At 37.1% G+C, this 144,179-nt stretch overlaps 2 protein-coding genes across 3 annotated transcripts; one reads left to right on the top strand and one right to left on the bottom strand.

Moving 5' to 3' along the window:
• The first annotated feature begins 36,459 nt into the window (after window positions 1–36,459).
• On the top strand, window positions 36,460–127,207 carry LOC149845389 (pyruvate kinase isozyme G, chloroplastic-like). The gene is made up of 12 exons (XM_089995729.1): window positions 36,460–36,814; window positions 39,904–40,179; window positions 66,577–66,742; window positions 103,998–104,132; window positions 104,247–104,357; window positions 104,475–104,563; window positions 119,266–119,328; window positions 120,210–120,385; window positions 125,538–125,640; window positions 125,748–125,896; window positions 126,037–126,145; window positions 126,931–127,207. The coding sequence occupies exons 1-12, from the start codon at window positions 36,584–36,586 to the stop codon at window positions 127,042–127,044; spliced, it is 1,722 nt and encodes a 573-aa protein (XP_089851855.1). The 5' UTR covers window positions 36,460–36,583; the 3' UTR covers window positions 127,045–127,207.
• A 2,466-nt stretch (window positions 127,208–129,673) lies between these two features.
• On the bottom strand, window positions 129,674–134,083 carry LOC149845388 (protein NRT1/ PTR FAMILY 7.3-like). 2 transcript variants are annotated; one of them, XM_089997602.1, is made up of 5 exons: window positions 133,940–134,083; window positions 133,569–133,689; window positions 132,701–132,918; window positions 131,072–131,625; window positions 129,674–130,945 (listed from the first exon to the last, which is right to left on the bottom strand). In XM_089997602.1, exons 1-5 carry the CDS (start codon window positions 133,985–133,987, stop codon window positions 130,087–130,089), a joined length of 1,800 nt encoding a protein of 599 aa, XP_089853728.1. In that variant the 5' UTR covers window positions 133,988–134,083; the 3' UTR covers window positions 129,674–130,086. The 2 variants fall into 2 exon arrangements, with proteins under 2 accessions (XP_089853728.1, XP_089853729.1); XM_089997603.1 differs by lacking the exons at window positions 132,701–132,918; window positions 133,569–133,689; window positions 133,940–134,083 and adding an exon at window positions 131,714–131,766.
• Between the last annotated feature and the right edge of the window lie 10,096 nt (window positions 134,084–144,179).

The raw sequence follows: 144,179 nt of genomic DNA, 5'->3' as shown, positions 1-144,179 counted from the left end.
GCTAAAATAAATATTCAGGAATGCATACAGTAAAGGATGCATGAATCAATGCACATGCATGAATAATTTCTTAAGTTATTTATCATAGTTGTTTTTTGCGTGCATGTCCTTATTAAATGCACACAAATTAAATTTTTACTTTTCTTTACAAACTTGTGGATTCTTAAAACAGATAAAGTTCCTCAGGTTTAAGGTAGTTCTCAGTTAAAGCGTAACACATAATTTATATTTTAATTAAATGGTTATATACTTGTTCTTCGATCGATATCAGGATTCCTTATCATTCATCAGAACATTATGAATCTTAACCTAATGTTGGGATATCAATGAAAATCCACAACCATTGATGCCACTTTCTTGGTATACCGATAAATACAGCTAAGTCAACAACAATACCCCCCAAAAAAGTGGCTAAAAGCTTCATAAAATCGTGGCTAGGAACATGAACCTCACATAGAGTTCTTGAGGACAATAATTGCACACAGAGTTTTAGTATCATCACAGTCCCCCACTACGGTAATACCTGTGAAATTAATTTATTTTAACTTTTAAATTTAAGCAGAATTCAAGATAAATTTAGGTTAAATTCAAGCAAAATTTGAGAGTTTAAGTTGAACTAGGACTCTAGTAAGGTCTGATACAAGCCTTAGATCTTATGGGAGAACAAACTTGATGATTTCGGTTAATGGTTGGTTAAAAAAATGCAATTTTAAAATTTGATCGACCTCTATTTTGAGTTTTTCCACTTGAATTAGATTCTGAATCAATTTGTATTAAATTGACTAAGTTTCGTTTTAAACTCTATCCAGGTTATAGGAGAGGCACCGGGGGTCACGCCTAGCCTAGTGGGGTGCCAGGTGTTGCTAGGGTGGCCCACACGGGTGACTCAGGGGGATGAGTTATGTTCAAATCCAAACCTAAGTTTTGTATCCAGTGTGGATTTAGATCTCATGTTAGGATATGGATCTTTAAATTCAAATTTTGGATTTGGATTCAATTTTGGTTCCTAGATCCAACCCAAATGTGTTTGGATTCAAATCAGGAGTCTCGATCCGGATCACTTGGATTTAGACCCAAGTGAGATGCCACCTAGATGAGACTCACTTTGCATTTTCTAGAGATCACTTAATTAGTAAATTAATTATTTGGGTAGTTCTTGAAAGGGTGGGACGTCCCCCTCTTGTGGACCCCACATTAGGTAGTTAATGAATAAGTGTTTCCAAAGAGGACTCAAAAGAGTCCATTGTTTGTGTAAACTCTTCTAAAAGAATAGTTTGTTTTTAGATAGAGGTCTATTAGGAAACCTATGTAGAGGTTAGTTAGGATTTCCGGTAAGCTTAGGAAGCCTAAAATGGAGGGAACACCCTCCCTATTTTGCTTAATTATAAAAAGAAAAGAAAAGAAAGTAAAACCTATCCTAATCTCATCCACTTCTTTCTCTATTCTTCCTTTTTCTATCTTCTTCTTCCTTCTTTCTTCTTGTTGTGGTTTTTCCAACAGCCATTGAAGCTGCTCCAAGCTGCTAAGAAGGGAGATAGAGGTGTTGGTAATTTCAAAAACATGTTTCAGGTAGGATTCATCCTACTCGTAGCATAGATCAGATGCAAACACATAAATCATGCATCTTTTGGATTCTATGGGTTGATTCATGGTGGATCAGATTTGAAATAGGTTTTAAAAATATTTTTAATTATATATCATGCTTAAAATAGATTTACAAAATTGTTTTTGGTAAATCTATAAACCGAGAAATCGAGTAACATGAAACACATAGTTTCATGTTCCTACATAATTTTAGATGGTTATATCTTTGTTTACAACATGATTGGATGTATATTTGCTTTCTTGCATGTGTTTACAGTATGAATCACGTTTATGCAAATTTATTTCATGCATTTTATGGTGTTTTCGCATGCTAGCATTTTAAACTAGTTATTTTATGCAAAAATAATGATTTATTTTGATAGTTTAGATTTCAAAGCATGTGTTATGCATACATGATGTCTCTTTATGACTATAGATGATGTTTAAATATTGGTCATGTGTGGATGCATGATTAAAAATAAATAATCCACTTTTAAGATGATTTTTTTTATCATGATTCATATTGTATTTTTTATGTAGTCTTGATTTTCTTGATCGACTCATTGTGGTAAAATAAATATAACTCTCAAATCGGATCTCCAATGGCCAAACCCTTTTTTGAAAACCTTCCAAACATCTGGGAGGTGTCTTATAAAAAAATTAGGCCTTATTCGTTGTACGAAAGTGAGGGTTATGACTGCTTAAACCTAAGATAGAAATTTTGTCTTATGTGAAGAGTGATTCTTAATAGTCGGTTTTGCATAAAATCTAATAAATCAATGGTTTCAAGTTTGTAATTATTTTTTTATTATGTTATGCACATCATATGAATAGATATGAGAAAAATAAAAGAAAAATATATTTCATTTTTTGTAAATCATGAGGACTCATAGAAATCGTGTAAAACTCAAGATTCTATAAAAAATCTAGATCTAGAATTGTTACAGATAGGGTCCGGTTCAGAAAATCTAAAAAAGGTATATGATAAAGTTTTTTGGTAAACTCAAATGATTCTAAAAGATAACAAGCATACCTTTCACCAAAAAAATTGGGAGGACGAAAGCTTTCTTGAATTTGGTCTGGTGACAACTTCTTTGGGAAGCAAGTTTCTAGAAAGTTTTGTCAAAACAAAAAAATAGTCTCAGGAACATGAATTTGTACGGGCAAACAAAATAATTTTTCTAAGATCTATCACTTGAATTTCAAAGTTAATAGCTTCTGGTATTATTGTGAATTGTTATGGCGATATATTATTTCATTTCGATGGTCTATCAGACCCATGAACAACATACAAATTCTGATGTTATATAATTCTTGATTTTTTATAATATCATGATTTGTGCATCTATTTTGCCAAAACCGTATGCTTGATTATGATATGAGATGTTAATCTTGTATATGTTGATGTGGGATTTGTCATGAATATGTTGTATGTAAGCATGTGAATTATTTATACATTGTGGTATATGGGACTGCATGTTAAACATGAGAATAAAGTATAATAATTAAGACAAAGGATATGCATAAGCATATATTATTATTTTATAAAATTCATGATTCATGCTAAATTGAAATGAGTCTCATGAAAGTGCAGTAGGATCGAGGCAACGAGCACTACAGGGGGGTGAATAGTGCTTTTAAAAAATGTCTGCAGAATATTGACGGCTTTTGTAATTTGAAAAGCAAACACATAAAGAACACATTACTTTATCCTGGTTCGGTCTTTCCCGACTTACATCCAGTCCCCAAGCAAAACCCGCTTGAGATTTCCACTATCAACCTTGTGTAACTACAAGATCATACATACCAAATATGGTCCCATTTTCAGTAACACACCTACTGAAAGCAAATCACTCTTTAAACCAAGGAGTCCTTCCTTTTACAGAAAATTGAAACAAGTAACAACTTACAATGCAACCTATGAACCCTTCTTTTGAATGCAAATGAGATGCAATTGGCTTTTGAGGTTGTTGAAATACTCTATTCACGAATTCACTATCTCTCAAAGGAATTTGAGTGAAAAACTGAAGTGAAAAAAATATCACGTGAGTGAGAAAATGAATATGAGTAAAAAGCAAAGAGTAATTGATTCAAATTGATTGAATTGCAGTGCTTTTGAGTTTAAAATGCACTCGTATTTATAGTTGAAAGTTTCCATATGTTGAGGGTATGAAAAGGTGTCAAAACAATCGATTTTGAATAATCAAAACGCTTGAAAAATGAAAAGACAAGCCTTTTTAAAGTTTCAGGAAAAACGGCAAAATTAGTCGACTGGAACAGTAGTTAGTCGACTAATAATTAGTTATTAGTAGACTGACAGTTATCGCCGGTCGACTGATCTGTTTATCGAGCCGTTTGAAAATCTGAAGTTTTGAAACTTAGTCGACTAGAGAAAAGTTAGTCGACTGATAATATCATCAGTAGACTGAAAAACCTTTCAGTCAACTCCTGCTAGAATTTTCTGAAAAACACAAGTTTTGTCCGGTCGACTGATAAAAGCATTAGTCGACTGCTGCTAAATTTCCAGAAAACACATGTTCTGTCCAGTCGACTGATAAAGTCATTAGTCGACTGCTGCTAAATTTTCCAGAAAACAGACATTCTGTCCGGTCGACTAATAAAACCTTCGGTCGACTAATTTGATAAAAATGATTTTTCAGAAAATATGGCGTGAAAGGGTTAGTCGACTGGTGAGTCTATTGGTCGACTAATAAACACGAAAATTTAATAAAAGAGTCTTCTAAAAAGATTTTCATGAAGGGTTCTTTTAGAAAAGTTTTTCTAAAGACTTTTTAGGTAAAATGCAATCGAAATATGCACTCTAAGTAAGGCTCTTACAAGAATCTAATACTTTAAATGAATTTTACATTTGTATACAAGTCTTCAAAGATTCTTCATCGAATTCTTTAATGCTTGTCATCTTTCTTCATTGTCTTAGCTGAAATGCAGTTGATTCACTTGTTCATCATCAAAACCTAGTACTTGAAGTATCATGTACGACTTCAGTGGCGTAACAATCTCCCCCTTTTTGATGATGACAAACTTAATCAAAGATGAAGCATTTAGATGCATAGATGGAGATTTTACTCCCCCTATCAATATGCTACAAAACATTAAAAGTTAGTACATTCAAAGCACATATATCACATATTGATTGGTTTGTATTTCCATCATTACTTCATGCATTTTTTAAACTTTTTCAAGAATGCAATTTTCATCAGAAAAGGATAATGAAGGGTGTCTACACAGGCATCAAAAAGATGTGAAATTCCTGGAAATAATTCTCTGATTTTGTAACGAGAAAACATGTGAAAGAGGACATTTCGTCCAAAAGTATCATACAAAAGAGGATTTCGGAGTAATCTGAGAGAAAATCTGTATTTTGCTAAAGGTGTAGGAGGAGGAGAACCTTTTGCGGATGCAGTCTTTTGACGAGGCATGGTTGAAACAAATTCACCCAAAAAAAAAATTCAGTTATAGAGAACACACGCGTTGAGAAGAGCAGTTGATGTCAGCTTCCAAATGGCGTTCGACGGGAGGAAGATGTTGTTGTGCATCGTGCAACACAAATAGAGGAGGATACGGTGGCTGACGGCGAGTGAAAAGGCTGCCACAAGGGGATTCCAAGAACTGAAGATGCACTGAGCACGGCAAGAGGATTCCGGTGAGAACTGAAGATGTGTCGGTCATTGCAAGAGGATTCCAGCAACTCTTTGTCATGGCCAGAAGATTCTGGCGAGGAGAGGTTCGAACGGCACTCTAAGGGTTTTTCGGAAGAGAGAGAGGAGAGAGAGAGAGAGGGGTTCATTTTTCAGAAAAATGAAAAGGTGCGAAAAAAATGAAACGATGCCCTTTTTAAAAAAAATCGGGTGTAAAAATCCAAGGGGTATCGGGTCCCTTCAATTGAATTTTTTTTTAAAAAAAATTATTCGACTAAAATTTTATCGGTCGACTATTAAGGTGCGACTCATTCTAAAAAAATTTAAAGCATCAGTCGACTAGAAATTTAGCGGTTGACTAATATGGTGCGATTTGGAGATTTTGTTCAAAAAATCAGCATTTTATAAATCCAAAAATGAGCAAATGCCTAGTTCTCTCCTAATTCTCATAAAATCTTCATTTTTAAGTGGTTTAGTGAAGATATCAGCATGTTGTTCATTAGTGAAAATAAATGTTAACGAAATGTCTCCTTTTAACACATGATCTCTTAAGAAATGATGTCTAACTTCAATATGCTTTGTTCTTGAGTATTGAACAGGATTTTTCGAAAGATTTATAGCACTAGTATTATCAGAATAAATGGTTGTTGTGGAGTAATTCAAACCAAAATCTTTTAAGGTTTGTTTCATCCATAGTACTTGTGAACACGCTAAACTAGCCGTTATATATTTTGCTTCAGTTGTTGAGAGTGACACTGAATTTTGCTTTTTACTAAAGCAAGAGACTAAGGAATTTCCTAAGAAATGACAAGTTCCTCTAGTACTCTTGCAATCAGATTTACTTCCTGCAAAATCTGCATCACTATATGAAACTAAATCAAAGGAAGATGATTTTGGGTAAAACAAATCGAAATCTGAAGTATCTTTCAAATAACGAAGAATTTATTTTACTGCAGTTAAATGAGATTGCACCTAGTGTTGTAGTTGAAGCTAGTGTTAATAACACTTAATAGTTCATTTGTTCCAGTGGCCTACTTTGGAGAGGATAGGTGGTACACACGCTAACTCACATGTTTTTTAGGGCATAAACACATCTTGGGCCTCCAGTCGTCGGTGTAGGGGGTTGGGGCTGTCAATTTATCCTTGGTAGGCAGTCAGGCTCTGTAGAGTAGGAATTGATTCCATAGACCACTGTTAAGTCTCTATCTTAGCTAAAGACCGCTTGAGTGGTTGTTTGGCCTGTCCCTTTGAATTGATTGGTTAATTAAAATACTTGGCATAATAAACCCATATTTAATTGTTGAGCCATGATTAGGTCCTGAGTGTGTGTCAATTAGAAAAGGAAAGAGAAACAATGCATTAGATTATGTTCATAAGTGGTTAAATGATTCATTGAATGTTGACATAAAATTGTATGCATGTCATGTATAATTTCTAGTTCATGCATATGTTGGCATATATGGATCTTTTTTATCATGATCTTGATCCCTAATGATATAATACAAGTACGTTACTTGAAGATAAGAATTAATTATTGTGTAATCCTGCATGACTAAATTACTATTATTGTGATCATTAACTGTGTTGAGTTTATATGCAAAAACATGTTATAATTTGTTTGCTTTGGGAAAAATCTATGCATTATGTATTTGTGTTATTTTTATGTTTGTGTAGGGTGTTTTCCTACTGGGGTTGCAGTTAATGTCCATACATTTTAATATTTTAGGTAACAAATAAATTAGAGGATGATGACAAGAGGCTCGAGGTGACATCAAGAGGCTCACACTCCATTACTCTGTTGGATGGACTAAATCATTTTACTTACTTTATTATTTTTCTTTAGTCATGGAAACTCTGATATTTGGAAGACTAGTATTTGATTTATTACAATTCAATTAATTATTTGATTCAATTATTATAGTCTTACATGTTTGAGTTGTAAACTGTAACCCACCCAAGGCTTGAACCGTATTTAAAAAGAGTTTTCACTATTTTCTTAAAAATCATGAAAAAGAAATTGGGAAAAAAATTTCTCTATAAATTTTTTGGTTAAAAAAATTAGGGCAATACAACGACCATCTTATAAGATTCTCACACTATAAAAGGGACATCAAGAAATATTATTATTATATTTTTAGTTTTTTTTTATCATTTTAATCAATTAAAAGTTCACATAAAAACAATTACGCAAATCTGCATGCAATAACAAATTCGGGCCCTTGCCCTAACAATTCAATGGTGCAATTAATTTTGGAAAACCAATAATTTTCAAAAAGCATTTTGCAATGCATAAACAGTTTCAGTTATACGAGCAATACATGCTCCTAGCCTACATCAACCCATTAGTGGTTCACACACACAACCACTAATCAATCTCATAAATAGTTCATGCCATTGCAAAATTCCAGTGAACATAAAACACACACAAATACATAAATTTATGTTCATAATGTACAATCTTCTATGCATATTTATGGCAAATGAATGAATGCAATTTTTTCACATTCATCACATTGACCAAAACTCAACTTTTAGAACTGACCAATTTCATCATTAATTCATCTCAAACTTAAATGAATAAAAAAAAACAAATCAGACTTTATAATTTCAATAGAAATCTGATTTCGCAACATGGTAATTCTCATGACTCGACTAAAACGAAAAGTCAAGCATAACATTCATAACCACTTCATTGAATAAAGATGCATACATCAAACAATTTTTTTCTTATATTAATGGAAGCATATATATATATATATATATATATATATATATATATATATATATATATAAAATTGTAGGTCTGCACTTGTAGGGCCAGCAACATGTGCAATCAGCCATGTGTGTGTGCTGTTATAGCACTATGCATTGGCAATTTCATGCATAAACAACACCTGCACATGGCCAACAACAAGTGTAAACAACCATCCGAGTGTGTTGTTACATACATAACAGTACTTGTATATGAACGGCAACATGCTGGCAGAATGTTGTTGTCATGACACATGTGCGAACAACCCCCATACAAGTGTTATTACAACATAAATAGCACTTGTACATGACCTGCAGCATGTTGCTGTCATGCCACACGTGCGAACAACTCCCATGTGCATGCTATTACAACATAAACAACACTTGTACATGACCTACAGCATGCTGGCAACATATTGTTGTCATGCCACATGTTCGAACAACCCCTATGTGCTTTCTATTTCAACATAGACAACACTTACATGGGTTGTTACATGTAGAAACAACACTAGCATGGTTAGCCTGAAATGCAAACATGGCTAAAGATGCAAAAAATATGGTTTTATACATCAAAACATCATAAACAACATACATGCTAAAAATCAGCACATATAATTAGAGATACGAAAACATGGATTTAAACATCAAAAACATAAAAAAAATACAGAATATATATGCAAAAATTTGCAGACATGTTCATGGATGTGAAAACTTGGATTTAAGAGTCAAGAACAAAAAAATACTTAGAATATGCATGCAAAGATTTTCAGACATGTTTATGGATGTGAAATCATGGATTTAAGCATAAAAACAAAAAAAATACATATAATATGCATGCTGAAGTTTGTAGACATGTTTATGCATGAGAAAACAAGGATTTAAGCATCAAGTACATAAAAAATACATATAATATATATGCAAAATTTTTCAAGCATGTTCATGGATGCGAAAACATGGATTTAAGCATCAATAACACAAAAAATGCATACAATATGCATGCAAAACATTTCAAACATGTTCATGGATGCAAAAACATGGATTTAAGCATCAAGAACATACAAGATACATACAATATGCATTCAAAAAACTTCACACATGTTCATGAATGCAAAAAACATAGATTTATGCATTAGGAACATTATAAATACATACAAAATGGATGTAGAAAATTTTTAACATGTTCATGAATGTGAAAACATAGATTTAAACATCAAGAATATTAAAAATACAAGAAACATGCATGCAAAAATATTCAACCATGATTAACCCTTAAACCCATATGATTTAAGACATGACTGTAAAACCCATGATTTTTTTATACTTTATGAGAAATAACCATGAATTAAGACAAAAATATTATTCAAAATTAAAATAAAGATTTAATCTAAAATTCGAACATTATTTAAGATTTAGAATAAATTTTGAGTTGAGAATTTATTCTGAATCAGGGTTTTGATTTTTTATCAGATCTAATCTGAGTTTTTAATATTAGTGAGGATTCAAACTAAGTATATATTTTAATTTGAAGTCTTATTGAATTTCGATTTCAATTTCTGAAGTTTTATCATTTCAATTTTTTATTCAAAAATTCAAATTTGGATCAAATCTTAATTTCAATTAGGAGTCTTAATAGATTTTGATTTTAGTTTCTAGAGTTTATTGAAAGTGGATTTCGATCTATGAATTTAGGGTGGATCTAGATTTGAATTTGGATATAATATCTTGGTTTTTTCCAGACCTTTTCTTGGATTTTTGAATTTTTATATTATACAATAAATTTTAAATTTTTAGCTAAAAATGCACTAAAGGGGTTTGTGAAGTTAGTTGAGAAATTAAAAATGTATTTAACCCTACATGCCTAGAGCTTTTAGAAATTCGAGGCATATTTCGGTAAAATCCAGACTTAACATTATAGGAACTAATTAAAATAAAAATTTTAGAGGCTTAAAATTTCAAAATTATATTGATAAAATGTAGTTGGTCATGAATTAGATTTAATTAAATTTAATGCATTAGTATTTTAAGTTAATTTATAATGAATTTAGCTTAAATTTCATGAAATTGGTTTCAAAAATTAACTAGAATTTATAAAATATTAGGAGTCCATAGGTGGGCTTTCCCTTCCTATGTGGCATCTTAATTTATAGTGTAAATTTATTTAAAACAAAAAAAACTAAAAATTGAAGTTAAAATCAAAAGTTTCCAAAAAACAAAGTGAGGGTTTGAAAAGTCAAAACTTTCCAAAATTCTTAAAATGAACCCCATTGGGGGGGGGGGCCACTTTTAGAATACTTTAGAAGGGTCCAGCAAGGGCTGGGACCCCCCCCCCCCCTCCTTGAGGGATTAGGAGAGTAAGGAATAAAAAAAAAGAGTTGAATTAGTCAACTTGCTTGCCAAGTAATCAAGTTGCTAATTCTTAAAATATGCTAAGTTTGGCTCTCATAGAGGGGTCAACCAGCCTTATAGCCATAAGTGGAAATGTATAAAGTATATTATATGTTATACATAATACACACCACGTGGCTTAAGCCAACAAACAAACAAAAAAGAAGAAGAAGAAGAAAGAGAAAGTAAATGAGCATGATTTTTAAAAACTAGATTGGATCTTAATCAAGGACTAGAAATTAATTCAGCCCTTGACCAAGCCAAAAAAAAAAACTATAAAGTTATGGAGGGGCTCACGCCCCCCCCCCCTCCCCATTTTGACACCCTTTTATTTTTTTGAGTTTTTCTCTCTCTCCCAATTTCTTTTCTTTTCTTCCCTTTGTTTTTTTACTTTTCTCACCCAAACCCTTAGCCTTTTCTCTCTTGGGTCTACAAGAGAGGCCTCCAAGTGACTAAGCAATGCTTAAAGAAGGAGTCTATGGGGTTGTAAAGTGCGTTGAGTGATTGGATTGTGCGAAAGGATCCATCAACTTGCGTAGGAGCGATTTTTTTTATAAAAGGTAGGTGATTTATACCCCTCTTGCAAAACAAAATTCATGGTACAAATTCCATGGGGTTTTCAAGTATATAGATCCTAAGCAAACCCTCACACACGTGGGTTTAGCTTAGGGCTATCGAACTATGAAAAAAATGGTTTTTCGAGAGAAAACCATCTTGAAAATATGTTCTTTCCCAAAGACCGATTTCTCAGAAAAGAAATCTACGCATTTTGAAATTTTCTAAATTACGCCATGATTTTCCTATAAATATTGATTTGGGTTAGTAGAGTAGGTTGTTGTAGACATCTTATAAAAATTTGGTGAATTTCTATGGTTGTAATTTTGAGATATCGCTATTTTAGTCATATCGAGTTTTTAAGAAAAAAATTTGGTAAATTTAAGAAAACTGAGATATTCGTAGTTAGATCAATGAAATTTTTAATTGTAGTTGATAGATTATATATAAGTGGATACTCTGTGATTTTTGTAGTTTTTTTTTTATTATTTGCATGTAAATTCTATGATTTATTTCATTAAATATGTATTTTTATCGAATTAATTTATGAGAAAATAATGCATGTGAGTGACTGGTTTTTTTTTTTTTGGCCAAACAGCTAAAGAAAAATATGATTTGTCTCAATTATAGTTGATCAGACTTAGTTGTGTAGTTTTATTATAGTTTTTAATGAAAATTATACAAAAAATATGGGTGTACGGATTCGAGTGACCCGGTTTGGGCCCATCCGAATGCATAGACTCGAAATTATAGTTTTTTGACCGAACATTCGACCAGTAAAACACTCATAACTCTTTCGTCCGGAGGAGTTTTGATGAACAATTTATTGCATTAGAAAGCTAACAAAATTTCTTATCTTCTATGAAATTTTGAGCTATGTTTATAGTTTGAGAACAATTTTGCAATAGTTGGAACATAATATAGCATGTTAGTAGTAAAATATTCGTAACTCCCTCATATGGAAGAATTTTATGAACGGTTTGTAGCTACGAAAAGTTGACAAAATTTCCTATAATATGTGAAAATTTTAGCTATGTTCACCAATTGTGATTTTTTTTTGTGAACTGTGTAACAATCGAACAAAGTTGAGATCTTCACAATTTGGAGTTGGTCTGAGGGTCCAACCCTGATATATGCATAGTTATCTATGTTTCGTATAATTTTCTGTATGATTAGCGTGTATAATGTGTTTGCATATACATGTCTAATTTTATGCAATGAGTGAAGTGTTTATCATATTGCAATAAATGAGTATTGTATTGGTTAAACATGTTATCTAAAGGGGGGCTAAGCATTAAGTAAGGAACTGATGGGTCCAACATATAAAGTGCAAGGTTTAATCTTAAATGTTGGGTGTGAATGTATGCTTGAACATGTTATCATGATGATGATGATGATGATGATGTCGTTGATAAGGATCTTGATATTACAATTATGTGGATGCATGAAAGACATGTTTCTTTACCGCAAAACCCATATACATGCATATGTGATTGTCAAAGCATTGGAAATGTATGAAATGCTCATTTATGTATATGCACATGTTTAAGTTTAAAAGCATGAATGAATGAATGTTTTACTGTTGCATAAGTGCATTTATTGCCCTATAAGAGGTTGGATCTTTTTTATGGATTCAATTATGATTCCATTAAAGATATTAAGTAACCAACTAAAATAATGCATTTCAAGTAAAAAATACTTGTTGGGAGTGTGGCGAGTGGTACAAAACTTTGTGGGTCAAGTAAGTTTCAAGCAAGGAAGCTTGCACCTCCCCCCCCCCCACGAATTTATGGAGAAACCCTTGCATTAGACTGCAACGTAGAGGGCAAAGATACTCAAGCAAAAATCTAATGCATCGGGTTTAACAGTGTTGAGAATCTCTCTCGAATTATTGTCCCTCACCCTGTCACAGGTGAAAGGTGCATGGCCAAGTCAAAGTCATCCTTATATATAAAAATACCCCTGCGCCATGACCTTGATTTACTTTTATGCTTGTATTGTACCCACGGAGTTAAGAAGTAATAACTTAAGATATATGCACATATATTAGGCATTGGATGCATCATTTAAGAAATAACACTTAATTAAAGATAACAAAAAAATTTGGTGTATGCATTCAATGACTTCTGTATATGGTAAGCCCGTGCATATTAGCTGCTAATGCATTTTATTTGCTTCAGATGAATGAATTGGTGCACACTTGTTTAATTAAACGAATTGAATACATATGTCAGTTATATAAGTATTTCAGTTAATCTTAATTTCTATATATGAAAAAACTCATAAAATTCCTTGTTTGTATTCTGTTTTATAAGTGTAGTATATTTTACTTTACTGAGACATGTTATGTCTGACTTTATATAGCTTAATATTTTTCAGAAAGTGAGTAGACACTTGCATGCGAAGGAGGAAGGTTACAACGGAGACCGCGCCTACCTTTCCTTTGCTTTATGGACTTTTGGACTCTTATATTTATTATTTAAATTTAATTCAAGGATAATTATAATTAATTCTAGACATATGTGGATAATTGATTTGTTTTATGCATGATTAATTATTTGTTAAATTTTAAATTTTATAATTGTATGATTGTGAGTGAGTGAGGTAGCAGGCCAAGTTTTAGACCCGATAAGTTTTTTTGTTGTTAATTGATAAAAAAATTAAAAGTATTTCAAAAAAAAATCCACCATTTTTTAGGTTATTAAAAATGAAGTGTTACAATGACAATCCCTTGTTTTATCAGAAAAAGAGAAAACCCCTTACCTTAATTCAAAGATTAGTAAAAATAAACAAATCTAGAGGAAGAAGGAGACATTTTTCCTTCTTCTTCTCTCTCTCTCGATAAACATTTTTTTCTTCTTTTTTTTTCCCTCTCTCTTTCTCTTTCTCTCTTTAGGCGACGGTTCCTAGAGAGAGAGGCTCTTTCTCACTTTATATAATTAAGGTGATCTCTAGAGGGGTGACACTCCCTTCTAGATAAATAGGGTAGAGTAGAACTCTACCTCTATCTTTGATTATTTTTAAAATTTTATTATATATATTTTTTAATGTCATATCCTATGAAATATTTCGCACTAGGGGGGTACACCCCCTTATAGATGATCAAGTGGGGTAGAGTTCTAAGAACACTACCTCATCCTTACTCTTTAATTCCAATATATATATATTAACTTTTAAATTCATTTTAGTTTTAAAAAGAGTATAGATGAATTATGAATTTAGGTTGGACCCATGATCTAAATCTATATCCAATTCTAATTGAATCTCAATCCAGAACAAATCTTAGTTAATATGGATCTTGGATTGGGTTCAGGTCTATATTAATATTGGTCCAATGGAGCGGGTCGAGTCCAATTAAAATAAAAAAAGACCAAAAAATAGAAGCCGATCAATTTAGAAAAATAAAATTTTTGAACAAACCAATATCCAAATTCAATAAAAGAGATCTTTTACAAGATCTACGTTCTGAAACAAGTTTAACTATGGTCTTAGATCTATTTCGCTCCTGAATTTTGCTTGAATTTAATTTGATTTTAACTCAAATTTTACTCAAATTTAAAAGCTTAAAAATAAATAAATTCATCGATTTTTCTTAACACATATAGATCTTTTTTGTGGGCTTTGGACCATGTCACCCAGGTTGAAGGTAGCTCATATTTAAGTATTTTCTATAATTTTATCATATTAAATATAAATATTTAATTTAAAAAATATATTTTGAGCTTTAAAAATTTTAAAAAAATTACACGATATTACACTTCTAATGAAAGTAAAAAACTAATGAATATAAATAAATATTTTCTTTTTTTAGATCAAATGCTACATATGTGATGTACTTGTTTCGAATCATGTGATTAAAGCAAATAACTAGGTCTTAAAGGATTAAAAAATCAATGCTCCTTAATGTGCCAAAACTTCACACCTCAAAAAATCACATATTTACATCAAAAAGCACAATCAAAGGCTTGTTATATAATAACCAAACCAGGTCGAACATGTCTATGTAATTACATCACGTCCATTTAACTTGCATTTATGATTTCTCTCACATTAGTTTCTTTCGTTCATTAGTAACAAATATTATTTGAAATGTAACAACTCTTGGGTAAGTGTATACTCTGGTTTGAGAACTAAATGGCTCTAGAATTGGGTAAAAAAGCACATGGTTAATACTAAACATTTAATTGCAACAAGTGTTAATTACATTTTGTTTACACGAGGAACGGGAAACCAACTATGGGATCATAGACGTAGCATAATGCCCTTGCCTTTTTTATATGCAAGGGGTTGGCGACCACCCATGTGAATGAAGGCATGACCACCCGCTTAGCAACCACGGCCTCTCTCACAAAGCACAAACGGGTTTAGGTCTTAAATTTTGAATTGGTTCAATACTCAAAGGTTCTATTTGATTCAAAGTCATGTATGATCCAAACGATTTCGTTTCTCGATCGCTTACTGGTGTGAGTATTATCAAAATGCTTTTTAAAACAATATTCTTATTCAAAATCAAGTGAAAGCCAGACACCAAAAATATAAAAACTGGCTCACACGAGTGATGGAGTCCAGGTCGATCTCAGAGAATGGGAAATACTTGTATTCAAACACACAAGCTAAACTACTCTTTGTTGCCAAAATAAAAAGAATTAATTCAATAATTAACTAACTAAAGGAGTATGACTCTGTTATTCGTGCAAAAATTTTCCTTTGAGTGTGATCATTTCGCATTACAAACCTTTCTCTTTTTGAAAATGAAAATTAACTCGCCTCCATTTTTTAAAAAGAAGGGAAATAGAGACTCTCTCATCGGTACGAGGTTCAACCGCTACCGGCGCCTTTACCAGAGGTAATCGAACCAATGATCGAATTAATGCCTTTTGCTTTGCCTAAATTTGACTAAAAATTTATTTTAAAATCCTAAATGCATATTGAATCATGATTGCGTTATGAACTTTGAAATTGATGGTTTGAAATATGATGCATTCTTTTGAATTTTATTTTATTTTGAAAATATTTGGAAAATATGTCAAAATTAGAATTCCAAATGAATTTTGAAATTGAAATTGGAATTTAAAAATGAGTTTAAAAAATGAGATTTTGGAATTTAAAAATAAACTTTGAAATTGAAATTAGAATTTGAAATCAGACTTAGAATTTGAATTTGAAATTGGAATTTGAAATTATAATTGAAAATACTTTGAAATGGGAATTGATTTTTGAAAACAAACTAAAATTTATTTTTAAAAAGTAATTTTGAAAATAAATTTCAAAAATTATTTAGAATATTTTGCCATTTGAAATAATTTGAAAATGAAAATGATGTAATTGTATGATGAATGCATTTAATAAAGCAATTCCAAAAAAAAAAAAAAAATTTAAAAGGTGACTTTTTTATTTTTACAGAATTTAAAATAAAATTAATTTTTAATACATTCATAACTATGGCCACAAATGTATCTCAAATTAATTTATTTTAAATTCTGATAAAAGAAAGAAATATGATGTTTTTAAAAAAGGACCCAAAGTGTAGGTCAAATTTTATTCCATAAAAGATAAAAACCTTAAATATTGTTTGTATTCTGACTATGGCCATAAATGTGAATCATCTACTTAGGGTTATCTACCTCTTATTAGAATGGTGCATCTGTCATTCGTGTTACACCATAGTGCCTTTTGAAAAATAAGATAAAAATAAAATGCCATAATCAATTACGATAATTTAAAATACAACTACATACTCATACATTCTAATCTAGAGAGAAAATAGAAATTCTCATTAAATAAAATTATTATAATTTTTAAATTTAAAATGAATAATGAAATCTTCTAATCTAGAAGAAAGACTACGGTCTTCCTCGCTTCCATGCAAAACAAGAAATAATACAAAACAACAAGAATACGAAATACAAGAAATGAAAGATTGCAATGGAATAAGGAATGTAAGAATGCAATGAATGAAGATGATGCAAAAGTATAAGTGCAATGGATTGCAAATTAAAAATTAGAAATGCAAATGTAATGTAAGAATTCTTGTTCGATGGATTATTTAATGTGAATATGGAAGAGATGAAGATGCAATGAACAATCGAATGCAATGCAAAATGATGTAATGCAGATGATATAGTGAATAGGATGCTCTAGGAATGAAATGCTAATGAAACTTAGATGCCATGAGATTCAATCAACTGATCGGATGCAAGTGGATCTCATGACACTAACCTAATTTCTCAGCAAAGTTAAACACCTTCATGGTAAACTACATCAAGTTTTCTTTTTACAGTAAATGTGACTAAGATTTTTATAGTAGTCCAAAAGATTTCACAATGAATTAACTGCAAATCTTATTTCCAATCAAACAATATAATCTGGTTTAAAATGTTTACAGGTAATCAAGAGAAGTATCCATGATACAACAACTTCATCGGATTAGAGTAGGCCCAGTTTCAGTTAAGTAATGCACTTCATGGTTGATGTAGAAATTTGTGAGATGCTAAAGCTCAACAGTTTCCGGATTGAATATGATTTCATTGTAAACTTTACATTATGTCAGATCAATACCAATGAAATCAGTTGATGCTAATGAAATGAAAGGAAATACAGAGGGAAATGAATCTAATTATCAAAATGTATATATAATATATATAAAGGATGTTGGAATGATACAGTAAACAAAAGATGTTGATGCAAATGTAAATCAGAATTAGTTCAGATTGCAGAGTATGCAGAAAAATAGAATTGATGAAACATATTATAGAAATTGATGTGAAAACATGAGATGTGAATGCAAATCCGATGAAGAATGAGAATGAAGTTGATGCTGGATCGAAGAATGTAGATGTAATGATGACGTGAATAGAGAGATGCAATGAAAATCGGATCCAACAGTGTAATGTAAATCAATTATGAAATAAGTTTTCGGGAGAAAGAGCTTATGTAAACAAAGATTAAGCTATGACGAACTGATGCTAATGCTCTACACATCAAATGAACAAGGATTTAACGATGATTCCTATTTTTTTATGAAAGTAAATACAACAAAGAACTGATGCTAATGCAGGAGATGACTTAATCTATATGCATCGAAGCAAGATGAAATTGTTGAATACTGTAATGAAAATCAAATGCAATGAAATAAATGTAAAAACAAATGTCGATGAGTCTAATGCATATGCATATGCAGAGGATTTTAGATGAGAATGCAATGGACAAAAATCTAAAACGATGATGCTGATGAACATAAAATGCATAGGTGATGTAGAGAAAAGGGAGAAATGCAATGAATCTACAATGCAAGGTAAAGAATCAGCTGTAGATGTTGGATTGAGTTGCTGATCTACGATAAATGAACATATGATGAAGATGAGATACAATAACCAGAGGAACGAAAGAAAAAACGAAGATGATGCAATAACAATGGAATGATATGCGAATGATGCAACAGAATCAACAATGAATTACAGAAAAATTTTAGAAATGAAAGAATGAAAAATAAATCATGAATTGAGAAGGGAGAATAAAGAGGAAAGAAGATGAGAAAAGTCTTACTGCAGGGTCGATTGGGAGAAAAGCCTTTGTTATGCTCCTGCTGAAACGATCACACTCCTTCACTGGTTAGTTAGAGATGGTTGTTTCGGTGGAATCAATCTCCTTTGTTGCTCCTGCCGAACCTTCACCTGTGAAGGAAGAAAAAGAATCAAAGGGAGAGAGAGGGAAAAGGAAAAAGGAAAAAGGAGAAGAAGAAAGGAAACAAAAGAGGGGAAAGGGAGAAGAAGAGAGAAGGGAAAGAGGAGTATCAAAGGGAAACCGAAAGGGAGAAAGAGGGGGAAATCTAAAAATGGAAGAGGGAAAGAGGTGAACCAAAGGAATTCTATTTTTTTTCCTTTTGAAAATTTGATCGAGCTTCTCCCCTTCTATCTGATGTCTTCCCTCTCCTTATAAAGGAGAGGGTGGTTTTACAAAATTACACAAATGCCTTAAAAGTTTTCAAAAATTAAAAAAGGGGATTAGTTGCAAAGATTTTCCAAAGACCTTTTCTTATTTAACCTAAAACCATTTTCTAAAATTTTGCTTTTTCTTTTCTCTTTTTTTCTTTTTATTTTTATAGAAAGAAAATCTAAAATGCAAATGCTTTAGGAAAAGAGATCCAGATGGAATTTTGAAAGATTTTATAAAAATATTGAATTTGGAATTTGAGGATTTTGCAAATGAGAGCTTTTGAAATCAAATTTAAAAAATTGAATTTTCAAATGGATCCAGATCTGAGGTTTTTAGTAAAGATCGAATTTGGATCTCGAACTTAAAAAAATGAGAGGAATGAAGCCAAATAGAGATTGGATCTGAATGAAATACTTGAGCCATACACAAAATTGATTTTAGATTTGGATTGAAAATAGAAGACTCAAGCTCAAAATTGGATATGGATGTCTGATTTGGATCCAAGATTCGATCCAATATAGAAAATAAAATTGGATTTTGGATCGTCAACAAGTGAATCCGAGAAATGATTAGAAATTGACCTAATTGCCTTTTTGAATGACTGAAAAGGTAGGTGTTAAGGTCAGAAAGGATAATTTTTGAAACTTTAAAAATTTGGGGTGTTTACATACCCTACGTAGAGGGCCTAAATAAAATAAATAAATGACTTGTTACAGACCCAATTAAATGAAAAAATATCAAAAATAAAACCCAAATATAAAAAAAAAAAGAAAAAAAAGGCTTCAGTCCATCTAGTCTTCTCGTCCCTTCTTGATTGATTTGCTTCCTTTTATCCTTCCCTCTGTGTACCATTTAGGTACTTAAGTTGAACACTTTTGTATGGTTTGCAAAAAAGGCTCCTTGAGGGGTACTTCTGAGGGCTTGAGGGGACTTTGAGGGTGATGAAAAGGGCTCTATTGCACGTTTGATCGCTCCCTGCAAAAGAAAGTCAAAAGCAAACCACAACAAAAATGAAGCAAACTACTACAATCTAATGCTGAAAAATCAACAAAAAAAGATCTAACTAATTCTATCAAACCACTACAAGATAAAATAGTTAAACTAACTAACATATTATAAACCACTTCAAAAACTAACTACTAATTGAATGTGGACTAATACTAATTTAACTAAACATGGCTAAAGCTAAATCAAGTTCTAAATGATTTATAGTTAAAACATGTAGATGCCAATCTAATAAAATATGTTAATCTAATTGACTAGGGTTAATTGTGAAGCACGTACTAAACAAACTTGTAATGGGCTTATTAACTAATGAATATATGCTAAAAGAAACTAATTGCATTAATGTCAATGTATGGAAATAAATTATGTATCTAACCTAAACACTAACAAGTAAAACTACTTGAAATGATCTAAATAGGAAAACATGTTGAATATGGTAGCTAAACAACGTACACTACCTAATTTAAACTAACTATAGCAAATCGATGAAATAACTAAATAAAACAATGACTAAAACAATGAATTGTAGCTAACAAAATAGCATAACCAACACGTATAGCTAATGACTCAAATCATTGCTAATACATAGAACTACTAAACAAATACTAACTATTGCAAACAAGTCACGACTAATGAAAATACTAACTGATTCTTAGTTACAAAAACAATATTATATTAGCTAAACCAGTATAAAAAAAAACAAAACGTCAACTGACGTTAACCTATGAAAAACGTTAACTAGCATTAGATTAGTCTTTATGAAATAACCAACCTATAAAAGGATCAATTAATAACTAACTATAGCCAATGTTAGCAACACACACAAAAAAACACTGTGATGAATTTAGCAATGAGGGCAGTTTCACGTTGAACCTGTTTTACAATGTCAAACTCTAACGTGTTTGACGTTGTAAAAAAATTGATTTCTTCACAGCATGAAGTGTTGTGTTGTTTACCTATTAAAAAAAAATAGGGCTGACTATATCTATGCCTACCTGTCGTTCACGTATCAAAACCACCAGTAAAGAGATTCTAATTTGTATCCACTGGTCTGGTTGGGTTTGAACGTGATCGATCTAACTACAATTGTGAATATATATATTAATAATATACAACAACTAAAGAGAATAAAAATATATGATCTAATAGATATAGCAAGCAAAAACAAAACACGAACAAACTAAACGTAAAAGAAAAAAAACTAAATACGAGAACTCAAGGCTATGGAGATGGGGGAGAAGAGACTCACCTTGTGGATCACCACTGACAGACTGGTTGAGAGGAGAAAGTGGTTGGTCCCAGCTGCATACACGCCTCCTCGATGAAAAAGGTAAGAAAAGTCGATGAAGATGGGGTTTCAAGGATCAATGAAAAAAATAATTAGAAGAGGAAGAATAAGGAGAAATAGAAGGAGAAAAGAAATCAGCCAAGAATGAAGAATAAGGTAGAAGGGAAGATGGAGGCAAGGGATGCAAGAGGGCTGCTGGAAAAAAATGTGTTTGAGCCCTTGAGCAAAACTATTTATATTAAAATATTAGGTTAAAGACATTTTTCAAAAAGAGTGATAGTTTTTCAATAATTTTGAAAAAGGATCTTTTGAAAAATGTGTTTCCTAAAATACACATTCCTAAACTAATTAAAACTTTTACTTAAACCTTTCTAAACTAATTCAAACATTAATTAAAAAATCCAAAACTAAATAAAACATTGAAAAATACAAGGCAAACTTTAAAAAACATGTTTTTCTAATAAATTCAATTTCAATGCATTTTCTCAAAACTAACGATAAAAATAGATTTCTAAAGCGATTTTAACATGGATCATGCATAAAATAAGACGAATAAAATGCGAATATGTATGCATGATCAAATACCCCCATGCTTATTGTTTGCTAGTTCTCGAGCAAACTAAAGCAAAAAGCAAAAATACTCAACTAATAAAAAAAGAAAACTAACTCACTTTCGTAGGAATCACAGTTGCATTTAGCATATGCAACAAGCCCTTTCAACCCCTGTGTTACTCTAGTGGACGAGTAAGGTCTCATGAGGGTTTGCAGTGATGCTACCCACAAACATCTGTCATGTATGCATAAAATTTAACTTTAAAAGTCATTAGGCAGTTAATGAGTTTGTTTTTGCAAATATTCTATGCCATGGCATTATCAAAACATTATTAGTCTTTTTTATGCCACCACAGAATAAAACATTTCCTTTCACTTTTCTAAATATCACAGTCATTTATGCTTTATTATTAATATTATTAGTGTTTATGCACCTCAAGTAGGTTTAGATGATTCCATTAAGCATCAAGTTTGGGAAGATTTAGATGGAGTAGTACAAGGGATATCTTATGGAGAAAAGCTTTTCATCGGCGGTGACCTTAATGGACATGTAGGCATTAGTAGGGATGGATTTGAGAGTATCCATGGAGGCTATGGTATAGGAGAAAGAAATGAAAGTGGAGAAAGGATTTTAGATTTTTGTTTGTCATATGATATGATCTTAGCAAACACTTGGTTTAGGAAGAAGGAGTCTCACCTAGTAACATTTAAAAGTGGGGTTAATACGAGTCAGATAGATTTTTTCCTACTTAAAAAGAGAGATAGGGGTTGTTGCATCGATTGTAAGGTTATACCGGGAGAAAGTGTAGCTACACGACATAGAGTCTTAATTTTATATCTTAGAATTAGACAATGCCGCAAAAGGGATAGACATAGGATAGATCCTAGAATTAAGTGGTGGGCACTGAAAGGAGCTAAACAAGGAATGTTTGTAGAGTAGGTAGTTAAGGAAGCTGATTGGTGTCTCGAGGAGGATTCAGAATCAATGTGGAATAAGATAGCGGGTGGCATGAAAAAAGTGGCTAAGGAGGTATTGGGTGAGTCTAAAGGCGGTGCACCACTAGGTAAGGATACATCATGGTGGAACGAGGATGTCAAATTAGCTATTAAGGTTAAAAGAGAGTGTTATAGAAATCTAAGTAAGAGTCGTGATAATGAGAATTTGGCGAAGTATATGATAGCAAAGAAGGAAGCTAAAAAAGTTGTTCAAAACGCGAGGGCTAAGGTATATAAGGAGGTTTATGATAAGTTGGATACCAAAGAATGCGAGAAGGATATTTTTAGGCTTGCAAAGATGAGAGATAGAAAATTGAAGGATTTGGGTATGGTTAGCTGTATCAAAGATGATACGCAGAGGGTTTTAGTCAAAGATGAGGAGATTAAGGAGAGATGGAAAGATTATTTTGACAAGCTATTTAATGATAGTCATGCTCAAGATCTTGGAGACTTCTCCATTCCTTTTCATGAGATAAATCGTGACTTCATGCGCAAGATTTCAAAGAAAGAAATTGCAGAGGCTTTGAAGAAAATGAAATCAAAAAGGGCAGTTGGCCGAGATGGTATACCTATCGAGGCTTGGAAATGCTTGGGAGAGAAAGGTTTAGAATGGTTGACAAATCTTTTTAACTTGATTTGGCGAACAAATAAGATGCCTAATGAGTGGAGGAAGAGTACTTTGGTGCCTTTATATAAGAATAAGGGTGATATACAAGATTACACAAACTATCGTGGTATAAAACTCATGAGTCATACTATGAAACTTTGGGAGAGGGTGATTGAGTCTAGGTTGAGGAAGGTTGTCATGATATTGGAGAATCAATTTGGTTTTATGCCTGGAAGATCAACTATGGAAGCTATACATCTTCTTAGACAACTTATTGAAAGATATAGGGAGAGGAACAAAGATTTGCATATGGTTTTTATTGATTTAGAGAAGGCATACGATAGAGTACCTAGGGACGTTCTCTGGTGGACAATGATGAAAAAAGGTGTTTCTCTCAAGTACATTAGTATAATTAAAGATATGTATGAAGGAGTAGTAACCAATGTCCGCACTTGTGGAGGGGTGACAACCAATTTTCCGATAACGGTTGGGTTACATCAAGGATCTGCTTTAAGCCCTTTCCTATTTGTGATAGTGATGGATGAGCTTACGAGATCAATTCAAGAAAATGTACCGTGGTGTATGTTGTTTGCTGATGATATTGTTTTGATTGATGAGTCAAGAGCTGGGGTTAATGCTAAGTTAGAATTATGGAGACAGACATTGGAAGCTAGAGGTTTTAAGTTGAGTAAGAGTAAGACTGAATATATGGAATGTCGGTTTAGTAAGCAACGAAGTAGTGATGGGAGTGTAGTGAAGCTTGGTGAGCAAGAAATACCGGTGAATGATTATTTCAAATATTTGGGATCCATCATTCAAAAGTATGGAGAAATTGATGGAGATGTAAATCATAGGATAAAGGTTGGGTGGATGAAATGGAAAAGTGCAACTGGAGTGTTGTGCGATCGTAGAATGCCATTGCGGTTGAAGGGAAAGTTTTATAGGACGACTATTAGACCCGCTTTACTATATGGTACGAAATGTTGGGCTGCCAAAAGACATCATATTCAAAAAATGAGTGTAGCTGAGATGCGGATGCTTAGATGGATGTGTGGAAATACAATAAAAGATAAGATTTGGAACAAGGAGATACGTAAGAAGGTAGGTGTTGCACCCATTGAAAATAAGATGCGAGAGAATCGTTTACGGTGGTTTGGACATATTCGGCGAAGGCCTAATGATGCTCCAGTTAGAAGGTTGGAGAAATGGGAAAATATATTAGTTAAAAGAGGTCGAGGTAGGCCTAGGAAGACTTGGATGGAGATGATAGGAAAGGATATGAATGCTTTGAACCTCACCGAGGACATGACATTGGATAGAAATGATTGGAGGAAAAGGATTCATGTGGAAGACCCGAAATGAATTTCTTTTTTGGTTCATATCGCTCATCCCAATTGTGTTGGGATGAAGGCGTAGTTGTTGTTGTTGTTGTTGTATCATAAAATCAAATATATACATGTCATTATTTATTAATCCTCACTCATATATTTTCTACATAGGTTTTCTCAATATTTGCTTCTAAATAGTGAACTTTTTCTTCTTTTACCCTCTTTTCTTTTTCTTGATTTTTAGTTTTTCACACTTTTTCTTTTCTTTCTTTTGTCGAGCACTATTTCAAATTTTCTGTTTTGTGACCCCTGTAATGAGCTTTGGGTCAGTGACTCCCAAGCTAGATGACCTTAGTGCACTAGATACAAAGTATCACTCAGACTTAATTGTTCGAGTCACTAGACCTTCAATTTTCATAGCTTACGTATAATTCGCTTCTCTGTCATGTGCAATGTCAATATCTATTAGGCTCTCTATAAAGTCCATTAGTGGGCTTTCGGGCCGGTGGCTCCTGAGCTAGATGACTTTAGGGCACCAGGTGTAAACACTCCTCAGGCTCTACTTGCTCGAACAAAATAGACCACAGGTATTAACTTAGACTTAGAAGTGACTTCCTTAGTTATCTTTTTCAACATGGGAATCAAACACTTCAATTTGTGTCTGAGCTCAGCTACTGGGGAGTACAAAGATATCAAACAACTAAACGTATGCTCTTTTTCACATTTTGAGCTCATAAATGCATTGTTATTTATTTGCTTAGTTTTCAAAAATAAAATTGTGTATTCATACTTGTGATTCAAAATAAACTTGAACATGCATCTATAATTATTTCTTTAAAATCTACATAAATAACCACGATTTTCTAGATCAGTGTACGTTTTTTTTTGGGGGGGGGGCTTAAAAATTCTCTAAAAATATTAGATTTTGCAAAGCAATCATATAAGTTCAAACTTGTTCCTTAAAAGCTTATTTTTTATGAGTTGACATCAGAAGTGCAAATACAAAGATATAAAAAGTTTGTGTGTGCAAACAAAACCCTCCCCCATGCTTGAATGACACTATTCTCAGTGGTACTCCCCCATGCTTGTATGAAACATTGAAACTAAGTGAATGTACATGAGAACAAAATAAATGAGAGGAAGAGTAGAAGTCATCTAGAAGTCTCTTGACATGACATATGAATGGCTCTATAGACGGTCCATCTGTCTAAAGTTTGCAACTCATAAAATATACACATATGTAATGCATAACATCCAACTCATGAAATAAGAAAACTATCTAAAACCAGAAAAACTACTAAGACAACTAATGGTATATTATACATATGGGTTGTCTCCCATAAAGTGTTAAGTTTTATGTCCTTGACCAGACGGATCTTTCGAGACCCTTCATCGTCCATGATATCAATGGACGTGAAGTCATTCTCAATCAGGGGTTCTGAGGAAAATGGTGTCATTTGTAACACTACGCACTATGTTTCCTCCAACTCTACGCCTATGGACCCTACGATGGCTCTCTAGACTAGAAGGAAGGGGTTTAGTCTCCACTTAGAAACTATTCTCAAATGGTAGAGAGCCAAGAGCTGAACATCTATCAATATAAGCAGTGACAGGCAAGGGGGGTTGATGTGATCCTGCTTAAATATATTAGGTATTTCATGCATGTATGTCCCCTGCTTGCCAAAATCATGTAGTTTGGCCAAGGCTTGAGAAAAAGGGGCTACGAGAATATACGAAGAAGGCACAGACTGTGGACCCAACCCGTTCTCCATGGGCCTAGTGGAGGAGATCGACTGAGCAATGGGTGTGGCGGTGGGTTCGCCAGTCGACTCCTCAGTAGGGTGGAATGTATTCCTACTCTGAAGGGTCATAATAGAGTTGTTCTACTCATGGTGAGACTCTGTCAAGTGCATGTGATGATACATGGGTTCATTACCCTTCGGGTTGATGACAGACTGACTCGGGAGGCTTTCCGCGCTTTGCCTGCTCAAGGATTCAACCAATTATCCCATATGAGTCTCTAGGTTCGCTATCGACTGTGCATGAAAGTTGAGAGTGGCCTTGATGTCAGAGAAGGCCTCAAGAAGTTTCTCCTGAAAAGATGAGCTCGGTGTGGGCTCATGAGGAGAAGGCAAGCTAAGCTAGGAGTGTGTCTGAGGAAATATGGGATGCGAGTAACCTTGTGGAAGGTTACCCTGTCTGTGTTGTGTCTAAGGAGGCAGATGGGGTGGGTCTTGTGGATTTTGTCATGCAAAGTTTGGATGATTTCATCATCTCGGGTTATAGGTGGGTGCATATGGATTGTGCACCAGGCTGGTGAAACCTTCGTCAACATTCACTTGCTCTTGAACGAATTCAGGATAGAGTGGTGCTACCGGACACTTAAAAACAAAGTGTGCTAAGTTAGCATATAGCTCACGCACTTTTCTTACTTGATTTAACGAAGCTGAGTTGGCCCGTAATTTATCAACTTTCTTGGTCAACTGGTCCACTTTGATTTGCAAATCATGTCCGGACCTAACTTCGAAAATCCCCCCTTCTTAGGACCACTAGGAACATGTGTGGTTCTATCAAGACGCAAGGATAGGGCATGATGCATGGCATTTTTGCTCAATGTATCGAATAAGGCTCATGCCTCATCCTCGCTCTTGAGCATGAATGTGCCCCCACATAAAGAATCAACCATTTGCCTGTCATTCTTGGTCAGACCATCGTAAAAGTACTGTACCAGTTGCCAATAGGGCACCTGGTGGTTGGGGCACTTCTAGATAAGATCTTTCATCCTCCTCCAGGTCTCATGGAATTGTTCTCCCTCAATATGAGAAAAACTGATAATGGCTTTACGAAACTGGTTCATCTTACCAATTGGAAAAAACTTCTTGAGGAACTTACGTTGCATGTGTTCCCAAGTGGTAATTTGAACAGTATCGAGAGCATTTAGTCGATGCTTGACTTTATCCTTGAGAGAGAATGAAAACAATGTCAACCTCAATGCGTCATCCTCAAAATTGTTGATCCGCACTATAGAGCATATCTCGAGAAACTCATCAAGATGACAGTAGGGGTCTTTGTTGATCAGGCCATAGAAAGATAAAAGCATCTAGATTATGCTGACTTTAATCTCAAACTGCGTCGCTCCTATATCAGATCTAGTGATGCAGGACGCCAAAGTGTAAGCAATGGGAGTGAAGTATTCCCTAAGAAAATGAGTCAACTGCTGATCTTGGGCCATGGGGCCAGATCGACAGGGTCTCCTAATAAGGGACTTTGGGTCCTCGACTATCTCTGCTATCTCGAGGTCAAGCAAGTGTCGCTCGTGTATACACCTCAGGGTAGACCGGTGCAACAACCGTCCTAAGTACATGCTTTCTACCTAACTAACGTGCAGTGCGGCCAAGCCACAACAAACCACAAAGCAGATAAAAAAATTAACTAGAAAGCATTAAATAAACAAACACCACACACTTGCACCCAACAAATATTTTGTAAAAATTCAAACTATGAGCACGATACCAATCGTGTGCAGTCATCTTTAAGGGTATCCTAATCAGTGGGCCGTGCAAGAAAGGTAAGTTGGTATCTAGGGTTTGCAAGCAACGTGGTTCTAACCTAAATACAGAAAAGAAACTAAACAATCCTATTTAATGAATAAGAAATAAACTAAGCAACCTAAACAATAAACAGAGAGTAAACTAGCAACCTACAAAGTGTGAACAAACAATGGCAATAAAGTAAATACTCATATTACTTGCCGTTTCTCAGTAACGATGCCAAAAAAAATAGTATAAGTTTTATGAAAACGTTTTTTAAAATAATATTTTTATTCAAAATCAAGTGAAAGCCAGACACCAAAAATATAAAAACTGGCTTGCATGAGTGGTGGTGTCCAGATCGATATCAGGGAATGAGAAATACTTGTATTTTAACACACAAGCTAAACTACTCTTTATTGCCAAAATAAAAACAATTAATTCAATAATTAACTAACTAAAGGAGTATGACCCTACGCAAAGAGCTTAAACAAAACAAATAAATGGCTTATTACAGATTCAATTAAATAAATAAATATCATAAATAAAACCCTGATCTAAAAAGAAAATAAAAGGCTTTAGTGCTTCGAGTATTCTTGTCCCGTCTTGATTGATTTGCTTCACTTTAACCTTCTCTCTGTGTACCCTTTAGCTACTTAGGTTAAACACTTTTGTATGGTTTACTAAATGGCTCCCTGATGGCACTTATGAGGGCTTGAGGGGACCTCAGAGGGTACTTTGAGGGCACAAAAAGGGCTCTACCGCACGTCCAACGCTTCTCTGTCACAGATCGCGTCCGAAGGAAGGGTTGAGAATGGAAGATGGTTGATCCAACTGCATCCATGTTGCCCCGATAAAGAGGAAGAAGTTATCGATGACGAATGGGTTCGAAACTTGAAAAAAAAGGGGAAGAAGAAGAAGGGGATAACAAGGAGAGAAATAAATCGTTAAAAGAGCGAGAGAGAGCAAAGGAGAGAGAGAAGAGAGGGGAAAGAAAGAAGGGGCTTGAACTCCAATATGGAAAAACATCTCCTCTTGCTGGAAAATATGTATTTATAATGCTCTAATTAGGTTAAAACATATTTTTTAAAAAGAGTCTGAAGGTTTTTGATAATTTATAAAACAGAGTCTCTTATGAAAAAACGTGTTTCAAAAGACTTCAAAACTAGCTAAATTATAATTATTAATTTTACACTAAACTAAACTAAACTACCTCTAATAAAATCCAAAACTAAAAACTAAAATTGCAGGGAAAGCTTTAAAAAATATGGTTTTCTGATAAAATTCAATTCAATGCGGTTTCTCAAAACTAACGATAAAACTAAGTTTTTAATTCGATTTTCCACTGGATCATGCATAGATTAAGATAAATAAACATATAAAATGTATGCATGATCAAATAAAAAGCTAAACTTGTAAAACCCGTGAAATTTATGAAATTCTAAATGAATAAAAGGGATCAGTTATGTGAAATAGTAAGATTTTAGGTTAGGCAGTACAATTTTTAGGACTTGTGGTTTCTAGAACGAAACCGATAACAAACTCTCACAAGTGGTTTTGGATCTGGATCTTGGCGAGATCCGATGATCCGACCCGACTTACGGGGCCCAAGGGGGAACCCGATGGTTTCGGGATGATAGCGTGAGATCCGAAGCACATTTAAAGTAAGCGAGTGCAAGTTTAAAACCAACGGGTGAAAAATCCATGTGAAAACGAAAGAAATCCATCAACAAGAAAAAAATGTCCCATTGTGACATAAAGAGAATTTTCTGCAAAAGTAAACACCAAGTGATAGTGTGGTGTTGTGGTAGGACACACAGTGTGTGATACCACCGCCCAAGTTCAAAACCCCTTGTGCACAAATTATTTTTTTTCTTCAAGAAAGTGATGATTTCCACCTTGGTGAAAAGGGTAAAAACGTGGGATTAAGTTAAGCCTAAATTTTTGGCTTTTTCATCTAGCTCTACCAAGGATTGAGGAGAATCCCAGGTGACATGGAAGAGGGATACCCATAAAGCAAATAGTGAGGGAAGTTAGAGGAAATCATGCCAAAGAGAGGAGGGGGCATTGTTGAAAATAGACATCACCCACCAAAAACGTGAGATTTGGGTGAAGATTTAATGCTTTGAAAATTTAGTAACTTCCCCTAGATAGAGGAGTTAAATGATAAATTTTTGGTAAGGAGTTACATTAGACGTCTCTCTCTCTCTCTCTCTCTCTCTCTCTCTCTCTCTCTCTCTCTCTCTCTCGCGCGCGCGCGCGCATGGTGGTGGTCGACCTCCATTGGTGGACGGTGTGGACCTCCCTTGCTGAACGCGTGAACATCCATTATCGACGTGGGGTGCCGCTCTAACGAAGAGAAGGGGTTGCAGCCTTGCCGTCGTGAGACTCCAAAGAGGTAAGGAGCATTGCTATTTGTATGTAAGTGGTTGATGCCTTGTTGCACATCTATGTTGCAATATCATGGAGTTTACGTGACAAGCACCATCTATATGTAGGTATGTTTAGGGCCTCGAGACCCAAGTGGAATGAGCTGAAACACCTACTCGCCAATAGTTCAATATGTAGGGGTTCAGCCAATCGTTCTCACCCTTTGCCAACGTTGGGGCACTGTGGTGTTCTTTGTAAGGGCATTATGTTCCTATGTGTATGCCTGGTGACATGTAGTACTCATATCAAAACCTACAGTTCGAATCTATGTAGGGAAATGCATATATTTTTGATGTGGGCGTTAGCCATGAGGGATTCAAGATCTAAACAAAATAAAGTAGGCAAATGACATGGAACCTTAAGTATCTCGGATTATTATTCCTGAAATTATTGTTTGGTTGTATTTTCTTGTTCAATACACCTTTCATACTTTGTAGATTAAACAGTTTTAATCACGTCTGAAGTTATGGATACGTGATTGTTATTTCACATCATGGTAAAATAAAGATATACCATTCCTATTGGGTAATTCGATTGGATTTGATGTTTTTTGAGTGTGGAATACACTCATATTTATAGTTGAAAGATCTCATACATTGAGGATGAAAGGGGTGGCAAAACAGTCCATTTAGAATAATCAAAATGTTTGAAAAATAAAAGAATATACCCTTTTAAAAGTTACAGAAAAATGGCAAAATTAGTCGTCTGGAACAATAGTTAGTCTACTGATAATATATTCAGTCGACTGATAAAACCTTCAGTCGACTACTGCAAAAAGTTTCAGGAAACAGACATTCTGTTCAGTCGACTGATAAAACCTTCAGTCGACTGATGCTAAAATTTTTCCAGAAAACAAATATTCTGATCAGTCGACTGATAAAACCTTCAGTCGAATGATGCTAAATTTTTTTCAGAAAACAGATATTCTGATCAGTCGACCGATAAAACCTTTAGTCAACTGATGCTAAATTTTTTCTAGAAAAACAGATATTCTGATCAGTCGACTGATAAAACCTTCAGTCGACTGATGCTAAAATTTCTAGAAAATTGATATTCTGTTCAGTCGACTGATAAAACCTTCAGTCGACTGCTGCTAAATTTTTCCAGAAAACGGATATTCTGTCCGGTCGACTGATAAAGCTTTCGGTCGACTAATTTTATGATCAGTCGACTGATAAACCCTTCAGTCGACTGCTGCTAAATTTTTTCAGAAAACGGACATTCTGTCTGGTCGACTGATAAAGCTTTCGGTCGACTAATTTTATGATCAGTCGACTAATAAACCCTTCAGTCGACTGCTGCTAAAATTTTCCAAAAAAAACAGACATTCTATCCGATCGACTGATAAATTCTTCGGTCGACTAATTTTACAAAAAAAATAACATTTTGCTTAGAAGATTTAAAGCCAAAAAGGTTGGTCGACCGATGAGCCTGTTGGTCGACTAATAAACATGAAAAATTGAGTAAAGAGTTTTCTAAAATGATTTTCATGAAGAGTTCTTTTAGAAAAGTTTTCTAAAGATTTTTTAGGTGAAATGCAACTGAAATATCTATAAAGGAAATAGTTTCGATGGTAAACTAGATATGTGATTCACATATGGACTTTAGGATTATGTCCAATACATGGAACACACATGATAAAGTTGGATAATGCCATGTTGTGGCATAACCAATGGGGGTACGGAACGTACACTCGAGCTCATAAACAAAACTGAAAATGCCGAATGTTTAAGTACTCGACACAAAGTTGAACCAGAATTATGAGAAATTGTGGTTGGTGCCTTTGAGGCATTCGATGGGTAATGTGCATATACTAAGATCAACTTGAGTATGAGTTGGGGTTTTGAAAGTCCCATGTGGTGCAATGACTTCCATATAAGAACAAATAAAATTAAAAAATATGCACACATAACCTAAATATGGGATTCTGGGTATATCTGAAAGATGGTATATGTTACTGGTTTCCCAGGGTTCTGGGTACATCTGAAAGAAGATGTATGTTACTGGATCCAAACAAACAAGAATGAAAATTTATACACATAAATTAAATATGTGGGATTCTGGGTATACCTGAAAGATGGTATATGTTACTGGTTTCCCAGGGCTCTGGGTACACCTGAAAGATGATGTATGTTACTGGACCCATGGTCTACCTTAGAGAGGGTAGGTGGTACAAGCTTCGTGGACATTCTTGTTCTTGTGAGAGCTAGGCGTCTCACCCGGTCCTTAGTCCACGAAGTTAGGGGACCAGGACTACCAGTATGTCCTAGGTGGTAGATCTAAGTCTTCTGCAGAAGTACAGGGTGCATCATAAATTTTGTTCTAGCCACTGGGGAGTTTCTCTCTCGGTCATTGACCGTCCCCTTTGGATATCCGTACGGCTAGTCATACGGGTTATTAAATAATAGACCCCCGTATGGACTCGGTCAGCTACGCGGTCTATGCCTGTGCGTACCCACAGGGTAAGAATAAGATAAGCATTAAATAATTTAAGTTGACTAGAAACTTATCTCTGAAGAATTATATTCTGTTGAGTTGACTTTAGTACAACTTGTGGAATGTACAACTTGTACTAATGTGAATAAATATACCTCTAGTTCAGTCATCTTTTGCACTGTAGCATAATCATCTTTTTAGAATGTTATAAACTTCCATGCTAGTTATATCTACAGTACTTGCACATATTTGTACACAGGTCACTGAGCACCACATATAAATATAATGCTTCTTACGCATACAGGGGAGTCTGACCCTTCTGCTTTAAATGTTTTCAGGTAGCAACTAATTGGAGCATCGGGGTGTCATTTTGGATAAAGCCAAGAGATTTCATTTATTCAGTATTTCATGTTTGAACTCTGATTAGTAGATTTACATTTCTGTTATGGGATGTAATTAATGACATTAATGTTTCAATTAATGAATGGTATGTTTAGTACTTCTCTGTTTTACCCTGTAATGCGCCCGACTTGTGTTTTTCGCACTTCCGCTATTTCAAAAAAAAAAAAAATTTACACCAAATTTTTTACTACAAAAAGTTGGGGCGTTACAAAACTGCTCTTTATTGCCAAAATAAAAAGAATTAAATCAATAATTAACTAACTAAAGAAGTATGGCCCTACGTAAAGGGCTTAAACAAATAAATAAATGGCTTATTACAGACCCAATTAAATGAATAAATATCAGAAATAAAAGCCTAATCTAAAAAGAAAAAAAAGGCTTAAGTGCTTCGAGTCTTCTTGTCCCTTCTTGATTGATTTGCTTCACTTTATCCTTCCCTATGTGTACCATTTAGGTACTTTGATTGAACACTTTTGTATGGTTTGCTAAAGGGCTCTCTGAGGGGTACTTCTGAGGGGACCTCATAGGTAATTTGTGGGGATGAAAAGGGCTCTATATTGCACGTTCAATCGCTCCCTGCAAAAAAAAAGTCAAAAGCAAACCACAACAAAAACGAAGCAAACTACTACAATCTAATGCTGAAAAATCAACAAAAGAAGATCTAACTAATTCTATCAAACCACTACAAGATGAAATAGTTAAACTAACAAACAAATTATAAGCCACTTCAAAAACTAGCTACTAATTGAATGTGGACTAATACTAATTTAACTAAACATGGCTGAAGCTAAATCAAGTTCAAAATGATTGATAGTTAAAACATGTAGATGCCAATCTAATAAAATGTGTTAATCTAATTGACTAGGGTTAATTGTGAAGCATGTACTATGGCTGAATCAATAAGATAACAAACTTGTAATGGGCTTATTAACTAATGCATATATGCTAAAAGAAACTAACTTCATTAATGCCAATGTATGAAAATAAATCATGTATCTAACCTAAACACTAACAAGTAAAACTACTTAAAATGAAAATGATCTAAATAGGAAAACATGCTGAACATGGTAGCTAAACAACGTACACTACCTAATTTAAACTACCTACAACAAACTGATGAAATAACTAAATAAAACAATGACTAAATCAATGAATTGTAGCTAACAAAATAGCATAACCAACACGTATAGCTAATGACTCAAATCACGGCTAATACATAGAACCACTAAACAAATACTAACTCATGCAAACAAGTCACGACTAATGAAAATACTAACTCATTCTTAGTTACAAAAACAATATTATATTAGCTAAACTAGTATAAAAAAAACAAAACATCAACTGACGTTAATCTATGAAAAACGTTAACTAGCATTAGATTAATCTTTATGAAATAACCAATCTATACGAGGATCAATTAATAACTAACTATAGCCAACGTTACCAACAAAAAACAAACAAAACACTATGATGAATTTAACAACTTAGCAACGAGGGCAGTTTCACGTTGAACCTGTTTTATAGCGTCAAACTCTAACGTGTTTGACATTGTAAAAAAATTGATTTCTTCACAGCGAGAAGTGTTGTGTTGTTTACCTATTAAAAAAAAAGCATGGTTGACTATATCTATGCCTACCTGTCGTTCACGTATCAAAACCACCAGTACAAAGATTCTAATATGTATCTACTAGTCTCGTTGGGTTTGATCATGACGGATCTAATTGCAACAGTGAATAAAAAATATATATATTAATAATATACAACAACTAAAGAGAATAATAATATCTGATCTAATAGCTAGAACAAGCAAAAACAAAACACGAGCAAACTAAACATGAAAGAAAAAAACGTAATACGAGGACTCTAGGCTACGAAGATGGGGGAAGAGACTCACCTTGTGGATCATCTTCGATGGACTGGTTGAGAGGAGAAAGTGGTTGATCCCAGCTGCATACACCTGATGAAGAAGGTAAGAAAAGCCAATGAAGACGGGTTTAGAGGATTGATAAAATAAAGAATAAGAAGAAGAAGAATAAGGAGAAATAGAAGGAGAAAAAAACCCAGCAAAAAATGAATAAGAAGAAGAAAGAAGGGAAGATGGAGGAAAGAGGCAAGGGAGGCAAGAGGGCTGCTAGAAAAACATTTTTCAACCCTTGAACATAACTATTTATATTAAAATATTAGGTTAAACACATTTTTTAAAAAGAGTCTGGTAGTTTTTCAATAATTTTGAAAAAGAATCTTTTGAAAAGCGTATTTATAAAAATACACATTCCTAAACTAATTAAAACTTTTACTTAAACCTTTTTAGACTAATTCAAACATTAATTACAAATTCCTAAACTAAATAAAATGTTGAAAAAATACAAGGTAAGCTTTAAAAACATGATTTTCTAATAAATTCAATTTCAATATATTTTCTCAAAACTAATGATAAAAATAGATTTTTAAAGCGATTTTAACACGGATCATGTATAAAATAAGATGAATCAAATGCGAATATGTATGTAAGATCACTTACCCGACCCGATTGCACCCGTACCCAGCAATGCGTAAGGATGCCAGGGGACCGGGGTGAGGGACAAGGTCTCCACCCCTGTCCCGTTTCAAAATCCGAACCTCCATCCCCGTGCGCACTGGGATGGATTTTAACCTTCACCCCCACCTCCATCTCGGGTCCAAACAAGGGCAAGTCGAGGTACCTCTTTTACCTTAATCTATAGCCATTCTTTATAGATTGGGAACCGGGCGGGGCTAGGCGGGAGCGAAAAAAAGCTTAATTCCATATCCCCTCGCGAGAATAGATTTTAATCTTCATCCTCGCCTCTATCCCCGTTTCGGTCCAAACTGGGTGAGGCGGGGCGGGGCCCGTTATCCACTGCCATCCCTAGACTCGTGGACCCTTCGTCCGGGCCCAGCGGGAAACCCGAGGAAGCCGCGCGGGGAAGAAGTCGACAAACGACACGCATAAGACGCATCGCACATTCTCTCTCTCTCTAAACCGACGTTCAAAAAAATCTGAAGACAGGCGTGCTCTGTCTCCCTCTCTCTCTCTAAACCGACGTTCAAAAAAATCTGAAGAAGACAAGGAGTGCTCTGTCTCCCTCTCTCTCACTCACGCCGTCGTCGTCTCTACTCCGATGGCTGCATCGCAGATCGTGGGCCCTCGGATGACGTCGATCGGCCGCGAGCGCGGGAGCGGCGTCTTTCGACCGTCCGATCGGTGCGGTTTCCTGCGGCTGGGCCGCGATCCGGCCGGAGATGGAGGGAGGAGGAGATCGCCCAGGAGCGGTTTTAGGGTTAGGTCGGTGAAGGAGACGAAGGTCGATCGGCCGATCGGGCCCGTCTCTCGTTCCGGAGGCTCGGATGCTGTGAGTTTCTCCCATTTCATGTTCTTCTTTTCTATCGACCCTCTCTACGTTTCGTCTTTCGGCCTTTCTTTACGTGTCTGTGAGAGATCCGTTGCGACACGGCGTGGTTGCCTTGTTTTAGAGTGGCGGTGATTGTTTCAGAAAAGGTAATTATGTCTTTTAGTGGTGTTTTGGGTTTAGTGATGCTCTCAGAACGCTGAACAGACTTCCGGCTAAGCTGGAAGGAGGTGAGGATGACGTGAAATCATCATGTCCCTGGTCTTTGTTGCCCCTGCCGACGGATTTACGGCAATGCCGGGCAGAGCGTTGCGATCATGCAACCGCTCTGAAAAACCCATCCACAGTACGGGTTGCGAGATGCAATTCCCCTCCATGAAGCTGGATTCATTGATAGTCTGTTTGATTTCCCTATCCGCGTTGAGAATCTTGAATTTGTACGATACGAGAGCGGTGGGGGATTATTTTTAAGGATGAGGGCTGATTTGTAATGATCCCCACCCTTACAATTGGTAGAAGGGATGTGGGCATTGTGGGTTTGCTAAGTAATCGTATTGATGTTAGTTGAGTTGCTCTGCAGGGATTTTGTTTTTTGGTTAGTGAATGTGTGTGCTATAAAACATTTCGTTTGAACGTTTGTCACAACACTGTAGTATATCTAGACCAAGATGGTTATACTTTCTTGAGGGTGTGTAGATGCGAGTCACGGAAGCACTAAATACGTGGTCGGATGACCCGACAAACGCAGTTGAAAATGTGTGTGTGTGGGAAAACATTTTCTTTTTAGCCCTACTGAAAAAGCAAACTGGGGCATCGTTGGGGTGCACCCCAATTTGGCTTTTCTGAAAGCATGACATCCTAAAATCTAGATTTGAATTCTTACTTTCCTCCTCAAGACCCTGCATGTTCTCGCCAATATCTGCAGACGAGGTGGGTAGAAAATGCCTGTAAGGGTGCCTTCTTAGAAAGATGGCTGCGTCACTATCATTTTCAGATGACCTCATTGATGGAAAATCACTGGAGAAGGCAGGAGAAACCTTGTCTTCTTTGCCTTTTGTTTTTGGTGACATCTCGGCACTGGAATCGCCTAAAAATGGTGGTGTCTATCCACCACTAGCAACCATTGTCTAGCGACTCCATTACTGGATGATGGCTAGAAATAAAAGGGAAGAAAAAGAGAGTGAAAGTGGGTTGGGGACGGAGTATCATGATGGTGGTGGATGGTGATGGCGGTGGTCAGTAGGGTTGTGGTGGTGGTGGTGGACAGTGATGGCAATGGGGGGAGAAAGGAAAGGATGGTGGTTGGTGTTGATGTGGATAAAGAAGATGAGGGCAGTTGTGGTGGTAGTTTTTGATAAAATGATGGCAGTAATGATGACAATAAATTTAATACATTGAAGATTGTTATGAGGATGCTGATAGGAATGATGATGTATGAGAGAGAGATTTAAGATGACAGTGATAATGATGGACACACAGTGATTATGATAACTGTCTTGGTGGCGCTCTTGGTGATACCATTTGAAAAAGAAAAAAACAAAAAGATGATAATTATAATGATGACTATATAAAATGGTGTTATGTGCCATCACAACATCCTTAATTATCTTTCAAAAACTCTACAAAAAATGCTATCCAATCAAAACTCTTATTGCCAACCCAACCAAAAAACTAATTTCTCTAGCAAGTTATCTGACTTATCTCTAAGAAAATAAGTCATATGGCATGGCTCTTTGCTTTTGTTCTTGGTTTTGTTGCCATTGGTCACTTTCGGATTTTCTAAGAGGTGGGAAAGGAGCTAATACACGAGAACATATCCCAATTGTTCAAGGACCCAAGATAGACATTCTGAACTTTGTGCATGAATCAATTGAGGTGAACCGACTACCGAGGTTTCGTGGAATGAGATCCAACCTCCTTGCAAACAGAGGACCTCAAACCGAAGTTATGAGATCCCCGTTTTAGGCCAAAACCTCGGATTTCAAGTCCGATGGAGGGGGGGGGGTCGAACTAGAGATTCTCGGATCTCTAGTTAGAAAACATTGGATCTTAGATTCGAGGTAATCCCTAAATGTTCATATTGCTACCTTTGGCTAATGTAATGTTCTTCAAGCTTGCTAATGTCTGAGAATCTTTTCTGCTGGCTTTCGAACAAGCATTTCTTTATTCGTGGCAATTTTTTGGTTTAGCTTCTTACTTTATGCAATAATTTGCAATTCAAGTGCTTGCAACACTTCATAATCTGTCACATGGTTATGACCACATTTATGTAGATATGGATATTTTTATAAAGTGTCCAATGTGGCTACTATATCAGGGGATACAAACTGGGAGTCAAAATGGATTGTCCATGTGGCTTAATTTGTAATTGATGCACTCATGAGTGGGAAATATTTGATATAGTTGATATCATATGTTTCACAATTTCTAATTAGTTGACTTTGTTTTGTTTTTGATTTGTAGTTAAAACCAATAGAACTTAAAAATGGCTTAACCGATTTCTTTTCATTTATTACTATGGTTGATGATGTGCCAAAATAATGGATGACTTGTTACTAATCAATTTGGGGATTTTCAGGCATAATTTTTGTGAAATTAGTTTATTAAACAACTATAATTTCTTTAGTTGGCTTTTTTAGTTAATTTTAAACCTAGTTCTTCTTTTATATTATACATGAGGTCTCCATTCATATTGTATGTTTTTTGGTTGTTTGAGTTGCATTTGACTTTATATTGACATACTGATCTTTTGTGAATTTTGGTTGTTTGAGACATTTTGACTTTTATTGGTGCCTGTTGATTACAGACCATTGTTTTAATGGCATTCTGCTTGCTGTTGGAGTTTTTTCTTAATTATCTTGTGCTGTGAAAAATTTGACTGTATGATGTTACGTGACAAGCGACAATGATTGGTTTATTTCATTTTTCTATGAGGCGCATCTTGTTGCATATTGAGGCATGGCTTGAACTCTTTTTTAGAAAGTTCTCCTTTCTGTTTCCACATATTTATCTACCTCTATTTCTTATTTCTGAACTCACTTGCGTGGTTTTCAAAATTCTGCAACAAGCTTATGCTGATTCTACTTGTCCAGATGTTAAATACAAATCTTGATGATCAAGCAATTGATGCACGTTTTGAGTCGTGGACAACCACAGGTGCTCGAAGGAAAACTAAAATAGTATGTACTATTGGTCCTATGACAAATACACGTGAAATGATCTGGAAACTAGCAGAGGAGGGAATGAATGTTGCACGATTAAACATGTCCCATGGAGATCATGCATCACATAAGAAAACCATTGATCTTGTTAGGGAGTACAATGCCCAAACAAAAGATAATGTGATCGCTATAATGCTCGATACAAAGGTATGTATTATGCCTATTCTCCTTTGTTATTTGCAGCCTTATTTGTATATTGTTCAAAATAGATTGCATGATCAGCATAGATTTTTTAACGAACATCTTTTTCATGTATATGCTTCTTTTGACATAACGATCTGTAACTAATGTTTTAAATTGGAAATTCAAAACTCTTATATGATTTATTTTTCTTATTCCTACTGAAGTTGAATAGGCACACACTTTTGGTTCTATTGCCTTCAGCATATTTACCTGTGTAGGTTCTAATGAAGTATGCGAAAGAATCAAGAATGCAAATGCATTCACAATGTCCAACAATGGACTTAGCGCAAAGGCACAAAGAAGCGATCCACTAAGGGATAATACGAAAGGCCTTGTAACAAGGCTACACACATAAAATAAATATTCTTTTTATTAAAGAGGAGCTCTCAAAAAGCAATACAAACACAAGGGGGGAAAGCCCCTATTTATACACTTCAAGGGAACACAAGGGGGCTCCCAATAGAGTCGTTGGGAGCCCCCAACGACTCTATTGGTGGGCCCCCCTATGTGGCTTCAAAAAGAAAATAAAAAATAAAAAATAAAAAAAAAAAATAAAAAATAAAAAATAAGAAGAAAAAAATACAAAAAAGAAAAGAAGAAAAACAAATACCCCTATTGGGTATTGTGTGAAATGACCATAATACCCCTATTGGGTATTATGGTGTATTGGAAGAAATACATATATACATATATATATATATGTATTGATATATATTTTAATAGGTATTGTGTGAAATAACCATAATACCCTCTATTAGGTATTGTGGTGTATTGGAAGAAATACATATATATATATATGTATGTATTGATACATATATTTTAACACCCCCCCTCAAACTTTACGGGGAGATGACCGAAAGTTTGCCAAGGAGAAACAAGAAGCGGGGAGCAGGAAGCGCTTTAGTAAAAAAGTCTGCGAGCTGATATTCGGATGTGACGTATGGCAGTTTAACAGTCCCACGAAGATACTCATCACGAACATAGTGACAGTCCATTTCTATATGTTTGGTCCGCTCATGGAAGGTGTGATTGCTGGCAATATAGATGACACTTTTGTTGTCACAACAAAGCTTCGAGGCATCAAAAATTTCAACTCTCATATCTTGAAGAAGACTTCGAAGCCACACAAGTTCCATTGTAGTGGTTGCCATAGCCTGATACTCAGCTTCAGTAGATGATAAGGAGACTTTTTGCTGTTTCTTGCATCTCCAAGCAATTAGCGAATCTCCTAAAAAGACACAAAAACCATTAGTTGAGATTCGATCATTTGGGTTTCCTCCCCAGTCAACATCAATATAGGCAAGCAAATTTAATGACGAGAGTGAGGATAGAAATAACCCTTTAGTTAGAGTGTTTTTGATGTAGCGAATAATCTGAAGCACATCACTCATATGCACAGTTGTAGGAGCATGCTGAAATTGGCTGGCAGAGTGAACAACGTGAGCGATGTCTGGCCTGGTGATGGTCAGATAAGTGAGAGATCCAATGAGTTGTCTGTAGGGTGTAGGATCATCCAGTAGAACCCCATCTTCCAACCGTAGTTTAGCATTGATAACCTCTAGAGTCTCCACCTTTTTGTCATATGAAATTCTAGATTTGGAACATATATCTGCAACAAGCTTCATCTATGATAATATATACCCTCGGGGAGAGTATACAACTTCAATGCCAAGAAAATATTCGAGGAAGCCTAAATCAGACATATCAAAGTTATCTTTTAACATATTTTTAACATCAATAATACCACTTTCATCATTGCCTGTGATGATCATATCATCAACATAAAGCAAAAGAATAATAATACTATTACCTGCACTTTTAACAAAGATAGCAGTGTCAGTATAACAAGAACGAAATCTCAACTGATCATAATAGCACCAAATCTATCATATCAAGCCTTAGGGGCTTGTTTAAGACCATATAAAGCTTTTAATAATTTAAGAGTTTGACCTTGTTCAAGAGTAATTCTCGGCAGAGGGTCCATATATATTTCTTCATTTAATTGACATTAAGAAAGACATTTTTAACATCTAATTGAAATATATGTCATTTCTTAGATGATGCTACAACAATTAGGGTTCAGACACTAGTCATTCGAGCAATGGGGGCAAAAGTCTCCTCATAGTCAATGCCGTATTCTTGTGAGTATCCCTTAGCCACTAATCTTGCTTTATATTGTTCTAAGGAACCATCACTTTTTGTCTTAACTTTGTAAACCCAACGACATCCAATAACTTTTTTATTTGGAGGAAGTTGAACTAATTCTCAAGTTTTAGCCTTCTTTAAAGCATCTAGTTCTATCCTCATTGCTTCAATCCAATGCGATATATTTTTTGCTTAATTATAATGAGAATGCTCATAGTATGAATGTAAGGCTATTAGACAAACTCGATAATTTAGTGAGAGAGATTCATATGAAACAAAACTATTAGGTGAAATTGATTCTCTAGAGGAGCGCCTTAGGGAAGTTTCTTCTAGAGATTCATTAAGCCGCAAGAATTTTTCTAAAGCACTAATAGGTTTCTCTTGCTCACGTCGGGTGTAAACTTGTAGATTGTCACCATTAGTTGGTGATGTTTCAATATTATGTGTGTTTTCTAATATTTCTGAATGACTTAAAGATTCATCATTTTTATCTTCTAAAAGATAATTTAAAAACATATATTCAATTTTATTTTGTTTGTCTAATATTTCGAATCCATTCTCATCTTCTAAAAATGTCACATCTTTTGAGACATATAACTTATTGTTTTTATAATCAAAACATCTATAGCCTTTTTGATTTTCACCATATCTTAAGTATACACATTCAATTGCCTTTGGTGATAATTTATCTCTTTTATGTAAAAGAACAAAACATTTACATCAAAAAATACGAAGACGATTGAAATCGGGTGTAACTTTAAAAAGTTTTTCATAAGGAGAGATATTATTTAATTTTGAGGACGGCATTCGATTGATTAAGTAAGTGGAGGTTAACCCGACTTCGGCCCAAAAATGTTTTAGGAATGTTTTTAGAAATAAGTAATGATCTAGTGGTTTCTAAGATATGCTTATGTTTTCTTTCCTCTAGACCTTTTTGTTGTGGAGTTTTTGGACATGATCTTTGATGACAAATGCCATGTTGTTTTAAATATGTTTGAAATTCATTTGATAGGTATTCTCCTCCGGAGTCAGATCTAAGAATGAATATGTGACTTTGGAATTGATTTTGAATTTTTGCACAAAATTCTTTAAAAAAGGTAAATACTTCCGATTTAAGATTAAGAAAATAAATTCATACATATCTAGTATAATCATCAATAAAGGTCACATAGTATCAATAACCACCTTTAGATAGAACCGAAGATGGTCCCCACATATCGGAAAAGGTCTAGTTGAAATAAAGGTTCTTGTAGGAAATGAAATAGGCTTCCTTTTTCCAAAAATACAATCTTTGCAATTGATATCTTTTTCTTTACAAAACTTGTTTCCAAAAAGAAAAAAATACATTTTAGAATAACTTGGATGTCCAAGTCTTTTATGCCAAGTTTCAATACTTTTATCTTTGACATAAGTACAAAAAGAGTTTGTAGGGAGTGTCAAGTGATCCATGTAGTAAAGATCTCCCTTTCTATGGCCTTGCCCAATCCGCTTCCCGGACTGGAGATCCTGCACAAAGCACCCTTGAGATGAGAAAGATATTTCACATCCATGGTCGACAATTTGGGAGACGGAAAAAAGGTTGAGATTTAGTTTAGGAACTATTCTTACTTTTGGAACAAAAAAGTTTTGACAATTTTTAGGATCTAGAGATCCAATTCCATTTATTTTGAGAAAAGTTTCATCGGCCGTAGAGACACAAGATATTTTTGAATTAGTGCATACATTGGTTAAAGCATTTTCATGGGGAGTCATGTGAAAAGAAGCTCCGGAATCTAAAATCCAAGAATACGTACCGGGAGGTGATGAAGAGGCAATGGCAGCACCGGAGGTGGAGAAAGTAGCTTTTAAGAGTTGTTGGAGAGCCATGGATATTTGACCAAGAGTGTCCTTGAGATCCCCGTTTTTGCCTTCATCTTCTTTAGTGGAGGATTCCTCAACGGAAGTCACCTTAGGCTTGAAAGTCTCATTTAATTTTGGGCATGCAGGTTTGATATGTCCCGGCTCATAACAATGATGACATATAATCCATCTTCCTTCCACCATTCCCTTGTTTTCCAAAATGAGGTGGCTTGTATGCTTTAACATGGTTGCCGGGTTTAGATACAACAAGAACTTCATCCATGCTTTTACTCATGCCATGTCGAGTCTCTTCTTGAGTAATTTTGGCAATGACATCCTCTAAAGGAGGAATAATGAATTTATGAAGTAGTGAGGATCTCATTTGTTCAAATTCGGGACAAAGTCCAAATAAAAATTGAAACAATCTATTTTGTTCCATTTGTTTTTGTCTAAGCTCAACATCCTCTATAGCCAATTCATCCCACAAAGGGTTTAGAGCACTATAGTAATCTTGGATGCTTATATCCCCTTGTTTTGTAGTTCTAACTTTCTCTTGCAAGAAATAGGCTCTTGCAAGATCTTTTTGGGTATACGTACCCTTCATAAAAAACCAAGCTTCATTGGCTCGGCGAAATTTGACAATATTGGCACATGCCTTAAGTTCAACATTATTCATAAACCATGCTAAGATTTTTGCATGGTTATTTTCCCAATCTTCCACTTGACGTTGATGGTCTTCTATTGCTTTGAGGCAAGCATCTCCCTCAAGAGCTTTTTCTTGACCTCCTTCCATCTTTGTGAGCTTAAGTTGGGGTTCCGGAACGATCCCCATAATATAACCTCAAAGCTTTTTTCCTTTGAGATTATTTTCCATTGCGGATGCCCACATCATGTAATTTTTTTCATTGAGCTTGAATTATAGGTCGATCTTGGTCTCCATTGCTTCAACAAGAGAATATATAGAAGTGAACAGAGAGACAAGATTTCACCCTGGAAGAATTGGATGGCTTTGATACCATGTAATGAAGTATGCAGAAGAATCAAGAATGCAAATGCATTCACAATGTCCAACAATGGACTTAGCACAAAGAAGAGATCCACTAAGGAATAATACGAAAGGCCTTGTAACAAGGCTACACACATAAAATAAATACTCTTTTTATTAAAGAGGAGCTCTCAAAAAGCAATACAAACACAAGGGGGAAAGCCCCTATTTATACACTTCAAGGGACCATAAGGGGGCTCCCAAGCTAACTGAGAAAGTTGGAAGAAAGGCCAGATTGCGAAGAAGAGAATGAATCCATAGTCAATGGAAAGCGAAAACGAAGAGGATGAAGAGACCGGAAAGAGAAGTCACTTTAGAGCAAACAAAATAAGAATTAAGAATTAAGAACAAATAACTGAAGTTCAGAGAACTCCCTCCCTTTTTTTTTAGCCTGCAAACCCGAGGCAGGAAAAACAGAATATGCAGTAAAGAAGAACTGCTCTAAAGGAAAATAAGTATTCAGTCGTCAAGGAAACACGTTAATATGAAAACAATGTGTTTTCTTCAGTGTGGTTTCTTTCTAAATGGGAGAAAATTCAAGGTAGAGAGGAAGATAAAGTGCTGTTAACCAATCAAGGCAGAATACAGATCGTGCGGGTCAGATTCAGTTCTGACGTCAATATGAAAGAAAGAAAAGAACGAGTTTGACGTGATTTCAATGAAATCACGCAAACATGAGTTTTGATATTACGTGGGTAAATAAACAGGAGAAGAAGAAAACTGATGCAGCAGTATGAAAGAAAGAAAGATCAGCGAGAAGAGAAATAAAACGGAGAAGAAGAAATCAAATATTATGGGTTGTGAAGGAAGGAAATAAACGATCTTCAAGGAAGAGAAAAATACCTTAGAAGAAGATGAAGGGGCTGGAACGATCTTCAAGGAAGGATCTGAAGCTCTGATACCATGTTAGAAATTGGTATTGCACCGTAAACCACAAGAGGAAGAGGAATAGAGAGGGAGAGAGGCGTTGGTGGCTGCAGAAAACCCAAAAATTAGGGTCTGCAGTTTCTTTTCATTCACTATATACACGTACAGTGTAATTAGGGTGTTACATAAAGTGTAAAATTACAACATGCCATTAATGAGCATGTGTTTAAATAAAACTAAAACAGATTGGGTCTGGATCCTGAGATCCAGGCCCAGTCGTGACATCTTTTCACTAATGTCATCATAATTTCTATCAGCTTTGAAAGTAACCACTTCAGATATGTTGTGTAGTTCATAAAAGTGCAACCATGTGAATCGTGAATTTAGTGTTAAAATTGCCTCTCAATTAATATATAGGCTCAATGTTATTTGTATCTTAAGGTTCCTATAGGCTGATTACATTTAGAATGGTAGAGAGGAACATGAAGCAGGTTCAAGTGTATTAAACTATTCATGTATTGCAGGGATGCTATGAGTTACTAAATGTACTGCACTAGTGCATGGATTGAATTAGTTATGCTGATGTTCCAAGTCATGTTCATATAAAGCAGGAAGTTTATATTAGGTGCAACCTCATCTGTCTCCATATTAGTTGAGAACCTGAAATGTTGGCCGTAGCCTTGAGAAATTTATGTGCATCTGCCAGCTTTGGTAATTTCATCGAGTTATAAGTTCAAGACTAGCTCAGCTGGCACCTTGGTTGCAGACTTGCAGTTAAATTGATGGTCTCGTGTATTCAAGGTGACTGTTGATAGGAATTATCGTCATATGATTCTTGTAGGCCATCCGGCCTACAAGCTACAAGCCAACTAGATTTAACTAGTACTTTCATGTTACAGTTGTATTGAAGTTTAGTTTCTTTGATTTTCTTTTTTCTTTGTCTTCAATTTGTTTGAAAGTTGTCACACAAATGTTTACGAAATCTTCCATTGAAAGTATACATGGGTGTCCTTCTATGTACCACTATCATTTACAGGATCAATGGACAAAATGGAATTTATTTTAGTTCATTGAGCAACTGGTTGTGTCGCCAGCTTGTGGAGATATCTGTATTGCCTTTTCTGGAACAACCTATTTATGTTTTGACAATAATACAAGTGCTGTTTTGAGAAAGTGAAAAAAATACCATCTTGCTCAGAATATAGATGAAGATTGCATGGAAGCAACCATCATAGGAGGGGATTCATTCCTTAAGGTGCCCATTTATGGAAAGACTATTCTTGTTGAGACATGATTCTTTGTAGCATTGTTCAGTCATTTGGGTTTCATAGGAGCAAACTGATTAACCAGTGCTTACTTTCTATATGATTAATGACCATATTGAAATGGCTCCGTGTGACTGACATCATATTTATGGAGGTGATGATTTTCAGATTTCATAAGTCAAATAAGTGTATATTACAAATTTTGGTCAAGGGCTTCCTGGATATTTTTTTGGTGTGGCAATTGGTCGACACCTACTTTATGTCAGGAATATGGGTTGTGGATACGGATCAGATTTAAAGATCCAAAGCTGAATGTAATGTGTGTAATATGTTTCATTGTACGGAGGACAATTTTGTCCTTTCTTCTTGTCATTAATATATGTACTTGAGGCACCAGCCCTAACAGATTATTGCTGGACGTCCCTTAGCCTCCAAGCTATGTCACATGGGTGCGGGTGAGGGCGCGGGTGCGGGGATTCAGCACTTCCAAAAAACCCGGGTGCGGGGGTGCGGCAGGGGAAAAATGTAAAAAAAAAAAAAATATATATATATATATATATATATATATATATATATATATATATATATATATATATATATAAAGGGGGTCAGCAGCTGACAGACAGCTGTCTGCAGCAGCAGCTGACAGACAGCTGCTGTCAGCATTACTTTTTTTTTTAAAAAATTTCGCAGCCCATTTGGGCAAATTTTTTTTTTAAAAAAAATCCAAAACAAGAATGGACTTAAATGATCCTGGGTGCGGTCAACTCACCCAGGATAGGGTTGACCGCACCCGCACACGCACCCACAACTCTTTATTTTAGATTCGTTTTTCCCTTTGTTCTCTTTCAGATCTGAATTTTGTTCAAATCTGTACATCGTTCCTGATCTGACCAGCATCTAGATCATGTCCTTCCTTTCTCTCTCTCTCTCTCTCTCTATATATATATATATATATTGGGTGACATCCCTAAAAAAATATTTTGTATACTCTGATTAAACATGGGTATAGGGAGCCTTGGCGGCTACATCCATGATCCAAAATCCGACATTTGTCTCTTGGCGCAAAGATGATCATTCATCGGTAGCTTTCATCACAACCACTTTGTCCTGTGCAGTACTTCTACATATTCCCTCTGGTGTTCTAGTGAAAGAGTTGTGGGGCACCCTGCATAAGTGGTATGAAGAGATCACTTCAAATGTGTACCAATTAAAAGTAGAGTTTGTCAATTTGAAAAGAGGTGACTCAAATGTCATAGAATACCTCAACAAGATTAAGGTTAATGTGGATCAGCTTGCGGCGATAAGATCCCCGCTATCGGATGAAGATGTGTGCATAAAGACTATCTGAGGTCTAGGTCCGAAGTACATGTTTGCTAGTGTATGCGAACACCACACCACGTCCTCGATCGATTGAGAACTATGTTGATGCTCACAAGGATGAAACCGTTCATAAAGTTATGGTTGCATAATCTTTCAATTTCTCTCGTGTTAGAGGACATGTCGTGGACGAACTTTGGTGATCGTGGAGCAGGTATTTTACCCACACATTCTACTCCTAATCAAGCGAATATGACATGCCAAATATGTGGGAAGAAGGGGCACACATTTTCCAATTGTTATTGGCGCTATGTTCCAACGTATCAACTATACCTCCCCGCACCCGTGCACCCCCACACACAAGTTTTTTTAAAGTGCTGCATCGCCACATTCGCACCCGTATCCGCACCCACACCTATGTGACATAGACTGCCAACAATCCCTATACCGGATCAATTTCGTTCTGTGGCAGCGGGTGCTCCTCCTGCTTCCTCTCCAAGTGTGCCTCGAAACTTTGTAGAAGCCTTTTCCAATACATATGCACCATCAATTACTGGTTCTCATGATTCAGTTGCTCTTAGTGCTAGTTTGGGACAACTGAACGCTCGTCATAATCCCACTAGAAATCTATGAGTTGTGAACATGCATTCTCAATCTTTTTCAGTAACATATTCTATGTCAGGGCAACATTCAGTGTCACCTTCTCAGGTCTAGTACATGGATTCAGGAGCTGCACATCACGTTACGGGGGAGATGCAGGTAAATCATGCTGAACCTTATCATGATTTTGGAAGTGTGATTACAGGTAATGGTAAACACCACCATGTTACTTATGTAGGAACAACTGTTGTTCCAACAAGCAATGGTCCTCTTTTCTTGTCTAACACTTTTCTTGTTCCAAATATCCAAAAGAATCTTATTTCAGTTTCCCAACTTTGTGGTGATACTAATTCTTGCATCTATTTTTCTTCATCATCTGTCTCTGTGAAGGGAATTCACACGACATAAACATTTGTTGGAGAAAAGGATGCGAGAACCTTTATGTTTTGAATGAAGCTCTAGAGTCTCTTTTAACTTTTCGTCTTTGTTATCTTCGTTGTTGACATGTCATTCGTTGTTCGCGTCTGCTGGTCAACAAGTTGATAAAGGGGTTGATGTCTGGTATCCTAGATTAGGTCATTGAAATTCTAGTTTCCTTTGTGTCCTATGTAATAAAGGTCTTCATTGACCTTAAGAGTAGATTTTTTTCTTCTTTGTGCGTCAATTGTCACTTATGTAAAAACCATGAACTTTCATTTTCAAGATGTAATAAGGGAGCTTCATTTTCCTTTGAACTCGTTCATTCAGATATTTCGGGGGTCCTTCACCTGTTTTGTCTTTGTCAAATCTAAATATTATGTTATTTCTGTGGATGATTACACTTGCTTTACTTGGATATACTTCTTGAAGTCAAAAGATTAAGTTTACTTGCCTTTCGTAGATTTAAATCGCACGTTGAAACTGATTTTTTCCAAAAAGTTCTATCCTTACATAGTGATGGTGGTGGTGAATACTTATCAAACCAATTTACACACATTTTACACGATAATGGAAATCAACGTGAATTGAGTTGTCCCAAGACATCTCAACAAAATGGTGCTGCTCGATGAAAACACCGCCAAATCGTGGAAATTGTAAAGAAGCGGCTTTGAATATATTGGGTTCAATAATGAACCAATATACATGCACATGAAGTGCGAATATACCCACTAAAGGGAAAACACAAACACATAATGTGCTAACACATAAACCCACAAAGGGGCAAAAATGCCTATAAGGCATAAGTTAATATCATTGAAGAAAATAAGGGTGTAACACCCATTACATGAAGCAAAAGCTCCTTATTGGAGTGAAGAATACAAAGGGGAAAGCCCCTATTTATAAGCACAAAAAGGGACCACCTTGGGGGCTCCCAAAGGAGACGTTGGAGAGCCCCCAACGGTCACATTTGTGACCGTTGGGGGCTCCCAACGTCTCTATTGGGAGGCTCCCAATATGGTACGAATACGAAAAACAAAAATAAAAAAACAGAAAATAAAAGAAATATTACAATGCATATTCCAATTGGAATATGCGTAAAATGACAAATTACACGAATACCCTTGAGGGTATTTTAGGAAGAGAAAAAATATATATATATATAAATAGAGATACGTATACATATATATATATGTATACGTGTCTTTATATATATATATAAATATATATATGTACATTTAAGGATTATATTTCAACATACATATATGTGTACGAGTACACATATTTTAACACCCCCCTCAATCTTTGCGGGGAAACAAAAAGATTGAAAAAAGGGCAAGACTCCAAGAGGCTTTGGTAAGGATGCTATTGAAACTTGAGAATGCCTTCCTCCAATTGCCTTCTAATAGTGAACACATTTCCCGATCCATCCAGGGTATTTCTTTTTATCCTATCTCCAAGATCCTGTGGAATAACAACAAAGAACAAGTAAAAAATATCTTTGCACTTTACTCAAATGGAACATTCCTAACAAGGTGCAAAATTATAACTTATGCATAGAAATTTGAAGCACAGGATATGATAATTACTTTAGCATGAAAAAAATTTAGAAAACAAAGGTTTCAAAATCATATATCATGTTAAATAGTGGGCGAAAACAAATTGCAAAAATGCATAACGCATTCATAAGGTCCAACATTGGACAAACACAACCCCATAATGGGGAATAACACAATGGTCCACTAAGGGATACCACAAGAAGCCTACGAAGAGGCATAAGTTATATAAACTTCATTGAATGAGGGCCTAAAAGGCCAAAATGAGCATATGCATATACTATCATGAAATGAATCAACACTTAAAAGAAACATTAATGAACATGCTCCAAACATATAGAAATACAAGGGTTATTGATTTTAGCAATTCCTTTGAAAGCGATTTCAAGAGGGAAATGCTTCAAGAGCATAAAAAGAGTGTATGAAGCACAAGATTTCAAAAAGATTTTAAATCCATTTAAGAGGTAAAATAATGAGTGTTATTTGAGTAGACACTTTTAGGAAAATCTCACTCAAATGACAAAAAAACTCATTTTGCATATCAAAAAGTGGCCAAAAAACCATAAGCACTTAATATATAGATTAAATGCCAAAATATTGATTTGATTTTAAAATATGCATATCAAAGATATGATTCACTTGTAAAAAGAAAGCAAAAAATGAATGTAATTTCATAACTTTCAATAATAGTTCATCCACTACAAGCAACTACCTCATTAGTCCTCCAAACCCCATAAATCAAGTGTATAAGCTACTAGATCAAAAATATAAATATAATGCCATTAAAGGCCAAATAACACATACAAAGGTGTGCAAAAGAACCTCTTGTATACATATAATAATACTTGAAATGAGTGCATCAACGATAAGAACAAGAGAATACACGCCAACATGGACCAAAAGCATCTCTTGTCTACGTAAAAATACACTCAAGATCAAGTAAGTTCAGCTACTAGAACAAGAGTATCAAGCCAACCATGGGCTAAAAACACAATACATCTCTTGTCTACATAAAATGACACTTGAATTGAGTGAAAGAAGCCAACCATGGGCATACATATCAACGACTAGAACAAGGACACAAATGCCAACATGGACTATAATCACACACCATGGTGTGAATCAACGTGCCTTGTCTACATATAATAACACTCAAGACAAGTGTGTTCAACTACTAGACCAAGAGAACAAAAACCAACAGGCTACCAACACACAAAGGTGTAATAAAATTCTTGTCTACATATGATGACACTTAGATATGAGTTGTAAAAGGAGAAGACTTTTGAGGCAATAAAACTTGTAATGACAAACATATAAATAAAACCTTGAATCAATAGAACAATATTTTTCAAAAAAGAATACCCATATTTTGGAATAAACTATGTAAAAGTATCTTCAACAAGATACTACAACCAATAGAACAATATTCTTGAGAATAAATGTGTGAACATACGCACACCAAGAACACTTGTGCACAAAAGCACAAAAGCACAAAATCACAAATGTGCAAATGCACTCATAAGTTTCATAAACAATAAAAGGTTGGGCAATAATCCTTAAAACCTTGATTTTAGTATACCTTAAAACATTTAAGGTTTCAAAACACCATATTTCCATCACATATATAAATAAGAGCATCCATAAGATCAATGGCCAAAATCAAACGAGTGACATACTCATAATAAAGATCATATACCAAATCATTCTAGAGTCCCAAGGTGCCCATAACTCACCTCAACCACCATCTATAATATGACAAATGAACAATCTAAAATGACATAACACTAGGTGCCCATAACTCACCTTAACAATTATCTCTAATATAACAATAGGGCCATAAAAAAGGATTGATGCATCATATACCTTGTGATGGATAGAAGATAAATGCCATAAAAGGACAATGAACTCTTAGGGAGAACATTTTCCAAATATGTGATTTTACAAAGAGGGCCGACTCAAAGGTCCAACATAATTAATCACAACAATATGCCATATAACAATAATGTTGCATATATACGAAATTATGTTCAATCATGATCATTATAAAAAGAATTAATAAACACAATATGAAATATTTAAGCTATGTCATGTGTGAGAAAGGAATTAGAATAATCCAAGAAACAAATCAAGCCTTTATAATTTGCAATTATATGTATACCAAGATGTAAAATGACAATAATCTTAAATGTGCAAATTTAGGACAACATGTACCAAGATATTGCGGAAGCATTTATAATGATAAAAGAAACAATCTTACAAGTCCATTAAAGGATAAAAACAAACACAAGCCCTAAAGAAGGCAATAAAAATATTTCTTTATTGAAAATAGAGTACCATGTGAAAATGTCTATGAATAGACAATACACATATAATTTTAAATATTTTATAAAAGAAGTGTACGAAGACACTCTCACAATCACTTGAACAAAATACACAAAAAGCGTAATAAAGGCAAACATGCAATAATGCATGTATTTCATAAAAAAAAACAAATGCTTGAGTCTCTCAAGCTTTAATTATGCAATTATATGCTTGATAAATGCAATTTAAGACAAAGAAGACCATATTATGGCCAATGTAGGCATCCTTAGAGATACAATCAAGAGGTTTTGAAACCTTATGTGAAAAATACAAACAAACATTTTATAAAGTTGTATCATTATAAGAAAAATAAAAAATTAATGAAATCTTTTATACCAAAGGATGCAATAGATACACTATGCATTCTATATAGTGTGAGAAGATTTTTAAAAGATTTTTCCTAATGAACACAATGGTTCCTACAACATATTTATCACAAATAATTTTTCAAAATTCTTTAAATAAACCAAAACCATTGAGAGACTTTTAAGAGTTCATAAATATTTATCATTAACAAGAACTACTTAGGGTTCATAAAAAAGTAAACTACAAAGATTTAGATGTGAGAAATTCTCATACAAGAATTATATCAAAAATTTAGCAAAGATCATTAACTTATACAAGAATTATATAAAAAGTTAACTTATAGGTTAATCACGAAATTCTTATGAAAAAATCATAAATCTCACATAATTGAAAAACAATTTTGCAAAACATAAATTACTATTATATGTGATGAAGAATCGATAAATATATAACCAAGAATTATAATAAACAAATTTACCAAATTTAAAAGGAGATATTTTAAAATATACGAACACGCGAAATGTGAAAGAAAATGATTCAACTATCAAAAACACTAAATGTGCAAGAAAAATAGTTTCATAATGCATAATATGTTAAGAAAAGAGATACATACCGAAAACTTCTAAAAAGGAGAGGAACAATGAATACTTCACCATTTCTTGAGCACTACGCTTTTCGTTGCACCAAGAGACAACCCCATCGTAACCTTGCTCTGATACCATGTAAAGAAGCGGCTTTGAATATATTGGGTTCAATAATGAACCAATACACATGCACATGAAGTGCGAATATACCCACTAAAGGGAAAATACAAGCACATAATGTGCTAACACATAAACCCACAAAGGGGCAAAAATGCCTATAAGGCATAAGTTAATATCATTGAAGAAAATAAGGGTGTAACACCCATTACATGGAGCAAAAGCTCCTTATTGGAGCGAAGAATACAAAGGGGAAAGCCCCTATTTATAAGCACAAAAAGGGACCACCTTGGGGGCTCCCAAAAGAGACGTTGGAGAGCCCCCAACGGTCACATTTATGACCGTTGGGGGCTCTCAACGTCTCTATTGGGAGCCCCCCAATATGGTACGAATACGAAAAACAAAAATAAAAAAAACAGAAAATAAAAGAAATATTACAATGCATATTCCAATTGGAATATGCGTAAAATGACAAATTACAAGAATACCCTTGAGGGTATTTTAGGAAGAGAAAATATATATTTATATATATATATATAAAGATACGTATACATATATATATGTATACGTATCTTTATATATATATATAAATATATATATATATATATATATATATATATATATATATATATATGTACATTTAAGGATTATATTTCAACATACATATATGTGTACGAGTACACATATTTTAACAGAAACAACCCTGGTGATGATGTATAATGATAATCTGAAGGCTGGACTATGGTTGGAGGCATTCCATACAACAATGTATTTGATAATAAGGATGCCCTTGTTTAGACTCTTCATATTTGCTGTCACACCCGGATTACTCTTTGTTGCATGCCTATGGGTGTTGACGTTTTCTTCACAGACAAGCAGTCTTCAAGAGCCACCATGTGTCAATTCATTGGGTATGACTATGAATACATGGGTTACAGATGCTATGATCATGCTGCCAATATGATTCTTATCTCCTGTAGTGTTTTTTCACGAGGATATATGTGGGAATTTGTTTATGCCTCCTGATAACAGTTTACTTCAAGCCTTTTGGCCTTCAACAGAGACAGCACAACATGCTGAAAACAGGCCTGCTGAACATCAAGAGCAAAGAATAGAAGCTCCACGATTAAATGCTTGCATTTAGCCACATGTGCAGCCACCTTTCCAATTCTTCAAACAAGTGCGCAGCAGAAGAAAGGGTTCAGCTGATGCATCAAATCACGAGGATTCTGTCATAAAAAGTGAATCTGAAAATCACCAAGTAGACACGCATGTCACCAGCCAGGATGCTTTTGTATATCAGCATGTTGATCATTTCTGGAAATAGTGCAGTTCAACAATTAGATCAATCCGGTAATGATGTCACTGTTCAGCCACAGAGGTCCCAGATCCTTGTGTCTACCATAATTAAGCACCCACCTGAAAGATGGTTAGCTATGAATCCTTTTCTTTGGATTTTCAGTTTCATGGAGCTGCCCTTGATGATGTTCAAGAGCTGAGTTCCTTTGTTGAAACTAGTAAAAATCAATGTTGGATAGATGCGATGAATGATGAGATTACAACCTTGCATGAATGTGACACTTGGGAAGCGGTGTCGAGGCCTGCAAATAAAGATGTAGTAGGATGTTGGTGGGCATACAAGATTAAATGCAAGTCTGATGGGAGTGTAGGGCGTTACAAAGCAAGGGTTATTAACAAAGGGTTACACAGGAACACGTTGGATTTCAATGAGAGTTTCAGTCTCGTCGTTCGAATGGGAACAATTCAGATTGTATTGTCTCTTGCTGTCTCTCATGGATGAAATTTGTACCAATTGGATGTAAAGAATACCTTTCTTCATAGAGACCTATGTGAAGAGGTATATATGAAACACCGGTCAGGTTACCAGAAGGAGACACACAATCTACTGTTCTCAAATTAAAGAAGGCGATCTATGGTTTGAAGCAGGTATCGAGGGCTTGGTTTGATACTTTCAACATTGTGCTTAGATCACTTGGGTTTGAGAGAAGTCACTGTGATTATTATCTCTTCGTGCAGCGTGAAGGATCTGATAGTACTCTTGTTCTAGTCTATGTGAATGATATTATTATTACAAGGTGTAGTGAGATTAAGATTCAACAGTTGAAGTCGATTCTTCATAGGCATTTTCACATGAAGGACTTGAGACTTCTTAGATTCTTTCTTCGAGTATAGGTGGATCAACAACCAAATTGTTTGATATTGTCACAACAAAAGTGTGCTCAAGACATCTTAAAACATAGTGAAATGCTACAATGCAAGCCTATGCACACTCCCATGGCAATGAATTCTCATCTGGGAAATATTTCTTCTGAAGATGTTGATTTTAGTGAACCAGAAAAATACATGAGCATCATTGGAGCATTATAATACCTTTACCTTTACACGTCCTGACGTGGTCTTTTCAGTAAACCAAGTGTCACTCTTCATGCACAAATCTCAGGTGAAGCACATGGAAGCGGTAAGGAAAATTTGTAATATCTCATAATTTTTAAGCTCTAAAATATAATTTTAATTAAATATTTATATTTAATATGACAAAATTGTGGAAAATATTTAAATATGGGCTGACGTCAACATAGGTCTGGGCATGGTCTAGGGCCCATTAATAAGATCCTTATATTATACGAAAAATCTGCGAATTTACTTGTTTTTAACCTTTAAATTCGAGCAAAATTTGAATTAAATTTAGGTTAAATTCAAGCAAAATTTGAATTAAATTTAGGTTAAATTCAGGCAAAATTCAAAAGTGAAATACATCTAAGACCATAGTTAGATCCATTTCGGAACGTAGATCTTGTAGGAGATCTGTTTTATCGAATTCGAATATCGATTGGGTCAGAAAATACATTTTTCTAAATTGATCGACCTCTATTTTTGGGTCTTTTTCGATGTGGATCGGGCTCGACCCACTCTGTTGGATTGATGTTAATATGGATATGGACCCAGTCCAAGATCCATATTGATTAGTACCCGGTCTGGGTTGAGATCCAATTGAAATTGGATAATGGAATTGGATCATGGGTCCAACCCAGACCCACAGTCCATCCATCCCTTTTTAAAACTAAAAAGAATTAAAACTTTAAAAACATAAATATGAATTTAAAGAGAAATGATGATGTAGAGTTTTACCTGCCGTAGAACTCTATCCCTTGATCCTCTAGAAGGAGGCGTCCCCTCTACTATGGAATATTCCACAGGTTAAAAAAATAAAAATAAAAATAAAAATAGTAGAAGATAATGGTAGAGGTAGAGGTAGAGGTAGAGTTCTACCATGGGTAGAACTCTACCCCTCCTTATCTAGAAGGGGGTGTTACCCCCCTCTAGAGGCCTCTCAAATTATAAAGAGGAAAGAGAGTATCTCTCTCTAGAAACCGTCCCCCTAGATATATAGAGAGAGAAATAAAGAAAGAGTGGAAAGTGAGAAGAAAAAAAAACAAGAGAAGGGAAAAACGTGAATAGAGCGAGAGAGACGAAAAGAGAGAAAGAAAGAGAAGAATAAGAAGCCTGCCACGTCTCCTCCTTCTTCCTCTAAGTTTTTCGCGAATTTTCAATTAAGGTACGGGTTTTTCTTTTTGTTTCGATGAGTGTGAAAAATAGCGTGGTCTAAATCAAGTATGGGCCTAAGAGAGAAATCAAATCTATATATGTTTATACAGATTTATCAATTTTATCAAATCTGGGACTATGTTGATTGAGTTGATCTTGCTTTTCAGCATATATATATATATATATATATATATATATATATATATATATATATATATATATATATATATATATATATATATATATGCTGTTAGTTCTACACTGACGATTTCTTTTTAGCATAAACAAATTTTTGTTTGATTGAGAAGGGTTTGATATGGTTTAAGATCTGATCAGATTTCTTTTCCTATGTTCAGACCAGCGTACATAATTTTTTCTGCATGATCAGATTGTTGCATATATATATATATAATTCAGTAGCTGTTCAGATTTTTTTTAGCTATTGTTTGACATGTGTGTGTTTAACAGCATGCTTGATTCATTAGGTGTGTCAGTAAATATGAGCATGCTGGGTACTGATTTCTTTTGCATACTGCTTGATCTTCACGTTCTGGTGTGTATCAGGGCACCTTGCTTGATTGGTAGTGTATTGTCTCCTGATGACCAGTCTTAATAATGTTTTTTTTTAAAAAGAAGGGTATGTTTACAATCTGATTTGGACTGGTGTTAGGTTTGACAAAGGATTTGATCTAGCAGCATGCAAACAAAATTCTAATGTGATTAGGTAACCCGAGTTTTGTTAAAAGGGTTTGCAGCCAGACTAAAACGGACTTGAGTTCTGTTTTTTGTTAAATATAGTTTGTCTCCTTATTTTTGAATAAGGTACATGCCGATTGAAGCTCGATCTGTTGGATGTAAACTTGGAAATTTAATCTACGTTTTGTTTTTTTATCAGCATGTGTCAGTCTGCAAAACTAAAACAGTCTGACGTTGATCTAATCATGATCTTATGGCGTTTTGTGTGCTTAAACTGTTATATGGACACTGATTTGATACAATTCCATACATTAAGCAGCATATACATATATATCTATGGAGATATATATATATGTGTATCTACAACAAGATTGATATATATATATATATATATATATATATATATATATATATATAGTGCTGCAGTTATACATGCAAAAAACTTTTTGATGTATGATTCTTTATCCAATGATGTGGTTATGCATGTTATGTTTGACTTTCTGTTTTAGTCAAGTTATGCATAAATTCAGTCATGTGATTTACTATGTTGCAACCTCTGATTTTGGTTGAAATTGTGGAATCTGATCAGTATTGTATATTCATCTAAATCTGAGATGAATAGATGTTGAAACTGGTCTATTCTAAAAGTTGGGTTTTTGGCTAGTGTGATAAATTTAGTAAGATTACATTCATTCATTTGCCAAAAATATGTATTAATGATTGTGCATTGTGGACATAGCTTTATATATTTGTGTGTGATTTATGTTCACTGAAAATTTGCAATGACATGAATTATTTATGAGATTGAATAGTGGTTGCGTGTGAACCACTAATGGGCCTATGTAGGCCAGGAGCATGTGTTGCTCATGTGTTACTGAAAATGTTTATGCATTGCAAAATGATTTTTGAAAATATTGGTTTTTCTAAAATTAATTACACTGTTGAATTGTTAGGGTAGTGGTTTGAAATTGTTTTTGCATGCTGATTTGCATAACTGTCTTTATGTAAAGAATTTTTAATTGATTAAGATGGTAATTGTTAGGGTCGTTACAAAATCCTTCAATACGTTAAAGGTACCCTTTTAGATGAGCTTGTTTATGCTAGACCAACCCAAGTAAGTCCCAAAGTTACAATCAAAATCATTGCTTATTCTAACGCTGATTGGGCACACGATCCTTCTACGAGAAGATTGGTAACAAGCTATGGGGTCTGAGAAAACTATTGCACGCTCAACCACGGAGACAGAGTATCAAGCTATGGCAGCAGTTGCCACAAAAGTTGCATGGATCAAGAAATATAAGGATTATTGTTGTATTGAGTGCATAGTTGAATCTGCAAACCTGGTTCAAAATGAAAAAATGAAGCATGTGAAAATAGACCACTATTTTGTCAAAGAAAAGTTGAAGGCAAAGGAAATCCAACCACTATTTATTAGAGGAGAAGATCAAGTAGCAGACCTATTTACAAAAGGATCTCATCATAAGTAGGCATTGACACTTACAATCCAAACTATCCATGGTTCTCACCCATGTTTAGTTTGAGGGGGCGTGTTAGGAATATGGGTCATGGATACAGATCAAATTTAGAGATCCAATGCTGTATGTAATGTGTGTAATATGTTTCATTGTACCAAGGGCAATTTTATCCTTTCTCCTTGTCATTAATATATATACTTGAGACACCAACCTTAACATATTATTGCTGGACATCCCTTAGCCTCCAAGTCTTCTCTTCTCTTTCTCTCACATCTCACATCTTGTTGGTGGAGTTGATTCTAATACTTCGAGGCTGATTTTCACTGTTGATGACAACTTAATTTAGGTATGGATTTGCTATAGAGAATTGACATGCTAGACCTATGTCACCTGTAACGACCCCAACTCATACCCTTTGAAAATACGTTTTTTTTTCAAAACCATTACGGAAGTCTTCCCAGAAACTCGGGGCCTTTACAGTTTCACTCCCAATTGGATAAAACAACCAACCAAACCATTATTGATATAATGAGTGATAAGTCTCGAGACAATTGCACAAAGGAAATATTCAGAGTGCAATATCAACTAAATGAAGTAAAAATGAAATAAAAGAAAACTGAGTTACGCTGTCAATCTGTGATGAGTCTAGCAAGTGCGTGACACTCGTGACTCTCGAAGAAGCCAGTCGTTTCATTGATCCCCTGCGGCTGCGAAAGACAATAAAAAGAGGGGGTCAGAAATCCAAAGAATTCTCCGTACAAATCCCTCTAATGAAAATAAATGAGCATAAAGAACACCAATACGATTTTATGCAATAATTCAGAGGAATGCAATTATGATAATTACATAATTCAATTAAGCATTCATGCAACATTTATTAAGTATGAAAGAACATTAATCAACAGCAGAAATTTCGATTTAAGAAAGTAGGACATTTAACACGCATTAGAAATTAAACATCTTGCATCCACCAACATGTAACAATTAAGGGAACAGGTAAATTATGCATGATCTAATGTATAACAGTAATATGCATGATTTATGTGCAATGCACGAACACTTTCTAGTCTTTCATTAAAGTTTTTCTTTCCATATGCATGCCTTATTAAATGCATACAATTTAAGTTATCCTGTTTAATTACCGTTGCCCGCGGATACACCAATCGGGTATAATTTCTCCGAGATCAAGTTAGGTTCCCAGGGTAGCTTAGCACACAAGTTGTATTTTATTACTTGTTTTAAACTTAACACTCGACCAAATCACCTTCGAAATATTAGACCTCCATTTTAATGTCGAGGACAATAGGGACAACCTACACCCACAAGTGCCACTTCCTTGGTATACCAAAACAACAGCTGTGTCGAACACACCACCCCCAGGTAAAGTGACAGACTCTCCCTAAAACTGTGACTAGGTGAAAGAACCTCAATATCGGGTTCAGGGGTCAAAGTAAAGCACATGGAGTTTTTGTATCCTCGTGGTTCTCCAAAACAGAACCTATGAGATGCCCATTATTTCGATGAGAGATCTCACTTCATATATGTTACACTGTTCTTATTTATTATATTTTTATTAAATTTAAGTTTTGCAACTCAGCATGCAAAAAAAAGGCAAAAGCTCGCATCTACCCCTGCGAGAGTCATTTTTAGACCACCGCCCGCGGAAAAGCATAGAACAATGTGAGCATAATGCAATAAAAATAAATATGATTTTTGTGATGCATTTGAGATGATTAAAGAAAGAGCAAGCCAAAGCTCATTGCCTACCAAACCCACGATGATTCATTACGATCATCGTTGCACCCCAAACAAATAACAACATGCCACATAATGAAATAAATCACATAGCTTCTAGATGCACATTCATATAGGAAAATTTCAACCATGCTCGTGAACCAAGAATAATTAAAGCATTTTTATGTTTAGCCTACATGATAGCAACACGTGCAAGTTTTCATGTAATGCAAGTACTGAACTCAATGACATGCTTTCATTTACTATGCATAGATATGTTAATGGCATATTTTTATCTATTGCTTCCATTTGATTCACATCCATGTCAATTACATGGCTTCCTTCAATGCATTGCTTCATGGCAACTGCATGGTTTAATTCAACTAATTACATCGCATGCAAGCTTTCATTCATGACTCTCTTTTTCACGTGACTTTTTGTGCAACTGCATACACACAGCATGACCTAAAATTTCAGATTCGTACATATTCGCAAAATACCCATGTAGTTAATATTGCTCACACAAAACTTGTTAATCATAAGCGGATGAAAACTTCTTTCTAGCAAGCACATAGTAAGAAACTTTATAATGGCAAGAGTCTGGAATATGCAAAGGTAGCACACACACACACTATATCTATATATATACACTCAAATTTTGGTTCATGCTGGGCCTATAATTTAGCCTGCACCCAGCCAACTATCAGTTGGCTGGGGTTTTCCCTCCTTTTTTTTTCCCACAGAAAGCACTGTTAAAATATTATGTCTCTTTTAACTGTAAACTGAAATACCCATCAGGGGTATTTCAGTCCTTTTACTCAATAGGTGTCAGCCACCCTAATTGGCTAACATTTTTACTTTTACACCTTTTTCTTTTTACACTTTTTTTCTTTTTGACTGTTGTGAAAGGGACAGCTCCATATAGCTGTTGGAGCTGCCCCAACAGTCATATTGAGCTGCACCCTGTGGCTTCTTTTTGCATTATAAATAGGCCTTAGTGGCCCTTGTAAACACATCCTTTTTTGTGAGTGCATATGCAATAACAATGCTTTTGTAAAGCCCCTCTTGGGAACTTATGAATTGAAGTTCATTTTGTTTCATGCTTTTGTGCATGTGTATCCGTGCCTTCGTAGACTTGTGAATGGTCTCCTTTGTGACTTTGTGCACTCTTTGTATTTCTTGTATTGTGGTGTTACACACAATCTCTTTTTGTAGAGATTTTCACACTCACAACACTCTTAAAATATATATTTTAAAGGTTTTTACCCAGCCGGCTGGGGTTACCAGCAAGCCCAGCTGACTAGGGTCAGCTGGGTCGGGCCTGACCCACCCTGCCAGGCCGACCCCAGCCTGGCCCAAGGGCCGGACTGGGCCGGGCATGTCTCACCAAGCTAGGGTGGGCCTGACAGCCCATGCACCGGCCCCAGTCCGGGCCTGTGTGTGCTGTCAAGGTTGAACAACCACAAAATATATATATATATATATATATATATATATATATATTTTATAATAACCCATTTTTTTTTTTTTTTTGAAAACAAGGAACGTGACCCAGCCAACCAGTCGACTGTGTCTGGCATATAACCATACCCTCCCAGTCGGCTGGGTCCATCATGCAGCCCAGCCGACTGGGTCGGCTGGGGCTGATCCCCCAAAGGCTCAGCCGACTTCGGGTCGGCTGGGCCCAAACACCTAACGCCACATTTTTTTTATATACGTCATGACCCAGTCGACTGAGTCTGCCGTGAAACCGATCCACCCTGTTTCCCCATCTTTTTCCAGGGATTCCATCCAAAAAAAGCACAAAATCGAACCGGGGTTCGATTTCTCATCCATTTTCACAAGAGGGAACCCGTACCTTAGAGCCAACACTTTGGAGGCGGTTGATGCAGCGTGAGGAATGTCGGCCGAGCCTCGACAGTGCTGCAGCGAAGGGAAAGCCGCTCCCACCGACCTCGTCTTCTCCGGCGCCGCGAAGGGTTTCGAGAGGGAGGGCAAAAAGGAGAGAGAGAGAGAGAAGAACGAGAGGGGGAGAAAAAGGGCTTCGGGACTCCCTTTTGTAGGAGGGAGGCTTCTCTGAAATGAAGGAGATTTCCTTCCTTTCCCCGACAGCTGCGCACGACCCTCCCCCTTGCATCCATCGCGTTAGGGTTCTGAAGGAACCCTAACACAAAATCTCCTTCTTTTTATCGGACAGGCCCTTGCCCCTTTTAACTTAAGCTTTTTTTTTGTTCGTTTCACAGGGTGCGGCCCGGGTCCAAACCCGGGACCCGGAAACCAACCCCGAGTTGGGTCTGCGTCTCACCCATTTGATATGGATCCATAAGTTCGATCCAAATGGATCCAACTGTGGATCCTTGTGTTAGATTTATATTTTTATTTTAAATATTTATTATTATTATTTTATTATTTTTAATACATATAAACATATATGATATTAATTATATATATACCCCTTTATGGGTTTTGGATCCGAATTGCGGATCCCAGTTCCATTTTGCATATTTCACATTATTTTATTTTATAAACAAAAGTAATTAGCGAAAAATCACGGTTATTACATCACCTGGGTACGGGTGTAGGTACGGAGGGTGCGACACTACAATTCCAAAAAATGTGGGTCTGGGGACATGGCTAAATATATACTGAAAAATATATTATAGGGATTGGTTTATTACCATTTTGGCTGCAAATTCTCCCTTTTTCCTGGTTCACTCTGTAGCTCTACGAGAAACAGGCAAACCATTTGGAATAATTTTCTTGGGATTTCAATTTCATGGCCTTGATTTTTTTATGTGAAATGCTTTTTTTGAAAGTTTAACTTTTCTCAATGCCCAATCTTATGTAACCGATTACACACCGATTGATGCTCCAGAGCTGTTGAATACGGAGATGCATCATATTCATAGAGAATCCATTTTCTGCTATTCCTTTTTGGCAATTACTTGGATAGCAAACCTTTTTCACCATTATATACTCAGGTATTACTCATGCTCATGATACTACCAGTTTCGACATGCTTTTAGGTTGTGTTCATAAATCATGACTACACCATATTTTCAGCATGCTCTTAGGTTGTGATCATGGCTACACCTTCATATCATGGGCTCTTATCCTCTATTCCCCTTTGCAGTTGGAGCTAGTGCAATATGGAAATATTGTTTTTGGTGTTGATGTAGTTTTTGTTTTCGGCCATGGGCATTGTGTCTTTTAGGTTTGGTGGTGATATAGTTGTTTGTGTACATTGAGTTTTATTTATTTTAGATCACTACTTGTCTCTTGGTACTGTAGGAAACATAATCAGCCTTATGTTTTATATAAATGAATATGTTGCTATGAATGTCATTGATTTGTGCTTGTGTGTCTTTAAGTGATGTTTGCCACCAGAGCTAGTGGGATAATAAAATATTGTTTCTGGTCTATGTCACACGGATACGGCTGTGGATACGGGGATGCAACCATTTTTATGGAATTTAAAACATGACTAACATATAAGGGGATATGGAACGGAAGCCAAAATGGAGTATTTTTGTGACGTAGGTGGTGATATTCTAGTTGATTTGCAATCTGCCATCTTTTGTATCTTTTATGCATTTGTTTATCTGTTTGCATTTGAAAAATATTACGACTTATGACGTTTTTTTCTACTAGGGTAGTTCACTATGGGGGTAAGACATTTACTGCCAGTCTAACATAGAGTGTGATGCCTTTGTGATCTTCTTGCTAACATGGGAGCCATCTCAATCGTCATTATCCTGTGACAGCAAAAATGCTTTATACATTAGTAGTAGCATTTCTTTGTTGTAGTGGTCCAATCACAACAAGATGATGTTCAAGAGCAATGTTTAGATGCAGTTATATCTTTAAGCATGTCTGCCGTGATACTCAATTGGCTTACTTTGTCTGCTTATTCTTCATGGTTCTAGCGTCTCGTGGGATAAACTCTCTTTGTTGGTTTTACTATGAGGTTTCAAAGGATGTCAGATGCTTTCTGTATATGGAGTACACATATTTGATATTAGATGTCCTCTCTCATCTACCATCCTTAAGAATGATGTATATGTATATTGAGCATGCTCCTAATGAATACAATAATTTACATTTATAAATTCTTGGTTATGATCCTTGCTTCATCTCTTGTTCTAGTCTAAAGTGGGAATGGGAATGTACATCACTTTCTATTTGGATATTTCACTGCGTATTTGTGATCTTTAAACGATGACATTGAACCAATACTGCATTTGATGTTGATGTTGATTAAAAAGCTTTGCAGGATACAAATTCTAAAACTTGACATTCTTAGGTCATGTAGTGCAGGTGAACTATATTATTCATTTTATTATTTGCCATCTTTTTCTTAATCCTAACTGAAGTTTATAGTTCTTGACAAATTTGTCTTTCTCCCCTCCTGTCCACTTTAAATTCCTTGATTAATATTTGACTGTTAGTGTTGAAATCATGATTCAGGGTCCTGAGGTTAGAAGTGGAGATGTGCCTCAACCTATCATGCTTAAGGCAGGCCAGGAGTTCAATTTCACGATAAAAAGAGGTGTCGGCTCAGAAGACACTGTCAGTGTAAATTATGATGACTTTGTGAATGATGTGGAAGTTGGGGATACACTCTTGGTTGATGGTATGATTTTTTATCCTATCACTCAGTTGATTTGTTTCTGTGGATTTATGCAAGAGAGTTCTAGTATGTATTATAATGAAAACATTTGTTAAAACTTAAAGGTGTTTTCATACTTGCATGACTAATATTGAGGAAAAGTCCAAGTCTTTGAGCGCCTGGTGAGTTGGAAAATCCCTGAGTCAACTCATTACATGTCAGGTGAGATTAAGAAAAGTCAATCATGTCTTGGTTGAATGGTCTTAGTAATCTTGCAAAGTAAAACTAGGTCTTCACTTCGGGGTTCTCCCAATCAAAGATTGCTCTTTTCTTAGCAACTCAGGTTTGAATTGATGATGTTTTATGCAGTGTGGCTAAAATTAACCAGGCCTAGTCAGGACTAAATCTTGTCTTGAGCAGTCTGAGCGATCTTGATCAAGATTACTAGGATGAACTGTTTAATAATTAAGATTTCTCTAGTCAATTGGACCTTGTATTTGGGCTTGACAAATATGAGTAAGTTGATTTAGATGGGTCTGTCTTAGAAGGCTACTTTTTGCCTAGGCTTTAATTCCATATATGAAAGTTTCTTATCCATGAGAATTGTGGTTTGATTTGTTTCTTTCAGAATTTCAAGTATCCTAGAAGTCATGAAAATATGTAGCAAGTCATTTGTTTTTAGTTATTTTTTTCCAAGGGTATGTTAAGTCACACCTATTTATGGCCAAAGCTTGTTTAGAATTTGATTTTCATTTGCTTGTTTATTTGTCATATAGACACAAGCACAACTATGGGACTGGCACTCTTGGCATGACATGGTAGTTTTGTAAAATTTGGACATAAGGAGATATGGGTGTGTTTGATTGTGCATCCCGCGGGATGCGTGCACAGTTAAACGCTAGACACATGGGACACAAATTATGTCCTGCGGTGTTGGAAGTCTTGGGACAAGGGGACACATCAAACAAACCTCTTAAGAGTCCTGCGGTGTACCCTTGACTCTCCTCTCATTCTCACCTTCACTGACTCTCCCTCTCCTCTCACCCTCCCTTCCTCTCCATTGACATTACCTCCGGCGACCGCTCTTGCTAGCCCAAGGCTGTCGTAAATGATGTGGAAGAAGATGAGCCTACCTGTGGAGTTGAACATTTGCTGTCTTTGGTGATGTTGCACCGGTCAAACTTGAGTTCTCTGTGGAGGGTCTTTGGTAGCTGTTGGTTTTTGATGGCATGGCTTCTGCAAAACATGAGGTAGAGATGGAGAATCTGAGATGGAGACTCAGGATTTGAACAATGTTGGGGAGTTAGGGTAAGAGGAAAAGTTTGGAGCCATGGAAGAAGCAGTTCATATGGAGGAGGCGAAGTTAAGGTTTGGGAAGGTGGAGGATGAAGAGGTTTATGCGAAGGAGGGGGAAAAATTGGAGTGGAAGGACGAAGAATCAGGGCATGGGGATGGTGAAACATGAGGAGATGAAGAGGATGCAAAACATAAGCTAACAGTGCGGTTTCATAGGTTCCACGCACGGTTGATGGTGTTGATTCAACTTGTAATTTTGAAAACATTTAGAGAAAATCTTTCAAAGTTCAGGATTTTGATCTTTCAAATCGTAAGCGGAAGCAATTTTCTTTTAGAGAAAAAAACAAATTGACAATTATGGGCACGTTAGCTTACAAACCAATCTTACTTATAGAGAATAGCCAGGATGCCAACAGAAAGAGGGATAAATCTCGAGCCATGTTGCATCGTGCCATCGGTTGCCTGTAAAGTCCTACTCGTCAAATGCCCATGAAATGGGTCAGTTTCATAACAAACTGGTAGGTGCACAAATAGACAATGTAGAATAAATAAAGTAGGCCATTACAAGATAAACAATTTATTTCATTGAAAGCAGTAATAGCATTTGTAATTGCGAGAAATTAAATCTGAGTAACATATGTAAAGAACATCTAAACTTAAGGAAAGAGACAACACAAGATGTAAATAACATTGTGTGTAGTTAACTAGCATAGTTAGCTAATTAATACAAGTAAAAGACATGCCATCATCAGTTATATTCATCTACACGTACGCATGCATGAAAATATCAGTTGTTCTTATCTTAAGATTCATCTACTTTATTTAATTCATCCAGAGTTCTCGTGCGACTTTCCCCTACCTCGGGAGGTTGCATCGCTGCGTGCGCCTAGCGATGCAGAGCTCAGGCCGTGGAGCACAAGCGGGACCTGGTGCGGTCTGCGTAAACGAGGAACACTTAGTAGGCATCAAACGAAAAAGAAAAGGCAGGGCACCGCCCTTGCCCGCCAATCCACAAGGAGAGGAGTAGGGTTGCACCCCTGCCTGCCGTAAACATACGCAAGAAGGGCCTGCCTTCTACCTGAGGATAGGTCACAGCGGCAGAGAAGGCAGATGGCTGCAGGGTCTTAGTTCCCTACCAACCTTCTGTTATCGCAAACAGAGTCTGGGGCTTGGCCCCTGCCAGAAAGGCGGAAAAACGGCAGGGCTTGGCCCCTGTCGTCTCGCTGACGAACACAGGAGGCGTCATGGGCTCAACCCCTGCCGATCTACCAGGAAACACAGGGTGACAGGGGATCGGCCCCTGCCGACCTAGCACATGAAAGAAGGTGGCAGCAGTGACAGGGGCATCGTCCTTGCCTGCTGACCGGTCAAGGGGAAACAGGGGGTGTCGACCCCATGCAGTGAAAGTAGGGGGCGACATGTGTGGGCTCGACAACCAGGCGAACCCAGACCTGCTCGGCTAACCTGAAGGCTGAGGTTAAGCAAACTCTGACCAGCTATACAATCATACCATTTGGGATTCGAACTTACAACGTCCCAACACAAGGTGACAGTGCACTAACTGCATCTGCCAGACAAGCGGAGCCCTCGTTGCAAGGTTGTTAAATGCGATGAGGCGAAGCGAGGCGTTGAGCCTGCGCTTCGCCTCTGACAACTAGAATGGAAGTGAAGGGGTGGGAGGGGAGGCAGTAAGAGAAGGACCACCCGCCTAGCTGGTACGGAAGCGAGGGATATGCCGGTCGTCCGGTGGTCGGAGAAGACTGAGCAGCAGCTGCAGCACAGCAACTCCGGTGGTCGGTGGTCACAACTGGTCGGAGGTTGATGAGGGGCGCATCACAGCAACGCCTTAGTACCTTGAGCGTGCGCCTCGCCTCTGAGGCGTATGCTTCAGGTACTGAGGCGTACGCCTCTCACAACACTGCCTCGTTGGTCTTACCGAAAAGGGGGATCAGGCAGGGGCATCGCCCCTGCATGTCGGCCGAAAACAGAGAGGCGGCAGAGAAGGGGAGGGCACAACAGGCGGTCGCCGACCTCTTGCCAGCCCTCCGACAACAAAAGGGAGAGGGAAGGCACGACAGGGGCCGACGACCTCCTATTGGCCTTTCGGCATGCTCAGGGGGAAGGAAAAGTTGCGGCAGGGGCCACCAGTCCCCTGCCGACCTAATAGACAACCACAAAGAGAGTGGGAGGGAACAACATGGATTGCCAGCCTCCTGTTGGCCCTTCGGCTGCAGAGGGAAACACAGGAGAGAAAGAAGATAGAGGAAGAAGAAAACAGAGAGCGAGAGAGATGGAGGCGTACCTATGAGGTTGTCGGCGACGGCGGCGCTGAGCGCAACAAGAGGGAGGAGGCGACGCTGGGGTTGCAGTCACACCCAGGGAGCTGGTGCCTCTGGGGTTCGTCGGAGGCGCAACCGAGAGGGGAACGTGAGAGGAGAGGAGTCGAGAGGGAGGAGGAGACGATGGAAGCCCTCCTCCCTTCTGCACTGATTTAAAGAGAGTTCGGTGGTGTCGAATAGGGAAACCGCAGAGGGGTTTCCTTTTTCGTAAAATGGAAGGGGGGTGGTGTGATTCGGGAAACCCTAAAAGGGTTTCCCTTTTCGTAAGGGGGCGTGCAACACACGGGGGGGGGGGGGGGGGAGGGGTTTAAAAACCCGTGCCCCCTGCGTTGGGTGTTATAACCCTAATGGGTTATCGGACCTGAGTCCGAATTTTTTTTCATGGGTTTTACACAAGGAGAATGGTGTTGGTGAAGAAGCAAAATAATTGGAGAAGGGCAGCAAAGCAATGGGTGAAATAGAGAAAATTGGGGAGCGTTTCTCATTGGTCATGGATTTGTAAGGAAATGAGGATCTTCCATGAAAGCACAAATGCTTGTAATAGGTGTCTATTGAAGACACTATAATCATAACCCACAAAAGGGTATAAATGGAAGAACGTAAAAGATAAAATAATAAACTTTATTTCATGACATGAAATGCTTAAGAAGCATTAATACAAAGAGAGGGGAAACACCCTTATTTATATATATTGAGAGAGGGAGAGAGAGAGAGGCTTAAAGGAGACTGAGCTAGTCCAACGACTATTTCAAAACTAGTCAAAAGTTTGGCTAGTTTTGGGTCTAGTTCAACATGAACTAGACTAGCCTAAAATTACAAAAAGAAATACAAAAATAAAAACAAAAGGAAAATAAATAAATATAAATTATTATATATAATATAATATATAATAAAATATATTGTATTATATATAATTATATAGACTTTTTAACACTCCCCCTAAAACTAATGGTATAATGAACAAAAGTTTGTTTAAGAGGAAATAAAATCTAGGAGCTACGAGAGGTTAGATGAAGAAATCTGCTAATTGGTATTTTGATGTAATATATGGCAGATCAATGGTTCCATGTGGATACTCCTCTCTGACATAGTGACAATCCATTTCAATATGTTTGGTACGTTCATGAAATTTTCAGTTGCTGGCAATATAGATCACACTCTTGTTGCCGCAGCACATGCGTGAAGCTTGTGTCACTTCATCTCCCATGTCAGCCAATCACGATCTTTTAAGCCAAACTACCTCCATTGTTGTGGTGGCCGTGACTCGGTACTCAGCTTCGATGGACAAAAGAGAGACTTGCTGTTGCTTTTTGCACTGTCACGAAATCAAGGATTCACCTAAGAAAACACAAAAACCAGTGGTTGAGTGCTTGTTATTGGGATCACCTCCCCAATTAGTATTAGTATAAACAATTAAATCTAATGCAGATAAAATAGACAAGAAAAGACCTCGTGGAAGGGAAGACTTGATGTATCTAACAATACACAAAACTGCTCTCATGTGAACATAAGTGGGAGCATGCTGAAACTTACTAGCTGTGTGTACAACATGTGCTATATCAAGTCTATTAATGAAAAGATAGGAAAATGCTCCAATAAGCTGTCTGTAAGGAGTTGGATCATAAAGAGGTTCTCTATCATCAATTTTCATCTTGATGTTGACAGCTTCTAGAGTATCCAGTCTCTTATCATCTGTAATTCCAGACCTGAAAACATTATTAAAAGCAAACTTAGATTAAGATAATAAATAACCTTAAGGGGAATAATCAACTTTAATTCCTAAAAAATATCTCAATAAACCTAAACCAGTCATTTCAAAATGATTTTTAAGAAACTTTTTAATCTTTTCAACTCTTTGTTTGTTGCCTCCGGTGATGATCATGTCATCCACGTAAAGAAGAAGAAGACTAAACATGTCATACCAGGCTTTTGGTGCCTATTTAAGACCATAAAAAGCCTTTTCTAAACGAAGAGCCTTACCCTTAGGAATACTAATACCAGGTGGTGCTTTCATATAAACTTCTTCAACTAGGTTTCCATCGAGAAAAACATTTTTGACATTCATTGGAAATATGAGCAATTTTTTAATAGAGGCTAAGGCTTTCGGTGTCTTGATGGTGGTTATTCGGGCAATTTGAGCAAAAGTTTCTTCGTAATCGATGCCATACTCTTGGGAATACCGAATACCCCTTGACCACTAATCTGACTTTATATCTTTCAAGAGTTTTATCACTCTTGGTTTTAACTTTATAAACCCACCTATAACCTATAGGTTTTTTTTTCCTATGGAATATCTTGAATAGTCAAAGTGTTAGCACTTTCTAGTGCTTCCAATTATGCCTTCATGGCTTGAGTATATGATGAAGGTTCTACGTATGAGTATATTAATGCAATAAATGCCTTGTATGTGTGTGAAAAAGATTTGTAGGACACAATTTTTTTGGGAGGTTTAGAAACTCTGGATGACCTTTCGGTTTGTGGTTTGAAATATTTTTTCAATGCATATGGAAGATTGGATTCTCTACGTTTTGAGTATAGTAAACTGGTGTCCCTATGCGTTTGCTCTTTATTAGCAACATTATGTTTAGAATCAATAGTAGTTTGACCATCGTCTAGATCGTATTCATAGTCACATCCATCAGATTTCGAAGTCAAATCTATCAAAAAGGAATATTCGGTTACTTCTTTGGCCTTTTTAAAATAAAAAAAACTTTTATTTTCCAAGAATGATACATTTCTTGATCCATACAATTTTGCATTTTTAAAATCAAAACACCTATAGCCTTTTTGATTATCTGCATAACCTAAGAAGGCTCAAGAAATGGCACGGAGGAAGAGTATCATTTTTGTTGGTGAAGACAAAACATTTGCATAAAAAAACTCTCAATTTGCAGTAATCAGGAGATAATTTGACAAGTTTTTCAATTAGAGTTGTATTTTTCAAAGAAGAAGATGACATTCGGTTAATGAGATAGGTAGCAGTTAGGGCAGCTTTTGCCCAAAACTCTTTTGGAACTTGATTTGTTATCAATAAAGTCCTAGTGGTTTTCATAGTGTGTCAGTGTTTTCGTTCAACAAAACCATTTTGTTGTGGTGTGTGTGGACAAGATCTTTGATGTATGATGCTAGGTAAATTGAAATAGTCTTTAAATTCTTTTGACAAAAATTCTCCTCATGAATCAATGCGAAAAATGAAAATATCATTTTGAAATTTATTTTTAGCTATTTTGTGAAATGTTTGAAAATGCGAAAAGACCTCTGAGTTATGTTTAAGGAAGTAGATCCAAGTATACCTAGAAAAGTCATCAACAAAAATTATATAATATGCATATCCGTCTTTTGGTATGATTGGTGTGGGACCCCAATTGTCCGAATGTATTAACTCAAGTGGTTTAGATGAAACAAAAGTTCTATCATCAAATGGTAATCTTTTCATTTTACCAAGAATACAATATTTATAAACCAAACTTTCAGAATTACAAAATTTTCCTAAACTTGGGAAGTGTTGGATTTTGGATATATGAGGATGACCAAATCGTTTATGCCATAAATTCAAATCCAATTTCTGAACGTTATAACTAAAGGCATTCTTGGGTAATTCCAAAAAATTGATATAATAGAGTCCTCCTCTATGGCATTTCTCATTAAGCTTTCTTGATAGGCGATCCTGTACCCAACAGCCATGTGAAGAGAAAGAGATGTTATACCCATAATCAGATATTTGAGAGAGAGATAAAAGATTTATATTTAGTTTGAGAATATATCTAACTTTTGGAATACTTTTTTTTTTTGGATTTTTGAAGGTTTTCAAAATTTTTTATTCCTTTTATTTCAAGAGATATACCATCAGCTGCGAAAACATTTGACACACTTGAGTTATTGTTAAGACATTCAGACAAACTATTGATATTTGGAGTCCTGTGAAAAGAAATACAAGAGTCAAGGAGCCAAGGAAAGTTATCGGGATCGGAGAAGGATGAGACAACTGCTTCGGTTGAGGCTTCAGTTGAGGAAAACGCTCATTTGAGAAGAGGTTGAAGGATTTTCATTAATTTTTCCATAAATACGGGTGCATCTTGATTGGTTTGATCTTTCGATTCTTGTGATGAACAAACATATGCAAGTTTCTTTTCTTTTCTTCTCTTTAATTTAGGATATTGAGTCCTGTAGTCTCCCGGTTCATGGCAATGGTGGCAAATGACTTTTTTTGTCATAATCATTATTTTGCCTACCAAAATTAGACGGCCTATAAGTGTGCATATAATTTCCCGGTCTAGATACGACTACAACGAAATCCTCTTCATTCTTTGGAGTATTCTTCTTGAGCCTATTTTTCTCAATAGTTAGCTCTTCAATAGTGTCAATAATAGAGGAAACTTTTCCTCTATGTAAAATGGCTGATTTGGTTGTTTTAAATTCCGGCCTCAATCCATTTATAAATTGGTAAAAATGTTCTATATCGAGTTAGTTTTTGGTGAAGCTCGATATCTTCGGGATAATGCCACTTTGGCTCAAGAAGAGCCAACTCTTCCCAAAGTTCGGATAACTCGTTATAATATGCTCTAGTACTTTTATCTTTTTAAGTCAAAGTCCGAAATTTATCTTGCAAATTGCACATGTGCAATGCGTTTAAGGGAATAAATATTTTTAAGATATTCCCAAGCCTTATTGGCATCCTTGAATTTGGTTAAACTAGAACATTTCTTAATGTCAACGCTATTAATTAGCTATGACGTGATTTTGGCATGCCCTATTCTCTATTCTTTCAACTTTTTCTCATAAGTGGCTAGTGCCTTATTTTTCTCTCCTTCAGTGAGAGGCACCTGTTTCTCATTTTCAATTTTTGTGATAATTAGTTTAGGTTCTGAATCAGAACCATTTACTATTCTCCACAACCCTTTCCCCCAAATGTGATGCTTCATGATTGAAGGCCATATCACATAATTGACATCATTTAATTTTACGGGCATGATGGTGACTTTATCATTGTAATCCATTTTTACAAGAAAGGGAGATGATAAGAGAGAAAAAGAAAAATGAGAAAAAAATGAAATAACAAGAGCACAATCACGATCTTTGTGTAGCTAACGATCCTCCAAAATGTCTTCTTTCTTAAAAAAAGTACTTGAATTGCGAACAAAAAGATGAATCAACTTTTGCTAAAGAGGCACAAAAAACGAGGTGGCAACTCTCCAAGATCTAGAAGCTTCCAAGCTCTGATACCATGCAAGGAAACGAGGATATTTCATGAAAGCAAATGCTTGTAATAGGTGTCTATTGAAGACACTATAATCATAACCCACAAAATGGTACAAATGGAAGAACACAAAAGCTAAAATAATAAACTTTATTTCATTCACATGAAATGCTTAAGAATCATTAATACAAAGAGAGGGAAAACGCCCCTATTTATATACATTGAGAGAGGGAGAGAGAAAGGCTTAAAGGAGACTCAAGAGAGTCGTTGGAGCTAGTCCAACGGCTCTAATTGTAGCAACGACTATTTCAAAACTAGTCAAAGGTTTGACTAGTTTTGAGTCTAGTTCAATATGAACTACACTAGCCTAAAATTACAAAAAGAAATACAAAAATAAAAGGAAAATAAATAAATATAAACTATTATATATAACATAATATAAAATAAAATATATTATATTATATATAATTATAAACACTTTTTAACATGATTAACTTCGGAAGCAACCATTTCTGTGTATTGTTTGGTTTCATTGTTTTTCTTGTCTTAGAAGCAACAAATTATGGCAATTGAATAATGAAACTTCTATATGTTTAATGATCATGCATAATTTCTACACATAAATTCATATATTTTTCATGCATGATCATGTCAATAATTGCTTAAAAAATGCTTGTTTGCGAAGGTTTTCAAATTTTTTTATCAGATATTAAATTGAGCAATGTAAACCCTTTATGAGCCTTTTTTAGAAATTAATTAAGTTTTTGGAAAATACTTTCAAAAAAATGAAGTTGTTTGAAATATTTGAAAAATATACAGACTCCTCTTGAAAAAATTTCCAAAACCTAATTAAAACATTATAAATTAGATGTTTGAGAGAAGAAAGGGGTTTCTCTCTTTGGAATTCACGCCTCCCACCTCTCTCTCTCTCTCCTTCCAGCCACTTTATTCTTCCCCTCTCTCTCTTCTTCTTCTTCTTTATTCTACTTTTTTTTCTCTCTTTCTTTCCTTCCTCTACCATTTATCTTCACCGGAATCTTCTTCATTGTCTATCATCAAGGTGTGTAGCGTGACGGGCATAGATCGTGAGAGGCCGCTCTCTCCCCAACCCCTCTGTTGAAGGCAACCCTCAACAGTTCGTTCATAGACCTTGTTTTTCTGTAGATGTAGGGGCATAGCTTAGTATATTAGATCAGTTCATCATATCCCCATCAGCGTATCCAGTTAGCTTAGTTTAACATCTGAAAAGAAAAAAAATAGGTGTCTTCATCTTCTTGACGTGCATGTAGATCGTTAGATTAATATAGGGTTTGTGTTCATTCATAGTGTTGACTCTCAGTAGCATTAACGTTTTTTACAGATTAATTGATTTTCATATAGTTTAGGTTGTTGATTTTTAGTATAGGTTAGTCAAGCAATATTTTAATCGTTTTCAGTTCCATTTTATGTTTTTTTTATCAGTTGGTCATGTCCTCCAGTATAGCTGTGTTTACAAAGTTTTTATTCAGTCGGTAGTCCTTCTTTTCAATCGTTTCAGCATATAGCGTTTCAGCCGTTTCGTGCATCTTAATTTTTAACATCTAGTTCAATGTTTTTTTTTATTCACTCTGTTTTAATACTTACTTTCAGTCGGTTCTTCAGTCAGCAAATTTTTTTATAGTAGGTTTAGTCGTTTTGTGTTATTTAGTGTTAGCGTTTGTGTTAGTTCTTATTTAGTAACGTTTCTATCATAGTTTTTATTCAGCATTTGTTTATTACCTACGTTAGATAATTCCATTAGTTGTTTATTAAGTATTTCATTGCATATGCTCTTTACAAATTAGTTGTTTATGCTATTAGTAATTTTAATTCATTAGCAATAAGATAGTTAGCTGTTTATGTTGTTTTGTTTACATAGGCAAAATAGTTTAATTGTTAGTGAATAGGTCAGTTTGGAATTTGTATTTGTGTGTGACGTTAGTTTATTTCAATATGTTAGATTAATTAATGTCAATAGGATAGTTGACTACTTGGTTCAATAGGTCATTAGTTGTTATTAGTTATATTGTTTAATATTTTAGTTTATTTGTTTGCTTTGAATAGCTGAATTAAATATATCTTAGTTATGTCAATTCACATTTTGCTTAGTTGTTAGCTAGGTAATTTAGCCATTTTAATTCATGTTGCTATAATTAATTAGTCTATCATATTGTCGTGTTTTATCTCACGTTTTTAGTCATTTGAGTTAAAGCTTTAGTCAATTGTATAGCCATGTCTTAGTTAGATTGTTGATATGTCTTAGTTAGATTGTTGATTGATTGTGTTCATTTTTTAATTCATCCATCAAATTGTTATTTTAGTTGGATTCGAGTTGATCTAATTTATTTGATTAGTGAATTTGTTAAAGAATATCATAGTTTGTTATGCAGTTGGTTGTTTAGGTAGTTTTAAAATTTTGTGTTTTAGTGTTAGGATAGATAAGTTGTTCATGTTTAGTTTAGTTACTTAATTGAAATCTTGTATTTGCTGAATATTTTTACTCATTAGTATTAATTTCTTGTTTAGTTTCGTCGTAATGCTTTGTTTTTGTGTTTTGCAGGGAAGCATTGGAACGTGCGGTAGAACCCTTTTTGTGCCCTAAAAGGTCCCTTCAAGGGAAGCTCAGGGAGCCCTCAGAAAAGCAAAAGTTCAAGAAAACATACATTACCTCAGGAAGGGACAAGAAGACTCGAAGCACTTAAGCCTTTCTTTTCTTTCTAGATTAGTGTTTTATTTCATTTTATTAATTGGGTCTGTAATAAAACCATTTATTTATTTTGTTTAAAAAAATGGCTAAATAAATGGTTTTTTTAAACAAAATAAATAAATGGTTTTATTACAGACCCAATTAATAAAATAAAATAAAACCCTAATCTAAAAAGAAAAGAAAGACTTCAGTGCTTCGAGTCTTCTTGTCCCTTCTTGAGGTAATGTATGTTTTCTTGAACTTTTGCTTTTCTAAGGGCTCCCTCAGGACCTTCTGAGGGTCCCTTGGGGTGACCTTTTAGGGCACAAAAAGGGCTCTACCGCATGTTCCAATGCTTCTCTGCAAAACACAAAAACACAAAAACAAAGCAGTACAACGAAACTAAACAAAAAATTAATACTAATGACTAAAAATATTCAGCAAATACAAGATTTGAATTAAGTAACTAAACTAAACATGAACAACTAATCTATCCTAACACTAAAAGACAAAATTTTAAAACTACCTAAACAACCAACTGCATAACAAACTATGATATTCTTTAACAAATCCACTAATCAAATCAATTAGATCAGACTAACTAAACTCGAATCCAACTAAAGTAACAATTTGATGGATGAATTAGAAAATGAACACAATCAATCAACAATCTAACTAAGACATGGCTATACAATTGACTAAAGCTTTACCTCAAATGACTAAAAACGTGAGATAAAACACGACAATATGATAGACTAATTAATTATAGCAACCTGAATAAAAATGGCTAAATTACCTAGCTAACAACTAAGCAAAACGTGAATTGACATAACTAAGATATATGTAATTAAGCTATTCAAAGCAAACAAATAAACTAAAATATTAAACAATATAACTAATAACAACTAATGACCTATTGAGCCAAGTAGTCAACTATCCTTTTGACATTAATTAATCTAACCTATTGAAATAAACTAACGGCACACACAAAGACAAATTCCAAACTGACCTATTCACTAACAATTAAACTATTTTGCCTATGTAAACAAAACAACATAAACAACTATCTTATTGCTAATGAATTAAAATTACTAATACCATAAACAACTAATGAGTAAAGAGCATATGCAATGAAATACTTAATAAACAACTAATGGAATTATCTAACGTAGGTAATAAACAAATGCTGAATAAAAACTATGATAGAAACGTTACTAAATAAGAACTAACACAAACGCTAACACTAAATAACACAAAACGACTAAACCTACTATAAAAAAATTTGCTGACTGAAGAACCGACTGAAAGTAAGTATTAAAACAGAGTGAATAAAAAAAAACATTGAACTAGATGTTAAAAATTAAGATGCACGAAACGGCTGAAACGCTATATGCTGAAACGATTGAAAAGAAGGACTACCGACTGAATAAAAACTTTGTAAACACAGCTATACTGGAGGACATGACCAACTGATAAAAAAAACATAAAATGGAACTGAAAACGATTAAAATATTGCTTGACTAACCTATACTAAAAATCAACAACCTAAACTATATGAAAATCAATTAATCTGTAAAAAACGTTAATGCTACTGAGAGTCAACACTATGAATGAACACAAACCCTATATTAATCTAACGATCTACATGCACGTCAAGAAGATGAAGACACCTATTTTTTTTCTTTTCAGATGTTAAACTAAGCTAACTGGATACGCTGATGGGGATATGATGAACTGATCTAATATACTAAGCTATGCCCCTACATCTACAGAAAAACAAGGTCTATGAACGAACTGTTGAGGGTTGCCTTCAACAGAGGGGTTGGGGAGAGAGCGGCCTCTCACGATCTATGCCCGTCACGCTACACACCTTGATGATAGACAATGAAGAAGATTCCGGTGAAGATAAATGGTAGAGGAAGGAAAGAAAGAGAGAAAAAAAAGTAGAATAAAGAAGAAGAAGAAGAAGAAGAGAGAGAGGGGAAGAAGAAAGTGGCTGGTGTTAGTTTTGGATCATGGATCCGACCCGTACCACATTCCAAGGATCCATCTTGGGATGCGTGGGCAGTGACATGTTTGTAATTTATTTTTATTACTTGTGTAATGTTATACCCTGTACAACACTTATAAATAACAAGTGAAAAGGGAAAACCCTATTGCCGCCGACTCCTCTCTTCTCTCTCTTCTCTCTTTACCTCACTTTTATCTCTTGCAGGTTGATATTTCTGACATGGTATCAGAGCACAGGCGCGGAAATCAATCATCTAGAAGACCTATAAGGACCAGCACATGCTTCTAAAGGACGTAGGATTTATTTTCTGTCTCTTTTCCTTAATCAGATTTATTTCTCTCTTTTTCTTAATCTTCCTTCACGTCATTCTACTTTCTCTTTTGGTTCTTTTCATCTTCAATATTTTTTCTGGTACACACGTTCTAATATTACTTTCCAGTCTGCCAAATCTTTGTTTTTCTCCCCAAAAATATTTCTGTCAAATATTTTTCTGGTTCGCACATCACTATTCTTCTGTGTGACGAAGGCATTGATATCATTTTCAGCACACAACATTGTTGTTTCTTTTTCAACATTGCTGTTTTTTCTCTCAATATATTTTCTGTTCAATATTCTTCTGGTTCACACGTCACTTCCCTGTGTGACGAAGGTACTGAGATTATTTTCAGCACACAACATTGCTGTTTTTCCTTCAATACACTGTCAGAACAGTAGCATTCTATTTTGATATCATCCCATTCCTATTTCCTATCTGTTATTGCATCTCATTCTTCATATAATCCATGGACTCCAAGTTGAACCCTAGTTTTCTTACTCACCTCATGACCCACAAGTTATCCCATGATAACTACTTACTTTGGAAGCGTCAGATTGTGCCCTTTATTCGCAGTCATGGTCTTTATGGGCATCTAGATGGGCGATCACCCGCCCCACCTACACATATCATGCAAGAAATAACAGGTGAAGATGGGAAGGTGAGTCAACTTCGAACCACCAATCCTGCTTATGACATATGGGTACAACATGATCAGACATTAGTTGCTTACATAACTTCCACACTTTCTGATCGTGTTTTACAAACTATTTCTGATGATCAATCTGCTGCCGAGTTGTGGAATGGACTAGCTCATTCCTTTTCTCAGGTTTCCGAATCTCGGGCTTTGCAACTTAAGTGGCAATTCCAATCCATGCGAAAAGGAAACAAATCTATTACAGAGTTCATGGGGGATGTCAGGGTGATTACAGATCAGTTAGCTGCCATTGGAAGCCCTGTATCAGATAAGGATATGGTACAACAAGTATTAGGTAGCCTTGGACCTGAATATAGCATGTTTTGCACGACACTCCAGGTTGTCTCAGTTTTTTCATGTTTTGATGCTCATCCTATGATGATGGCACACACGCCTATTCAAACAGGAGTCTTATTTACTCCTCCTCGTCCCAATGGAACACCTATGAACAAAGGAGGATTACTACCTACACCAGGTGGAGGGGGCATTGGCTCATGCAGTGTACCACGAGGGGGACGTGTTCCTACTTGTTTTCTATGCAATAAGCGGGGACATGTTAAAGCAAATTGCTGGTACAATTTTCAGAACCGGAACAAAACAGAGAGGCCAGATAGTAGGCCAGGGCATAAGGCAACTCAGACGTTTGCACGCACTCCTCAGGGACAGGTTCTTCCACAGGACGTACAAAATATCCTTATGACTACTTTCAATCAGATGAACTTGCGCCAAAATGATGAAGGTATATGGTATATTGATTCAGGGGCAGCAACACATGTTACTTCTGATGCAGGTAAATTTTCTCACTTGACTCCTTACACTGGAAATGACACTATAGTCATAGGAGATGGATCTCATCACCCCATCTCTCACACTGGAAATGTCTCCCTTTCTTTGCCTGAATCTCAATTACCCTTGTCAAATGTCTTACTCACACATGCTATTCAAAAGAATATTCTATCTGTGTCAAAATTAGTTGATGAAACAAATTCTTCCGTTGAATTTACTCCTTCTGTTTATCTTAAGGATCTTCACACCAAGAAGACGCTCGCTAAAGGTGAACGGCGCGGGAACATGTACGTCTTTGAAAAATCTCATGTGCCTTTGAAGACGTCGTCTTCCGTAGCCGTGGCTTCCTCAGCTTCTTCCTTTCCAACATTTTTGAGTCGATCTACAGATCATAGTTCTTCATCTAGAGTCTTGAATCTTAATAAGCCAGACTTATGGCATCTTCGTTTGGGTCATTGTAGTCAAGTTTTTCTTGACAAGTTGTCTGCTACAGGTTTGATACCCGCAGTCAGTTTAGAGTCAAAATGTCCAAGTTGTCATTTATGCAAAAGTCATGTACTTCCTTTTCATAGTATCAATAAAAGAGCAACAAAGCCTTTTGAGATTATATGCTCAGATGTTTGGGGTCCTGCGCCCACTGCCTCTCTTTCTGGATCTCGATACTATGTACTCTTTCTTGACTCTTACACTCGTTTTAGTTGGATTTACTTCATGAAAAACAAACATGAAGTTTTCAAGTTGTTCAAACAGTTTCATTTACTAGTTCAAAACCAATTCAATACCAATGCTGTATATTTCCAGTGTGATGGGGGGGGGAGAATACATATCCCATGATTTTAGTGAATATTTGAAGGAGCATGGCATTACACGTAACATTTCTTGCCCTCATACCCCTCAACAAAATGGAGTAGCTGAGAGAAAACACAGGCATATTGTTGAGACAGCCTTGAACCTGATGCATACTGTGGGTATTCCTTTCTCTCTTTGGACAGAGGCTTTCCATACAGCTGTTTACGTTATCAACAGGTTGCCCATGACCATCCTTGAAGATAATTCTCCGTATTTTGTTCTTTATAATTGTCATTCATCATATGAAGAACTACATCCTTTTGGTTGTGTATGTTATGTTCATATTGATCATTCATTGAGAAATAAGTTTCAAGACAGAGCTGTACAGTGCAAGTTTCTTGGGTATTCAGATGACTATAAGGGATACAGGTGTTATGATCCTCATACAGGCAAAATTCGGGTATCTAGAAATGTTGTTTTTGATGATGAAAATTTTGACACTCTGGGTTCATCTTCCACAGATACACAGGACAGTTATGATCCTTGGCTCAGTGACTCACTTTTATATGACTCGTTGCCTTATGAGGATTCATCTTTATTGACAGACAATGAACCTTATACTTTCGATGTGGAACCGCATATGGAAGACATTCCTCCTACAACAACATCCTCACATTTTCTGGTCTTGTTTATTCTCGTAGAGCTCATCCAGTCAATGATGAGACTCCTCTACGACGTTCCACTCGGATTAGACATCCTATAGATCGCTGGGTAAGTTATAACAATTTCTCTTTGGATTTTCAAACATTTCTAACTAGAGTGTCCAAAGAAACATAACCTTCCTCTTTTCATGATGTTGTACATTCTCGTGCCTGGGTAGAGGCGATGAATAAGGAAATGGAAGCATTGCATGAATGCAATACATGAGAAATTGTACCAAGGCCAGATAACAAGAATGTTGTAGGATCCAAATGGGTGTACAAGATCAAGCACAAACCGGATGGCAATGTTGAGCGCTATACGGCTCGTCTGGTTGCACGAGGCTTTACACAACAGTATGGCCAGGACTACGATGAAACGTTCAGCCCAGTAGTAAAATTGGGCACCGTCAGGATTATCATTGCATTTGCGTTACAACATGGAGCAGCCACCTGGTTATAGCATGCATGATTCATCCAATTGGGTATGTAAACTTCGACGCTCTCTTTATGGCTTGAAACAAGCTTCTCGATCTTGGTTTGAAAGTTTTTCCACGGAGATCCAGCATCATGGGTTCACTAAAAGTGTTCTCGATCATTCATTGTTCATATTCAAAAGTGATTCAGCTATTGTTTGGGTGCTTATATATGTTGATGACATCATTATTACCGGGAGTGATGATGTTCACATATCTTGGGTTAAGTCTATGCTGATGGCTAAATTCAAGATGAAAGACTTGGGTCCCTTGCGATATTTTTTGGGTGTGGAAGTTGATAGTAGACATGAGATTATTACATTGAGCCAACATAAGTACACTATTGATATTTTACTTGCTACAGGGTTGGAGAATTGTAAACCTATTAGCACACCTTGCCTTCTAAATCATAAGCTAAGTGCTAAAGAAGGCACTATTTATCATGATCCTACTTTGTATCGTTGAGTTGTAGGGATGTTACAATACTTAACATTCACTAGGCCTGACATAGCATACTCTGTCAATCAGGCTTCACAGTTTATGCATGCTCCTACAGATGTACATATGGAAGGAGTAAAAAGGATCCTTCAGTATTTAAAGGGTACGATTGGAGATGACTTGATGTATACCAAGGACACAGCTTATACATCAGGGCTCGACTATTCACCTACACAGACGCGGACTGGGCTGGTGATCCTGACGAGCGCAGATCAGTTTCGGGGTATTGCATTCTTATCGGCAATAATATTGTAACATGGAGTAGGAAGAAGCAAAAGGTAGTGGCACGATCTAGTACTGAAGCAGAGTATCGTGCAATGGCAGCAGGAACTGCCGATGTTACATGGGTGAGACATCTACTGCAAGAATTACAAGAACCGATCTCGTCCTCTATGCTTCTTTGCGATAATCAGAGTGCTATTAATATTGCTTTCAATCCCATCCTTCATTGTTGCACGAAGCATATCGAGATCGATCAACACTTTGTTAGACTAAAGGTGGAAGAAAAAGAAATTGAACCTGCATATGTTCGGTCAGATATGCAAATTGCTGACATCTTTACCAAGGGATTATCCACTCATCAGTTTTGGGCACTCAAAGACAAGTTGAGCATGATCAAAGACCATTCTCAACTTGAGGGAGGCTGTTAGTTTTGGATCATGGATCCGACCCACAACACATTCCAAGGATCCATCTTGGGATGCGTGGGCGGTGGCATGTTTGTAATTTATTTTTATTACTTGTGTAATGTTATACCCTGTACAACACTTATAAATAACAAGTGAAAAGCGAAAACCCTATTGCCGCCGACTCCTCTCTTCTCTCTTTACCTCACTTTTATCTCTTGCATGTTGATATTTCTGACAGCTGGAAGAGAGAGAGAGAGAGAGAGAGAGAGAGAGAGAGAGAGAGAGAGAGAGAGAGAGAGAGAGAGAGGTGGGAGGCGTGAATTCCAAAGAGAGAGACCCCTTTCTTCTCTCAAACATCTAATTTATAATGTTTTAATTAGGTTTTGAAAATTTTTTCAAAAGGAGTCTGCATTTTTTTTCAAATATTTCAAATAACTTCATTTTTTGAAAGTATTTTCCAAAAACTTAATTAATTTCTCAAAAAGGCTCAGAAAGGGTTTACATTGCTCAATTTAATATCTGATAAAAAAACTTTGAAAACCTTCGCAAACAAGCATTTTTTAAACAATTATTGACATGATCATGCATGAAAAATATATGAATTTATGTGTAGAAATTATGCATGATCAAATACCCCCATGCTTATCGTTTGCTAGTCCTCGAGCAAACTGAAGCAAAAACAAAAATGATAAACTAATCAAAACAAAAACCTAACTCACTTTCGTAGGAATCACGATTGCATTTAGCACATGCAACACGCCCTTTAAACCCCTGGGTTACTCCAGTGGACGAGTAAGGTCTCGTGAGGGTTTGCAGTGATGCTACCCACAAACATCTCTGTCATGTATGCATATAAATTTTAGAACACAAAGCATTAGACAATTAAGGAGTTTGTTTTCACAATTATGTCATGCCATTGCATTATCAAAACATGATTAGAGTCTTCTACCTGCCACCACAGAATAAAATATTTTCTTTTACTTTTCTAAATAGCATAGTCATTTATGTTTCATTCTCAGAAATTCAAATACATACATGTTATTATTTACTTATCCTCACTCATATGTGTTCTGCACAAGTGTTTTTTCAATATTTGCTTCTAAGCAATGAACTTTTCTCTTTTACGCTCTTTTTTTTTCTTGATTTTCAAATTTTCACACATTTTTTTTCTTTTATTGAACACTATATCAAATTTCTAGTTTTCGTGACCTGTGTAACGAGCTTTGGGTCAGTGACTCCCAGACCAGACGACCTTAGGGCACCAGATACAAAGTATCATTCGGACTTAATTGCTCGAGTCACTAGACCTTCAATTTTTATAGTTTACGTATAGTCTACTTCTCTGTCATGTGCAATGTCAATACCTATTAAGCTCTTTATAAAGTCCATGTAACGGGCTTTCAGGCCGATGACTCCCAAACCAGATGGCTTTAGGGCACCAGGTGTAAACACCCCTCAGGCTCTACTTGCTCGAACAAAATAGCCCACCGATATCAATGTAGACAAAGAATTGACTTCCTTCATTATCCTTTTCGACATGAAACTCAAACACTTCAACTTGTGTCTAAGCCCATCTACTAGGAAGTACGAAGATATCAATCAACTAAACGTATGCTCTTTTTCACTTTTTGAGCTCATAAATGCAATATTGTTCATTTGCTTAGTTTTCAAAAATAAAATTGTGCATATTCATACTTGTGATTCAAAATAGACTCTAACATGCATTTATAATCATTTCTTTGAAATCCACATAAACAACCATGGTTTTCTAGATCCGTGTTAGAATTTTTTTTCGTGGGGCTTAAAAATTCTCTAAAAACGTTAGATGTTGCAAAGCAGTCATATAAGTTCAAACTCATTCCCTAAAAGCCTAATTTTAATGAGTTGACATAAAAATGCAAGTACAACGACATAAAAAGTTTAGGTGTGCAAACTACACCCTCCCCCATGCTTGAATGACACTGTCCTCAGTGGCACTCCCCCATGCTTGTATGAAACTAAAAGGCTGCACATGAGACAAAATAAATGAGGGAAAAGAGTAGAATGACCTGGCATGAAATATAAATGCACGTTCTATGAGTGCAATGAAATGTATACATGACATGACATGAAAAACTCATGAATAAAATGAAAAAGGAGAAACAAAATAAAATCTACAAATTCTAAGGCAAATATAATAATATACAAAATATGGGTTGCCTTCCATAAAGCGCTAAGTTTGACGTCCCTAGCCAGACGGATCCCTGGAAAAACCTTCATCGTCCATGAGATCAATGGACATGAAGTCTCGCTCAATCATGCTCTCTATGAAAAAGAGTGTCATCTGTGACACTGCGCACTGTGTTTCCATCCCTTCTACCTATAAATGTAATATCATGACTCTGTAGACAAGAAGGATGAAGACTAGTCTCATCTGAGAGACTGGTCAGGAAATGAGAGTCTAGGACCGACCGACTATCAATGAATGCAACTTCAGACAAGTGGTGAATATGATCTGGCTTGACTTGGTCAAGCACCTTTTGCATCTGCACCTCTTGCTTGCTAAAAGCAATCGGTGATCCTAAAGATTGAGAGAATGGGGCTCTATGATTATGTGATGATAATGCATGCTGCGGGCCTTGCCCCTTCTCCTGGGGTATAATGGAGGCGATTGACTCGTCAGTGGGTATGATATAGGATTCATGAATCGATTTCTGAATGGGGTGACACACCTTCCCATTCCCGAGGGATGCAACAGATTTAACCTGCGCAGGATGTGAATCTATGGGGTGCAGGTCAAATGACATAGGATCCTTTCCCTTTGGGTTGACAACAAACTGACTAGATAGGCCCCCCTCGCTTTGCTTACTGAAGGCCTGAACCAACTGTCCCATTTGAGTCTCTAGCTTGCCTATTGACTGTGTGTGGGAACAAAGAGTGGCCTTAATATCAGAAAAGACCTCTAACATCTCTCTTGAAATGATATGCACGATGTTGGCTCCTGAGGAGAATACAAACTATACTGGGGGTAGACCTGTGAATCTATCTGACACGAGTAACTTTGTGAAAAGTTACTCAGTCTATGCTGTGTCTGGGAGGGCTGATGGGGTGGACTGATGTGGTGGTTTCGCCATCCTGGGTTATATGAGGGTGCAAATGAATCAGGCTCGGGCCCAGCGAAACCTTGGGCAACATTCACCTGCTCCTGAACGGATTTAGGATATAGCGACGCTGTCGGACAATCAGAAACACAGTGTGCATGGCTAGCGCATAGCTCACACACTCTTCCTACTGGACTTCGCGAAGAGTTTGCTAGGAATTGATCTAACTTTCTATTCAACTGGTCAACCTTGGTACGCAAATCTAACTCAGACCCAACTTCAGAAATCTCAACTTTTCTAGGACCACTAGACACATATGCAGTCTTATCGAGCCGTGAAGCTGTCGCATGGTGCATCAAATTTTCGCTCCATGTCTCAAAAAGCGACCATGCTTCATCCTCACTTTTGAGCATAAAAGTGCCCCCACACGCGACATCCACCATTTGACGGTTCTTCTCAGTAAGACCGTCATAGAAATATTGCACCAGTTGCCAGTGAGGCACCTGATGGTGGGGACACTTGCGGAGAAGATTCTTCATCCTCTCCCAAGTCTCATGGAACATTTCCCCCTCTATTTGCGAAAAGCTGGTGATGGCCTTTCGATACTGGTTCGTCTTATTTAAAAATTCCCTTTGCATATGTTCCCACATGGTAATTCGAACTGTATCTAATGCCTTCAGCCAATGCTTGGCTTTATCCTTTAGAGAGAAGGGAAACAAGGTCAGCCTCATAGCATCGTCTTCAAAGTTGTTGATTCGCACTGTCGAGCAAATCTCCAGAAATTCGTCGAGATGACGATATGGGTCTTCATTACTAAGGCCATAAAACAAAGGTAGCATCTGGATCACACTGGCCTTTATCTCAAAATGGTTCGCTCCTACATCAGGTCTCATGATGCAGGAGGCGGGAGTATAAGTGTTAGGCATGAAGTACTCCCTAAGGGGACGAGTCATCTGCTGATTCTCAGCTATGGTTGCAGATCTTTGGGGCTCTCCTAATAAGGGACTCTGGGTCCTAAATCGGTTCTACCAGCTCGGGGTCAAGCGAGCATCGCCCTTGCATACACCTCGAAGTAGACCGGTGTAGCTCACGTCCTAATGTGAGGTTTTCTACCTAACTAACGCGCTAGCAGCCAAACCACGCAAACCACAAAGCGAGTAAACTAAAAAAAACAAGAACTAAACAAACACTACGCAGTTGCACACAACAGAGATTATGCAAAGAAAATAAAATCTATGTGTACGGTACCAATCGTACACAGTCACCTCTAAGGGGACCCTAGTGGGTGGGCTGTGCAAAAAGGTAAGCTTGTCTCTACGGTATGCACATACATGGTTCTAAAACCTAAATGCAAAACAAACACTAGGCAATAAAGTGAATACTTGTATTTCGCCATTCCCCGGCAAAGGCACCCTTTTTTGTTAAACAAAATAAATAGATGGTTTTATTACAGACCCAATTAATAAAATAAAATAAAACCCTAATCTAAAAAGAAAAGAAAGGCTTCAATGCTTCGAGTCTTCTTGTCCCTTCTTGAGTTTATGTATGTTTTCTTGAACTTTTGCTTTTCTAAGGGCTCCCTGAGGACCTTCTGAGGGTCCCTTGAGGGGACCTTTTAGGGCACAAAAAGGGCTCTACCGCACGTTCCAATGCTTCCTTGCAAAACACAAAAACACAAAAACAAAGCAGTACGACGAAACTAAACAAGAAATTAATACTAAAGACAAAAAATATTCAGCAAATACAAGATTTGAATTAAGTTACTAAACTAAACATGAACAACTAATCTATCCTAACACTAAAAGACAAAATTTTAAAACTACCTAAACAACCAACTGCATAACAAACTATGATATTCTTTAACAAATCCACTAATCAAATAAATTAGATCAAACTAACTAAACTCGAATCCAACTAAAATAACAATTTGATGGATGAATTAGAAAATGAACACAATCAATCAACAATCTAACTAAGACATGGCTATACAATTGACTAAAGCTTTAACTCAAATGACTAAAAATGTGAGATAAAACACGACAATATGATAGACTAATTAATTATAGCAACCTGAATTAAAATGGCTAAATTACCTAGCTAACAACTAAGCAAAACGTGAATTGACATAACTAAGATATATGTAATTAAGCTATTCAAAGCAAACAAATAAACTAAAATATTAAACAATATAACTAATAACAACTAATGACCTATTGAGCCAAGTAGTCAACTATCCTATTGACATTAATTAATCTAACCTATTGAAATAAACTAACATCACACACAAAGACAAATTCCAAAATGACCTATTCACTAACAATTAAACTATTTTGCCTATGTAAACAAAACAACATAAACAGCTAACTATCTTATTGCTAATGAATTAAAATTACTAATAGCATAAACAACTAATGAGTAAAGAGCATATGCAATGAAATACTTAATAAACAACTAATGAAATTATCTAACGTAGGTAATAAACAAATGCTGAATAAAAGCTATGATAGAAACATTACTAAATAAGAACTAACACAAACGCTAACACTAAATAACACAAAACGACTAAACCTACTATAAAAAAATTTGCTGACTGAAGAACCGACTGAAAGTATTAAAACAGAGTGAATAAAAAAAAACATTGAACTAGATGTTAAAAATTAAGATGCACGAAACGGCTGAAACGCTATATGCTGAAACAATTGAAAAGAAGGACTACCGACTGAATAAAAACTTTGTAAACACAGCTATACTGGAGGACATGACCAACTGATAAAAAAAAAATGGAACTGAAAACGATTAAAATATTGCTTGACTAACCTATACTAAAAATCAACAACCTAAACTATATGAAAATCAAATAATCTGTAAAAAACGTTAATGCTACTGGGAATCAACAGTATGAATGAACACAAACCCTATATGAATCTAACGTTCTACATGCACGTCAAGAAGATGAAGACACCTATTTTTTTTCTTTTCAGATGTTAAACTAAGCTAACTGGATACGCTGATGGGGATATGATGAACTGATCTAATATACTAAGCTATGCCCCTACATCTACAGAAAAACAAGGTCGAAGAACGAACCGTTGAGGGTTGCCTTCAACAGAGGGGTTGGGGAGAGAGCGGCCTCTCACGATCTATGCCCGTCACGCTACACACCTTGATGATAGACAATGAAGAAGATGCCGGTGAAGAAAAAGGGTAGAGAAAGGAAAGAAAGAGAGAAAAAGAAGTAGAATAAAGAAGAAGAAGAAGAAGAAGAGAGAGAGGGGAAGAAGAAAGTGGCGGGAGAGAGAGAGAGAGAGAGAGAGAGAGAGAGAGAGAGAGAGAGAGAGGTGGGAGGCGTGAATTCCAAAGAGAGAGACCCCTTTCTTCTCTCAAACATCTAATTTATAATGTTTTAATTAGGTTTTGGATTTTTTTTCAAAAGGAGTCTGTATATTTTTCAAATATTTCAAACAACTTCATTTTTTTGAAAGTATTTTGCAAAAACTTAATTAATTTCTCAAAAAGGCTCAGAAAGGGTTTACATTGCTCAATTTAATATCTGATAAACAAACTTTGAAAACCTTCGCAAACAAGTATTTTTTAAACAAATATTGACATGATCATGCATGAAAAATATATGAATTTATGTGTAGAAATTATGTATGATCATTTAACTTGGTTGGTTTTTTGTTAATGTTCAGTATTGCCTATTTGACTTCAAATACTTTAAATTATATTTCTTATTTATTTCACAATTGTGGTTAAATTTGTAATGTCTGAGATGGAAGAGAAATAGAAAAACCGAGGCAATGAAACTGGGATTGTATGATAATGAAATACAATGGCAACATATGTTGTTCTTGTTCCTTGCTATATTGTAGATTGAGACCCTCTTTTTGCCTCCAAAGGTGTTGTGTTTTTAGCCCAATTATTATTATTATTAATATTATTATTAATCGTTTGCTTTGTAGTACTTTCTTCCATTTCTTCAGCTCAATTGTCAAATACTGTTGGCCCCTCTAGATTCTGGATAATAAAGAAATAAAATTTTGACTGTAGAGATATTATGATATATGTTACCATGTTGATGCTTCTTTTTATTTTCGTATAGGCATTGCTTATGTGTTTGAATGCAAAGAGTGATTTTGGATTCACATTTTTTAACTTTCCATTCTTTTTAAAAAAATACACAAATTTTAAACATATTTTCATAATTGGATCCAATATGATACCCATATTTGAGGTTAGAATCCACAATTTTTAAGCACATTTTCATATTTGTATCCAATATGATACCCATTTTGCATGTGTATATACAAATAATGTCAATTTCTATTTTTTATTAAATACACAATTTGTAGCATTTTTTGGTATGTAGATCCAATATGATACCCATATCTAAGGCTAAATCCCAATCATAACTCATCCAAACACTGTTTTGGTGGAGCGGATCGGGTTGTTTCTTGATCATGTTAGATTTCAGTTTCCAAGTAGGATTTTAATATTTCTAATCATGAATTGATGACATATAATTGTTCAAGAAGTTGCTCTTAAGATGGTATTCATGCTTTATTTCTTCAAATCAAGAATTAGGTGCGTACCTAATCATAAGCATATTATATATAAAGTATATTCTTAGGGGGCGTTTGATTCGCGAAACACACATCTTTAATGAAATGAGAAAGATAATGCAAGAGAACACCTCTTATGGGCTTACAAGAACACAATATCAAAGAACTTCAAGACCACTTATGGGTCAACACAAAAAACTCATGCACATAGACCACTTAAGGGCCAACACACATAAAAATACAGGATTTTATATAACAAAATGCTTGAAAAAGCATTACCTTTACAAGAGGGGGAATACCCCTATTTATACACAACAAAGAGGCATTAGAGCCATTGGGACACCCCCCAACAGCTAGAGATAGAGCAGTTGGGGAAGTCCCAAGGACTCTATGCATTGATTGCCATATTGCCCTCACCAACAAACTAAATTCCTAGTTTGTACAAAAATAAATAAAAAGATTGTTGTGCCCCTATTGGGCTCAACCTATTAGAACTATGTGAAAAGACAAAAATACCCATAGTGGGTATTTACCTATTACAATAATAAAGAGTGTGTGTATATATATATATATATATCACTATCACCGATATTGGCGATATTTTGAAAATATCGTGAGAAATATTGATATTTTAAGGTCGCTGATATTAAAGGTAATATCTCGTGATATTTTGGAAGACAAAATATCGTGATAATATCACAATATTTTTGGGGAAACTCTTTTTTTTTTTTAAGTTTGCATTTCCTATTTCTTTGTTTATTTTATATTTTAAAACTTTTAAAACATGTTTTTTTATACTTTTTTGGAAGAAAATTAATGCAAAACTTTTTTCTTAGTTTTTTTGTTGTTTTTTATATTTTTTTCAATTTTTTAAAATCTCAAGACATTCTGAGATATTCCTGAGATTTATCAACTTTTGAAAATCTCTCCGAGAAATATCCTCCCTGAAAAATTACCGTTTACAATACAGGTGACTATGTGCATATCTTAACAACGTCTTCGAACACTTGCAGCATGGGGCTCACGTGCATCTACACATCCACATAAACAAGGGAGAAAGCAGATGTGTGGACACACATTTAAAAACCCAAGTGAAGGATGCTAAATCTGATTTTTTTAGGGTATGCTTAGATTTTAGAGATTTTTGCATTTTAATCCTTATTTTTTCAATTTATTGAGTGAATGCATGCAAAATCCGATGTTTTTTTGTTTGGGTATGCAGAGACGAGAATTAGGGGTTTTGGCATTTTAATCCCTATTTTTGTAATTTATTGAGTGAATGATACTAAATCTGATTTTTTTTGGGTATGCTTAGGTTTTAGGGGTTTTTGCATTTTAATCCCCATTTTTGCAATTTATTGAATGAATGCATGCAAAATCAGATTTTTTTGGTATGCTTAGATTTTAGGGATTTTTGCATTTTAATCCTTATTTTTTGCAATTTATTGAGTGAATGCATGCAAAAATATGTTTTTTTTGGATATGCTTAGATTTTTAGGCTTTTGCATTTTAATCAGTATTTTTGCAATTTATTGAGTGAATGATGCCAAATCTGATTTTTTCTAGGTATGCTTAGATTTTAGGGTTTTTTATTTTTTAATCCCTATTTTTGCATTTTATTGTTTGATGTTAAATCCATTTTTTAGGTAATCTTAGATTTTAGGAGTTTGTATTTTAATCAGAATTTTTTATGCTTAGAAAATGAAATATGAATTTCTTCTTTTATCAAAATACACAAATTTAAAACATTTGTATCCAAGTGGTCTGCAATGATGAATCAAATGCGGGACACATGGATAGTAGTGTTCTAACGTGGTTGATGCAAACACTAGACAAAGACACCATGTTGCCTTGGACATGGTTAGAACATGACTTGACAAACATAGTGGTCTTGTCCGGCGTTGTTCCCGAATCAAACACCCCCTTAGGGTGAAAAAGGTGATGTTCTTTTTTAGCATTGTTGAAAAAATCACTAGATTGAGCCACCAAGTCAATTTTTGTTTTCTCAACATCAATGTTTTTTTTTATCAAATTCAGCTCTATAACGTGGTCTATTTCATAAGGCAACGTAAGAGTTTGCCCGTGTCGTGTTTGTGCCAATATTTCCACACTTTAGTTTCAGGCAAAAGTACAAGAAAGTACCACAACTATGCCATTAGGACACTTAGCATGCATGTCTTAGGAGGTAGCTAGCATAAAAGGCAACATAGAATGAGGGAAAAAAATTATAAAAGAAAATCCTGGCATCCTTAATTGCTACAGCGTCACTTGAAACTTTGCTTTTGGTTGCAATTCTCTTTTACCAAATCAACGATGTTAGCATATCAATAATATATGGGGAGCAACTGAGCATATGCTCAAACAACAACTTAAATTAAGCCAGAGTTCTTTTGCTAAAATTCCTATAGAAATATGGAACACTTTTCGCAATTGGGTGGCCTTGATATAAGCCACAACTACTTGATTCTTCTTCTTCCAAGTGACGTGTTCAAGATTCTTGCTCACTTTTTATTGGTTGATTCCATACTGACAGATTGATAACCGATCAGGAGGAGATGGGTTAGATGGAGGAGAATTGGAGGGATAAAGGGGTCGATTATGGTGGATTGGTGAGGAATTGTGGGAGATGGAAGAAATGAAGGGGAATTCTCACTAAAGAAGAACCCTAATGAGCCAATATCAAGCCCTAAGAGGCAAGAGCCAAATCCACTCTACAAAAGAGAGGCCAAAGAGAAGTAATTAACATTAAGAAAGATAAAAACATAATAAGATAACCCTACAATGGGTGTATATATAGACCCCATGAACCCCAAAAGGCAAAAATAACCCTCAGTAAGCCCCAAGTATCCCCATACACCCTCCATGGATCCAAATACAAGATGTGGGAGGCTATGCTTGTAAAACCCACGTAATTTTTTTTTATCGGACTCGGGTCGGGATCCGACCCAGGTCCGCCCTCGTTGGGGTTTTAAAACCCGACATAGGGTGAGGGTTTTAAAACAAAACCCTCCCCTGTGCGTCGCACCTCACCCGCGCCGCTCCACCCCCTCGACAGATAAGGGAAACCCTTGAGGGTTTTCCCAAATTTTGACCCCCCGCCCCCACGAGCTCTTTAAAAGCATCACAGGAGGGCAGAGGGGGCATGCCTCCCTCTCGAGCCTCCTTCTCCTCGCACCGACGACCCTGCGAATCACGATGCCTCCTCCCTTTGGTTCGATCACCGTCGCCGCTGTGACCACCGCCGACGACCTCAAAGGTACGCCTTTTTCCCCTTCTCCTCCCCCAGTCTTCTAATCCTCCTCCTCTCCCTCTCTCCCTCAATGTCATCTCGTCGGGAGGCCGACAGGAGGCCGATGGCCCCTGCCGTGCCCTCCCTCTTATCCCTCTTCTTGAGGGTTTGCTGGGAGGTCGATAGGCGGCGCACGGCCCCTGCCGCGCCCTCCCACTCCCTCGGTGTCCATCGGAGGCCCCACAGGTGGCCTACTGGGCCCCTGTCGTCTCCCCCTCTCTCTTGAGGTTGTCGGACAGCCCATGGGGCCTGTCACCCCTAACCCCTCTCCTTGCGAGCTCCCCTCCGGCAAGCCGTTGTCGGCGACCGTGCCATCCCCCCTCAGGTAACCCGATCTCTCTCTCGTTCCCTCATTTTGCTCCTCTTTGGGTTCTCACCCTCAGTCCTGCACAGCTCGCCGGAGCCCCTTTCGCCGGCGTCCCAACCTCGCAACCCTCGATGCCATCGGCTCCCTGCGGGCTGCTGCGACCCCAACACCATGCTTTCCCTTGGTCTGGTGCCCCTTCCGATTTCTTTTTCACTCGTCCTCCGACAGGCTGGCAGGGGCCGAACCCCTATCACCTGGACCCTTCTTTCGATGGCTCGGTAGGGGCCGAGCCTCTGCTACCTTCGTTTTCTCTGACAGGCCGACAGGGCGATGGCTCTGTCGCCTCTTTTCGACAGACCGGCAGGGGCCAAGCCCCGACCACCTTTAACTTATCGGCAGGGGCTTCGCCCCTGCCCTTTGTGTCTTTCATCGGCAGACAGGGGCAAGGCCCCTGTTGCCTTTGGCTTGGTCGGCAGGGGTGATGCCCTGCCCCTCTCTGTCTCCCTCTTCTGCCTCCCTCCCTGAATTGGGTACCCTACAACCTAGTGTCGGGCTCGGCCTGACAGCCGAGCCCACCACTCCTCGTAGCCTCCTTGAAGATCAAGGATATGCTTGGCCTGAGGGTCGAGCCTGGCCTCCTACTCCCTGCCCCTTCTTTGGTCACTTTCATACTAACATTGGGTTTCCTGCAGATTTCGCGACAGATTCCACTCGTACCCCGCGACCTGAGCCCCCGTATCGCCTATACTCTCAAACGCTCGCAGCGACGCAACCTCATAACATTCTGAGGTAGGGTAAAGTCGCACAAAGGGCAATAAATGAACCTATTTAAGTTGAAATAATTAAGATGCCCATGCTAGAAATGCTTAGAGTTATATTGCTTCTGCATTGCGTATTTTCTTGTTTGCATGCTCATGGGTCGAGGTACAATTTCATTCTTCGATCATTATTTTGCATAGTTGCTTATGAGTTTGAGGTGTGGTTTCGTACTTCGTGTAATACCTATGCCCTTGTTTGCTGGCATATATTTTTGCCTGCACGTTTCCTTTGAGTGAGGTACGACTTCGTGTCTCATGTATTACTTATGACCTTATGTGTTTGCCTATCTAAGTGGTCAAGGTATGGTTTTGGTACCTCGTGTGTTACTTATGTGCTTTTCGCTCGATGTGCGGCATCACAAGTCGAGAGTTGCTTGTCGTCATGTTATAACCTGCATATGCTCACACTCATGGTAAATATGTACTTACATAAATGTAGTCTTGTGCCTAACCTGATTTCAGTTGTTTTTAAAACACTAGAAGTTGCGCTTGTGCGCTATAGTTCTTTTAAAGAGGATTTCCTTTCCCAAACCCAGTACTCTTCAAAATGCACAGCTTTTGCAAAGTTAAGTTTTAAGTCCTGTCGGATTGCGAAGTCACATTTGGGCCCTCCCAGGTCCACACACTTGGGAGAAATATTTTATAACCCCGATTCGAGTTGCGACCCAATTCTTCATTTATCAATCTAGTGTCGCATGTCGATACTAAGATAAATTTTGGATGCAAGATCGATAGTGTTGTGCCTTGCGTGAATGACTTAATGTGGCATTATGGCTTTTAAGGATGAATCGTGCCAAATGAGCACTCCTATATTCTTTGGATCGTTATGAAGTTGTGTGTTGGGTGTTCCTTTTGAGAAGCCCACACACCTCCCTTGTTCAGTATAGCGTACTTTGTTGATCAGACGAGAGATTCGAGACGACCTTGCATCATGAAATATGCAAAATATTGTTGAAGTGAATTCAAGACTTATCTTGCCAAACTGTGTTTTATTGATTCTTTTGTAGATAATATCTGTTGGGGTTTCTTTTGTAGAACCATTTCCCTTTCATCGTAGTCGTACTTTTGACAAGTACGACTGTACTTTTTGACAAGTACGTTTTCTTACGTTGTGATGATTGGATGAGTAGGTTGTGGCAACCTCGACGAGTGCAAATAACAAAATGCTAAGATCACCTAAATAAGTGATGATTTCGCCTTCACCGGCAAGATACTCAAGTTTGGTCGAAAGACCAAAGTATGTAGAATGAGTCTTCAGTTAATTAACCCTGATGTACTCATTCGAACCGCTGACTCCTGTCTGGAGAGAGGATGGGAAGGTACAAAAACTTCGATGGACAAGCCATTAATGGTAGTTACGAGCAAAAGACTCGGCTTCCCCAAACATCGGAGTTAGGGGAAGGGGACTACCATAATTATCCTAGGTGATTGCTCTCCATGTTCGGGATGCATCTATTGTTTATTCTGCTTTGGGGATTTCTCTCTTGGTCACCGACCGTCCCCTTAGGTGCGGACTGAGTCAGCTATCCGGGTTATCATAAAATACATAGCATAATACACCCCCGAATCAGTCTGGGTTGTTTCTAGAGTCGTGCCTTGTGCGTACCCACTTGTCCAGTTAATATCGAAACATAATTTAAATCCGATCACACAATTTGTTGAGTTATGCGCGTATGAAAGTTATAGTGTACAACAGGTTCAATACTTATGGAATTGTGTGTGTGGTTGATGAAACATTGTATTTTGCTAGTTAAATTTCTTATGCAGTTCTTTGCTTGTAATAGTTAGCCTACTTGTGCCAGTAAAATGCTTGTAATAATTTTAGCATTGTGCTCATGATAGTTTGCTCCATGACTCTGCTGAAAGCAAATTGCTATTTAATTGCCTGCCTACTTGACATATTAAATTATTCTGCTTAATTATGTTCTATATTGTCCTGTCTGTGCACCTACCAGTTTTTAGTGAAACTGACCCATTTTATGGGGAGGTAATGTATCGGTAATGCAGTCTGCGATGGCACGATAGCGTGATGAGATCAAGATAGAGCTCTTTCCCTGACGTTTCGCTCCTGAGGATATATTAGTAAATTTAGTATAAAGTGTCTTTCAAAAATTCTCTTTTAACCTTGAGTTACTAAAGCTGTTATACTAAACTTCTTTTTGGTTTCAATAAATATAATGAGTTGTAAATCTGTTGTACAAATTCTCAATTATTGAAACTGCATTATGAAACCATTTGATTTAAATGGTTATGCAAAATTCGACAAAAGAAAGTTTACGCTGTAATGCGCTCAAGGTCCATTGACTTGTTTTGAAAAAACATCATTTTCTGCTGAAGTACTATTTAAACTCTGATAATCGTATGATTTCAAAGCTTTCTAAACTATTCTAAAAGTTACAAGTCCTGGATTTTTGGGGCGTTACAATGCTAACCTGCCCCAAACAAGAGACTCAAAAAGACCAAAAAGATGCTCAACAAAATGGTTTGCTATCACAGATATCAGTGTTATTTTTCAAAATATCGTGATATGATCGTTGTAAAATCAAAAAACGATTTTATAGGCAAAATGTCATGATATTTTGAAACTATTGAGAAATTAAATTTATCACGATAATATCGGGAATTTATATTTATGTTTTATTGCTTCTTCGCTTTAGCATATATGTTTTCTTTTATATATATATTCATGTTGCTTCTTTGCTTATGCATCTTTTCTTATTTTTCCAACTTATTTTGAGATTTTCCTGATATTTATCGAAAAATGATAATATTTCAAGATTTTTCCTTGCCAAGATATAGCCGAGACTGATATTTATGACTATGGATGATTCCTTCTTCCTTGGCATCTCCTTTATACATGAATCACTGGGGCATGGTGATTGATCTGTCAGGATGCTTGATCATGGTTGTTAATAAAAGGGATGATTTTTTTTTTCATGATTATAATGTTTGACTAATTAAGCATTTCAGCCACAAGCTAGTTGAGAAGGGAAGAATATATGGAGGATTTTGTCCAAATCCTAAAGCTATATGTATAAATGTGTGTGTGTGGATCCAAGTTCCCAACGACTAGCAATTGATCCATAGTCACAAATGTCGTTCTTGGTATTTTTTTCACGGGAAAATCTTGGGAGATTTTGAAAAGTATCATTTTTCTCGGAAAAATCCTGGGAAGATCTCTGCAAAATTTTTGAAAAAAAATTGTACATATGTGAAAAAAATAGTGTAATATCAATTATTTGGTTAATATACTAAAAGAGTAAACAAAAAAAAAAGATTAACTCTAAAAAACTAATTTTTACATTTCTTTTTTTCTTCCCATCTCACCATCTCTTTTTCTTTTTGTATTTTTTTTCATAAATGGAGGATGGGAGGAAGAGTCACCGGACCAACCCTTCCCCCTTTCATTCACAATAGACAGCTCCCTCATTGGCCTTTCTATTGATAGGAGGAGGAGCTGATGGGCTCCTAAATCTCACGTAGTGAGAGAGAGAGAGCTTAGGAAATAATGAAATAATAGGAGTGAAGATTCATTTAAATGTGTTTTAGAATATGCCCATATCGATGAGGTGTGGAGGATTTCCCTACCTCCACGTCTATAAATACACCAATAGCTCATCCCAAGCCTTAAGCTGCAGCACAATTGGCTAATTGAAAGGCCCTCGAAAAAGAAAGTTTTGGGCCTTTCATTTAAAACTAAACTCATTTTGAAAATGAGTTTAGAAAGGCATTTTTATCAAACACTTAGTAATAAATGCGTGAAAAAATGTGAGATTTTGAATATAGGTGTTTATTTTCAAAATCTTGCGTTTTAAACGTGAAAGGTTCGGGAATAATAAAATTCATGTTTTTTTGCGAGAAATTGAAAAGAAAGTCTAATTCTCTGACTATGAATTGAATAGTGAAATAATTAGGGGTGGGCAATGGGCCGGGTCCGGTCAACGGCTCACCCGTTAGGCCCGTCGGCCTAATCGTGCCTATATATATACAACAATGCCTTCATCCCAAACAATTGGGGTCGGCGATATGAACCAAAAAGAAAATCTTTTTGGGTCCTCCACATGAATCCTTCTCCTCCAATCATTTCTATCCAATGTCATGTCCTCGGTGAGGTTCAAAGCCTTCATATCCTTTCTTATCATCTCCATCCAAGTCTTCTTAGGCCTACCCCGACCTCTTTTAGCTAATATATTTTTCCATTTCTCCATCCTTCTAACCGGAGCATCATTAGGCCTTCGTCGAATATGCCCAAACCATCGTAAACGATTCTCACTCATCTTATTTTCAATGGGTGCAATGCCTACCTTCTTACGTATTTCCTCGTTCCGAATCTTATCTTTTAGTGTCTTTCCACACATCCATCAAAGCATACGCATCTCAGTTACACTCATTTTTTGAAAATGATGTCTCTTGGCAGCCCAACATTTCGTAGCATATAGTAAAATAGGTCTAATTGTCATCCTATAAAACTTCCCCTTCAACCGCAATGGCATTCTACGATCGCACAACACTCCAATTGCACTTTTCCATTTCATCCACCCAACCTTAATCCTATGATTTACATCTCCATCAATTTCTCCATTCTTTTGAATGATAGATCCCAAATATTTGAAACAATCATCCACCGCTATTTCTTGCTCACCAAGCTTCACTACACTCTCATCACTACTTCGTTGCTTACTAAACCGACATTCCATATATTCTGTCTTACTCTTACTCAACGTAAAACCTCTTGCTTCCAAAGTCTGTTTCCATAATTTTAACTTAGCATTAACCCCAACTCTAGACTCATCAATCAAAACAATATCATCAGCAAACAACATACACCACAACACATTTTCTTGAATTGATCTCGTAAGTTCATCTAACACTATAGCAAAAAGGAAAGGGCTTAATGCAGATCCTTGATGTAACCCAACCGTTATAGGAAAATTGTTTGTCACCCCTCCACAAGTGCGGACATTGAATACTACTCCTTCGTACATATCTTTAATTATACTAATGTACTTGAGAGAGATACCTTTCTTCATCATTGTCCACCAGAGAACATCCCTAGGTACTCTATCGTATGCCTTCTCCAAATCAATAAAAACCATATGCAAATCTTTGTTCCCTTCTCTATATCTCTCAATAAGTTGTTTAAGAAGATGTATAGCTTCCATAGTTGATCTTCCAGGCATAAAACCAAATTGATTCTCCGATATCATGACAACCTTCCTCAACCTATAGTCAATCACCCTCTCCCAAAGTTTCATAGTATGACTCATGCGTTTTATACCACGATAGTTTGTGCAATCTTGTATATCACCCTTGTTCTTATAGAGAGGCACCAAAGTACTCTTCCTCCACTCATTAGGCATCTTATTTGTCCGCCAAATCTTGTTAAAAAGATTTGCCAACCATACTAAACCTTTCTCACCCAAGCATTTCCAAGCCTCGATAGGTATACCATCCGGGCCAGCTGCCTTTCTGGATTGCATTTTCTTCAAAGCCTTTGCAATTTCTTTCTTTTGAATCTTGCGCATGAAGTCACGATTCATTTTATGAAAAGTAATGGAGAAGTCTCCAAGATCCTGGGCATGCCTTCCATTAAATAGCTTATCAAAATAATATTTTCATCTCTTCTCATCTTTAACTAAAACCCTTTGCGTTTCATCTTTGATACATCTAACCATACCCAGATCCCTCGATTTCATATCTCTCATCTTTGCAAGCCTATAAATATCCTTTTTGCCCTCCTTGATATCCAACTTGTCATAGACCTCCTTATATACCTTATCCCTCGCGTTTCAAACTACTTTTTTAGCTTCCTTCTTTGTTACCATATACTTCTCCAAATTCTCATTATCACGACTCTTACTTAGATTTCTATAACACTCTCTTTTAACCTTAATAGCTAGTTTGACATATGCGGCCCGGCCCATTGCCTACCCTAGAAATAATTATGGTTGTTTACTTTGCATTCTGCTTGAATCTTTTATAATGTATCATAAATCTTTACCATGTGTGAGATTGGATGTATCTATTTTTTTGGAACGTCGTAAATTTTCGATCTGGTAGCTTTAGTAAATGATTCACATATTTCGACACCCGGCGAATCATTGATTAGACTATAAAATGTTGTTATCTATCTATTTTTGATCTGTTCATGAGATAGGCCCAAGATACTTTGATCTCCTATGTTTCGTCAAATATTCCTGACTAGAGACTTCAATTGTGGTATCTCATGTCACACTTGGAGTGATTTTTGCAGGAAAACAAGGAAAGTTACCTCTGTCATTCCAAGTTGCACAATCAGTCAATTTGCATGCAAATATCTTCAGGATCTAAGCTGCCATTGTTTTTTCATGAGCAACATGTAGTTTTGCTTGTGAAACACATGGTTAACAATATCAGTATCATGCTAGTTTGACTAAATGTTGCCGTGAGCCACTTGATGCAGTAAATATTCAACACTTTACACATGATTTTATGAGTTTATGGTGATGTTTTTGTGAAATCGCTTAGAATTGTCGCTTTGAATGATCTGAAAAGTCCATATAAAATGCTAAATCATAAAGATTGAACTTTTCAAAATAAAAACCTTCAGAAATGGGCCAACAGATCTGCTACCTAAATAGTTTTTTATGATGATAATGAAAGAAGCTTATAGAATGAATATGATTAGTTTATTCTGAGATGGGTAATCACTAAGTTCATGTTCTTGACAAAGAACTGAATGCATGATGAGCTGCAAGTTGACTTATACATGGTTTAACGCTAATGGGTTGTCTTCCTGTTGCTGTAATAGGAGGTATGATGTCATTAGTTGTAAAATCAAAGAATGCGGATACTGTTAAATGCAAAGTTATTGATGGAGGTGAGCTCAAATCAAGGCGCCATTTGAATGTGCGTGGCAAAAGTGCAACCTTGCCATCTATAACAGGTAAAAAATTATTCATTACTCGGCCATTTTTTTCTCTTGTGTGTTGATGATGAACTCTTTGTTAGAATAAGTTGGCATTTGGTCTTGAATATTGATTATCTTATGTGGTTGCAGATAGAGATTGGGAGGATATTAAATTTGGGGTGGATAATAAAGTTGACTTTTATGCTGTTTCTTTTGTAAAGGACGCTAAAGTGGTTCACGAATTGAAGGATTACCTCAAAAGTAAGTGCCAAGTTCTATCCTCAGATAATGCTTATATGTTGTCAGATTTTTTATGTTTTCATTGGTTGTGTTTTGCTTTTCTTTGTTGTCATGGATGACATTGTTTGTGCTTTGAAGGCTGTGGGGCAGATATTCATGTGACTGTCAAAATAGAAAGTGCAGATTCCATACCAAATCTACATTCCATAATATCTGCATCTGATGGGGTACGCCTTTTTAATTATGTTTCATAGCTTCTGGTTTTTCTGTTTTCTTTTTCTCTTTGCCCTCCGAGAAATGGATTTATGATGCTGGTAAGGCTCTGTTTGGGAGCCGGTGTTGGAGAGGAGATGAGAGAGGTGATGGGAGTGGAGAGGAAAATGGGATATGAGGCTGGAGTTGTCAACATCCTTGTAAGGATGTAGTTGAAAATGACCCATCTCCACTCTCAACACCATTCTCGTCTCCCAAAACAGGGTTCTCAAATACCTGTAGGAGTAGGTGGTATTAATTACACCCTCATTTTAAATACCATCTCCCTTTCCATCTCCGGCTCCCAAACGGAGCCTAAAGGATGAAATATAGTCACCTTTCCTAGCATTAAAAGAAAACTCTACTTTTCAGTGTAATGTGCTCTGTTTTTCTTATCCAAGATGTATCTTTCTAGTATTTTCTTTTTCTAATAGATGTTTTATGAGAATATGTTGATATTTGTGTCAAATTGTAAATGGTTAATGAGAAACATTGCTTGCTTGTTATTTAATGTATTTGGTTTCATTTTGTTCGGTTGAATATTTAGTCCATCTGAACGCTAGTGCCTTATTTTGCAGAACTTATAATAGAGAAAAAAAAGCTGTTGCAAACTTTGCTCGGTGCAAAAGGATCTCTATGCCTTCATTATTTATCTCATCATTAAGTTTTCATTGCAAAGTTTGTTCTAGTGATGCTCAAGCCTTCATATTATTCAAGTCGAGCAAGACTTTGATCTGATTTAGTTAATATATATTGATATTGTTTGAAAATATCATGATATTGCCATGATAGATAAAATATTTCAATGTTTTCAAAATATTATCATTCAGAAAAAATGGATAATATCGCAAAAATACTGTCATATGTTATATTTTTGTGTTTTTTATTTTTATTTTTTTGTTGTCTGGTATTTTTTTAATGGAGAAAATTTTGCAAAAATCTAGTTTTGTTTTGTTTATATGTTCTGTCATTCTTCTTTTTAATGCCGAGACTTCCTGAGATAAAAAAGAACTACAATATCTTGAGGAATTGCATCGACAAGATGTTGCTGTGACCCATCTTGGTAACTATGGTTAATATGACGTGAAGTTGGATTTTTTGGTGCTCTTAATGCTTTACATTCACGCACATAGTTTGTGGTGGAGAAAGCTAATGCCACAACATCTAGTTGTAAGAAGATATTTTTCTTGATGTTATGTGCTTGCTTGACGATGACTTCATATTCTAGAAGCTATCATTAGGATACCATTCTTTATGTTCTTCATGTGTACACTTCTCTTGTTCAGGTGAATTATCATATGCGTAAACATGCAAATGGTTATGTTATTGATTCCTAGAGAATAGAGTTCAGCGAGGTTTTCCCTGCATCCCTTCATTCAAAAGAGATATGACATTATTTACATCTCATGTAAAGCACTGCTTCTTATTAGCATGGTTCGGATCTGGGTTTTGATCCAGGATCCATATTACCAATGTTGTTTATCATTCTTTCTTTTGTCTTAAATGCTCTTATTAGTATTCTTTTGTATCATATGTAAACAGGCATATTTCTGGTCTGTAACTTATTAGAGCAGTTAATATAAAAGAAATAGCAAGAGGCACAATTTCCTTGATTGGGAATCGTGTGCATTCAGCCCCTACTTGCTGCTGTCTTCTCTCTCTTTCTGCAGGAAACTCAAGGACCCTAAATCTAACATGGTATCAGAGCCATGATTCAGATCAGAACTGGTAAGTCTTTGTGACCTTCAAGATCTGATTTCTCTCTCCAGATTATCATCTATTCCTTCTCATCGTTTTCTTCTTCCTCACGTTTTCTCCAAATCTGCCTTTTTCTTCAAATCTGCGTTTCTTGCTTCTCTATTATTCTTGATTCATTTTTTTAACCTTGATTCCCATAAAGCTTGCTTGCGTTTCTTCCTTAAAAACTTTTGGGTCACGTTTTTCCTCAAAACGTATTTTGGGTCTTATTCTTTATCGATTAAAATCATTAAATCCTTTCTTCTATCCTTTTCCTCTTTATCTTCTTGATTGATCTCATGCTTTCTTGATTGAATCTGTCATTTCCTTTTTATATCACATGATTCTCTTGATATATATTTGTGGTGCCATAGCAACCCAAGATTGATGCTTTTATGTGGGTTTGATGAAAATATTTATGTTGATTATTGGTAATCGTTGGGTTCTGTTATGACCCGATCTACAAAAAAAAGCATTTATCATTTTCTGGCTTACTTTACTCCGTGGTTTATCATGCGACATTGTCTGTCCTCATTTATTCTTCGTGGATTCAAATTCGTCCTAAGAGACCATCTCTGCCATTTTTCTCAGCCAATTGATCTTTGAAAAATTGAACAATTCTAACTTTCTTACCTGAAAGAGGCAAATTATTCCCTTCATCTAGAGCCAGGATCTTGCTGGTCACTTAGATGGATCAGTCTTCTCCCCCTGAGTTTCTGTTGAAGATGACAAATGGGCTATCACTGCAATCAGAATAGTTTGCCATCCAGATCGTACCATCTGGACGAAAAAGGATCAGGCTTTAGTAGCATACATTACTTCGATTTTGTCTTAGGAAGTATTAGTGGGAGTTCCAGATGACTGCAGTACCATGGTATTATGGAACACATTAATGCAGACTTATTCTCAGATTTCGGAGGATAAGGTCATTTACCCGAAAAGAGAATTTCAGATGTTGAAACAGGAAGCCTCCATGTTTGTTATGGAGTACTTCAACAAAATTTAATCTATCATAGATCAATTAACATTGATTGGATGTGAAGTTTCAGAGAAAAAACAAAATTCAACAAGCTCTAGTTGGTTTGGGACCCGTGTTTCATGTGCTGTCCACAACCTTGTGGTACACTGAGATTGTTTGTAGTTTGACGATACGAAGACCAAGCTCCTTAGTTATGAGATGTCATTGAAGGAATGTCTGACACAGGAATGGGTGAAGCAGATTCACATGAGGTGTTGGTTACAGGAACATTTTAGAATCATGGACGTGATAGAAGCAAAGGTTTTTATCAGGGAGGACGTGAAATACTTCCTACTCCTAATAGAACCCCATTTGCAGGAAGATGTAACTCTAATAATATTCCTATATGCTATATCTGCAAAAAAAATGGTCATGTAAAGGCAAAATGCTAGTTCAAGGATGACCCAAATATAATCCCGAAGCTCAAGGTAAAGCTCTGTCTAGTGACCAAGGATAGAACAAGGGATGAGGGAGGCTATTAGCATGGGTCAGATCTGGGTTTGGATCTAGGATCAATGTTACCAATGTTGTTTATCATTCTTTCTTTTGTCTTAAATGCCCCCCCATTACTATTCTTTTGTATCGTATGTAAACATGGGTATTTCTGGTATCTAACTTATTAGAGCAGTTAATATAAAAGGAATAGCAAGAGGCACAATTTCCCTGATTGGGAATAGTGTGTGCATTCTGCCCCTACTTGCTGCTGTCTTCTCTCTCTTTCTGCAGGAAACTCAGGAACCCTAAATCTAACACTTCAAGGGGATTTGCTATAGTTTAATTATTCAACAAAAACCCACAAGCCTAGAGTTGACACCATGCTGAATCTCCATGTGCACTCCACTTAGGTGAGTGTTAAAATTAAGTTACTACAATGAAGGGCACTACAGCTTGGACACTCCCTATAATTGAGTAAGCTATTCAAAACAATCCCATATGCCTAGAGTTGCCACCATTCTGTAATCTTAATGTAAATTCTGAAAGGAAATAAAACCCCAAACAGAACTTCAAAAGAAGCATACAAAAGATCTTTCTCAATGAACACAAAGGTTCATTCAACACACTCGCAAGAACCGAAATATTCAAAAGAGTGCACACACGAAGAGAGAAAAAATATATCTCATTAAAGTGGGATAAACCCATATACAAAAATCCTAAAATACAAAAGTAAAAGCCCATATTTATAGGGCTGAAAAGAGCTAAGAGAGGGGGAGTCGTTGGGAGTCCAACGTCTCCCAATAACTGCCAATAAATGCTTTATGCTTTATTGACTGAAAAGTCAATAAAGGCATAAGCCTATTTGAATGTCCTAAAAACAGAAAATAAAAGTTATTCTAACTAGCCTTAATTCTAACTAAACTAAGAAGCTAAACTAAAGAATGAGATTACATATGATATAGTTATCTCACATATGAGATTAACTATGAAATTACAATTTTAACACTCCCCCTCAAACTTACGGTTGGACAACCGAAAGTTTGTTTAAGAGAAAATGGAACCAGGGAGCAACAAGAGGTTTGGTAAAGAAGTCGACCAACTGATATTCTAAGGAGATATACGAGAGATCAATGGTGCTGCGTAGAAATTCCTCTTGTACATAGTGACAATCCATCTCGATATGCTTCGTTCGTTCATGAAATGTTCGGTTGCTGGCGATGTAAATATAGTTTTTGTTGTCGCAACATAGTTGTGATGGCCCCATAGTTGTACCACCTATGTCTTGAAGAAGTCTTCTTAGCCATACTACTTCTATAGTGGTTATAGCCATGACCCGATACTCAGTTTCAGTTGATGAAAGCGAGACTTTTTGTTGCTTCTTGCACCGCCAAGAAATCAAGGATTCGCCTAAAAACACACAAAGACCAGTAATTGAGTGTCGATCATTAGGATCACCCCCCCAATCTGCATTAATATAAGTAGTTAATTGTAGTGAAGAAGCAAACAAAAAAAATCATCTACTACTGGTTTTAAGATATTTGATAATTCGTAATATTGCTCCCATATGAACAGTAGTAGGAGCATGCTGGAATTGACTTGCTGTGTGGACAACATGCGCGATGTCCGGTCGTGTGATGAAAAGGTAAGACAATGCCCCAACAAGTTGTCTGTAAGGTGTTGGGTTCTTAAGTGGTTCTCCATCATCAATCTTCATTTTGGCATTGACGACTTCAGGAGTGTCAACATGTTTTTCATTTGTGATTCCTGAGTTAGTAAATAACCTCTAGGAGAATAGGTCATTTTGATTCCAAGGAAAAATCTTAAGAAACCCAATGTTAAATTATGTATATATAAATATATATATATATACATATACTTATATATATATACATTAGTATATATATATAAGTATATATACGTATATATGTATATATACATAATTATATTTTCTTTTTCTGTTTTGTATAAACCAAAAACCCGATAGGGGTATTTTGGTAATTCCCAAATGTACCTTTTTCTTTTTCACCTTTTTCTCTTTTTCCCTTTTTTCTTTTTCCTTTTTTATTTTTTCTTTTTGCTTTTTGGAATCATAAAGGGGCCCCACCCATCTAGTCGTTGGGGCCCCAACAGTCATATTTATGACCGTTGGGGCTCCCAACGACTAGAAGGGAGCCCCCTTTATGGGTCCTCTTTAGTGCTTCCCTCCTCTATTTAAAGAAGAGGTTCCCCCTTGTAAATGTATGGGTTTTTACACCCTTCTCTTCCTTTCTTCAATAAATCCAACTTATGACTTTAAGTCATTTCCTATATTTGTGAGTTTTGTGTGTGCACATTTGGTGTTTGTGTTCTTGGCTCTTGTAGTCACTCTTAAGGAGTGACTTTTTGCTCTATTGGTGCTTCCGCCTCTTTTCATTACATGGTATCAAAGCTCGGTTGGTGATTGGGCTTGCCTCTCAAAGTTTTGAAGAAAGGAAGTATATTTGGTGCCGATGGAACGTGACTCTAAAGTGGAGCTCTCTTTCAAGCTAAATGGGTCCAACTATCTCATGTGGGCCTCCGCTATGGAAAATCATCTAGGAGGTAAGAAACTTTGGGGTTTTGTTATGGGGACTACTCCCGAACCCTCTCTTGTTCTTACCAAAATTGAAAATGAAGTTGAAAAGGCTTTAGATGGCGATGAGCGCATCAAAGCCATTAATGAACATCAATCCAAAATCGAGGATTGGGAAAGTAACCATGCCAAAATCTTGGCATGGTTTATGAACAACGTAGATCTTAAAAATTGTGCCAATATTGCCAAGTTTAGAAGAGCCAATGAGGCTTGGTTTTTCCTTAAGGGTATGTATACCCAAAAGGATCTTGCTCGGCAATTCTTTTGTCAAGAAAAAATTCGTTTCACTAAACAAATGGATATGAGTGTTCGGGATTATTTTAGCTCTCTAACCCCTCTTTGGGATGAGCTTGCCCTTCTTGAGCCCAAATAGGTTGCTCCACAAGACATTGAACTAAGAAGGAAACAAATTGAAAAGGAGCACTTTTTTCAATTTCTTCATGGGCTTCGCCCGGAATTTGAACAAGTGAGGGCATCTCTTCTCCATAGAAGCAAAGCCCTACCTATTGAAGATGCTCTTGCCGAGGTATGTCAAGAAGAAACTCGACTTGGCTTGAGCATTAGGAATGATGAGGTTTTGGCCGTTAATAGGCCCGGTTTAAATGTTAAAGCATATAGACCTCCCCACTTTAACAAAAATATCAATGGGCCTAGAAAGGGAATCATATGCCACTATTGTAATGAACCGGGACACATTAGACCGGTTTGTCCTAAGATTAAAGGAAAGGTTGCCGCGGTTGGAGAAAATTCTCCAAAGAAAGAAGAAAGTACCAAAGAAGGAGATATCAAAGAAACTCTTAATCATATCTCCGAAGTTCTCCAACACCTTCTCAAGTCTTCTCCTTCAACATTCGGAGCCGCCATCGCCTACTCTTCATCACCTCCAGGTATGTGGATACTAGACTCTGGTGCTTCTTTCCATATGACATCTCATAAAAACTCCCTTTCCAATGTTTTTTCCGAACCTATGTCCTCCTATGTCTCAACCGCCGATGGAACGTCTTTAAAAATTGAAAGTATTGGAACACTTGACTTCAAAAATTCTCAAAACTTTTTTGTTCCTAAAGAGTTGTTCCAAAAATTAATTTAAATCTTTTTTACGTGTCCCAAATCACCGACCATGGATGCCAAGTCTCTTTCTCACCTAAAGATTGCATCGTGCAGGATCTCCAGTCAGGGAAGCTGATTGGGCAAGGCCATAGAAGGGGTGATCTCTATTTTATGGACTTTTTGACGCTTCCATCCAAGTCATCTTGCAATCTTGTTAAAGACAAAAGTATTGGAATTTGGCATGAGAGACTTGGTCATCCAAATTTTGTAAAAATGTCTCTTCTCCCTTTTTTGGACAATACTTGTAAAGACAATCACATGACTTGTAAAGATTGCATTTTTGGGAAATCTAAAGCTACTCCGTTTCCTCAAAGAAGTTATTTTGCCACTCGGCCTTTTGAACTTGTTCATTCCGATGTATGGGGACCTTCCCCAATTTTATCTAAAGGAGGTTTTTCGTATTATGTGGTCTTTATTGATGACTTCACTAGATTTACGTGGATATACTTCTTAAGCCGCAAATCTGAAGTTTTTTTGTTCTTTAAAGAATTTCATGCGATGGTTAAAAATCAATTTTTGGGAAATCTATCTATTCTTAGGTCCGATTCGGGAGGTGAATATATGTCTAATGATTTTCAAAATTTCTTAAAAGAAAATGGAATTTGTCATCAACGTTCTTGTCCCAACACTCCGCAACAAAATGGTCTTGCGGAAAGAAAGCATAGGCACATAATAGAAACTACAAGAACATTATTGATTTCAAAAAATATCCCAAAATCCTTTTGGGCCGAAGCGGTTCTAACTTCAACATATCTCATCAATAGAATACCTTCATCCTCTTTGAAAAATCTTTCTCCATTTGAAAAACTTTACAATATGTCTCCCGATTATAAAAGATTAAGAATTTTTGGATGTAAATGCTTTGTTTTAACTCGCAAAAATGATAAACTTTCTCCTAGGGCTATTGAATGTATTTTTTTGGGATATGGCGAAAAACAAAAAGGATATAGATGTTTTGACATACTTAATAATAAACTTTATATCTCAAAAGACGTCACATTCCTCGAAGAAGAAAATGGTTTTTCGCATCAACCAAATGAAAATATTGACTATTCCTTTTTATTTGACTTGCTACCTCAAGAAAACATCATAGATGATCATATTGATCTTGATGAACCTCTTAATGAAGATCTTGTTAAACATCCAAATAATGATCAAAACTTAGAAGAAAATGTTTCAAGACAAATACAAGTCTACTCTAGAAGGAATGAAAGAAATCCTCCATGTGCCCTTGAAAGATTTTCTCAAAATGAGTCGATAGAAGAAACCTCTCAAAGAAGATCAAATCGCATTCCTAAGATTCCAAATAGATTTGTTTCTTATGACTCCTTTTCCCCTAATTATCGAGCATGTCTTCTTGCTATTCACTCCTTTCATGAACCATTACATTACAATGATGCTAAACAATATGATAATTGGAATGAAGCTATGGAGCTTGAACTTAATGCCCTTAAAAAGGCACAAACTTGGGAAATCATTGATCCTCCCAATGGCAAGAAACCCATTGGATGTAGATGGGTGTTTAAAGTAAAAACTAAGAGTGATGGTTCATTGGAAAGATATAAGGCTAGGTTGGTAGCCAAAGGTTATGCCCAAGAGTATGGGGTAGACTATGATGAAACTTTTGCCCCAGTTGCTCGAATGACTAGTGTTCGAGCCCTTATTGCTATAGCTTCTGTCAAAAAATGACCCATCTTTCAACTTGATGTTAAAAATGCTTTCTTGAATGATAATTTAAATGAAGAAGTTTATATGGAACCACCTCCAGGTATGAATTTAAGTGGAAAAGTTTTAAAATTAAAAAAGGCTTTATATGGACTTAAGCAAGCTCCTAAAGCTTGGTATGACAGGTTTAGTAATGTATTAATCAATTTAGGTTTTTCTTCTTGTTATACTGACACTGCTCTTTTTGTCAAAAGAACAGGTGACTCCATTATTATGCTTCTGCTGTATGTTGATGATATAATCATCACTGGGAATGACAAAAAGGGAGTAAATGATGTTAAGTCTATATTAAAAGATACTTTTGATATGTCTGACCTTGGTTATTTGAGATATTTTTTAGGAATTGAAGTGGCCTATTCAGCGCGTGGGTACATCTTATCTCAAATGAAGTTAGCTGCGGAAATTTGTACCAAATCAGGAATATCTGATGAAAAGAAAGTGGAGACTCCTGAAGTTATCAATGCGAAACTAAGACTTGAAGATGGTGTTCTTCTTGAAGATCCAACCCCCTACCGCCAATTAATTTGATCCCTCACCTATCTATCCATCACACGTCCAGATATAGCTCATGCGGTTCATGCAGCGAGCCAATTTCAGCACGCTCCTACTACGGTTCATATGGCGGCCGTAATGAGAATTGTGCGATATATCAAAAATACCATCTCCAAGGGACTCTTCTTATCCTCTTCCTCATCTCTTGAATTAACTGCTTTTACTGATGTTGACTGGGGAAGAAATCCCAATGATCGGATCTCAATTACGGGTCTTTGCATTTTTTTAGGTGAATCTCTCATCTCGTGGAGATGCAAGAAGCAGCAGAAGGTCTCCTTATCATCTACTGAAGCTGAATATCGGGCTATGGCAATGACAACTATGGAGATTGTGTGGCTCAGAAGTCTTCTTAGTGACATGGGCGTTAACATTTTCACTCCCACCAAGCTCTGTTGTGATAACAAGAGTGCGATATACATTGCCAGCAATCACACCTTTCATGAGCGGACCAAGCATATCGAAATGGATTGCCATTATGTTCGAGACGAATATCTCAAAGGAACCATCACATTGCCATATGTCACTTCAGAATATCAACTAGCTGACTTCTTCACCAAGGCGCTCCCAACTCCACGATTCATGTTTCTTCTTGGCAAACTTTCGGTCTTCTCCCCGTAAAGTTTGAGGGGGCATGTTAAATTATGTATATATAAATATATATATACATATACTTATATATATATATACATTAGTATATATATATAAGTATATATACATATATATGTATATATACATAATTATATTTTCTTTTTCTGTTTTGTATAAACCAAAAACCTGATAGGGGTATTTTGGTAATTCCCAAATGTACCTTTTTCTTTTTCACCTTTTTCTCTTTTTTCCTTTTTTCTTTTTCCTTTTTTATTTTTTCTTTTTGCTTTTTGGAATCATAAAGGGGCCCCACCCATCTAGTCGTTGGGGCCCCAACAGTCGTATTTATGACCGTTGGGGCTCCCAACGACTAGAAGGGATCCCCCTTTATGGGTCCTCTTTAGTGCTTCCCTCCTCTATTTAAAGAGGAGGTTCCCCCTTGTAAATGTATGGGTTTTTACACCCTTCTCTTTCTTTCTTCAATAAATCCAACTTATGACTTTAAGTCATTTCCTATATTTGTGAGTTTTGTGTGTGCACATTTGGTGTTTGTGTTCTTGGCTCTTGTAGTCACTCTTAAGGAGTGACTTTTTGCTCTATTGGTGCTTCCGCCTCTTTTCATTACAACCCAAGTCACTCATTTCAAAATAGTTTTTGAGAAATTTTTTGATATTGTCAAGTCTCTGTTTATCACTCCTTGTGATGATCATGTCGTCCACATAAAGGAGAATAATAATAATACTTGCATTAGATTTCTTAATAAACAAAGTTGTGTTAGTAAGACAAAATTGAAAGCCAAAAGCAAGCATAACTTGACTAAATTTGTCATACCAAGCCTTTGAAGCTTGTTTAAGTCCATATAAGGCCTTATGTAAACGAAAAGCTTTTCCTTAAGGAATCTTAATACCAGGTGGAGATTCCATGTAAACTTCTTCAGTTAGACTACCATTGATGAACATATTCTTGACATCCATCTGAAAGATATGCCATTTCTTTACAGAGACAAGAGCAATCAAAGTTCTTACAGTGGTCATTCTAGCGGCCGGTGCAAAAGTTTTCTCATAATCTATTCCATATTCATGGGAATAGCCTTTAGCAGCTAGCCGGACCTTAAAACGTTCAAGAGTGCCATCACTCTTGGTTTTGACTTTGTATACCCAACGACATCTTATAAGTTTCTTTCCTGATGGAATATCTTGAATAGTCCATGTATTTGTCTTTTCTAAGACACATAACTCTGCTGACATGGCGTCAACCCATTCGTGATGTTCTTTTGTAGTATCATAATTAGAAGGTTCTACCTAGGAATGTAACAGGGCAATATACACTTGGTACTTTGGCGAAAAAGACTCATAAGATACAATTTTTTAGGTACTTTTGACACCTTAGATGATCTTCTTGTTTCTATACGATCCTGTGCTTTAGTATATTTTTCTAGAGCACGAGGTTGCTCTAGGTTACCCCGTCTTAAGTATTGAATGCATTCTGGAAGAGATGATTCGGTACTTATCACATTTTGATCTTCTTGAACAACATCTTCCTTATCAATCTCTAGAACCAAGTCCAGTAGAAAGGAATATTCATCGATTTCTTTAGAGTTTTTAATTTAAAAAAACTTTTATTTTCTAAGAAGGATACATTTTGTGACATATAGCTTTCTAGTTTCAAGATCAAGCCATCTATAACCTTTTTAATTGCTTGTATAACTAAGAAACACACATGGAATAGCACGAGGTGAGAGTTTGTCATTTTTGTTGAAGAAAACAAAACATTTACAACCAAATACCCTTAACCTTGAATAATCTGGGATTTGTTTGAAGAGTTTTTCAACAGGTGAAATATTGCTTAACACAGAGGATGACATTCTATTAATGAGATATACCGCGGTTAGAGTGGCTTCAGCCCAATTTTTTTTTGGTACTAGATGAGTGACGAGTAGGGTTCTTGTTGTTTTTATAATATGCTTATGTTTTCTTTCTGCAAGGTCATTTTGCTGTGGGGTATACGAACATGATCTTTGATATGAAGTACCATGTAAATTTAAGTAATCATTAAATTCTTTTGACAAAAACTCTCCCCCTGAATCAGTACGAAAAATGGAGTTATCATTCTTAAATTGATTCTTAAGCAGTTTATGAAATATTTGAAAATGAAAAAATACTTCGGATTTATGTTTGAGGAAATAAATCCAAGTATGTCTTGTAAAATCATCTATAAAAATGACATAATATGAAAAATCCCCTTCGGACATAGCAGATGCAGGACCCCATACATCCGAATGCACTAACTCAAAAGGCCGAGAGGAGACAAAATTTCTTTCTTGAAAGGGTAATCTCTTCATTTTTCCCAGAATACATTTTCACATTTAAATGTTTCAGAATTACAAAAGTTTTTCATATTTGGAAAAAACTGAATCTTGGATATGCTAGGATGAACAATTCTACTATGCCATAGATTCAAGTTCATTTTTTGAACATTACAACAAAGTGAATTCTTAGGAATTTTCAAAAAATTCATGTAGTATAAGCCTCATTCTCTATGGCGTTCTTCAATCGGCTTTCCTGACTGGTGATCTTGCACTCGACAACCACGAGGGGAGAATGAAATGTTATATCCATGGTCAGATAGTTGAGAAACAAACAAGAGATTGAGATTTAATTTGGGAATATATCTAATTTGTGGAATATGAAATCTTTTTAAGTTTTGAGATTTTTTTTCAAAATTTCCTATTGCTTTGATTTCTAGTGATGTTCCATCGACAGTAAAAACATTATATCCATTTGAGTTATGACATTCGGATAATATTTCAACATTCGAAGTCATATGAAAAGAAGCACCTGGGTCAAGAAGCCATAGGGTTTTACCTGGATCAGAGGTTCTCACATAAGAGACAATAACTCCCGTAGATGAAGATGCTCCCTTGAGTAGTGGTCCGAGTGCTTCCACGAATTGTGCAAGAGACATACTCCCAATGGAAGTTTCGCTTGATTCTTGTGGTGGTCCGACGGAGGCAACCTTTTTCTCATAAGGTCTCTTTAATTTTGGATAATGAGTTTTCACATGTCCAGGTATACGACAATAGTAGCAAATAATTTTCTTTTTCTCAAAATCATCATTTCCTCTTCCATAGTTAGGAGGTTTGTAAGTTTTGACAAAGTTTCTAGGTTTCGAGACGGCTAGAACTGAGTCGTCATCGCTCTTGAAAATTCTACTTTTTAGTCTATTTTCTTCCATACTCAACTCCTCTATTGTGTCTTCTATTAACGACACTTTTCCACGATGGAGAAGAATAGACTTAGTGGATTCAAATTCCGATCGTAATCCACTAATAAAATGAAAAAAATGCTCCGTATTTATTTGGTTTTGGCGGAGTTCAATATCTTGTGGACAATGCCACTTTGGCTCAAGAAGAGCTAATTCTTCTCACAATTCCGACAAGCCATTGTAGTATTCTCTAATGCTCTTGTATTCTTGAACCAAATTCCGAAATTTAGTTTGTAGATTACACACATGTGCAATATCCTTAAGAGAATACATTCTCTTAAAGTAATCCCACGTATCATTAGCATGCTCGAATTTAGCAAGACTCGAGCATTTCTTTATGTCAATACTTGTAATAAGCCAAGACATAATTTTGGCATGACCCATTCCGCTATTCCTTCCATTTTTTTTCATAAGTAGAAATGGCCTTTATCCTTTCTACTTCCGTGAGAGGTATTTATTTCTCACCTTCATCCTTGGTGAGGATTAGTGTAGGTTCTATATCGGCCCCGTCTACTAATTCCCATAACCCCTTTCCTCATATAAGGTGCTTCATAATTGAAGCTCATGTGACATAGTTTGAATCATTAAGATTAATGGGTTTAATGGTGGCGTTATCAGTGTCATCCATTTTACAAGGCTTAATAAGAAGAAGAAAAAGAAAGACTTAATGACTGTAGAGAAGAGAGATGTACCCTACCACGAATGGTAGATACGAACACATCTCCAAGCTTGTTAATCACTCTGTTATATATGGTTGAAGAAGAGCACCTCTTTTTCTCCAAAACTTGAGTGGCACACTTCCCAATGCACCGAGATAAGTAGCTCGATCACAACCATAGCTTTGATACCATGAAAAGAAATAAAACCCCAAACGAAACTTCAAAAGAAGCACACACAAGATCTTTCTCAATGAACATAAAGGTTCATTCAACACACTCGCAAGAACCGAAATATTCAAAAGAGTGCACACACAAGAAAGAAAAAATATATCTCATTAAAGTGGAATAAACCCACACACAAAAGTCTTAAAATGCAAAAGTAAAAGCCCATATTTATAGGGCTGAAAAGAGCTAAGAGAGGGGGAGTCGTTGGGCTCCCAATGACTCTAATTGGAGCTGTTGGGAGTCCAACGTCTTCCAATAAATGCCAATAAATGCTTTATGCTTTATTGACTGAAAAGTCAATAAAGGCATAAGCCTATTTGAATGTCCTAAAAACAGAAAATAAAAGTGCTTTATGCTTTATTGACTGAAAAGTCAATAAAGGCATAAGCCTATTTGAATGTCCTAAAAACAGAAAATAAAAGTGCTTTATGCTTTATTGACTGAAAAGTCAATAAAGGCATAAGCCTATTTGAATGTCCTAAAAACAGAAAATAAAAGTTATTCTAACTGGCCTAATTCTAACTAAACTAAGAAGCTAAACTAAAGAATAAGATTACATATGATATAGTCATCTCACATATAAGAAGCTAAACTAAAGAATAAGATTACTTAGGTGAGTGTTACAAGTTGGTACAGTGCAGTCAAATGATTTATGGCTTGTGGCGCATCATCTGATATACAAAATGCTGTCTTCTGCAATTTGATGAATATGCACCGCTTTGTGTGCTCAACCTTTTTGGGGACTCTTTCTAGGCGATGGTTGCACGTGGAGACCTTGGAGCTGAACTTCCAATTGAAGAGGTTCCTCTACTACAGGTGTGTTTTGTTCTTATTGGTCCATTTGATTTATGAAACGTGAAATGATTATTCTCTGACTTATGTTTTAGTCATGATGTGGTTAGCATGATTTCAAGCTTGTTATGTGAATTCATAATTTCATACATCGAGCAAATGACATTGTATAATCTAGCATTTATATTGGGAGTAGCAGCTGTATGTGGACATCTATTACAGCATATGATTTGTTAGGTGTGTTCTACATTTACACCTGATACATCATATGTGCACACACACGTGCATGTGTGTACGTCTGTGTATGCATGTGGACTTGTCCATGTGTATTGATATGGTTCAGTTTCTTGCAACTACCATGAAAACCATCTGATTTTCTTGTTTTTCATATTTTTGTTTATTCTTCTTGTCTCAGGAAATTCCCCTTTATTTTTAATCTTTGAATCTCTTGAGGTTTGCTAAATTTACCTAGTAATATGAACAATTTAAGCATCCCAATGGTTAGGTGATGAGCTCAACACCCCGTATATCAGCTTGTCTAGCCAATCAAGTGAAAAAAAGTAGGAAGAATAGTCTTTTTTAGTCTCTGAGCCAGCTGGAATGAGTACGACTCTAGATTGTAGGGACTTGGTTAACTTTGGCCATCTCACCAGAGACAAATAGCAACTTGAATTTCTTAGAAAGTTGGTCTACTTGCAGAGCTAGGGTTTAGCCGTGTAAGTTGAGTTGAGAAGCTATTTGGTTCAAGGCTTCTCTGAGTCACAAAAGGACTTGCTGTGATTTGAAACCTAAATTTCCTTTTCCATTACCATATTTGCACATAGATCGCATAAATTTTATTTAGATATTGAAGTACTAGGAAAAAAATATTCATCTTGATCAACTGTGGTTGTGTTCCAAAACAGGAAGAGATCATTAGAAGGTGTCGTAGCATGGGAAAACCAGTGATAGTTGCAACCAACATGTTGGAGAGCATGATAAATCACCCAACACCAACAAGGGCTGAGGTTTCTGACATAGCAATTGCAGCGAGACAAGGTGCTGATGCTGTGATGCTGTCTGGTGAAACTGCCCATGGAAAGTGAGTGTTTTTCTGTATCAAAGAAGAGTTGTCACTATAGTCACAAATATCAGTGATATTTTGAACTTATTGTGAAGAAACATTATGAAATTATGCATCAAATTTGATCTAAATGCTAAAATTCAATATATCACCAAATATGAATTTATCACATATTTATCTTCTTTTTGAAAAAAGCATGGTAGGTGAAATAGTTTTAAACTTTTAAGGGGTGAAACATTAATATGATTTTATCACATATTTCCTTGAAAAAAACGATTCCCTACATTTTAGCAACATTAAATATTCTGGGAAACCTCTTCTTATGCAATCAAAAGGAGAGGCAGACCCTCCTTTCATTGTTTGCAGGAGGGCCTGCCCTCATCCTTCCCTTTGACATTGGGTTTATTCCTTTTAGAAGAGTCTCTGTTACATAAATTTGAGCAGGCTGTTGTGGGTACACACAAGGCAAAACGTAGAAACAATCGAGATCGATTCAGAGGTCCATTATGCTATGTATTTTATTATACCCCGAATGACTGACTGAGTCCGCTTCCTAAGAGGACGGTCTGTGACCAAGAAAGTAAATCCCCAAAGGCAAACAAAGGCCCAATGGATGCACATCCGTACTTCTGCAGAAGTGGCCCGAAGGATTTTCCCTAACCTCTGATGACTGGGGAAGGTCGGATCTTTGCCCGAGATTACCATATATGACTGTCCATTGGAGTTTTGTACCATCCATCCTCTCTCTTGATGAACCGTCCCGAATGAGCACGACGGAGGGTTTCTTAACCGCCGTCCCATTCTCATGCTCTGGTCTTTCAACCCAAACGAGCATCTTGCCTGTGAAGGCGCATGATTATTATTTAGGTGAGTTATACGCGCCATTGCGCGTTCGAGGCAAGCACACAATTCACATCTTAGTCACCGCAGTACGCATCGTAACTATTCACATATACAATCACGATGAAAGGGGGTCAATCCCCAGTGAGGATAGAAACATCACTCTTGTGATCTCAAACACATGCCATTGCATGTTCGAGGCACACATAGACCTCTCATCCTACTCATCGTAGTACGCAACGTACCTGTTCAAAAGTACAACCACGATGAGAGGGGTATGGATCTCTCGCAGGAAATCCCAATGCTTCTACTTTTATAGAAGCCTACAATGAACTCATTCCAGTTCCAACTGATCGTGCTCGGGTTCTTTAGACAATCGCGAGCAAACTGCCTATTAGGCGAAAACAACATAATAGGATTAGCTCAATGTGTCAATACACGTTTAGAGGTTACTATAAACCTCTCGTCCTGCTCTCGTAGTCCAAACATATCGTACGTGACTAAGGGTACAACTACTAGAGGAGGAACATGGATCCCTCGTAAGAGATCCAACAATACCTTCACGAAGGAAGGCGCCACAATCATGGTTGAACCAGAAAGCCTAGAAACTAGGTCTCGCATCAGAGGTGAGGTAACGCCGATCTAGTAATGGCGTAAGTACCTTGCTAGGATCCCCGCCCCATTCGTGCACAGGATCCTAAACAAGGTTATCTAAGTCGTATCGAATAGGCAAACCAAGGTTGTAACACGTCTATCCCAAATACATCAATTTGGGAGGTCCGACCGCTACCTCTGCTTTACAAGCTATACATATTGAAAATAGGTTTGCACCTATGACGATGTCTTTTGAGAACTGAAGTGCATAAGTGTGTGCCGTGGCTTGTAAGCCAAGTGAGACGATATACACTATGCACTCGAAGTTGTACTCAGGGAGTGCAAGCTGACAAGAGGCAAACTCATGCACATACTAAGGCAAAACGAGGGACAAGACTCGGTGGGCGAAGCCGCACCGCGAGGGTAGAACGCTAAAGCTCCACACGAGGTATGAGATCATACTTCGATCATCGTAACGCACAAGCAGGCAACTACGTAAGCGACTCGTGAGGTAGGAGACCCTATACTGACCACACAAGTGTAAAAGACGACTCACGAGGCATAGGGTTGCACATCGATAGATCGATAAGCGTAAGCAAGAAAGAAAGCATACGACAGATATAAGAATACATGCATGAGCAAGACAACAACAAGGTAAGGACGAACACAAGAAAAAGACAAGTGCAAGAGCAAGCACGACAGTACAAGAAAGTAAAGCGAGAAGCAAAGGCCATGGCGCATAAAGCGCGGGGCAGCAAGTAAATGCAAGAAAGTAAAATGCATGAACATAAAGAAGGACAAGACATCCTGGAGAACAAGGCAACCACAAGTAAGTAAATGCCAAGGCGCAAAGCGCGGGGCAACAGGAAAGTAAAGTGCGGAAAAGTAAAGAGGACAAGGATCGCGAAACCACGTCCTTGAATTAAAAACATGGAATGTAAAGACAGAAATAGAAAGCCTAGGCACATATAGCGCGGAGGCGACAGAAAGGAAAGTGCGGAAAAGTAAAGAGGACAAGGATCGCGAAACCGCGTCCTTGAAGGTAAAGACGTACATATATATATTATACGTATACATATATCGTCCTCTTTTAGTTATCTTTCTTATTTTAGCATTTATCAGTTCATTGTCCTTTCACGCAAGAATCCCCTACCTTAAGGGGTTGCGGGTCCTCGTACGCATGCAGCGTAGGCAAGCAAGAGCTCGAGCCACAGAGGGCGAGCTGGATCCACCGTTCAACCTGGAGATCTCAGAACATTAGCATATGCCGAAAATAAACAAGCAACAAGGCAGCAAGGCCTCCCTGCCTGCAGGAGGCAGATGCAGAAACTCTGCACCCTACAGACAGGGGTGCCAGAGGCAGGGGCCTTAGCCCTGCTTGGCAACAACAGCAGAAGCAGGGAGCAGGAGCTCCCTGTCTTCCAGGCACAAAGAAAGGCAGGGGAGGGAGCAGAAGCTCCCTGCCACACCTGCCACAACAAGGCAGGGGGGGGGGGGGGAACCCCTGTCAGGGGCGCAACCCCCTGCCGGCAGCATGAACAAGGCAAGAGGGCAAAGCCCCTTGCCAGAAAACACAGAGATGCAGGGGGCAAGCCCCTGCTCGAAAATAAGAAAGCAGGGGGGCTTCGCCCCCTGCTGGCACAACGCAGGAGGCAGGGGGGTCTCGCCCCCTGCCGGCACAATGCAAGAGGCAGGGGGATAGAACCCCCTGCCAAGGAACAACAAAGAGTGCAGGGGGGCTCCGCCCCCTGCAGAGGAAAATAACTGAAGGCAGGGGAGGGCTAACCCCCTGCCGGCAAGCAACACAAAGGCAGGGGGTCGAGAACCAACAAGGGAGCAGGGGGGCTCGCCCCCTGCCAGAAAACAAATGCAGGGGGGAGCCTCGCCCTCTGCAGGAAAACACCAAAAAGGGACAAGGGGAGAGGAACCCCCTGTCAACAAAACAAATGGCAGGGGGAAGCGGAGCCCCCTGCCAACCCAATCAAGCGAGAAGAGACGGGGGGTGACAGGGCTCGATCGGTCCCTGCCGACACACCCCGAAGCCCAAGGTGGTGGCAGGGACTCGGTCCCTGCCGACCCACCAGCAAAGAGGCAGGGGGGGTAACCCCCTGCCAAAACAAGCGACAGGGGGCTCAGCCCCCCTGTCGACCCACAACAAACAGGAAGGAGTCATAGGGGGCGGAGCCCCCTACCAAGAAGGGCCAACGTCAGCCCCCTATCGACTAAAAACAAAGGGAGGCAAGGGGGTTTAGCCCCCTGCCAACAAGAGGTGACGACAGGGGGCTCAGCCCCCCTGTCGATCAACCCAAAACAAAAGAGGAAGAGAGAGGGGTTATACCTCGAACGACCACGGCAACGGGAGAAGTCGCTGGTCGCCGGGGACGCTGGCTGCGAGTCGTCGGCGACAGAAAGGGGAGACAGCGAAGGGGCGGCCGACGTTGCCGGCTGCCGAAGACCACCTAGAGGGGAGATGCTGAGGGGAGACGAGTGGCGAATCGCCGACGCTGGGCGACTGCAGGGAGGAACGCAGGTCGTCGTCGGCTGAGGATGCCGGCTGTGAAACGTCGGCGACTGAAGGGGGAAAGAGGCCTCACGGGAGCAGAACAAGGGGGAGGCGACGATCGCCGGCGGCTGCAGCACCTAGGACGGCGGCCATGGCTGACGGCGAGTCGTCGGTGCTCGAGGTCGCTGGTGGCTGAAGGGTGGTCGGTGGCTGGCGCAGTCGACATCAGATAGGGGGAGACCTGGAGCGAAGCTCGGGGGCCACTGGGTCGCCGGAACTCAGAGCGGAGGCGAAGAGGTGGCCGCAGGGAGGATCGTCGGTCGTTGGGGAGGCGGCCTGACGGGAACGCTCGCCGGCGTCGCTGATCGCCGGCGGCAGCGTGAGGGGGGCGGTGCAGATGAGAGAGAAGGGGCGAGGGGTTTTGCCCCTCACCCGACGCCTGTGACTTTTAAAGTCACAGGCTTCTCGAACGATCGAGAAGCCGGGTCCGAGTTCGGTCTCGGGTCTAGCTCGGATCCGGGTCCGAAACGGCGGACCGACCGTGACACGTGTCCGACACGTGCAGGGCATGTGTCTGACACGTGTCCGACACGGATTTTTTTTTCACGGGGCTTTACACTTATGTGACATAGCTTCAAATATTAAGAAAAAAAATCCCCTGCCCCTCCTAAAGGGAGTGGGGGTTGGGTTGGATTGTTGTCTCAATTATTTTTAGAGTAAAATTTTTAATTTTGCCAAGTTTTTTTGATAAAACACTTTTTCTGAGCATATCCAAAGGACGAGATTTGTTACTATGGTTTTAACTTTTTGAAGAACTGATTTGCATCTATTGTGAGAAGGTTTGTTGACTTTACTGCTCTTTGACATTAGGAAAAGAACTCTCATTCAAACTGTTAGGAACTGATTTGTGTTGTCTGTAATCAGTTGGTGAAATCATGAAGCATCCGGTTGGGTGTTTTATTTTTCCTTTTTTTTCATGTGGATAAGCATATTCTATAGATTTTCAGTAACAATTCCAGCTGTTATTTATCATATTGCTAAGTTCTAGCCAAGATATTCTTGAATGTTTGGCCAGCCATGTGGAATGAACGGAAGAGGAAGTTTCTTTTGACAATTGTATTCAGCGTTGTCATATTGCGATATTTGCGTCTGTTTCTTCTACTAATCTTTGTTTTGTCCGTTCTGTCACCCTTTTTGTTAATCTCTTTGTGATTGTTCTGATTATGTAATTAGATATCCACTAAAAGCTGTTAAAGTCATGCACACTGTGGCTTTGAGGACCGAGTTGTCTACTTTTGATGGAGCAATCTCTTCCAATCCTGCTACTTCACCGAAGGTAATTCTTTCCGTTTTGTTCTGAAGGATTGAAGCTTTTTTTCTCTTTGTTTATTTTTTAATATGTCAATACAAAAGTGTCAATCATTCTTTATTATCTTCTTCCAGAGTAACATGAGTTCAATGTTCGCTTTTCATGCAACTACAATGGCAAATACCATTGGGACTCCCATAATTGTCTTCACAAGAACTGGGTCTATGGCTATACTGTTAAGCCATTATAGACCTTTTGCCACAGTGTTTGCGTTCACAAATCAGTAAGTTTTTGTTTATTATGGCACACAACAGGCATTAAATCCTTCTGTATTATCCATCATTATGATCCAATTGGAGCCTTATGTTTCTTGTTTCCCTCATGTGTTTTCTAAAGAACTGACATTTTCTTGTCACTTGGCAGAGAAAGAGTGAAACAGAGGTTGGCACTCTATCATGGTGTCCAACCCATATACATGGAGTTCTCTGATGATGCAGAAGAAACATTTTCCAGGGCACTCTCCCTTTTGGTGGTAATCTGTGTGTGTGTGGTTCTATAATGTTAATTTTAAGCATATAACTGGCATTTGCCGTAGATTGTATCAACAAAAATGCATTATAGGCTTAGGATACAATGAAGAATTGGGGTTAAGTTATCATCCTAAATTCATGAAGTGTAATTCAGGCCATCAAAGAATAATCTTGCCATCCTGTTGGCTTGATCCGACTTTCAGGGGGATGAGTTGGGCTGTCAACTGGTCAGGTATCCGACCCATTTAGATTTTCCCAAATGGTTTGAGATATTTTTTGGGTCAAAAGAGATCTCATACCCAGTCAATTTACTTTAACACATGAAAATAGTAATAGAACACGCCAAACACGATCCAAAGATTAGTTTTTGCTTTTGGATGTCAGATATGTCATCATGTTCTGGGTGACCATGACTGTTCAGCTGTGAACATGTATCTGTTAGCCTTATTGCATGGTCGTGCTGTAGTTGCAAGTCAAGCAGGACATACCCAGGTCTCAAGGCTTGTCTTGGCAGTCTTATATACTTTACTGATGCAATCATTTCTTCGTCCCCTGTGGTGTACTAATCATAGCCTGCTGGAGACCTGTAGGTGTTACACAAAACTTTTGTTTCTAGGACGTAATAGCAGCTGCTCACAGAAGAGGGGCAAATTATGAAATATTCTTTCCTTCTCCATGGGTTTGAACTGGAAAACAAGTTGAATGAGTTTCTGTGCCCAAAAATAATTGTGCTTACATTTATTAGCATAATTGACATCATACATACATATATATATTTTTATTTCAGGGTCATGGTCTGTTGAAAGGAGGAGCACAGGTTACCCTTGTTCAGAGTGGGACTCAGCCAATCTGGCGTCAAGAATCGACACATCATATTCAAGTTAGGAAAGTCCAAGGATGACACTTTTTCATTTGAACTGGGCCTTTTTTCCATATTTGTAGTATTTGTTAGCTGCTTATCCCGTATTTGCTAGTTCAGCTACAAAGTTTAGTTGGTGCCCTCTTTTCTCATGTTCCATTATATCATTATTTTGTTGTAATAAAAGTTCCAGATAATTTTTATCTCACCAGCCTGCCCACTACCTTCTTCCCTGCATTTATATGCATACTTGTCATAATGTAGTAAATGGTGCATGTAAGTTAAACGTGCATGGTTGAAGCAGGGCTTTGCTTGATCCAGAAGTGGGTCATATCTAATACGGCATCTGTAGGAACCAGATGTATTAACCAATTAAAAGTTGTAATCATCTCACCTCCACCCCTCTTGTGTTTTGGAAAAGTCCATTTACCCTAATTTGAAATATGGGTCCCACTTTTCTTGGTTTTCTGATATGGGTCAAAGTTTTTCTGATAACTCCCAAATGGGATTTGTCATCTAAACACATGTTAGTGTGATTTTTTTTGTTTCCCATTGTCCCTTTAGATTTGAAACATACATATTTATATCCTTAGCCAAGGCTTGAATGCGCTGGTGAAGGGGCTGATCAGGCAGATCTCCAGTACCTCACCCACCTCGAAGTCTGTCTCGTCTCACTGTCTCCTGGTTCTTGATTGCCTACCCTTCCTTTGCTGGAATCAGGTGGGTTCTTTTGGATTGCATTCCAATGGTGCATCACCATTGAATTTGAGTTGCTGCCTGTCTCTCCTCCTGGCCAACCAGAAAGAATCCTCCATCCTGCGTCTGCGTTGGACTTCAATTTTGAAATTGGTCATTTTTTATCTGATTTTGAGTAATCTGTTTCTAGCTAAAATACACTTAATTTGTCTGGTTAGCTCCTTCCGTTTTTATGTTGCCTTCCAATTTGTAGTTACGATCTTGCATCACATGGTGGGAGATATGACTCGATTCAGATCTCCTTTCATTATGGGCATCACCAAACCTGGTACATCAGCTTCTATCAACTTCTCAAGGCCCTCGTGGTTCTGGGAATAGGAAGCGGAATGTGCATCATATCTGGATGTGGGGCCTTTTCATCCCACCATGGAGATGAAGAAGGGAGTAGGGGTAGCAGAAGCACGGGGAGAGGTTGTGACCGGGAGAGAAGTATGGGGGAGCAGTGGGGATCTTAGGAGAAAGGAGGAGCAGTGAGGACCATGGGAAATGGATCACAAGAAACAGTAAGCGAAGTGAAATAAGAGGGTGGGAGTAGGGCTGGGAAACAAGCTGAGCCGCTTGTGGCTCAGCTTGTAAAGTAGGCTTGGCAAGCTGAAGATGAACAATAGGTATTCGGCTCAGCTTGACTAGTATAAACTCGTTAGGTATCAAGAAAAATATTTTAGATATATTTTACATGCATTATTTTGTAATCTTATTTCTTCCAGCTAGAAAACAATCTGTTTACCGGCTTGAGATTGGCTGGTTTAATTGGGGCTGATTATGAGCTCAAACTCTGGCTTGGTTTGCCACAAGAATGAGCCAAACTTGAACAATTCAAGCTCGTTTACCAACTCTAGGTGTGGAAGAAAGAGGGGGCTGCACATGAAAAGGAACTATGGGAAATCAAGGAAAGTAAAGATAGAAGGGTATTTTAGATTTTTTATAAAATTTTAACTCAGGTTAACTAGGTAATTTCGTGAGGGTAACATAGGTGTCCGCGGATCCTTATTTGTCATTTTTCAGAAAAACCTGGGCCCATATCAGGAAATTTGGAATCAGGGGCAACCGGTTGGCCCACAAATCGGAAATTTCTCTTTGCTTTTTGCAAATGACTATATCTTTAGCTGCAAACTGATTTTTCTTGTTCAGCCAAACGCAAGGGAGATCTGATCAACTTGAAATCATTTTCTCAGTTTCAAGCTACCTATCACAGTTTGGGATATGGAAAACCTGAAAATTGAAATAGTGGAGAGCAACATTTGCCTTATTTGCAGGAAGATGCTGGTTTTTACGTGGTTCCTTTTCAGCTTCCAGTTTGACGAGAAACCTTTCTATTTGGGGCATTGATATTTACTTATTTTAGTTGGACCATTTGAAGAGGGCACCATTTAAACTTGTCAAGATCTACTGGAGCATTTTGTAACCAATCAATTGAATTGCAGCAGCATCGGTCAATATGAAATTCAACTATTCTTGGTATGTATGGTGATGATCACCTCAGATCTGAGATCCGAGGTTCCAGTAAGAACTTGATTTCGAAACTGAACCGGTATCTGAGGCTCCTGAAGAATGAAAAATTGAAATCAGGTCCATACTCTAGATTTCTAGGCCTTAATTAAAAGAACCAAGATCCCTATGTTCTCGAGTCTGACTCTAAACATCAGACCTAAAATCCAGGGCTTTTTTGTCTGAGGTTTCCTCCATCATTCATATTTTAGATCTGAGCATATAAGACCTGAGGTTAAATCCCCTCTAGGTCTGATGATTCGGTTCTCTCTCTCTCTCTCTCTCTCACACACACACACACACACACACGCACGTTGTTTAATAGTGATGCAGTTTCTTCATTAATGAAGCAAGAATACCAACATGCAGTTTCTTCATTTTTTTTTCTTCGATGAAAAAGGAAAAGCCAAGAAGAATACGCTACCAAGAAGCAATAACACCAGCTTGCAGTTTCTTCATTGAGGAAGCAACAGTACAGGGAACAATACAATACCAAGAAGAATTATTATCATATTATGCACTTCTAATAGGATATAATAATGCATTTTGATTCAAGTAACTTATTAAGCAGTTGCCTTTGATGGCTTCATGCTGGTGATAATCCACATCGTCTGCCACCATACGTGCACGTCGGGTTTCCCTTATCACCAAGTGCAGCCAGCCTTTCCCCTTTCAACCACCGTACTGACCCCTCTCTAGCCCACTTCCCTAAAGACATAGTACCCCACGCCTTCTTTTTGTCCATATCACCATCCCAAATAAACATTGCCCAAAACATACTACCCCATACCAGAACATGACAGACATTGGTAGAATCATCAGCCCAAGATCCACATTGGTTTAGACAGCCTGCATCCCCCCTTCCTCTGCTTCCCCAACCCCTCTTCTTTCCTCAAGGGATATTCCCCTGTACCACTTTGCACATGCCACATAGACCAAGAGATCAATGGCAGTCAGCAGGCCTAGGAGAAAGTAGAACCTGTCCAGGTGTCCCATGTTGAGGTTTCCTGGGATCCATCCTGGGCTCTCATTTCTTGTAGTTAACTTCATGACTATGGTCACAATCAGGGTGCTGAAATAGTTACCAAAAGAGATGGAAGTCATGCAGAGTGCTGAGCCAAAGCTCTTGAGTCCATCAGGGGCCTGCCCATTGAAGAACTCCAGCTGACCAACATACATGAACACCTCGGATGCCCCTACCAACACATACTGAGGGATCTGCCACATGATGCTCAGTGAGCTGGGGGCATCACTGTCTTTCTCTACGTACTTGAGCCTCTGGAATTCTACTATCCCTGCAGAAACCATGGCCACTGCTGCAATGACCAGGCCAACTCCCATCCTTTGAAGCTCAGTGATATTTTCCCCCTTCAGCCTAGAGAAGCAGGGAATGATGACCCTCCTGTAGAGGAAGATGAATAATGCTACACTCAGTATGTCAAAGCTTGACATGCTTGCAGGAGGGATGTGGAATTTGTATATGGTGGTCTTCATGGCTGCACCCTGCTCAACAAAGAGCGAGGCCATCTGAGTGAACACAACAGAGTAGATGATGGTGCAAAGCCAGATGGGGAGGAGCCTGAGTATGCACTTGACTTCCTCCACTTGAGTTACAGTACAAAGCTGCCATGGATTTTGAGCTGCAGATTGGTCAGTTACTGTCATTTCCTTTCTGATCACTGCTGCCCTGTCTAAGAACCTTAAGAAAGGAAAAATACTACTGGGTTAGTAATGGTTTATGGTACAGTCATCTAGAAAGTGTATTTTAGTCATTGTAAAACACAAATAGAGATATAAACAGGGTTTATTTGGCCATTATACATACTTGAAATCTTCTGAGTGCAGTATCTTTCTGAATGCACCTTCTTCTTTGTTCACCTCATAGAGTTGCTGCACATTTTGTGGGGTTTCAATCCCCCATTTCCTTGCTGCAGCAGTAATAACCTGGCAGAACCTGCACAAGGGGTTGCCACGTGGCTCGAAGTGCCTGTACCTTGGGGTACCGCAAAGGAACAGAACCAATGCAAAGAATGCAGAGGCAGCAGACATCCAGAACCCCAGTGCCCATCTCCCTGCATCTTCATAGTAGCCCAAGAGGGTGTTGGAGAAGAGTGAGCCAAGGTTGAGAGCCAGGTAAAAATAGCTGAAGAATGCAACTTTGGAGAGGCCCTCAAGTGGGTCCTCTTCATCAAACTGGTCTGCACCAAAGGTGGCAATGGAGGGCTGGTACCCCCCATTCCCAAGGGCAACCAGATAAATTGAGAGGTAGAATATCCCCATTTCTAGTGTTGAACGAGCTTGGCAGGGGTAGCCTGCAGTTCCACATCCTTGAGGTTTGACAAGGAAGAGATGAGTTGATAGGGATAGCAGCACCAAACCCTGTAAAAGGATTGACAAAGAGTATAAACCTTAAAACTCACATGATTCTGTCTGATTTATTGAAATATGAATCTCAGATACCTATTACCTTGAATCTTACTGTGGCATGCCAGATTCTATACACAGATCTGAGATCCATGTCATTCAAATGCACTCTTAAGTCTAGAATGTGTTTAAGACATCCTTGATCCTTCCAATACTAGTGGTTCAAGTTTCACCACGTGGAGTAAGAGAAGCATGCTTGCTATTTGCAAAAGTTAAAAGGCTTATATATTCAGTGTCTATATTCTTCAAGTGGGTGGAAGAGAATATTCCCAAAGTTGGAAGGCAACTGAAAAGGGACAAACGACACATGCGCATGAATGTTCTTGTTATGATTTTGGAATTCTGTTTTTATTATTCTCAGCACTCGGCCATTAATATTCTTAGACTAAAAAGAAATGTCTTTTTAACGCATGAAGAGTCCAAAAATATGGAATTTAGATTCCTATTTTGAAATAATGATGAAAATAGAGATTGAGAATATATTCTTATTTCTCATGATTTTTTTTTCTATTTATAACCCGAAAAAATCACACACGGCACCAAGACCTGGTCGTGTTGGCTTAGCCTACCATACCTGCGGTCATTGCACCGACGTCATAAAACTCCTAGCCTAGAACCTCTGCCCTCGGGGCCTATGCTGGGCATTGGCTTGCATAGAGGGAGGACACCCATGGGAATCTAATCTTGACCACACGTCTAGTGGCCAAGGCCCCCATGCCACTGGGCCAACCTCCATGAGGCAAGGAAAGGGGGGAGAGCTTGCGAGGCAAAAAGGGTTGCAACATAACTTTCGAGGAGGTCACCCATCTCAGTATTACTCTCGCCAAAGATAAATATCAAGATTAGTAAAATTTGTTGAGAGAGAGAGAGAGAGAGAGAGAGAGAGAGAGAGAGAGAGAGAGAGAGAGAGAGAGAGAGAGAGAGAGAGTATATTAAGTTCTAGATATATCCTGATTATCAATCACCATAATGTCTTGAAACTAATATGATATATGCATGTATCTATTGAAGGAGAAAGGCAGTCACTTACTATGACAAAGATGAGTTGGAAGATGGCACATGTTTTGTATCTTCCCCAATAGGAGTCACTGACAAAGGCACCCACAAGGGAGAAGATGTAAACGGTTCCAGTCCATTTGCTGACATTGTTGGCTGCTTCTGCATTGCTCTGATGCATCACCCTCGTTAGAAACAGCACCAAGTTCACCCCCACTCCGAAAAAAGCAAGAGTGGCCAATCCTTGATTCACTGACAAATAAAAATACAACGCCCCAAAACAATTACAAATAATTTAACATCAGAGTAAAAAAAGATCACTTTTGCAATTAGAAAAACCAGCCTTTTTGAAAGCAACATGAATAAACATTCAGCATGAAATTTCAATATTTAAAAAAAGAAGAAGAAAATAATCAGAAATTTCATGAGTAATGTATACACACAATCATGTGCTCATGCCCATGACAGTAACACACACAACATATCATGCACAATCATTGACATGCATGTGTATGCAGGAGTGGTACGTATGCACACACTTCCATGCACACGATATATTCAAGCATGCACGTGCACCAGCATGCACACTCCCATCTACATGGGAGTCGGAAAGGTATGTGGCAGCTCAGTTTCATATTGACATATTTGCCCCTCGTTTTCTTCTTCTTTTCTCTCTCTGTGACAGCCCTCGTTTTCTTCTCTAAGAAAATGTAGAAAAGATTGCTTGAATGCATGTGCTTTACAGTTTCTACAGCGAATTATTACCGATTTTCTTTTAGCTGGAACGTAGATGTGATCAAAATTTCATCTCATAACTGACCATTTTCAACTCAACAAGAAATTGTAAGAAATAACTGACCATTACTATAAAAGGGACTAAGATGAAAAAAATCAAATGATACCTAGTATAATAATTCCAGATTTCCACCCCCCTGTTCTTCCTTTAATTGCTGGTTTCCCATGTCTGTCAACACTGCCATCTCTGGTGTAGACTCCCTTCTTCCCATTCTTGCTTACCTTCTCCTATCGCAATAATTTCACAGCCAACTTTAGCTCAACTTCAAATCGTATAATATAAAAAAAACATAAGCCAAAATTAAAAATTGAAGAAAACCTCAAATACTAAAAAACTACATTCCATATCCATATGCATGCGGATAACCTTATAAGGAGTACCACACACACACACACAAGGAAATTTGATCAAATTTAATGGCAAGAATACTAAAGTGAATGCATAAAATAGGTTTCATATTGAAGTAGTTGGGCACACCTTCAAGGAAACTACAGAAAGTGAAGCAGGTTGGTCAGAAGTAGCCATAGTCTGTGCAGAAAGAACTGAGAGTTTAGTGGGCTGGTCAGCAAACTCTTTTACAATAAGTGGAAACCCTACACTTTAGGAGTGAAGGATGAAGAAAAGAACAGAGGAGTGTGAGAAGTGGGAGGAGAAGCTTTGGGGGATATATAGCCGTTTAAAGATGGGATGAGAGAGAGGCTGTTTTTGCCAGGTTGGAAGAGAGAGAAATTAAGTGGGGCTTTTTTTGCTCGAGGAGAGACAACAAGGAACAAGAGAGAGAGAGAGAGAGAGAGAGAGAGAGAGAGAGAGAGAGAGAGAGGACGTGGACGTAATGCTCTAAAGGATTGGTCCGATAGAAAGAGCGTGTATGCAATAAAAAAACTACTGATACTTTTTGTTTTGGCAGCCTCCAGATCGTGGCAAGAATGAATCTCGCCAAGATCTATCTACGTAGGTGCTATTGGTGTGAGTGGGGAGCAAGGCTTTCTTCTTAATGAGCAACAATGCAAGTGCTATAGTCATGGTCTTGTTGATGATTATAGTGCTATTCTTGTAATATTGATTTTTTTTTGGGTTAGAGAAAGCAGAGTATATTATCAATTGAGATTAAGAGCATGGTGGCAGCCAAGCACGGGTAAAAAAGGAAGAGAGAGAGAGAGAGCTAGTTGCAGGCTGACTCAACAAAGTAACATTTTATAGCACAGATAACGTATCGTGGTAAACCACCATTACTTTTCAAGGCCTAGCCATAATAAGCTAATGCTCTACCTGTTGTTTGCAGTAGTATGATTGTTAGACCACTGTACAAGTAGCACGTCACAACAATCGCTGTGGGTCATTCTTGCAGCTCCTCTGTAATTGTTGTTTTTTTTCCCCTTCAAAACAGCTAGCAGATCTTCATTTTGATGAAGTGTAATGTGTTAGTCTGCAATCTGTCATGATCCATTTCTAATTGGAAGGATCACTGTGATGCAATTCTCTAACCAAGTTTAAGATGAACATTGGTGTACTTGTGTAGGCAGAGTGACTCAAGAGCGTGATTATAAACTAGTTTAGATCTGTCACAAAGATAAGGTTACGACCCCGCACGCGACTCGAGTTCAACATGCAAGTTCGAAATACTTTTGAAAAATAGGATAGGGAGACATGGACTTTAAACATTCCAATCAATATAAAAACTATTTTTTATATTTTTAATATGAAAATATACTTTTATTGAAATAATATTTAAAATTATTAACATAATGTCGTCTCAGTGTGTCATAGCATGTCCGACTCGTATCACCCATGACACAGCCTCCAAATTGCTTGCCACAGCCACATAGGCTTAGTTGTTAAAGATTTTCTTATGGAATTCCTTTCCTAAAAGTTTACAAGAAATCCATGTCTCACTCTCCTCGCAGCATTTTAAACTCCAAAATTTCTCAGTTTTTTTTTTTTAAATTTCTTAGTAGGAATTTATAAAGCTTTAAACATCATCCATTTCTTTCATGGCATCGAAATATAGGTTAGCTAGGATGCCAAGTTTGGTGCCATAAAGCCCACACCTAAAAGAAGAAGTTTAAGTCCTGGAGGGATAGCGTAGTTGTAACGGACCTCTACTGTTAGATGGGCAGTCGAGGTTCGATTCTCACGGGCGTTATTCTCTTTGCATAAGCCAAAGCAGGTGGCTCCCCGCGCCTGAATTAAAACCCCGCTGGGGTGGTTTTCTCGTTCCTATATGAAAAAAAAGTCCTGAAATTTCTTTACCTAGTGGTAAAGTGGACTGTGGGTACTATGATAGAATCTAGTAATTTCAAGTTCTCCAAAGGTGTTTTAGGACAATCTCGGAATTCTGATTATGGTGCTCTTACTAGCTAGTAGCAAGACAATAAAAGACTCGGGTACTCTGGTTGCTGAGTGACTGGTACTACCACATTCAGTGAGTGCTTTCTTGGATTTATCAGTTTTGTGTACAGCAGCAGAAGACTCATCTCAAGGGTTGGCTTGGAGTCTTTTTTGTTGGACATTTCCGATTGGGTCCAACCATGAGTGATCAGATTTGACACAAAACACTCTTAACGAAGGCATTAGTGGGAAGGGGGTTACATGAACGTGAAGGATTCACATGCATGCATGTAACCTCCCACTCTTCTCCCAATATAAATTGAGGCATGATTGCTTGATGAGGGCAACAAGGTGCTCGTTTTCTCTCATTTGGGTTCAAGTCTTGCTGCAGCTTGACGGCTTGGGCTCATCGTGCACGTTGATAGGATGAGGAGAACACCAAGCACACATGTCAACACTCCTTTCATCCATTTTCACTGTGGCGGCTATCGGTATGTATTTTTGTTTTTTACATTCTGATTTACGCCAATAATTGGTTATGGGGCCACACCTCACATTCGTTGTGCGTGTGGGTGCACTGATGTTCTTGCAACACTCGATGAAATTTGTATATGCAAACTTCTCCCACGTCGGACTTTCGTTCGATTTTTGGAAAGTCGGATGGCGATGGAAGAAGAGTTACCGATGCATCACTGCATGCAGATTGGCAGTTGTTGCTGCCCTCCCATGAAGGCGCACTACAAGAAAATTGCCAATTAGTGATGAATATTTGCGACGATTTTTTTCTGTCGCAACGTTGCGGCGGATTAACGAGAGAAACTAATCCGTCGCTAAGATTTGTAATATTTACGAAACTAGCGACAGGAAAACTTTCGTCGCTACCTCCGTCGCTAGTTAGCGATAGCTTAGCGACGATAAATTTTTGTCGCAACACATGCGACAGTTAGCGACAAAAGTTTTTCCATCGCTATGTAGTGACGACGTTAGTGGCGAAAATCTTCCATCGCTAACTGGTCATGTAAATTTACGATGGAGTTGCGACGAAATTAGGCCGTCGCCAAATTCGTCGCTAATTTTCCCATAAATCCCTAATCAGAGCCCTTTTTTCTCTTTCTTGTTTCGTCTCTTCCGCTCGCCCGACGCACTCCCTGGCCTGCCGTCCGCCGCTCGGCCTGTCGCCCCCCGCCCGCCGCCCGACGTCTCCCAGGTAAATCCCTCTTTTTTTTCCGTCAGGGGGGGCGCTTGCCCCTTTTATTTTTTCTGGCAGGGGGTCGCCACCCTGCCTCATTTTTTTTTTTCCGGCAAGGGGGGCGACCCCCTGCCGCGTTTTGTTTTTAACGGCAGGGGGGCGACCTCCTGCCGCGGTTTGTTTTTTTTGGCAGGGGGGTGACCCCCCTGCCTCGTTGTTTTATTCAGGCAGGAGGTCGCCCCCCTGACCCCTGCCACTTTTTTTTCGGGCAGGGGAGGGGAGGGGAGGGTGACCCTCTGGCTCATTTTTTTTTTCGGGCAGGGGGTCGCCCTCATGCCTATTTTTTTTCAGCAGGGGGTGCAACCCCTGCCACATTTGTTTTTTTCGACAGGGGGTCGCCCCTCCTGCCTCATTTTTTTGTCGGCAGGGGTGCGACTGGCCGGGTGGCACCCGACGGGTTCCTGAACCACGACATCACCCCGTGCCTGCCGCTCCGGGGGACGATCACTGCCTCCAAAGACCTCGTACTGCTGTCGTACATCGTTGGCCTACTAACTGGCCGACCGAACTCGAGGGCGGTCGGACCGAACGGAGAGGTGGTCGACGCCTGGGAGGCATTCCGCCTTGTCGGAATCCCGTCTGACTTTGATATTTATTCTAAAATTTTTCCTTTCGGTAGAGGGTGACTTTATTTTAACACAGTGTCTCTTGAAGATTTCTCAATGGATCCCGCTTGTGTCCTGCCACCCGTGGTATGTAAGTGACAAAAATAATGCAAATCGGGTAAATACCCATGGTGAGTGAGTGATGCAAGTGCATCACATGTTATTTAATTTATTGGATGCAACACTTTACTGTTCACACACTCACTTAGTTGTTGATATCTAGGACTGCTTTATTAGAGTTTGGAGATCATGCTAAGCATGATTTTAATGTATGAGAATAGAAGTATTCTTATTTTTGGAGTACGGATTCCATGCTAGGCATGATAGTAGTTAGCGGGATATTGGAGTGTGTTTGTTGCAGGTACATGTTTGACATTTTTTTGTTATGAATAATTTCGATGTATTGCAATGTTTGATGTGATTGTATCCATGCTTGCATGTAGTTACTTTCAAATTGATTATGACTTACATGTGAAATTGTATAATGAAAGCATGTTTCAAATGAATGTATTATGTTATGAATAGTTTGCAAATGAAAATATTAAGTTATCAATGCATGCATCATAATTCTTGTGATTGTATGACATCATATATTGCATGATAAATTTGATATTTTCTTCATCATAACATTCTGATGATTCTCTTTTAACTGGTTAGGATACTATTCGTAACATCATACGACAAAATGACTGCAAACCGTGAATGGATGTATCGTAGGATAGTTGACAATGAGTTATCACATGAATATATGGATGGTGTTGAAAGTTTTATTGAATTTGCAACGGCAAGTGTCAGCACATTGGATCCTACAGGTCAGATTAGGTGTCCCTGCAAGATTTGTAAGAACAATCGATTTGTAGAATCTCATGGCGTTAGACATCACCTATACAAGAAGAGTTTTGTGAGTGATTATCAGAATTGGACGTTTCATGGTGAAGAATTTAGAAACAATTTTGATACATGGGTGAATGTGGTGCACGATAATCCATATATGGATTTGATATTTGATGCTGCATGAACAAAAGTGGGTTCTGTTATGGGTCCTAGTGATGTAACAACTGCATTAGATGAAGAATCACCAAACGATGCAGCTAGTAGATTTTATGATTTACTTAGAGATGCTGATGAGCCACTTTAGAATGGTTGCGAGAGTCACACTATCTTGTCTGCAACTCTTCAACTAATGAATTTGAAGCCTGAGTATAATTTGAGTCAATAATGTTTTGACCGTTTATGCATGATTGTGAAGAGTATGTTGCCCAAAGATGAGAAATTGCAATAAAATTTCTATCGTGCGAAAGTTATGGTCAACACTCTAGGTATGAGGTATAAAAAGATAGATGCTTGTCCAAATCACTGCATATTGTATTTCAAGGATTAGAAAAACAACATATCATGCTCGTCATGTGGGCATCCTCGGTTTAAGCCAAAGACAATAGACAATGGTAGCACAAGATCAAAAAAAGTTTCATACAAGTTGCTATGCTACTTTCCTATCACTCATAGATTGCAATGATTGTATATGTCTTCAAGGATAGCTAAACACATGAGATGACATGAAAATAAAGTTCGACATGATGAAGACAAGATTACACATCCTGTTGACGCGGAAGCTTGAAAGCACTTTGATTGTACTCATCAGAACTTTACAATGGAAGTGAGAAATGTTAGACTCAGTCTATGTACAGATGTATTTAATCCATTTGGGGGTAGATCAACTCCATACTCATGCTGGCCAGTATTTGTAACTCCATACAACCTTCCACCAAGCTTGTGTATGAAGCGTCCAAATCTTTTCTTGTCTCTATTGATCTCTGGTTCGACCTGACCTGACCAAAATCTTGATGTATATTTAAGGCCATTAATTAATAAACTAAAAGTACTGTGGGATGACGGTGTTACCACGTATGATGCCCACAAAAAACAAAATTTTAAAATAAAGGTCGTTGTTCTATGGACAATCAGTGACTTCCCTGCATATGGTATGTTATCTGGTTGGAGCACACATGGAAGGTTGGCATGTCCGTACTGCATGGAGGATACAAAAACTTTTAGATTGACACATGGAAGAAAGCTTTGCTGGTTTGAGTGTCATCGTCGATTTCTTTTCAGCGACCATCCATTCCGATGACAAAGGAATGCATTTCGAGCAGACACAACTGAAATGGAAGGTCCACCCACAAGATTGTCTGGCATGGAGATTTTAAGAAGATTGTGATACTTTTCAGTTGTATTAACAGATGCCCGTAGTCCAACGCCTTTCTTTGGATTTGGGAAGGATCACAATTGGACAAAAAAATCTATTTTTTGGGAACTACCATATTGGCCGACCCTATTGATACAACATAATTTGGATGTGCTATGTGTGAAAAAAATGTGTTTGATAATGTATTCAATACAGTAATGAATGTTAAAGGGAAAACAAAGGATAATCTGAAGGCCCGTATGGATTTAAAAGTAATATGTAAAAGACCAGAATTAGAACTCAAAGAGTATAATGGCAAAATACTAAAACCAAAGGCAAGGTACATGCTTGAACCTGATCAAATAAAGCAGGTATGTCAATGGTTGAGACAATTGAGATTTCCAGATGGATATGTCTCTAACATTGCTCGGGCTGTGAAGATTGACGATGAACAGTTATATGGGTTGAAGAGCCATGATTGTCATATTTTTATGCAACGATTGATACTCCTAGCATTCCATGATATGTTAGACAAACCTATATGGGGGGTATTGTCTGAGTTGAGTGGATTTTTTAGAATATTGTGTGCATCGGAAGTCATAGTATTTGATGTAAAAAATCTCGAGGACTCTATCATCACTACTGTTTGTTTGATAGAAAAGATTTTTTTGCCAGCATTTTTTGATGTTATAGAACATTTGATCATACATTTGCCATATGAACTAAGGGTTGGTGGTCCTGTGCAATATCAGTGGATGTACCCATTTTAAAGGTATATATTTTCTTATATTTGTCTCTTCAATGACAGATATTTCAAATTTGAAATATATATTTTTGACAGATGCATGTTTAACCTAAAAAAAAAGGTTCGTAATAAAACAAGAGTAGAAGGCTCTATTTGTGAGGCGTACACTTTAGAAGAGATTTCAAATTTCTCATTTATGTACTTTGAACCTCACATTCCAACACGTTACACATGCGCGCCTCGTAACGATGATAGAGAACAAGTAACTGTAGTTAACAAACTGTCGATATTTCAACCACTTGGGCATGCATTTGGTAGTTGTTGATCAAAACTCTTGGCAGATCGAGAGCAAGACGCAACACACATCTATATTCTTTTTAATTGCTTAGTGATCAACCCATACATCGAGTAAGTATATGTAGATGCAACACAATTCTAAATCCTTTTATGTTCTATATGTGCATATATGGTTCGGTAATATAAGTATTTGTGGTTTGCAGACGATTTGATCCGGAGTTGCGAAGAGAAGTTTTACATCTCACTGATGCAGAAGTATAAAAGGAACGTGAAACTAAGTTTGTGGAGTGGTTGAAAGAGTTGATAAAGACACTCACATAAATTGTGTACTTGTAAACAACACTAAGTTACTTAATTGGTCGTGATCACAATCATTGTTTATGTTTGTGTGTAGGTCCGCCATGGTGATGTTAAAGATCAAGGAATATGTGATTTACAAAATAGTCTGACCAAAGTTGTGCAATGTTACAATGGGTACATCATAAATGGTTATTGATTCCATACAAAAGATTACGGTATAAATAAATCAACGATGAATAGTGGCGTGTGTGTCAAGGGTAGCAGCTATGGTAAAAATGAACATGATTACTATAGTGTTATAGAGAAAATAATGGAGTTGACTTACTTGGGCATAAATAATAGGGTAACTTTATTCAAGTGTCATGGTTTGATCCAACTGCAACAAGAGTCGCTAAAGCCTCAGACATTGTGGAGGTGAATCATAAATCAAGGTTTGGAACATATGAACCATTCATATTAGCCTTGCAAGCTCAACAAGTTTATTATACTTCATATCTGAGTACAAAAAAGTCAGATAGAAATGAATGGTGGGCAGTTTGCAAGGTGAATTCCAAACTATACCCTGAGTATGATAAGTTGCAGAAAGACAAGTTAACTGAAGAGAGTAATTACTATCAATCAGATGATATCTATGACTTCTCTTATGGTCATGATGTTGCGCATGATATGCATGTCATATTTCCATTGATCGATGAAACATTCATAGAAGAATGTGATCTAAATGATATACCAAGTGGATGGGCAAACAATGAAGAAGAAGATGAAGAAGAAAAAGATGAAGAAGATGATGAAGAAGAAAAAGAAGAAGAAGAAGAAGAAGAAGAAGAAGAAGAAGAATATGAAAGTCAAACAAGTGATGAGAAAGAATTCTCAAGCTAGTGAGCAAAATCTTGCAATACAAACCTCTATTTGAATGTATTGCAATACTTGATGTGAATGATTTGAATTATTTGAATGTATTGCAATACTTGATGTGAATGATTTGAATGTATTGCAATAATGTGAATGATTTGCAGGTATTCCAATGATTTGAATGATTTGAATGATTTGAATGATTTGAATGATTTGAATGTATTGCAATACTTGATTTGAATGTATTGCAATACTTGATTTGAATTATTTGAATGTATTGCATTGATGCGAATGATTTGAAACAATTTGAATGTATTGTGTGACATTTTTTATTTGTTAGAATATGGTTCGTAGAGCTTACAGTGGTCGTTCATCCAGTGGTAGCCAGTCTCAGCCTTCATCTTCACGGGCTTCTTTGATAGGTATATCATTTAACTAATTGAATACTTGATTAGTTGAAATAGGCATTCTGAGAATTTCTAACATATTTTTTTACAGATGATGTTTCACCTGTACATGACTCACCTACACCAGTTAATCATACAAGTCAGGAGCCAACACAGGATGCAGGGTCTTCTCAGTCTGGCACAAGAAGACTCATTCGAATAGTGTATATCGATAATCGATCGTAAGTATTTCATTTTCACTTATTGCATATCTTATAAATATTGTATATTGATATTTACTATGTACCAATTCATGTGCAGCATGAGGTTTGAGCCGCAAGAAGTACGCGATATTAGGAATTCACTACTTCAACATCTACCGGGACCGATCACTTAATAAAAAGAGTATCCAAAAAGAGGTGATAGACAAATTGTGGTCCTCATTCACGGCATACAGTTGTTTGTCATAGTTAATGTGTTTCATATTTAATTCTTTGTTATATTCATATCTACTAACTTTCTGAAAATATATATAAGCTTTGAATCGCTTCGCGACTACGATGGATGTACATGATGCAAGGAAGGTGTGGCAGAATGCTGCAACAAAAAAAATATCTGGCAGGATAGATGATCCACTACAGTGGAATGACCATGACCCTATTACTATCAAGAGAGATTATTGGGAGGGAATGTGCGACAAGTGGGCGGGGGATGCATTTCGAAATCGCTCAACGAAGGCTGCACAAAATCGAGCGAAAATGCTCGAAGCCCATCTACACACAGGTGGATCTAGGACTTTTGGGCGCCACCTGAAGAAAATGGTAACTTATCAATATATATGTTGTCAATTTTATAAGTATTGTTGCAAACCTGTTAACTAAATATTTTATCATTTTACTTCGCAGAAAGCAGAAAAAAGAGACATTGTGTCATACAAGGATGTGTTTATTGAAACACATAAACGTAAGATCATGGGAGAGTTCGTATCAGAGAAGGCGAGAATGACAATGGTATGCATTTATTGTATTAATAATCATTGTAATATACAAGTTATCATAAATATTATAATTCTTAATTATTAATGCATACTGTAAACATTATTTTGTAGGAGGCATATGAGCAACAGATGGTAGAGCGATATGGTGATGACTCTACTCAGCATCCATCATTTCATCCTACAGCATGTGTGACTGCAGCAGGTGAACCCAAAAAGAGTCGTGTGTTCGGGTTTGAGAGTAATACGAACACCTCACTAGTCGTTGCTTCCTCCAGTCATGACTCACAAACTTCTCATGTCAATATCAACTCCTAGCATCCTATTTTTTTCGGTGATGATATACGCCAGATCGTTAAGGACACAATGCATGACTACTTTCATGAAACAATTGCCGACGTTCTCCGAGATGAGTTCAATAGTTTTTTGTAGAACAAGGGAACTTCGATTGCAGGTACCTCTTAGGTATGAAAGTTTCATGTGATATATTGCATGTCATTAGATTTCATATAACTTTGATTGCCTTAAGTGCATTTGATATAATTTATTTTAGTATATTTTGTTTATCAATACCGACCTTTTATATAATATTTCAGTATAATATTTTTACTGCCTTAGAACTCATATACAGTTTTTTTACTGCTTTAGAACACATATGAGCATGATAGAATCACATATACAATTTTTTTATTGTTTTTAAACACATATGAGCACGATAGAATCACATATACAATTTTTTTATTGTTTTTAAACACATATGAGCACGATAGAATCAC

This window comes from Nuphar pumila, chromosome 2 (genome assembly GCF_984573655.1).
Source record: "Nuphar pumila chromosome 2, dmNupPumi1.hap1.1, whole genome shotgun sequence".
Taxonomy (NCBI): domain Eukaryota; kingdom Viridiplantae; phylum Streptophyta; class Magnoliopsida; order Nymphaeales; family Nymphaeaceae; genus Nuphar; species Nuphar pumila.
This window is presented reverse-complemented; position numbering and strand designations above follow the sequence as displayed.

Bases quoted from the DNA above. Each gene is read 5' to 3' on its own strand.
- LOC149845389 (XM_089995729.1), top strand. From the start codon at position 36,584: ATGGCTGCATCGCAGATCGTGGGCCCTCGGATGACGTCGATCGGCCGC. The intron at 104,133-104,246 runs GTAAAAAATTAT...ATGTGGTTGCAG, and splicing joins AACCTTGCCATCTATAACAG to ATAGAGATTGGGAGGATATT. The intron at 119,329-120,209 runs GTGTGTTTTGTT...GTTCCAAAACAG, and splicing joins AAGAGGTTCCTCTACTACAG to GAAGAGATCATTAGAAGGTG.
- LOC149845388 (XM_089997602.1), bottom strand. From the start codon at position 133,987: ATGGCTACTTCTGACCAACCTGCTTCACTTTCTGTAGTTTCCTTGAAG. The intron at 133,690-133,939 runs GTGTGCCCAACT...TTATTGCGATAG, and splicing joins TTTCTGTAGTTTCCTTGAAG to GAGAAGGTAAGCAAGAATGG. The intron at 130,946-131,071 runs GTATGTATAATG...TCCTTTCTTAAG, and splicing joins CTGCACTCAGAAGATTTCAA to GTTCTTAGACAGGGCAGCAG.